A 131,415-nucleotide genomic window follows, 5' to 3' on the forward strand; every position below is an offset into this window, starting at 1 on the left:
ATACATGCACATACACACACACAAACACACACACACACTCACACTCACACACATAAACACACACGCAAGCGCAGAAACACAATCACACACACTCACACAAACAATCTCACACAGACACCAAAACACACACACACGCACACATACATACACACATAAACTCACAAACACACAAACACAATCTCCCACACACACAAACGCATACACACAAACACCATCGCACACACACACACGAAACTACACATAAACAAACACAAACAAACAAACACACACACACGCATACACACACTCACACAAGACATAAACACACACACACACACGCACACATACACACACTCACAAACACACACAAACACACATAAACACACGCAAACACACAAACACACACGCATGAGCACACACGCACACAAAGCACACACACACCCCCAAACACAGAGACATAAAATTAAGCGCACACACAAACACACACTTGTTTGCACAAACACACATTCACAGACACGCGTGCACAAGAACACAAACACTAACAAACACACACACACAAAAACTTACACATGCACACATGCTCACACGCTTACACAACCACACAAACGCACTCATACAAACTGTCGACACACTCTCTCACACACACAAACAATTACACACACGCGCACACGTACACACACATACAAACACACACAAACGCACAAACACAAACACACAAACACACACATGCACACACGCACAGACGCTTACACACCCACACAAACCCACATGCACCCACAATAACCCCAAAAAAGCAGAAACACACAAAAACACTCTCATACACACAAACACAAGACAAACACTCGCACAAACGCACACACTCAAGTAGTAATAGAGTGAGTGATAGTCCCCGGGGGGGTGGGGACCCCATGTAATAAGATTGGTTATAGCGGCTTTGACCGCTTAGGGTCCCCCTCCATGTATTAAGATAGGGAATAGAATCTAGGGGCGCCTACATGTATTAAGATAGCCTATAGGGTGCATGTATTAAGATTAGGAATAGAATCTCCATGTATTAAGATTAGGAATAGAATCTCCATGTATTAAGATTAGGAATAGAATCTCCATGTATTAAGATTAGGAATAGAATCTCCATGTATCAGGATTAGGAATAGAATATCCATGTATTAAGATTGTGTATAGCCGCCATGTATTATGATTAGTCATAGCGGCCAACATGTATTAGGATTAGTTATAGTGGTCGACATGTATTAAGATTAGTTATAGCGGTCGACATGTATTAAGATTAGTTATAGCGGTCGACATGTATTAAGATTAGTTATAGCGGTCGACATGTATTAAGATTAGTTATAGCGGTCGACATGTATTGAGATTAGTTATAGCGGTTGACATGTTTTAAGATTATTTATATCCGCTGACATATATTAAGATTAGGGGTATTTTTTGAAAAATTGTTGAGACTTTTGTACATTTTACGCCGTTTTTTCAATAATTTCTAAATACTCTCTTCTGATTGGTTAAAAATGACAGCTTTTTAAAAAATCAAATGAGTTGAAACAGGGAATAAACAGAAACAGATTACACATTTAGCGAAAAAACAATATAAAAACAAATAAATGTGGTCAACAATTTAAAAGTTGACTAGTACTATACAACTTTCGTCAGAGTGAGCAGTTTGCTATGTGGTGCAGTTTTTTGCATTAAAATACAATAAAAAGCTCAAAATTACGCACAAAAGATGTCAAAGAGCATAAAGTCTGCTAAATCGAATCAAATTTTACAAAAAATTTGCTGAATTTTTTCAGAATTCTTGCAAAATTTTGCCTCCTTTTTGCTTTTCAAGCTCGGTTCTGATCAAATACCTAATTCTGTTTGGTTTTAAATACCAGTTTAAAAAATCAAATGAGTTGAAACAGGGCATAAACAGAAACAGATTACACATTTAGCGAAAAAACAATATAAAAACAAATAAAAGTGGTCAACAATTTAAAAGTTGACTAGTACTATACAACTTTCGTCAGAGTGAGCAGTTTGCTATGTGGTGCAGTTTTTAGCATTAAAACACAATAAAAAGCTAAAAATTACGCACAAAAGATGTCAAACAGCATAAAGTCTGCTAAATTGAATCAAACTTTACAAAAAATTTGCTGAATTTTTGCAGAATTCTTGCAAAAAATTTGCTTCCTTTTTGCTTTTCAAGCTAGCTTTTGATCAAATACCTAATTATGATTGGTTGAAAATACCAGTTTTAAAAATCAAATGAGTTGAAACAGGGCATAACCAGACACAGATGACACATTTAGCGAAAAAACAATATAAAAACAAATAAAAGTGGTCAACAAATTAAAAGTTGACTAGTACTATACAACTTTCGTCACAGTGAGCAGTTTGCTATTTGGTGCAGTTTTTAGCATTAAAACACAATAAACAGCTCAAACTTACGCAAAAAAGATGTCAAACAGCATAAAATGTGCTAAATCGAATCAAACTTTACGAAAGTTTTACTGAAAACTGAAGTCAAAAATTCACAATTTAACCTAGATGTTTTAAGATGACGTATAGCCGACATTAAACAGCAAGATGGCGCAGTGGCAGCGTGCTGGGCTCATAAACCAGAGGTCAGTAGATCGAAACTACCTCTTGCTAATCTGACATTGTCACAGTACTAGTGAACTCGTTAACGCTGAAAATTTGGAAAAACGTCAAATAATAGAAAAGCAAATGAACTAGAATTTAAAAAATCACAGGCACAAAATAAACTAAACACATAAAAATACATCCTCAATCTAAGACTGACATTGAAAAAGTATCAGGAAACTGGAAACTGAGGCACAATTACCCGAGTGGGTTAATAAAGTCGGTAAAAAGAACAACTTGCGTAGCTAACTGAGTAATAGTCACAATTGTTAAAAAAATAATATCGACTTTATTAGTCAGCATGTTCTTTTTATTCTGTTTTTTGCACTCAATTTACGTCGAAACATGAGAACTACTACCCGCACTCAAAAAAATGCTAGTTTTAAAACGTGCTTAGTCGATTAACTGGTTAGAATCTAAGCTAAATATTTAGAAAAAGGATATTTTGAGCAATTTAATGTACTTTTGTCATAGAGTGCTCTTTACCATATGTTCTAGAATAAGTTAAGTACTTGATTCTGATTGGTTGAAAATACTGACTTCCATAAAACAAATGAATTAAACCAGTTCAGATATAGCGAGATTAAAGTATGAGCAAAATACTATAATAAAACCACAGAATACTGATCAACAACTTATAAGTCGACTAACGCAATATAAATTTCGTCAGAATGAACAATTTGTTATGTGATGCAGATTTTCCCAACCAATATACAATGACAAAGGTCAAAATCACGCAAAATTGATATCAAATAGCATAATCTCTACTAAATTGAAACAAACTTGAAAATTTTTAATTCTTTACAAAAAGGAAAGCAAAATGAAAATTTTTTTTCAGCCATCAATTTTAACCAATTCTGTTACAAATTAAAGGCGATCAGAAAAAATACAGCTGAAAGACTAGTGCACACAATTTCTTGTCAACTAGTACAAAATGCGTTGATTGGAAACAAACTTTGTGAAGAAATGTGACTCTCCAAGAGAATTTCTCAAGACAGGCAATGAAAGCAAAGGACTTCGCACGCCTAGTTCAACCATTCGTCTACGTGATACAGATGAGCTGTAAAATTTAATAGAAGAAGTACAAAACTCATACAATAAACGTTGCATATGACATAAAATTTGTCTGTTCGTCGCATAATATCTAAAAATTATAATCTGTTTTCCAAAATATCTCTGGAAAGTCAAAAAAGCAATAGGAGCTTGCCTACCAAATTCAACAAATTTTTCTTAAGATTAGACTGTCAACACAAAGTTAAAAGAACATTGCTAAGTTTTTTCATGCTAAATAACAAGGTCTGGTAGTATTTTGGATACAGAGCAATGATATTGATAATTTTTTGTTTGCTTGCTACCGTGTTTAATCTGTTATAGAGATGAAAAATTTTGGGGATAACCAAATTTTAATCGATTGATTACCAACGCAGGAACAAAAACCTAATGTCATTTTACAAAAGATTTTTTTAAGTAGAACGATTTTACCTATCAAGAAAAACAATCTTCCAATTGACACTGTTTTCCAGCTAAAAACGAGTAAAATTGATGAAAATTTCCTTTTTTTGTTCAAGCTAGCCTAACAACCAAATAATTGAAATGAAATGTACGTACTTATGTCATACTGTTAAGATAAATCAGGAAAAAAATATTCCTACAAAGGAGGATTTCGAATCATTTAAATTATCTTTAGCAGAATCCTAACATTTTTTCTGATGTAATTTTTCTCTCATTGATTGCTGCCAATAGTTTTACTGAAGCTATTGTTCAACATTAACTTACACTAAAAATTCTTAAAGTTACTTGTTTTCAATATTAGGTGGCAAAAAACTTAGAGCAGAAAATTTACAAAATCGGTTAACAAGATAATTTAGGAATAAAAAAACAATAATTTTACTTTACAAATGCAACCAATCGGCTATATGAAACTCATTTTCTTACTCACTAGCAGTGCTCAAAGCAGTTAACACCTAAAATTCGTAGTATAAGATAATTGTTATTGAAAAACATATAATAACTAGATATCAATAAAAATCAAGTGCAACTATTGAAAACAATATTTTGCTTAATTTAGAATGCATCACAAAGTCAACAGCAAATATTTTGTTTTAATGCATTGAGAAACTCAGTTTGTCTTTGAAATGTCAAAAAGGGTACCATAATCAGCGACGACTTATCGTCTAGAAAGATTGCAAGGATCGTCAACAGAGGAAAGCACTAATCACCTAATCTTTGTTTTTATCCAGTTTTCCTGATCCATATAGTTTAAAAGCCAACGTCTCCAATATCAAAAAATAGTTCTGCTCGAAATTCTCAGACTCATGAAATTTTGTAAGTTGTTACCTCTGTTCGTTATCACTTTCTTCCACTGATCCATTATCCTTCCTTGGAAGTTGCTGAACAGGAATGGAATTGGAAAAATTTTCCAAACCCATAGCTTAATGCGTATTGTTCTTTGTTGTCTAATGCTAAGAAAGATGAATCTTTACTTTTCTTCGTAAAGATTTGAAAATTTACGAGAAAAGATAAAGTCTCACTAATCAAGAGTTTTATTGTTAATCATGTTATATTCAGCAATCAAAATTTGAACTTTTAGCTTTTCAATGTGAGATTTAACAAAACCATTAAATCATTTCAAGTTAAATTGAGTAAAGAGTAAAAAACAACGCGGAACAAATTATTCTTCAAGATGAATTGAGTAAAATTCACGTAAATTGCGGAGCAACTCAATCTGAAAAAACAAAAAGTATAATGAATGAAAGCTGATATGTAACTTTGAGCTACTCGACGATGACTCATCACTTCCATATTTGGAAATGACGTCATTTCTTTTTTTAGAAAAAGGCGTCATGACAGAACATTCTAGAAGGAATATATGATCCCGATTGCGACAGTTCTACATATAATTTACTAAATTTCAGCTTAAATGTACAAACTCATTCCGTGGCGAAACATTCCAACTATACATTTTTTTCTCATTTTTCTCTTACTCATATTTGTTAATTTTACTTGAAATTTTCTTTTTCAACACAGATTTTTTCATTAAAGAAAATACAACAAGAAAATTCCTCTTTAAAAATTTCCGATTGTTTTAGTATTTTGAATAGATGTAGTCCAAAATTGTGTATCTCAAATATTGATAAAATTTACTGTCTGAGATCAAGTTTAGTTTTTTTTTTGAAAATAGAAACTAGCGCATAAATGTGTTTTCAACACAAACAGAGAGAGATCAAGAAAAATTTTCCATCTGTTATTGAAGAACAAGTTTACGTTGTACAACTTAATGTTGTTGTAATAGAACCTCCCTTCCAATCAGACGTCAGCTTTAGAAATCTAATTCTCAAGATAAATGATATCATTCTATGTATTACTTTTTTATTTTAATTTTCTTTTATAATAACAGGGTTTTACTTGATACCGTATTCATTTGTGAAAAATTTTGATCAAAAATCACTTACAATATTTGGAAAAAATTTACAAAAGAAAGGAAGGAATCGCTGATGCTTACAGAGTAGACAAAATTGATGTTGATTCTAATTTCTTTTACAATTTCTTGGATGTTTTTACTCAAAACAACAGAATCATCCGACTCAGTAAAGGATTTGAATATGCAACCTTTTCTATCAAAAAATTCGAGTATGATGACTACATAACAAAACAATCTTTTGATTTATCGTCAGAACTACACATCAACAAGTATGAAATGCTTTTCAAATTGAATTTTGTCCCAGAGATAATTGAACAGTACAGAAATTTGTTTCAATCTAATTATATCCCAATTCCTGAACAGGTAACAATTACTTCATCTCTGCAGAGTGCGCTGTTCTTTCATTATTACAAGGAATACAATGCAGAGGGGGTAAGAGTACGATTTGGAATACGACTCCCCAACATTTATATACAAAAATTTAGTTCCAAATTTAGAACATTTTCCGAGATCGATTTGAGATTCAACGAGATGGAGAGAATTTATCAAAGCTTGACTTTTTTGGTCAATTACGTCAACTCATTTCCTCTAACTTATCCATCTTTGGCTGTTAACTAGGGTAACACGTGTAAAAGTTACCTTTTTTGGTGTTTATTGAGTATTGAGCTTACTGGTTTCGGATAGTAATGTTAGATTTTCTATGAGTTGATTCCTTCTTTGATAACTTTACAATTGAGACATTTCCTTTTCTGGAAAACAACGTCACTTTTTCTGCTAAACATTACACTTTTTGGAAACTTTGTTCTCATTGGTTGGAGTTTAGTATAAATAGAGCTGAAAAATTCACCCAGCATTACTTGCTTTCTCTTCTCTAAAAACAACATCACCTCTGTCTCAACTAACTTTGACTCTAGTCTCAACACATTGGGAAATGGAATTTACAGTGCAGAACAACAGCCTTCTCTATTCAGTCTCTTTCACAGAAGAGACTGCTCGGATCAGCATCAGAGACCTGTCGAATGGTCTCTACGAGTCCGTTGTAACCCTATCTATCACAGTGTGGCACATTATTGAGCACCAGCGACAACAGTTTGACACATATCATCAGGGGCAGGTTCCAGTCACGGAGAATCAGCTTGGAACCCACGCAATGGGTCACGAAGTTGCTGTGATCAGTGGGCATCACTACCCTCACGTTAACGGAACAGATTGTCCCGAAAACTACGTTGCTGGAAGCATTCAGTACACACTTCCATGGGAGGAAGGACAGATTCCCAACAACTGGTTTAATACACCAGAGACAAGTCAAGTATCCAGTCCAGAACCACAAAACAGCCTTCTCCAGATAGTGAGCAATGCTGGCAGCAGTGAACAAAGCGAACTGAGTGTCGATACTAGCACCACGTGGTCATTTAATGATCTGGAAAACTTCGATCCAGCTCAATATTATGGTTCGACTAATATGTCGACTACACCGTCAATGACAACCCCTCCATAGAGGACGGAACAGCTCACAACCCCATTGTGCTGACTGATGAGGCTCCGATAACTCCCATCAGTATTCGACCTACAGAACCGCCAGCAATTGTTGAAAGAGTCCGTCCATTTGGCAATGAAATTCAAAACTTGCCAGATCACGTTGTGAGAACTCTCTTTGAATAAATTTGATATTGTATATTTTATACTTGAATTCTTTGTGATGTATTTATACTTTTGTTTTAATTCATTTCTTTTTAAGTTGAACTTTCTCTTTACTCCGAACACTATGCAGGCTATGTTCAAGCAAAAACACAGCAACTTTTGTCAAAATTTTTATAATTACTTTGATTAAAAATCTGCTTCTTAGCAAAAAAGTCGATTTAAAAATTGAAGTTTAAGAAAATAACTGAATTTTTTTGATTTTTAATAGAAATCTTTGTTTTGAAAATTGATATTTGATAAAACAAAACAAATTCGAAAGTTGTCATTTTAAAATGTGAAGAAAATTTTTTTTTGCGCAATATCATACCGTAGAATGAAGAAAAATGAATATTTTTTGCGTTTTTAAATGACACATTTTGAAATTTTTTTCGACATTTCAGAAATTTTTTCTAACTCAAAATTTGATATTTAAGTGAAAATATTGAAAAATTTTTTGATTTTTAAGATAACGTTGAAAAATTTTTCGATTTTTAACAAAAAGTTGTTTGAATTTTTTCATTTTTAAGAAAAGTTTTTTTGTAAAATTGATTTTTAACAGTTACTTCAAATTATAAAGACAAATACAAATCACAAAACACAAACAAGAGTTTAATAATGTTATTTTCTAGTTTCAAGATACAGAAGAGGATTACCAATTATGTCATGGCCTTCTAACAAACAATCAATAATCTTTATAAGTTCACTCTCATACTTTGAGTTTCTAAGGGAATGCACTCAATCTAGATAAGATGATCCAAGGGTTTGAGTACTCGCATTTCTCTGCTCAGCGCGTAGTAGGTGACGCTTGAACGTCTTTTTGCTCGATCGTTTTTTGGAGATACTGGGTACTTTTTCCACGTACTTATTCTCCAAGTTGTGCTCCACCGCTCTGGTTAACTGAGCAAAGACAACTCCTGACTCTTCTATAATGGAAGCAAAGAACTGATGTTAATAGAGTGTGTACAAGCCATCGACTGTTTGATAAATATAAGACAAGTTTTCTATTGTCTCCAATATCTCTTTCACTGAGGAAGAAATGACAATTTTTGTCCATTAAAGACTTGTCGCTACCACATTATTCTCATTTCTTCCTCAGTGAAAGAGATATTGGAGACAATAGAAAACTTGTCTTATATTTATCAAACAGTCGATGGCTTGTACACACTCTATAAACATCAGTTCTTTGCTTCCATTATAGAAGAGTCAGGAGTTGTCTTTGCTCAGTTAACCAGAGCGGTGGAGCACAACTTGGAGAAAAAGTACGCGGAAAAGTACCTAGTATCTCCAAAAAACGATCGAGCAAAAAGACGTTCAAGCGTCACCTACTACTCGCTGAGCAGAGAAATGCGAGTACTCAAACCCTTGGATCATCTTTTCTAGATAGAGTGCATTCCCCTAGAAACTCAAAGTATGAGAGTGAACTTATAAAGATTATTGATTGTTTGTTAGATGGCCATGACATAATTGGTAATCCTCTTCTGTATCTTGAAATTAGAAAAAAACGGTATTAAATTCTTGTTTGTGTTTCGTGATTTGTATTTGTCTTTATAATTTGAAGTAACTGTTAAAAATCAATTTTACAAAAAAACTTTTTTTAAAAATCAAAAATGCAAACAACTTTTAGTTAAAAATCGAAAAAATTTCCAACTTTCACTTAAAAATCAAAAAAAATTTCAACATTTTCACTTAAATATCAAATTTTGAGTTAGAAAAAATTTATTAAATGTCGAAAAAATTTTCAAAATGTGTCATTTAAAAACGCAAAAAATATTCATTTTTCTTCATTTTACGGTATGATATTGCGCAAAAAAAAAATTTTCTTCACATTTTAAAATGACAACTTTCGAATTTGTTTTGTTTTATTAAATATCAATTTTCAAAACAAAGATTTCTATTAAAAATCAAAAAAATTCAGTTATTTTCTTAAACTTCAATTTTTAAATCGACTTTTTTGTTAAGAAGCAGATTTTTAATCAAAGTAATTATAAAATTTTGACAAAAGCTGCTGTGTTTTTGCTTGAACAAAACCTGCATAGTCTTCGGAGTAAAGAGAAAGTTCAACTTAAAAAGAAATGAATTAAAACAAAAGTATAATTAGATCACAAACAATTCAAGTATAAAATATACAATATCAAACTTATTCAAAAAGAGTTCTCACAACGTGATCTGGCAAGTTTTGAATTTCATTGCCAAATGGACGGACTCTTCCAACAATTGCTGGCGGTTCTGTAGGTCGAATACTGATGGGAGTTATCGGAGCCTCATCAGTCAGCTCAATGGGTTTGTGAGCTGTTCCGTCCTCTATGGAGGGGGTTGTCATTGACGGTGTAGTCGACATATCAGTCGAACCATAATATTGAGCTGGATCGAAGTTTTCCAGATCATTAAATGTCCACGTGGTGCTAGTATCGACACTCAGTTCGCTTTGTTCACTGCTGCCAGCATTGCTCACTATCTGGAGAAGGCTGTTTTGTGGTTCTGGACTGGATACTTGACTTGTCTCTGGTGTATTAAACCAGTTGTTGGGAATCTGTCCTTCATCCCATGGAAGTGTGTACTGAATGATTCCAGCAACGTAGTTGTCGGGAAAATCTCTTCCGCTAACGTGAGGGTAGTGATGCCCACTGATCACAGCAACTTCGTGACCCATTGCGTGAGTTCCAAGCTGATTCTCCGTGACTGGAACCTGCCCCTGATGATATGTGTCAAACTGTTGTCGCTGGTGCTCAATAATGTGCCACACTGTGATAGGTAGGGTTACAACGGACTCGTAGAGACCATTCGACAGGTCTCTGATGCTGATCCGAGCAGTCTCTTCTGTGAAAGAAACTGAGTAGAGAAGGCTGTTGTTCTGCACTGTAAATTCCATTTCCCAATGTGGTGAGACTAGAGTCGAAGGTAGTTGAGACAGAGGTGATGTTGTTTTTAGAGAAGAGAAAGCAAGTGATGCTGGGTGAATTTTTCAGCTCTATTTATACTAAACTCCAACCAATGAGAACAAAGTTTCCAAAAAGGGTAATGTTTAGCAGAAAAAGTGACGTTTTTTTCCAGAAAAGGAAATGTCTCAATTGTAAAGTTATCAAAGAAGGAATCAACTCATAGAAAATCTAACATTACTATCCGAAACAAGTAAGCTCAATACTCAATAAACACCAAAAAAGGTAACTTTTACACGTGTTACCCTAGTTAACAGCCAAAGATGGATAAGTTAGAGGAAATGAGTTGACGTAATTGACCAAAAAAGTCAAGCTTTGATAAATTCTCTCCATCTCGTTGAATCTCAAATCGATCTCGGAAAATGTTCCAAATTTGGAACTAAATTTTTGTATATAAATGTTGGGGAGTCGTATTCCAAATCGTACTCTTACCCCCTCTGCATTGTAGTCCTTGTAATAATGAAAGAACAGCGCACTCTGCAGAGATGAAGTAATTGTTACCGGTTCAGGAATTGGGATATAATTAGATTGAGACAAATTTCTGTACTGTTCAATTATCTCTGGGACAGAATTCAATTTGAAAAGCATTTCATACTTGTTGATGTGTAGTTCTGACGATAAATCAAAAGATTGTTTTGTTATGTAGTCATCATACTCGAATTTTTTGATAGAGAAGGTTGCATATTCAAATCCTTTACTAAGTCGGATGATTCTGTTGTTTTGAGTAAAAACATCCAAGAAATTGTAAAAGAAATAAGAATCAACATCAATTTTGTATACTCTGTAAGCATCAGCGATTCCTTCCTTTCTTTTGTAAATTTTTTCCAAAAATTGTAAGTGATTTTTGATCAACATTTCTCACAAATGAATACGATATCAAATTAAAAACCTGTTAATATAAAAGAAAATTAAAATAGAAAAAGCAATACATAGAATGATATCATTTATCTTGAGAATTAGATTTCTAAAGCTGACGTCTGATTGGAAGGGAGGTTCTATTACAACAACATTAAGTTGTACAACGTAAACTTGTTCTTCAATAACAGATGGAAGATTTTTCTTGATCTCTCTCTGTTTGTGTTGAAAAAACATTTATGCGCTAGTTTCTATTTTCAGAAAAAACTTAACTTGATCTCAGACAGTAAATTTTATCAATATTTGAGATACACAATTTTGGACTACATCTATTCAAAATACTAAAACAATCGGAAATTTTTAAAGAGTAATTTTCTTGTTGTATTTTTTTAGTGAAAAAATCTGTGTTGAAAAAGAAAATTTCAAGTAAAAGTTAACAAATATGAAAAAGAGAAAAATGAGAAAAAAACGTACAGTTGGAATGTTTCGCCACGGAATGAGTTTGTACATTTAAGCTGAAAGTTAGTAAATTATATGTAGAACTGTCGCAATCGGGATCATATATTTCTTCTAGAATGTTTTGTCATGACGCCTGTTTCTAAAAAAAGAAATGACGTCATTTCCATATATGGAAGTGATGAGTCATCGTCGAGTAGCTCAAAGTTACATATCAGCTTTCAATCATTATACTTTTTGTTTTTTCAGATTGAGTTGCTCCGCAATTTACGTGAATTTTGCTCAATTCATCTTGAAAAATAATTTGTTCCGCGTTGTTTTTTACTCTTTACTCAATTTAACTTGAAATGATTTACTGGTTTTGTTAAATCTCACATTGAAAAGCTAAAAGTTCAAATTTTGATTGCTGAATATAACATGATTAACAATAAAACTCTTGATTAGGGAGACTTTATCTTTTCTCGTATATTCTCAAATCTTTACGAAGAAAAGTAAAGATTCATCTTTCTTAGCATTAGACAACAAAAAACAATACGCATTAAGCTATGGGTTTGGAAAATTTTTCCAATTCCATTCCTGTTCAGCAACTTCCAAGGAAGGATAATGGATAAGTGGAAGAAAGTGATAACGAACAGAGGGAACAACTTACAAAATTTCATGAGTCTGAGCATTTCGAGGTGAACTATCTTTTGATATTGGAGACGTTCGCTTTTAAACTATATGGATCACAAGAACTGGATAAAAACACAGATAAGGTGATTAGTGCTTTCCTCTGTTGACGATCCTTGCAATCTTTCTAGACGATGAGTCGTCGCTGATTATGGTACCCTTTTTGACATTTTAAAGACAAACTGAGTTTCTCAATGCATTAAAACTAAATATTTGCGGTTGACTTTGTGATGCATTCTAAATTTAGCAAAATATTGTTTTCAATAGTTGTACTTGATTGTTATTGATATCTAATTACTATATGTTTTTCAATAACAATTATCTTATACTACGACTTTTAGGTGTTAACTGCTTTGAGCACTGCTAGTGAGTAAGAAAATGAGTTTCATATAGCCGATTGTTTGCATTTGTAAAGTAAAATTATTGTTGTTTTTTATTCCTATATTATCTTGTTAACTGATTTTGTAAATTTTCTGCTATAAGTTTTTTGCCACCTAATATTGAAAACAAGTGAATTTAAGAAATTTTAGTGGAAATTAATGTTAAACAATAGCTTCAGTAACACTATTGGCAGCAATCAATGAGAGAAAAATTACATCAGAAAAAATGTTAGGATTCTGCTAAAGATAATTTAAGTGATTCGAAATCCTCCTTTGTAGGAATATTTTTTTCCTGATTTATTTTAACAGTATGACATAAGTACGTACATTTCATTTCAATGATTTGGTTGTTAGGCTAGCCTGAACAAAAAAAGCAAATTTTCAACAATTTTACTCGTTTTTAGCTGGAAGATTGTTCTTCTTGATGTCAATTGGAAGATTGTTTTTCTTGATAGGTAAAATCGTTCTACTTAAAAAAATCTTTTGTAAAATGACATTAGGTTTTTGTTTCTGCGTTGGTAATCAATCGATTAAAATTTGGTTATCCCCAAAATTTTTCTTTTCTATAACAGATTAAACACGGTAGCAAGCAAACAAAAAATTATCAATATCATTGCTCTGTATCCAAAATACCAACATACCTTGTTATTTAGCATGAAAAAACTTAGTAATGTTCTTTTAACTTTGTGTTGATGGTCTAATCTTAAGAAAAATTTGTTGAATTTGGTAGGCAAGCTCCTATTGCTTTTTTGACTTTCCAGAAATATTTTGGAAAACAGATTATAATTTTTAGATATTATGCGACGAACAGACAAATTTTATGTCATATGCAACGTTTATTGTATGAGTTTTGTACTTCTTCTATTAAATTTTACAGCTCATCTGTATCACGTAGACGAATGGTTGAACTAGGCGCGCAAAGTCCTTTGCTTTCATTGCCTGTCTTGAGAAATTCTCGTGGAGAGTCACATTTCTTCTCAAAATTTGTTTCCAATCAACGCATTTTGTACTAGTTGACAAGAAATTGTGTGCACTAGTCTTTCAGCTGACTTTTTTCTGATCGCCTTTAATTTGTAAAAGAATTGGTTAAAATTGATGGGTGAAAAAAAATTTTCATTTTGCATTCGTTTTTGTAAAGAATTAAAAGTTTTCAAGTTTGTTTCAATTTAGTAGAGATTATGCTATTTGATATCAATTTTGCGTGATTTTGACCCTTGTCATTGTAACTAATTCATTTGTTCTATGAAAGTCAGTATTTTCAACCAATCAGAATCAAGTACTTAATTTATTCTAGAACATATGGTAAAGAGCACTCTATGACAAAAATACATTAAATTGCTCAAAATATCCTTTTTCTAAATATTTAGCATAGATTCTAACCAGTTAATCGACTAAGCACGTTTTAAAACTAGCATTTTATTGAGTGCGGGTAGTAGTTCTCATGTTTCAACGTAAATTGAGTGCAAGAAACAGAATAAAAAGAACATGCTGACTAATAAAGTCGATATTATTTTTTTAACAATTGTGACTATTACTCAGTTAGCTACGCAAGTTGTTCTTTTTATCGACTTTATTAACCCACTCGGTTAATTGTGCCTCAGTTTTCAGTTTCCTGATACTTTTTCAATGTCAGTCTTAGATTGAGGATGTATTTTTATGTGTTTAGTTTATTTTGTGTCTGTGATTTTTTAAATTCTAGTTCATTTGCTTTTCTATTATTTGACGTTTTTCCAAGTTTTCAGCGATAACGAGTTCACTAGTACTGTGACAATGTCAGATTAGCAAGAGGTAGTTTCGATCTACCGACCTCTGGGTTATGAGACCAGCACGCTGCCACTGCGCCATCTTGCTGTTTAATGTCGGCTATACGTCATCTTAAAACATCTAGGTTAAATTGTGAATTTTTGACTTCAGTTTTCAGTAAAACTTTCGTAAAGTTTGATTCGATTTAGCAGATTTTATGCTGTTTGACATCATTTTTGCGTAATTTTGATTTTTTTGATTGTATTTTAATGCTAAAAACTGCACCAAATAGCAAACTGCTCACTCTGACGTAAGTTGTATAGTACTAGTCAACTTTTAATTTGTTGACCACTTTTATTTGTTTTTATATTGTTTTCTCGCTAAATGTGTCATCTGTGTCTGGTTTTGCCCTGTTTCAACTCATTTGATTTTTAAAACTGGTATTTTCAACCAATCAGAATTGGGTATTTGATCAAAACCTAGCTTGAAAAGCAAAAAGGAGGCAAAATTTTGCAAGAATTCTGCAAAAATTCAGCAATTTTTTTTTAAAATTTGATTCGATTTAGCAGATTTTATGCTGTTTGACATCTTTTGTGCGTAATTTTGAGCTTTTTTGGTATTTTAATTCTAAAAACTGCACCACATAGCAAACTGCTCACTCTGACGAAAGTTGTATAGTACTAGTCAACTTTTAAATTGTTGACCACTTTTATTTGTTTTTATATAGTTTTTTCGCTAAATGTGTAATCTGTTTCTGTTTATGCCCTGTTTCAACTCATCTGATTTTTTAAACTGGTATTTTCAACCAATCAGAATTAGGTATTTGATCAAAACCTAGCTTGAAAAGCCAAAAGGAGGCAAAATTTTGCAAGAATTCTGCAAAAATTCGGCAAATTTTTTGTAAAGTTTGATTCGATTTAGCAGACTTTATGCTGTTTGAAATCTTTTGTGCGTAATTTTAAGCTTTTTATTGTATTTTAATGCTAAAAACAGCACCACATAGCAAACTGCTCACTCTTACGAAAGTTGTATAGTACTAGTCAACTTTTAAATTGTTGACAACTTTTATTTGTTTTTATATTGTTTTTTCGCTAAATGTGTAATCTGTTTCTGTTTATGCCCTGTTTCAACTCATTTGATTTTTTAAAAAAGCTGTCATTTTTAACCAATCAGAAGAGAGTATTTAGAAATTATTGAAAAAACGGCGTAAAAATGTACAAAAATCTTAACAATTTTTCAAAAAATACCCCTAATCTTAATATATGTAAGCGGATATGAATAATCTTAAAACATGTCAACCGCTATAACTAATATTAATACATGTCGACCGCTATAACTAATCTTAATACATGTCGACCGCTATAACTAATCTTAATACATGTCGACCGCTATAACTAATCTTAATACATGTCGACCGCTATAACTAATCTTAATACATGTCGACTGCTATAAGTAATCTTAATACATGTTGGCCGCTATGACTAATCTTAATACATGGCGGCTATACACAATCTTAATACATGGATATTCTATTCCTAATCTTAATACATGGAGATTCTATTCCTAATCTTAATACATGGAGATTCTATTCCTAATCTTAATACATGGAGATTCTATTCCTAATCTTAATACATGGAGATTCTATTCCTAATCTTAATACATGCACCCTATACCCTATCTTAATACATGTAGGCGCCCCTAGATTCTATTCCCTATCTTAATACATGGAGGGGGACCCTAAGCGGTCAAAGCCGCTATAACCAATCTTAATACATGGTATCCCCACCCCCGGGGACTATCACTCACTCTATTACTACTCACTCACATACACGCACACAAACACACACACAAACACAAACACAGACAAACACTCACACACTCACACACACATACACACACGCGGGCACACACAACCGCACACACGCACGCACAAACACAAAAACCGACAAACACACACACACACACACAAAAACACTCACACTCAAAAACACTCACACTCCCGCGCGCAAAAACACATACACTCACAAACACACACGCACATATACACGTACAAACACCGCACACACACACAAAGCCACGGCACAAACACAAACACACACCAACACACACAAACTAACGCAAACACCCAAACACACACACGCACACATAAACACACGCAAAATCAGACACGCACACGCACACACACACCAGCAGACACAGACACACGCACACACAAACACACGCACACTCACAAAAACACACACTTATGCACACACGCAAACACGCAAAAACACAAGCACACTCAGAAACACTCTCTCACACACAAACAAACACACACATGCACAAACACAAACACACAAACACCCAAATGCACACACGCACACACGCATACACACCCACCCAAACCCACACGCACACACAAAAACACCGCAAACAAACACACACACAAACACGCAAACACTCTCACACACAAATACACAAACGACCCACACTCGCACAAACCCGCACACACACGCACACGCACACACACAAACACAAATACAGACACACACACACTCACAAACACCCACACATACACATTCACACAAACACAACCACACACAAGCACACACATCCGCAAACACGCACACACAAGCACTCACACCAACAGACGCACATACAAACACACGCATACTCACAAACAAATTCACACATGCACAAACGCAAACAAACACTCTCACTCACACAAACACAGGACAAACACTCGCACAAACACACACACTCACATACAAGCACACACACAAACAGAAACGCAGACACACACTCACACACTCACAAATACTCACATACACGCACACACACAAACACAAACACACTCAAACACACACACGCATAAACACTCACACACACTCAGAAAGACACTCAAACACAGCACACAAACACAAACACAAACAAACATACGGGAACAAACACAAACAATCACACACACTCACACACACATACACACAATCCAACAAAAAAATAAACGCACACACGCGGACACACAGACACACGCAAACACACAAACACGCACAAAAAAAACAAACAAGCCCGCACAAATACATACACTCACATACACACACACAAACACACACACACACAATCACACTCACACACATAAACACACACGTAAGCGCAGATACACAAACACTCTCACACAGACACCAAAACACACACACGCACACACACGCACACATACATACACACATAAACTCACAAACACACAAACACACTCACCCACTCACACAAACGCATACACACAAACACAAACGCACACACACACGCAACTACACATAAACACACACAAACAAACAAACTCACACACACGCATAAACACACTCACACAAACACATAAACACACACACACGCACACATACACACACTCACAAACACACACAAACACACATAAACACACGCATAAGCACACACGCACACACAGCACACACACACCCCCGAACACAGAGACATAAAATTAAGCGAACACACAAACACATGCACACTCACAAACGCACACTTTTTCGCACAAACGCACACACACATTCACAGACACGCGTGCACAACAACACAAACACTAACAAACACACACACAAAAACTTACACATGCACACATGCACACACACACAAACGCACACATTCAAACTGTCGCACACAAACACAAACACACCCAGAAACACTCTCTCACAGACACACAAACAATTACACACACGCGCACACGTACACACACACACACACACAAGCACTCACAAATGCACGAACACAAACACACAAACACACACATGCACACACGCACAGACGCTTACAAACCCACACAAACCCACACGCACCCACAATAACCCCAAACAAACACAAACACACAAAAACACTCTCATACACACAAACACAAGACAAACACTTGCACAAACACATACACTCACATACACGCACACACACACAAACACAAGCACAGACAAACACTCACACACTCACACACACATACACACACGCGCACACACACAACCGCACACACGCACGCACAAGCACAAAAACCAACAAAGACACACACACAAAAACACTCACACTCACGCGCGCAAAAACATATACACTCACAAACACACACGCACATATACACGTACAAACACCTACGCACACCAACACACAAGCTAACGCAAACGCACAAACACTCACACACGCACACATAAACACACGCAAAAACAGACACGCACACGCACACAAACACCCCCGCACACAGACGCACACACAAGCACACACACACCAACAGACGCACACACACACACGCACATACAAACACAAGCACACTCACAACAACACACACTTATGCACACACACAAACACACACAAACACAAGCACACTCAGAAACACTCTCACACACACAAACAAACACACACATGCACAAACAGAAACACACAAACACCCAAGTGCACACACGCACACACGCATACACACCCACCCAAACCCACACGGAGACACAAAAACACCGCAAACAGACAAACAGACAAACACTCTCACACACAAATACAAACACGACCCACACTCGCACAAACCTGCACACACACACGCACGCACACACACAAACACAAATACAGACACACACACACACTCAAAAACACCCACACATACACATTTGCACAAACACAACCACACACGCGCGCACACATCATACAAACACACGCATACTCACAAACACATTCACACATGCCCACAATCAAACAAACACAAACGCACACACACAAACAGGCACACCAAACACAAGCACACTCACAAAAACTCACACAAAAAGAAACACACACAAGCACACACACACACAAACACACTTACGCGCGCGCGCACACGTACACACACAAACGCACACACACACACACACAAGGAAACACACACACACACATGCATACACCACAAAACACACACACGCACGCACAAATACAAACACTCACATATACATGCGCGCATACGCGCACAAACACACAAACACAAACGGACCCACACAAGCACACGCACGCTCACTAACACTCTCTCACACACAGAAAAACAAACATACACATGCACAATCACGCTTACGCAAGCGCACACAATGACACACACACAAACGCAAGCACAAGGAAACACATAAAAACGCATAAACTCAAACACACACACACACACAAACAGACGCATGCTCACAAACTCTCCCACAAACACACACAAACTCACGCAAACACAAAAACACACACACACGCACACATACACACACTCAAAAGCACACATGCACACGCACACACACACACCCCCGCACACAGTTACACACACACAAGCACACACACACTGGCGCGCTCAAAAACACATACACTCACAAACACACACGCACATATACACGTACAAACACCTACACACACACACACACACACACACACACACACACACACACACAAACACACGGCACAAACACAAACACACACTAACACACAAAAACACACGCAAACACGCAAACACACACACGCACACATAAACACACGCAAAAGCACACACGCACACGCACACACACACGCCCGCACACAGACACACACACACAAGCACACTCACACATACACCAACAGACACACACACACGCGCACACAAACACACGCACACTCACAAAAACACACACTTACGCACACACGCAAACACACACAAACACAAGCACACTCAGAAACACTCTCACACACAAACAATCACACACATGCACAAACACAAACACAAAAACACCCAAATGCACACACGCATACACACCCACCCAAACCCACACGCACACACAAAAACACCGCAAACAAACACACACACACACAAACACGCAAACACTTTCACCCACAAACACACAAACGAGCCAAAATCGCACAAACCCGCACACACACACACACGCACACACACACAAACACTAACACACACACACACACTCACAAACACCCACACAAACACATTCGCACAAACACAACCACACATGCGCACAAACATCAGCAAACACGCACACACAAGCACTCACATCAACAGACACACATACAAACACACGCATACTCACAAACACATTCACAAATGCACACACGCAAACAAACACAAACGCGCACACACAAACAGGCACACACAAACACAAGCACACTCACAAATACTCACAAAAAAAACAAACACACACAAGCACAGACACACACAAGGAAACACACACACATGCATACACCACAAAACACACACACGCACACACAAATACAAACACTCACATATACATGCGCGCATACGCGCACAAACACACAAACACAAACGGACACACACAAGCACACGCACGCTCACTAACACTCTCTCACACACAGAAAAACAAACACACACATGCACAATCACGCTTTCGCAAGCGCACACAATGACACACACAAATGCAAACACAAGGAAAGACACACAAACGCTTACTTTCAAACACACACCACACACACACAAACAGACGCACGCTCTCAAACTCTCCCACAAACACACACAAACACACGCAAACACACAAACACACACACACGCACACATACACACACGCAAAAGCACACATGCACACGCACACACACACACACACCCGCACACAGCACACACACAAGCACACACACACACACTGGCGCGCTCAAAAACACATACACTCACAAACACGCACGCACATATACACGTACAAACAACTACGCACACACACACACACAAACACACGGCAGAAACACAAACACACACCAACACACACACAAACACACGCAAACACGCAAACACACACATACGCACACATAAACACACGCAAAAGCACACACGCACACGCACACACGCACACGCACACACACACACACCAACAGACACAGACGCACGCGCACACAAACACACGCACACTCACAGAAACACACACTTATGCACACACGCAAACACACACAAACACAAGCACACTCAGAAATACTCTCTCACACACAAACAAACACACACATGCACAAACACAAACACACAAACACCCAAATGCACACACACACGCATACACACCCACCCAAACCCACACGCACACACAAAAACACCGCAAACAAACACACACACAAACACGCAAACACTCTCACACACAAATACACAAACGACCCACACTCGCACAAACCCGCACACACACACACGCACACACACACAAACACAAATACAGACACACACACACTCACAAACACCCACACATACACATTCGCACAAGCACAACCACACACGCGCACACACATCCGCAAACACGCACACACAAGCACTCACACCAACAGACACACATACAAACACACGCATACTCACAAACACAATCACACATGCACACACGCAAACAAACACAAACGCGCTCACACAAACAGGCACACACAAACACAAGCACACTCACAAATACTCACACAAAAACAAACATACACAAGCACACACACACACACAAGAAAACACACACACACACATGCACACACCACAAAACACACACACGCACGCACAAATACAAACACTCACATATACATGCGCGCATAAGCGCACAAACACACAAACAAAAACGGACACACACAAGCACACGCACGCTCACTAACACTCTCTCAAACACAGAAAAACAAACACACACATGCACAATCACGCTTTCGCAAGCACACAATGACACACACAAGCGTAAACACAAAGAAAGACACACAAACGCATACTTTCAAACACACACACACACACACACACACACACAAACAGACGCACGCTCACAAACTCTCCCAAAAACACACACAAACACACGCAAACACACAAACACACACACACGCACACATACACACACGCAAAAGCACACATGCATACGCACACACACACACACACACACACACCCACACACAGACACACACACACACAAGCACACACACACACTGGTGCGCTCAAAAACACACACATTCACAAACACACACGCACACACACACAAACACACGGTACAAACACAAACACACACCAACACTCACACAAACACACCCAAACACGCAAAACACACACACACGCACACATAAACACACACAAAAGCACACACGCACAAGCACACACACCCCCGCACACAGACACACACACAAGCACACACACACCAACAGACACAGACCCACTCGCACACAAACACACGCACACTCACAAAAACACACACTTATGCACACACGCAAACACACACAAACACAAGCACACTCAGAAACACTCTCACACACACAAACAAACACTCACATGCACAAACACAAACAAACAAACACCCAAGTGCACACACGCACACACGCATACACACCCACCCAAACCCACACGCACACACAAAAACACCGCAAACAAACACACACACACACAAACACTCTCACACACAAATACACAAACGACCCACAGACACACACACTCACAAACACCCACACATACACACTCGCACAAACACAACCACAAACGCGCACACACATCCGCAAACACGCACACACAAGCACTCACACCAACAGACACACATACAAACACACGCATACTCACAAACACATTCACACATGCACACACGCAAACAAACACAAACGCGCTCACACAAACAGGCACACACAAACACAAGCACACTCACAAATACTCACACAAAAACAAACACACACAAGCACACACACACACTTAAGCGCGCGCACACACGTACACACACAAACGCACACACACACACAAGGAAACACACATACACATGCATACACCACAAAACACACACACGCACGCACAAATACAAACACTCACACACACATGCACAATCAAGCTTACGCAAGCGCCCACAATTACGCATACAAACGCAAACACAAGGAAATACACACAAACGCATACACTCAAACACACACACACACAATCAGACGCACGCTCACAAACTCTCCCACAAACACACACAAACACACGCAAACACACAAACACACACACGCACACATACACACACGCAAAAGCACACACAAACACCAACAGACACACACACCTTCACAAACACACTCACTTACGCACACAAGCAAACACACACAAACACAAGCACACTCAGAAACACTCACACACACACACACAAATACACAAACATGCACAAAAACAAACACACAAACACCCAAATACACACACGCACACACGCATTCACAACCACCCAAATCCACACGCACACACATAAACACTCTCACACACAAATTCACACACGACACACACTCGCACAAACATAAACACACAAACACAAATACAGACACACACACACTCACACACACCCACACATACACATTCGCACAAACTCAACCACACACGCGCACACACATCCGAAAACACGCACACACAAGCACTCGCACCAACAGACACACATACAAACACATGCATACTCACAATCACATTCACACATGCACACACGGAAGCAAACACAAACGCACGCACACAAACAGGCACACACAAACAGACGCACGCTCACAAACTCTGCCACAAACACAAACAAACACAAACAAGCTTACACACACACTTACGCGCATACATAAACACACAAACGCACACACACACAAAAGGAAACACATACACACACACACACACTCAAACATACACAATCACGCGCGCGCAAAAACATATACACTCACTATCACACACGCACTTATACACGTAAAAACACCTACGCACTCACACACAAACACACACACACACACATACATATACAAACGCATAAACACACACGCACACGCAAGCACAAACACACCCTCACATAGACACACACACACAAGCACAGACACAACAACAGACACATGCACACACACACATGCACAAAATGTCGCACACAAACACAAGCACACTCAGAAACACTCTCACACACACAAACAAACACACTTGCACACACGCACACACAACTACACACACGCACAGTTACAAACACAAAAGCACACACTTGCACACACGCACACACGCATACACGCCCACACAAACACACAAGCAAACACACAAACACCCCAAGCAAACATACGCAAACATATGCACACTCACAAACACACACTTATATGCACAAACGCACACACACCTTCATACACACGCGTGCACAAGAACACACACACATAAATTCACACATGCATACACGCACACACGCTAACACACCCACACAAACGCACACATACAAATCAACTGTCGAACACAAACACAGGCACACTCAGAACCACTCTCTCTCTCTCACGCACACACAAACAATTACACACATGCGCACACGCACACATATTTTCAAACACTACAAACACACAAAAACGCACATGCACACACTTACAGACACTTACTCACCCACACAATCCCACACGCACCCACAATAACCCCAAACAAACACACACGCACACAAAAACACTCTCATACACACAAAAACAAGACAAACACTCGCACAAACACACAGATTCACATACACGCACACACACAAACACAAACACAGACAAACACTCACACACTCATACACACATAACCACAAGCACAAGAAATACACACACACGCGCACACACACACACACGCACACACACGCACGAACAAGCACACACACCAACAGACACACACACACAAATACTCACACTGGCGCAAAAACACATACATTCAAAAACACGCACACACATATACACACACAAACACACGGCACAGACACAAAAACACAACAATACACACAAACACACGCAAACACACAAACACACACACACGCACACTTACACACACGCAAAAGCACACACGCACACGCACACACAGCCCCGCACACAGACACACACACAAGCACACACACACACCAACAGACACACACACACGCACACACAAACACACGCACACTCATAATCATAAACACTTATGCACACACGCAAACAAACACAAACACAATCACACTCAGAAACACTCTCACACACACAAACAAACACACACATGCACAAACACAAACAAATAAACACACACATGCAGACACGCACACACGCATACACACCCACCCAAACCCACACGCACACACACAAACACCGCAAAAAAAACACACACACACAAACACTCTCGCACACACAAACACACACGACACACGCTCTTACAATCACAAACACACACGCGCACACACACCCGCACACACGCACACACAAGCACACACCAACAGACACACACACAAACACAAGCATACTCACAAACACATGCACACACGCAAACAAACACAAACGCACACAAGCAAACTCATACACGCACGCCCGCACAAACACACACACATGCGCGCAAAAGCACACACAAACACATACACACACACACACACGCACACACACACACGTGGGCAAGATCACATGCACTCACAAACACACGCACAAATACACATAAGAACACCTACGGAAACACACACTAACGCACACTCACAAACAAACAAACTCACAAACACTATCGCATACATATAAACAAACAAACGCATGCACACTCACACTTACGCAAGCGCACACACATACTCACTCAAACGCACACACAAGGAGACACACACAAAAGTACACACCCAAAAACACACACACACGCACGCACAAACACACAAACACACACTCACACACACAAGCACACACACGCACATACACAAACATACAAGCAAGCACATACACGTACAAACACACACACACACAAAGAGACATCCATACAAACACACACATACACACACAACCGCACACACACACACAAGGGAACACTCAAACATGTATACAGCAAAACAACACACACACTCGCACGCACAAATAGACACAATCATACACACACGCCCATACAGGCACAAACACGCAAGCACACGCACGCTCACAAACACTCTCTCATACAAACGCCCAAACACACACATACAAACAGCCAAACACACGTACAAACACACACACACAAACAGACACACACAAAACACACACACTATTATGCGCGCGCGGACACATAAACACACAACCGCAAACACACAAGGAAACAAACACACACGCATAAACACTCATTGACGCATACAGACACATACTCACACATAAAAACACACACACACCCACACACACACACACACACGCGGACACACACACACGCGCGTGAGCAAGAACAAATACACTCACTAACACACACGCATATTTACACATGCGACCACCTACACAACTAAACATAAACACACACACGCACAAACACACACAAGCAAACACATACAAGCACGCACGCACAAACACACACACATGCGCGCAAAAGCACACACAAACACACACACACACAAACACAAACGCACACACATACACGCGTGCGCAAGATCACATGCACTCATAAACACGCTCACAAATACACATAAGAACACCTACGGAAACACACACTAATGCACACTCACAAACACACAAACTCACAAACAATATCACACACATATAAACAAACAGACACATGCACACTCACACTTACGCAAGCGCACACACATACTCACACAAACGCACACTCACAAGGAGACACACACAAAAGTACACACCCAAACACACATACACACACGCACGCACAAACAAACACACACTCACATACACACAAGCACACACACGCACAAACACATATACACACAAACAGAAACAGACACAAACACACGCACTATCACAAAAACTCTCACATACACAAACAATTACATAAATGGACACACGCACGCACACACGCACGCATAAACACACACATACAAGCAAGCACACACACGTACAAACACACACACACAAACAGACACACAAAGAAACACACACATACACACACACAACCGCACACACACACACACCCAAGGAAACACTCAAACATGCATACAGCAAAACAACACACACATTCGAACGCACAAATAGATACAATCATACACACACGCGCGCATACAGGCACAAACACACACACAAACAGACAAACACACACAGGCACAAACACACACATAACAAACAATTACATAAATGGACACACGCACGCACACACACACGCATAAACACACACATACAAACAACCACACACACGTACAAACACATACACACAAACAGACACACATACAACACACACACACTTACGCGCTAGCGGACACATAAACACACAACCGCACACACACAAGGAAACAAATACACGCGCTTAAACACTCACTGACGCAAACAGACACACACTCACACACAAAAAAAACACACACACACTCACACGGAAACACACACAAGAACACATACAATCACTAACACACGCATATTTACACATGTCACCACCTACACAATTACACACAAACTCACAAACGCACAAACACACAAAAGCAAACAAATACACGCACGCACGCATAATTACACACACATGCGCGCAAAAGCACACACAAACACAACCATACACACACGCACACAGACAAACGCACACACACAAACACAAAAACTCTCTCAGACACATACACACTCGACAGGCACACAAACAAACAAAGAGTCACAAGCACTCATGAACGCTCAAACATACAAAAACACACAAACTCACACACAAACGCGCACAAACACACAAACAAACACACTGACAAGGACACATTCTTTCTCACACATACACACATGCAGAAACACACACGCACACACGCACACAAGCACACACGAACAGAGGAACAAAGAACTCTCACACACACATACACACACGACACACACACGCAAGCAGAAACACAAACACAATCTCACACGTACGAACACGCACAAACACACACAAACGTACACTATTGGCGCCATTTCAAATCAGCAACCTTCAAAAAGCAAGAGTTAACCATTGAAACTGAAAAAACATAGAATTTGTCAAAATTCAAAATTGATTAAACCTGAAACATTTTACTAGTTGGGACCGAAATATTGTACATCACTCTGGAAGGGACAATCTGATCAACCCAAGGTTATGGCACAAGGTAGGGGTTAACTCTAAGCTACTCTTGGACCCAACAAACGTTTTTGCATTAAACCTACAAGCGTGGCTAATAGCGCTTATATGGTGGAAAACTGGCATTTTTCAATATTTTGTCATTTATTATTAAAGTTGCTTATTTTATGATATTTTAGATGATCAGTAAAGGTCAAGTGCCATACATTCGAGGTATTTAGAGCTGGGTAATAACCATCCGTGCTTATGTCAATTTAAGCAAAAATTGCAGTAATTTGACGTTTATTATGTAAACAATGACCTAAACCACTTTCCTGATTATTCAATCAAAAAAAAGTAGTAGTGATGTTATGAATAATAGATATTTGTTTTTACAATAACCCAATTGTTTGAATAGTAAACCTATATCGTATTTAAAACCATTAGAAACTGTAACCAAGAGCAGTTGGCTCTCAGATAAGACTAAAATTTGAATTTATAACAACTTTAGTCTTTTTGCTAGATATTAAGATCTTGCGAGTTCGATTTTTTTTTAAAGTTAGCAACAATAAAAACTACTGGTTAAAGCCTTACAACACTTAGCGCGAGATTGAACATATATTGTCACCAAAGATTTTCTTAACTTCAATTAACAAAAATGAAGTTATAGTCCTTTACTACGTTCGAGCGACTAAATTTTTCTGAGAGATCATCAGACGATTGAATATGGTGAAGAACCAGGACGGCGTAAATCTTGAGAACTTGGATGTGATATATCGGTTTTGCTGATGTTCTTGAGCAGCCGCAATATTTGGTCCGCTAACCCAGACAACAACACGGCTCTCAACGAACCTTCGATTCAACTCGCTGGACCAGAATGAAATCCTTACGATGACTGGAAGGAGGCCCGATTAAAAAACGACTGAGTAAAAGTTGTTAGCCAACTCAAGAAACTTGAAAGCGCCCAAGCTGAATTGCTCAAAACATTTTATGGACACCACGCTGATGTGAAAGGTCACTTGGCTCAGAACAAACTGCAACTGCAGACAGTGCATTTCAATGTTTCTTTGAAACTTACGATGATTTCGAGGAAAACAGACAAAAGCAGAAGTTACCATTAAAACCAAAATATTTTTGAAAAACTTGACAGTGAAACCAAGCGTATCTGAGAAGAAAAGAGTAAATTTTTTGGATGGGTAGTTGAAAAAGTGCCCTTTCTCCGAAACATTGAACGTTGCAGTACAATATTCGTCGACTGTCGGAAAAACACAATACAACGAGCATAAAAACTTGTGGAGGTTCATAAACCAATTTTTAGTGAACAGCCAAAGTTGGAAAAAAAATGAAGACAGATAACTTAAGCAACTCCGAAAAACAGATATTGTGTAATCAAACGGAAGAGCTAGTAGAAAAGCAAGATACGATTTACAGTGAACGGACTTTACAGAGAAGGCCAGAAGTTTGCACCACCCAGGAGTTTGTGGATTTCAGCGATACATACATAAAACCCCCAACACAAACACACACACACACAAACTCTCACACGCAAACACAGACAAACACACACACACGCACATACACACACGCACAAACACACAAAGACACACTCACACACATGCGCATACACAAACAAACGCGCAAAATCACAAATATGCACACAAACTCACACACACACAAACACACACAGAGACACAAGCACGCACACACAAAGAAACACACAGAGAAACACACACACACACACCCGCACAGTTACACACACAAACATGTACACAAACAAGCACGCACTGCCACGCTCAAATACGCACAAGAGCCAGTACACAAACACACACGATCACACGCATACGTGCGCGCGCATACACATACACACCCAAGCGGCAAAACACATGGAAACCCATACGCACGCACACATGCATACACACTCTCTCACAGAAAAAAAACAAACACTCACACGTACACACACCACACACAAACGCACAACCACACAATCTACAATACGCAAACACACACGCAGAAACACACATACGCACACACGCTCACACAAACAGAAACATACACAGAGACACAAGCACGCACACACACAGAAACACACACAGAAACACACACACACCCGCAAAACTTACACACACAAACATTTACACAAACAAGCACGCACTGCCACGCACAAACAGTCTCAAACATACACCAATACACTTACAAAACGCAAAAACACGCACACTAACACGCACACTTACAAACACACACATACGCAAGAGCCAATACACAAACACATACACACACACGCATACGTACGCGCGCACACACACACATACACACACAAGCGACAACACACAAAGAAACCCACACGCACAAACGCACACATGCATACACACTCTCTCACAGAAACAAACACTCACACCTACTCACACGACACACACAAGCACAAACACACAAACACACAACCACACAATCTCCCATACGCAAGCACACACGCAGAAACGCACATACCCACACACACGCTCACACAAACAGAAACACAAACAGAGACACAAGCACGCATATACACGCAAACACACACAGAAACACACACAAACCCGCACACTTACACATACAAACATGTACACAAACAAGCGCGCTCTGCCACGCACAAACAATCTCAAACATACACCAATACACTTACAAAAACGCACAAACACGCACACTAACACGCAAACTTACAAACACACATACGCAAGAGCCAATACACAAAAACACACACTCACACGCATACGTACGCGCGCACACACATACACACACAAGCGGCAAACTTACAAACACACACACACAAGAGCAAGCATACGCACAAGAACACTCAAACATACATCAACACACCTACACACCTATAAACGCACAAACACAACCACAAAAGACTCACTCACACGCACAAATACACACACACTCACACACATAAACAAGCACAAACAGACACAAAGGACGCCCACACACATACGCATACACACTCTCTCACAGAACTAAACTCACAAACGTACACACACGACACACACACACGCACACATACACGCATGCACACTCTCTCACAGGAACAAACACACGCGCACATACACACACGACAAGCACATACGCACAAACATTCTCTCACGGAAACAGACACACACGTACACACACGACACACACACGCACATACACACAAACACGCAATCACACAATCTCCCATAAGCAAACAAACACGAAGAAGCACACATACGCACACACGCTCACACAAACAGAAACACACACAGAGACACAAGCACACACACACACACACAGAAACACAGACAGAAACACACAAACGCCCACACACTTACACAGAAAAACATACACACAAATCATCACGCACACACACGCACTAACACTCTCAAATAGAAACCAGCACACCTACAGAAACGCACAAACACGCACACAAACACGCACACTTACAAACACACACACACGCACGAGCAGATACACAAACACACACACAAGAACAAACATATGCACAAACACACTCAAACACACATTAACACACACACACGTATAAACGCACAATGACAACCACAAAAAACTCACACACACGCACAAACGCTCACACACACGCACACACATACACACGCACGCACAAACACACAAACACACAATAAAACAATCTCCCATTAGCAAACCCACACGCAGAAACCCACATACGCGCACACGCTCACACAAACAGAAACACACACAGAGACACAAGCACGCACACACATAGAAACACACACAGAAACTCACACACGCCCGCACACTCACACACACAAACATACACACAAATCATCACAATCACACACGCACTAACACTCTCAAATACACACCAACACACTTACAGAAACGCACAAACACGCACGCAAACAAGCAGATACACAAACACACACACAAGAACAAACATACGCACAAACACACTCAAAGACACATCAACACAAACTCATGTATAAACGCACAAACACAACCACAAAGCACTCACACACACTCACACACACGCACACAAATACACACGCACAAACACGCAGAAAGGAAACCCACACACACACACACACACACAAACACACATACACACACACACACACACACACACCCATACACACTCTCTCACAGAACCAGACACACACGTACACACCCGACACACACGCACAAACGGCACACACACGCACAAACACACAAACACACACTCAAACACACTAACATACACAAACACACACGCAGAAACACAGATACTCACACACATTAAAACACACAGAGAGAAAAAAACACACACACAGAAACACACACAGAAACAGACATACGCCCGCACACAAGCACACAAACAAACAAACACGCACAGGTACGCATACACACACATGCACAAACGTACAAACACACAAACACATGAACACAAACACGCAATCATGCACACCTAAACGCACACAAACACACACACACAAACAAACACACTCACACACACACACCCACGCACACATACAAACACGGATAACCACACACGCACACGCACACACACCCGCACACAGACACACACACACGCACACACACAAGGAAACCCACACAAACATACACACACACATATACAAACACTCACTTACACACAAACACACAATTACACGCACAAACGCACACACAAATAAAGCCCCCCACACACTCACACACGCATACAAACTCTCTCTCTCTCTCTCTCACAAACACACACTCACACGCACTCACAAAAACGCTTACCTAGGCACAGAGACAGACACACATACACTTAAACACACACACTCACACGCATCACCCACACTTACTCGCGCACACACATACATACACAAAAAACACACACACAAAAGGAAAGCGTATAAACGCACAAACACAACCACAAAACACTCACTCACACGCACAAACAGTCACACACACATACACACGCACAAACACACACAAAGGAAACCAACACACACACACACACACACACACACACACACACACAAACTCACACACACACGCGCATACACACTCTCACAGAACCAAACACACACAAGTAAACACGCGACACACACACAAACATGCAAAAACGGCACACACACGCACAAACATACAAACACACAATCACACACACTCACATTCACAAACACACACGCAGAAACACAGATACTCACACACGCTCACACACATTAAAACACACACAAACGCACACACACAAGGAAACCCGCACAAACATACACACACACAAACGCGTACAAACACTCACTTACACACAAACACACTTACACGCACAAACGCACACACAGCGAAACCCACACACACACACACACATACACACACACACACACACACACACGTGTACAAACTCTCTCTCTCTCTCTCTCTCTCTCTCTCTCTCTCTCTCACAAACACACACTCACACGCACGCACAAACACGCTTACACAGGCACGCACGCAGAAACACATACACTTAAACAAACACGCAAACACACACACTGACACGGGCCTTTACGCGCGCGCTGACATACACAAACAACCACAGACACAACGAAACCAAACACACACACACGCACACACACACGCGCATACACAATCTCTCTCGCACCAAAAACTCACATATACACAAAAAAAACGCACACACACACAAGGAAACCCACACACACACACACACACATACACACTCAAACGCATACACAGTCTCTCTCACACACATACACACACACGCAAACACTCACACCCACATGCATCACCCACACTTACTCGCGCTCACATACACAAGGAAAGCCACACAAAAACAAACATACTTTCGCATACACACATACACATACAAAAATTACACTCACACACATGCGCGCACACATACACACAAACAAGCACACACACAAACAAACACACAAACACAAACAAACACACACGCATACACACACTCACAAAGACGCACAAACACGCACTCGCACACACATACACACACGCACAAACACACACACACACACGCGCGCGCACACCCATACACACAAACGCACACACACGCACAACGAAACACACGGAAACTCACATACGGACACACGCTCACACAAAAACAAACACACACAGACACACAAACACACGCGTGCACTCCGAAACACACACACACACACACACTCACACACACACACAAACACACAGAGACACACAAACAAAGGCACACACAGAGAAACACATACAGAAACACAAGCCCGCAAACTTAAAAACACAAACAAGCAAAAACACACACGCACAAACTCTCCCAAACACACACCAACATACACACACATAAATACACAAACACTCAAACAAACAACACACGCACACCCAAGCATACACACTCACACTGACAAACACAGACACACACTTACGCATACGCACACACAAACACACACACACACACGCACACACAAACACACACTTACACAAACATATGTTTGTACATACGCGCACACACACACAAACACACACATACAACCGCTATCTCTCTCTCACAAACACACTTACAAGGGCACACACACAGACACACATACACTCAAACAAACACGCAAACACACACACTGACACGGACAATTACGCGCACACTGAAATACACGATCAACCGCACAGACACAACAAAACCAAACACACACACGAACACACACACGCGCATACACATTCTCTCTCACACAAAAACGCACACACACACAAGGAAACCCACACACACACACACACACATACACACTCAAACGCATACACAGTCTCTCTCACACACATACACATACACGCAAACACTCACACCCACATGCATCACCCACACTTACTCGCGCTCACATACACAAGGAAAGCCACACAAAAACAAACATACTTTCGCATACACACATACACATACAAAAATTACACTCACACACATGCGCGCACACATACACACAAACAAGCACACACACAAACAAACACACAAACACAAACAAACACACACGCATACACACACTCACAAAGACGCACAAACACGCACTCGCACACACATACACACACGCACAAACACACACACACACACGCGCGCGCACACCCATACACACAAACGCACACACACGCACAACGAAACACACGGAAACTCACATACGGACACACGCTCACACAAAAACAAACACACACAGACACACAAACACACGCGTGCACTCCGAAACACACACACACACACACACTCACACACACACACAAACACACAGAGACACACAAACAAAGGCACACACAGAGAAACACATACAGAAACACAAGCCCGCAAACTTAAAAACACAAACAAGCAAAAACACACACGCACAAACTCTCCCAAACACACACCAACATACACACACATAAATACACAAACACTCAAACAAACAACACACGCACACCCAAGCATACACACTCACACTGACAAACACAGACACACACTTACGCATACGCACACACAAACACACACACACACACGCACACACAAACACACACTTACACAAACATATGTTTGTACATACGCGCACACACACACAAACACACACATACAACCGCTATCTCTCTCTCACAAACACACTTACAAGGGCACACACACAGACACACATACACTCAAACAAACACGCAAACACACACACTGACACGGACAATTACGCGCACACTGAAATACACGATCAACCGCACAGACACAACAAAACCAAACACACACACGAACACACACACGCGCATACACATTCTCTCTCACACAAAAACTCACACATACACACACAAACGCACACACACAAGGAAACCCCCACACACACACTCACATGAATACACCGTTTCTCTCACACACATACACACACATGCAAACACACACACTCACACGCATCACCCACACTTACTCGCGCACACATATACACAAGGTATGTCACACAAAAACAAACACACTTACGCATACACACTCACACACATACAAAAAATACACTCACACACATGCGCGCACACATACACACACAAACACACATACACACAAACAAACACACAAACACAAACAATCACACACGCATACACACACTCACAAAGACGAACAAACACGCACTCACACACATATACACACACGCACAAACACACACACACGCACGCGCACACCCATACACACAAACGCACACACACAAGGAAACACACAGAACTTCACATACGCACACACGCTCACACACAAACAAACACACACAGACACACGAACACACGCACACACAGAGAAACACATACAGAAACACAAGCCCGCAAACTTAAAAACACAAACAAGCAAAAACACACACGCACAAACTCTCCCAAACACACACCAACATACACACACATAAAAACACAACCACTCAAACAAACAACACACGCACACCCACGCATACACACTCACACACACAAACACAGACACACACTTACGCATACGCACACACACACAAACACACACAAACACACACTTACACACATATGTGTGCACATACGCGCACACACACACACACAAACACGAACACACGCACACAAACACACACAAAAACACACGCGCATTTACACCCACATCCACAAACGCAAACACACAAGGAAACACACAAACGCAAACACGTTCTCTCACACACAAACACACGCTCACAGAAACACACATACGCACACAGGCTCTCAAACAAACAAACACATACAGACACACACGCACACGCACATCAAACAAACTCACACACAACAAGCATACGCACACTCATACACTCCCGTACACATACGCGCACACACACAAACACAAGCACACACAAAAAAACACACACACGCATACGCACTCACAGAAACACGTACAAACACGCACACGCGCCCGCGGACACACACACACACACACACACTAAAACACAAGCAAACACACACACTCACAAACACACTCACGCGCGCACACCCATACATACACAAAAGCACACACACACAAAGAAACACACACACACAAACACCCAACACATAAACACATACACATACATGCACGCACATATACAGAAAACACACACACGCGCACTCACACAAACACACACAGAAACACACACAAAAACACATTCCCGCAAAATTTCACACACACAAACATACACACAAACAGGCACAAACACACACGCAAAAATTTTTTAAAACACACACCAACAAACACACACATAATAGCACAAATACTAAAACAAACGAACACTCACACGCACGCATACACACTCTCGCAAACACATTCACACGCACACAAACACAGACACACTCACACACTCACACACACATACGCGCACAAATACAAACACAAACACACACACACACACAAACAAACACACACACACACATACACACAAACATACACAAACTTGCACACACATACGCGCGCAAGTACGCACATACGCAAATGCACACACAAACACGAAAGTGCATTTACACACATAAACAAAAACGCCCAAAGACAAGGAAACACACACACACACATGCATACACATTCTCTAACACACACACAAATAAACGTTCACACACACACAAACACACACACAAACACTCCCACGCACACACAATCACACACAGACACACAAACACACGCATACACACAAAAACACAGACTGAAACGAAAGCCCGCAAACTTACACACACAAACATACACACAAACAAGCATAAACACACACGCACAAACTCTCCCAAACACACACATCAACACACAAACAAATAAAAACACAAACACTCAAAAAAAACACGAACACCCACGCATACTCACTCACACACACAAACACAGACACACTAACACACTAAAAAAACACACACGCGCACACATACAAACACAAAAACACACACGCATACGCACAAACACACACAAACACACACGCGCATAGAAACACACAAACACACAATCATACAAACACACATACTCACACACATATACACACACACAAACACACACATTATTTCACACACGCATGAACTCATTTACAAACGCACAAACCTAAACTCACACAAAATTCTCAGACACAAACACACAAACAAACAAACAACTCCGCACGCATAGATACTCACACACACAAAACAACACACGCACACAGACACGGACACGCACACACACTAAAACACACACACGCAAACAACACACTCACACACACTTACGCGCACTCACACACTTACCACACAAACGCACACACACAAGGGAACACACACACACATACGCTCTCTCTCTCTCTCTCTCTTACACACATACGCACACACAGACACACACAAAAACAAGCACGCACATACAGCAAAACACACAGAAACACAATCCCGCAAACTTACACACACAAACATACACACAAACTATCACGCATACACAGACGTACAAACTCTCCCAAACACACAAATGCACAATCACTAAAACAAACAAACAATTACGCACACGCTCGCATACACACTCACGCAATCCCATACTAACACACGCAAGCACACCAACACACAAACGCACACACACGCACACCCAAGCAAACACACTCACACACGCAGTCACACATACGCGCACACAAACACAAACAAACACAAACACAAATACACACACACACGCACACACACACAAACACACACGCGCACATATACACACAAAAAACACGCACTCACACAAAAACACACTTACAGAATCACACAAACACACCTACTCACACACACACACACACACACAAACACACAAACACATACATAATGCACAAACGAATACACTCATTTACACGCACACAAACTTAAACTCACACAACACGCACACAAACACACAAATACGACAACAAACAGATACGCACACGCACGCATAAATACTCACACGCTTAAAAACACAAACGCAAACACATACGCGCACACATACACACACAAACACACCCACACACACACAAACTCACACATACACATACACTCAAACACATACACTCATTTACATACACACAAACATAAACTCACGCAAAATGGACACACACACAAACACACAAAAAAACCAACACACAAACGCACGCATAGACACACACTCTCTCTCTCTCGCACACACACAAAAACACACACTCACACAGATATGCGCACACATATACACACAAACACACACACAAACACACACACACACACAAACAAACACATATGCACACACGCACACACACTTACACAAACACAAACGCAAAAACACACACACGCACGCATAGACAGACACACACAAAAACACACACTCACACACCCATTAGTGCACATATACACACACACACAAACACAAACGCAGAAAAACACACAAACGCACACAGACACGGACACGCACACACAATAAAACACACACACGCAAACAACAAAATCACGCACAGTTATGCGCGCTCACACAAATACAACACAAACGCACACACGCAAGAAAACACACACACACAAACGCGCGCATACGCACACACACAAACAGACACGCGCATATATACACACAAACACACATGCACTCACACAAAAAAAACACACACAAACTGACACATAACTGCACAAACACATACACTCATTTATACACACAAAGCTAAACTCACACAATATGCACACACACAAACACACAAAAAACCAACACGCAAAAGCACGCATAGACACACACTCTCTCTCTCTCTCACACACACACTCAAAGCAAACACTCACACAGAGACACGCGCACCCATATACACACAAACACACACACACACATAAACAAACACACATACACACACGCACACACTCACACAAACACACAAACAAACAAACACACACACACACGCACGCATAGACACACACACACACAAAACCACACACTCACACACACACATACGCGCACACAAAAACACAAACACACATACGCACAAGCAGAAACACACACACAAGCACACAGAAACGGACACGCACACACACTAAAACACACACGCGCAAACAACACACTCACACACAGTTACGCGCACTCACACACACCACACAAACGCACACACACAAGGAAACACACACACACACACAACACACACACACATGCATACGCACACACACACAAACACACAAGCGCATCTATACACACACAAACACACACGTACTCACGCACAAACAACTACACACAATCACACAAACACACCTACTCACACACATCCACACATACACACACAAACACACACACCCAAAGACACACATACAAACACATAAACTCATTTACACCAACACACAAAATTAAACTCACACAAATACAACAACAAACAAATACACACACGCACGCATAAACACTCACACACACACGCAAAACACACACTCACACACACAATCACACAGACAAAAACACACACTCGTTCACACACACGCGTGCACATGCACACACACAAACACACGCACAAACAAACACACATAAACACACGCACAAACAGACACACAAACGCACACAGACACGTACACACGCCTATTAAAACACACTCACGCCAACAACTCCTCACACACACTTACGCGTGCGCAGACACACACATGCACATACAAACGCACGCACCCAAAGACACACATACAAACACATAAACTCATTTACACCAACACACAAAATTAAACTCACACAAATACAAAAAAACCAACACGCACACGCACGCATAGACACTCACACACACAAACACACACACACACACAATCACACAGACAAAAACACACACTCGTTCACACACACGCGTGCACATGCACACACACAAACACACGCACAAACAAACACACATAAACACACGCACAAACAGACACACAAACGCACACAGACACGTACACACGCCTATTAAAACACACTCACGCCAACAACTCCTCACACACACTTACGCGTGCGCAGACACACACATGCACATACAAACGCACGCACACAAAAACACAAACGCACACACGCACACCCAAGCATACACACTCACACACGCACACTTACACAGACACACTCACACACTCAAACACACATACGCGCACACAAACACATACAAACACAAACACACACACACACACGCACACACACACACAAACAAACACGCGCATATATACACACACAAACACACACGCACTCACGCACAAAAACACATCAACACAATCACACAAACACACCAACTCACACACAAACACATTAACACACAAGCACACACATAATGCACAAACACATACACTCATTTACACACACACCAACTTAAACTCACACAACACGCACACAAACACACAAATACGACAACAAACAGATACGTACACGCACTCATAAATACTCACACACACACACGCAAAACACACACTCACACACATATACGCGCACATACAAACACAAACACACCCAAACAAACACAAACACACACATAAAACTGCACAAACACATACACTCATTTACATACACACAAACCTAAACTCAAGCAATATGCACACAGACAAATACACAAAAAAACCAACACGCACACGCACGCATAGACACTCACACAAACACACCCACACATACACAAACACATGCATAACTGCACAAACACATACAATCATTTACATACACACAAAACTAAACTCACACATAATGCACACACACAGACACACAAAAAAACAAACACGCACCCGCACAAATAGACACTCACACACACACACACACAATCACACACAGACAAAAACACACACTCGTTAACACACACGCGTGCACATGCACACACAAACACACGCACGAACAAGCACACATACACACACGCACAAACAGACACACAAACGCACACAGACACGTACACACGCCTATTAAAACACACTCACGCCAACAACTCCTCACACACACTTACGCGTGCGCACACACACACACACATGCACATACAAACGCACGCACACAAAAACACAAACGCACACACACGCACACCCAAGCATACACACTCACACACGCACACAAACACAGACACACTCACACACTCAAACACACAAACGCGCACACAAACACATACAAACACAAACACACAAACACACACGCACACACACACAAACACACACGTGCATATATACACACACAAACACGCCCGCACTCACGCACAAACACACATCAACACAATCACGAACCACACCAACTCACACACAAACACATACACACACATACACACACACTCACACAAGCACACACATAATGCACAAATACATAAACTCATTTACACACACACACAAACTTAAACTCACAAAACACGCACACAAACACACAAATACAACAAAAAACAAAAACGCACACGCACGCATAAACAATCACACACAAACACACACACAAAAACACACAAATACACACATACCTGCACAAAGACATACACCCATTTACATACACACAAACGCAAACTCAAACAATATGCACACACACAAACTCAAAAAAAACAAACACGCACACGCACAGATAGACAACCACACACACACACAATCAATCACACACACACACGCGCGCACATGCACACACAAAAAAACCAAACACGCATACGCACTCATAGACCATCATACAAACACACACACACACACACACACACACACACACAAAACACACACTCACACACATATACGCGCACACACACACCAAGACACACAAAAAAACAAACACACATACACACACGCACACACACACACACAAACACACAAACAAACACGCACACGCACGCATAGACACTCACGCACACCGTACTCACACACAACACGCACACAAACACACAAATACGACAACAAACAGATACGTACACGCACGCATAAATACTCACACACACACACGCAAAACACACACTCACACACATATACGCGCACATACAAACACAAACACACCCAAACAAACACAAACACACACATAAAACTGCACAAACACATACACTCATTTACATACACACAAACCTAAACTCAAGCAATATGCACACAGACAAATACACAAAAAAACCAACACGCACACGCACGCATAGACACTCACACAAACACACCCACACATACACAAACACATGCATAACTGCACAAACACATACAATCATTTACATACACACAAAACTAAACTCACACATAATGCACACACACAGACACACAAAAAAACAAACACGCACCCGCACAAATAGACACTCACACACACACACACACAATCACACACAGACAAAAACACACACTCGTTAACACACACGCGTGCACATGCACACACAAACACACGCACGAACAAGCACACATACACACACGCACAAACAGACATACAAACGCACACAGACACGTACACACGCCTATTAAAACACACTCACGCCAACAACTCCTCACACACACTTACGCGTGCGCACACACACACACATGCACATACAAACGCACGCACACAAAAACACAAACGCACACACACGCACACCCAAGCATACACACTCACACACGCACACAAACACAGACACACTCACACACTCAAACACACAAACGCGCACACAAACACATACAAACACAAACACACAAACACACACGCACACACACACAAACACACACGTGCATATATACACACACAAACACGCCCGCACTCACGCACAAACACACATCAACACAATCACGAACCACACCAACTCACACACAAACACATACACACACATACACACACACTCACACAAGCACACACATAATGCACAAATACATAAACTCATTTACACACACACACAAACTTAAACTCACAAAACACGCACACAAACACACAAATACAACAAAAAACAAAAACGCACACGCACGCATAAACAATCACACACAAACACACACACAAAAACACACAAATACACACATACCTGCACAAAGACATACACCCATTTACATACACACAAACGCAAACTCAAACAATATGCACACACACAAGCTCAAAAAAAACAAACACGCACACGCACAGATAGACAACCACACACACACACAATCAATCACACACACACACGCGCGCACATGCACACACAAAAAAAACCAAACACGCACACGCACGCATAGACACTCACGCACACCGTACTCACACACGCACGCACACAAACACACAAAAGCACACACACGCACACCCAAGCATACACATTCACACACGCACACAATCACAGACACATTCACACATTCAAACACACATACGAGCACACAAACAAACACACGTGCGCATATACACACACACAAACACACACGTACTCACGCACAAAAACACACACTCAATCACACAAACACTCCTACTCACACACACCCACACCTACACACACAAACACACACACACACACATAATGCATAAACACATACACTCATTTACACACACACAAACTTAAACTCACAAAACACGCACATAAACACACAAATACAACAAAAAACAAAAACACACATGCACGCATAAACACTCACACAGACACACGCAAAAACACACAAACACACACATAACTGCACAAAGATATACACTCATTTACATACACACAAACGCAAACTCAAACAATATGCACACACACAAACTCAAAAAATACAAACACGCACACGCACAGATAGACACCCACACACACACACACAATCACTCACACACACACGCGCACATGCACACACAAAAAAATCAAAACACGCATACGCACACATAGACACTCATACAAACACACAAACAAACACGCACACGAACGCATAGACACTCACGCACACCCGTACTCACAAACGCACGCACACAAACACACAAAAGCACACACACGCACACCCAAGCATACACATTCACACACGCACACAAACACAGACAGATTCACACATTCAAACACACATACGCGCACACAAACAAACACAAACACAAACACAAACACAAACACACACACACACACTCACACACACAAACACACGGGCGCATATACACACACACAAACACACACGTACTCACGCACAAACACACACACATACCCAATCACACAAACACTCCTACTCACACACACCCACACCTACACACACAAACACACACACACACAAATACACACATAATGCATAAACACATACACTCATTTACACACACACAAACTTAAACTCACACAACACGCACACAAACACACAAACACACAAATACAACAACAAACAAATAAACACACGCACGCATAAACACTCACACTCCCACGCAAACACACACACTCACACACATATACGCGAACAAATACACACACAAACACACACATAACTGCACAAACACATACACTCATTTACATACACACAAACCTAAACTCAAACAATATGCACACACACAAATACACAAAAAACCAACACGCACACGCACGCATAGACACTCACACAAACACACATACACACACACAAAACTCGCACATAACTGCACAAACACATACAATCATTTACACACGCAAACCTAAACTCACACATAATGCACACACACAAACACACACAAAAAACAAACACGCACACGCACAGATAGACACTCACACACACACACACAATCGCACACACACACAAAAACACACATTGGTACACACACACGCGCACATGCACACAAAAACACACACACAAACAAACACAGATACGCACACGCACAAACACACACACACGCACACAGACAAGGACACACGGCTATTAAAACACACTCACGCCAGCAACTCACTCACCACCCACTTAAGAGCGCGCACACAAATGCACACACAAACGCACGCACACAAACACACAAACTCACACACACACACACACACACACAAACACACGCACGCACACACAGAAACACACCAAAAAACAAGCCGGCGAACTTACACACACAAACATGCACACAAACGAGCACGCACACACACACGTACAAACTCTCCCAAACACACACGAAAACACACAATCACACAAGTGCACAAACACTCAAACAAACAAACACGCACACGCACGCATACACAATCACGCAAACACATACACACACACGCACGCACACACACATACACAAAAAGAAACACAAACACACGCACACACAGACACAAACACACACGCGCATATATACACACAAACACACATACATACACACAAACTCGCACACACATACGCTCGCACATACGCACACACACACTTACAAACACGCACAAACACACACGCGCATATACGCACACAAACACAAGCGCACAAACCCAAGGAAACACACATACACAGGCATGCACACTCTCTCACACACTCACAAACACAGACAAACGCACGCACACAATAACAGGTACACACACAGAAACACAAGCCCGCAAACTCATACACACAAACATACACACAAACATACGTACAAACTCTCTCAAACACACACCAGCACACTCACACATAAACGCACTATTTTTCAAACAAAGAACACACACATGCACGCATACACACGCACGCAAACACATAATCACACACGCACGCACACCAACACACAAACGAACACACACGCACTCCCACGCATACACACTCACACACACACACAAACACAGACACATTCACACGCTCAAACACACATACGCGCACAAACACAAACACACAAACACACACGCGCATATATAAACACACAAACACACACGCACTCACGCACAAACTCGAACAAACAGAATCACAAAAACACGCATAGACACTCACACAAACACAGACACACACTCGCTCATACACATAAGCGCACATATATACACACATAAACAAACACACATACACACACGCACAAACAAACAAACAAAACGCACACACACACAAGGACACACACCCACTAAAACACACACACGCAAACATTACACTCACACACACTTATGAGCGCGCACACATATACACACACAAACGCACACACACAAGGAAACACACGCTCACACACGCATACACACTCTCTCACACACACACAAACGCACCGAAACACATACAGACCCACACGCTCGCACACATACAGAAAGCCATCACACACACGCACATACACACACACACGCACATAGACACACATAGACACACGCACGCACACACAGAAACACAAACAGAAACACAAGCTCGCAAACTTGCACAAAAAAACATACACACAAACAAGCGCGCACACACATGTACAAAATCTCCTAAACACACACGAACACACACACATAATCGCACAAACACCCAAGCAAAAAAACACGCACACGCACACAAACACACTCACACACACAAACAAGCACACACACACACACGCACAAACACACACACAAACACACACAAACACACGTATAATTACACAAACACATACAGTCACTTACACACACAAACTTAAACTCACACAACACGCACACACACAAACACACACACTCAAACAAACATGAACACACTCATGCACACTCACGCACACATGCACACACACACACACACACACACCCGAGCACACACATAAGCAAACGCGCACACACGCACACAAATATATATATATATATATATATATATATATATATATATATATATATATATATCATACCCACACGCTTACACACAAATGTAAACACAAGCAGGCACGCTTACACACACAAATACACACACGTACACACGCACACGCACACAAAAACACACACACACACACACACAGAAACACACACACACACACACACACACACACACACACACGCACACACACTGAGACTGGATCAAATCAGTCCAAGCTCTTGTCTCAGACTTTTGATCAGAGCGACCCAGAACAAACAAAACATTCTTGCTTTTTGACCGGACCATACCGGGACCAAAAGTAAGTTTGATTAGACTATTTGAGGATGTTGATCTGAGCTTTTACAAATTTTTGCTATCCTTCTAACCTTGTTTTTTGGTCCGAGAAATTTTTGGTATGCCCTGGTTGTGAGTCTGGTACCCCACCCTAGGTTGAAATTTTGTGAGCCAATTTTTAAAACCAATAACTGTTTAGAATAAGTCATTCACTCGCCTATAGTTTGCTATTGATGGTTTTACACTCATTTTATAGTGACTATTATGCTGTATATAATATATAAAACAATATTAAATTGAATCATTCGTCGTTGATTCATTTGGTCAAACTGCACTCTCAATAATTCAAAAACTCATACAGTAACACCTTTCTTTCAAAGTTCATGTGATTGATAAAAGCGGTGAACACCTCCTGTGGACAAACTGACAATAATCAATGTATTTATCAAAAGATAATGCAGGTTATAACAAATTTGGTTATCAAACTAATAAACTAAACTCATAATTTCCTTTGGAGTTGGTTGAACTGGCTGAAGTTCGTTCTGGCTAGAGTTGTTAGTTATGGCTGGTCTAGAAGGTCATATTGTCAAAGTGAAGTCATGGGACGTCAGATTTCCAACGTCGCAGGAAGGTTAGAAGTAAAGCATCACTTTTCAATGCCATATTAATTAAAAATTTGAAATTATTTTTAAATAAAAGAAAACATATATTCAGTAATTAAATATTTGAACGCATCTCTCAACAAGTTTAGGATCTTTTCCGTTCGCTCCCCTCGTGCGCTTGGGTGCAAATAATATGTACCCACTAAGGTGGGGGGGGGGGGGGGGGGAGAGGAGCACAACCAGAAAAGATCTCAAGTTTGCAACCAATTACTCAATTACCAACGTATATCTCAGTAGGTACGAATTTGCTCTCCCAGTTCTATTTATCTAAAAAGGCTCTCTTCTGAATTCCAGAGACAATATTTTGGAAGTATTATTCTTAAAATTGGTTATTTACAAATATGAGAATTTTCGCATCAGTTAATACAGCAGTACTACGTAAAACTGTTCATTTATACTGAAAAATACGTCACAAATCGAATAGTAGCGCTGCATTTTGCATGAACTGCGCAATGAAACTGATTATTGAGTAAATTATCCAATGGATAGTATTATAGGACATTCGACGTCATTTTCAGCATCACTGACCAATTTTGTTCGCCGGACATCTATATTTTTGCATGGAGAATAAAAAGACTTTGAAGCCCATCAGTCAACTCGTTTCGACACTCGTTAATCATCGCTCCAATCGGCTTTCTGTCTCGTTTCCATACATTTTTAACTCGATACGTCAAAAAATTTCAGTAGAAAAAACTTAATTCACCTATGTACATGACTTTTATGTTAGTTAATATCATGCTGATTTTAAAGCTCCTTTAGGTAGCTGATCTTAAATCAGCTCGATGACATTAAAAATAGCATACATGTTTAAACTCATGCCGGTTGGTATTTAAAAGTTTTTAAAGTACCATTAACAATTTCAAATATAAAACTTGTTCGACTTCATCGTAGGTAGCAGTCACATACACTGCACGAGTTGATTTTTAACATTTCAGACACTTTTTTTCCATTAGGTTATAACAACTGTTTCAATTTGTGGCAGTTTCAATAATTTTGTTGTAATACTTAGTCTCATTAAAGATAGACTATATTGGCTCTTCAAAACGCACGATTGAACTGTTTATTACTGCATTTCTTTTCTAGTAAATTTAACAATATGAACCCTATCTTGGTCATAATCATGAATATTTGTTTAGATGTTGATAGTTTCTCTAAACCCTCTTTTGTTGTCGTCCTTATACTTACTGTCAAAATTGATGTCCAACAGAGATAGAATCTTAGAAAAAAGATAACTATCTTTGTTTTAAAAAAACGTACAATTTGCCAGGATAAAAAGTTTGCCCTTTCTTCATTCTTTTATGTTCTGAGATCACTGTTCATACCTGATTTTCTTACCTCTTTCAACGATTGCCATCGTTAGACAGGATAATACAACAGCCCAGCATGATCGGACAAGATCAGCTCGTTCTTTCTGTCATCTGTTTTGGATCCACTTTTCCTTAATTTTTACTTGATTTTTCTTCTGATTAATAGTCCATTCAAATTTTGACACCGCCAGACAACATTCTATACGACGAGTAATCAATGTTTGCGTATTCATAGCACTCATCACTCATTAAGATTAATTATAACATTGGAATATTATTTTTTTCTCATTTTTTTAGGTAAAACGAGTATTGATTTAATAGTTAACTTGGTTACCAAGACTAAGTTTGTTAAAACAACAGATCAACAGCTCAATGAAACACATATTTCAGCTCATCTTATTCTTTCACATTTGAATAGTATGTTTCAATTGTTCCGCCCTCTGGTCGGGTAAGAATAATGATTCGTGACTGAAGATCATAACTATATCACCTAATTAGAAGCGTTTGAACATTTCAATTTAACTCTGGTGATTTTAAAGTTCTCTATAGATATCCGAGATCCTCATGATGCGAGGCCAACATTACTGCAGATCCACGAAATAAAAATACTAAGAGTGACTGAGTGAGCGTGTCAAAAGCATTTAAAAATCCCTTCAATTAAAAGCTCCTGATGTCTTAAAGCGAGTCTATTTGTTTTAATGTGGCTACTTTATTATGTGACATTTTGCTATTATAATAGTTAAACTTAAAAATTTTTGCTTCTCAATCAATTTGGAGGCGGTATTATAATGCGATATTACTAGCAGTCACTTCTCCGGTTTTTTACCGGAACAAATTTTTAAAAGGAGCAGACAAAATTTGATTTTAAACCAGTACACGTAATTGAGAGTTCGAACTCATATAGAGTTAATAATAAAATAAAAACAGTTTTAGCTAACTTTCTAATCAAACATCATTATTGAACCTCTAATTTTGCTAAATGCATCATCTGGTAGTGAATAACGAGAACCACCGAACAGTGTCCCATATAAAACTATGTCCATTCAATTTGTTTTTTAACGAAAAGCTTAAAATTAAAATTTGGCGATCTATACTATACAGCATTTTTTAAAAAAAATTAGCAAATCACGAATTTTTTCCTGCTATTTTGTTTTGCTTTTTGGCTAGACGAAGCTTCGAATGTCCCTGATCAAAATCTATGAATGGTGGTCACAAAATTCTTACTTGCTTTTTTTAAGTAAAACAGAAGTATTCAAAGCTGAAAAAGTTTCTAGGAGTGACCTGCAAAAACAAGAGAGTTTACCAACTTCAAATTTATTTGTTTTTAAGTTTAACCATCATCAAAAAATTTTGGCTCCAGGTCACTGGTTTAACTCGAGCTCACCTTTTTTACACTATGTTTTGTCTTTTGCCTACATTAACATTGTTTTTCATCAAGTTTTTTAAAAAATTGTTCACTAAGTTCAACTCTTAACCAGCCTTGTTTTTTGCAGGATTAAATGAACCTTACTTTTAAACTTTGAAAATGTGAAAACTTGTTTTTTTTTGAGCTGACACATTTTTTCAGTGAAATATAGAGGGTGCAAAAAACAGTGGATCTTAAATCCGAAGTCACCTTAAATCCGAAGTCAGTGCCGCGCACAGAACACATTACCTTAGGGCTTTGATAAACTCAACCACAAAACTATTGTGCTCAAAAATAGTAAAAACCAACATAATAGGCGATTAGCAGTGGCTATTTTATGATGTGACATTCTGTTGATACGATGGTTAAACTGAAAATACTCTGTTTCTTAACACTTTTCAAGGCTTTGTGCCATGTTACTAGCAGTCATTTGTCCGCTATTTTGCCCGAATATAATTCCACTAGAAACGCACAAACCTTGACTTTGAAACCAGGCAAACCAAATTTCTTGGAGAAGACAATCTTGCTTAGAAGACTGTACCCGGATTACGAAGTTTGATTAAGCTAATTGAGAATATTGATCAGAGTTTTTACAAAATTTTGCGTCTCTTCTAAACTTGTTTTTTTTTGCTCTCAAAAACATTTGGTATGCCCGGGCTGTGGGTCTACGCCACCTTGTGTTGAATTTATGTGATGTGACTTTTAAAACCTATAAGTGTTTAGAACTTGTATTTCACTAGCCGATAACTTGCTATTAAAGGTTTTGCATTAAACAATGACCATTGAATCGTATATATTATATTAAACATTGTCAAAGCGAAACAATCGGCTTTGCTTCATTTGGTCCAACTGCAACAGGAAAAAAATCAAAAAGTTTCTTGAGTATCTAACACCTTTTTTTAAAAAAATCGAATACGACTGTTGATTGATAAAACTGGTCATACCTGCTACGGAAAAGTTGACAATAAGCAACGTTTTTATCAAAAGATAAAACAAGTTCTTACATATTTAGTTACCAAACTACTGAACTAACTCCGATTTCCTTTAGTGGGTATAGTTAAACTGGCTGAACTTTTTTCTGGAGAAAGTTGTAATTCACGGCTGGTCTAGGAGGTCATATTGTCTAGCTGAATTCATGTGATGTTCAATTTTTAACATCGCAGGAAGGTTAGAAACCAAGCATCACTTTTCAATGCCATATTAATCAAATTTTTTTTCAAGCCTTCTCCTTTTTTTCCAATTCATTAACTTAAGACTTTGATAAACCCAGCCATAAAACTATTATGCTTGCCAAAAAAAAACCAAAAAGAGTAGACTACTAGCAGTGGCTATTTTTTTATTTGACATTCTGTTAATACGATGGTTAAACTGAAAAAAACTTTGTTTCCTAACACTCTTCAAGGTTTTTTTATGGTGCCACTTTACTAGCAGTCATTTGTCCGCTATTTTGCCCGAATATAATTCCATTAGAAACGCACAAACCTTGACTTTGAAACCAAGCAAACCAAATTTCTTGGAGAAGACAATCCTGCTTAGAAGACTGTACCCGGATTACGAAGTTTGATTAAGCTAATTGAGAATATTGATCAGAGGTTTTACAAAATTTTGCGTCTCTTCTAAACTTGTTTTTTTTGCTCTCAAAAACATTTGGTATGCCCGGGCTGTGGGTCTACCGCACTTTGTGTTGATTTTATGTGATGTGATTTTTAAAACCTATAAGTGTTTAGAACTTGTATTTCACTAGCCGATAACTTGCTATTAAAGGTTTTGCATTAAACGGTGACCATTGAATCGTATATATTATATTAAACATTGTCAAAGCGAAACAATCGGCTTTGCTTCATTTGGTCCAACTGCAACAGGAAAAAAATCAAAAGTTTCTTGAGTATCTAACACTTTTTTTTAAAAAAAATCGAATACGACTGTTGATTGATAAAACTGGTCATACCTGCTACGGAAAAGTTGACAATAAGCAACGTTTTTATCAAAAGATAAAACAAGTTCTTACATATTTGGTTATCAAACTACTGAACTAACTCCGATTTCCTTTAGTGGGTTTAGTTAAACTGGCTGAATTTTTTTCTGGAGAAAATGGTAATTCACGGCTGGTCTAGGAGGTCATATTGTCTAGCTGAATTCATGTGATGTTCAATTTTCAACATCGCAGGAAGGTTACAAACCAAGCATCACTTTTCAATGCCATACTAATCAATTTTTTTTTTCAAGCCTTCTCCTTTTTTTCCAATTCATTACCTTAAGACTTTGATAGTTACAACCCCAAAACTAGTTTGCTTGAAAAAAGTAAAATTAAAAAGAATAGACTACTATTAGTGGCTATTTCATGTTGTGGCATTCTGTTGATACTATGTTTTAACTGTTAACTGAAAAAATTATGTTTCTTAGCACTTTTCAAGGTTTTATTAAGTGCCATGCTACTAGCAGTCATTTGTCCACTATTTTGCCGGAATAAAATTCCATTAGAAGCATACAAACCTTGACTTTGAAACATGGCAAATCACATTCTTCGGAGAAAACATTCCTGCTTTTGTAACCGGACCATACCCGGATTACAAAGTTTGATTAAGCTAATTTAGAATTTTGATCAGAACAATTACAAAATTTTGCGACTCTTCTAACCTTGTTTTGTTGTGGCCTCAAAAAATTGGGTATGCCCGGGCTGTGGGTCCACCCCACCCTGTGTTGATTTTTTGTGAGCTAATTTTTAAAACCAATAAGTGCAGTATGTATTTCAATCGCCTATGATTTGCTATTAAAGGTTTTGCCTTATAAGGCGACCATTGTACCGTATATATTATTTAAAACATTGTCAAATTGAAACATTCGGCTTTGCTTCATTTGGTCTAACTGCATCAGTCAAAAAATCACAAGTTTCTTCAGTATCTAAAACCTTTGTTTGAAAAATCAAATACGACTGTTGCTTGATAAAACTGATCATAGCTGCTACGGACAAATATACAATAAGCAACATATTTATCAAAAGATAAAACAAGTTCTTGTATATTTGGTGATCAAACTAGTAAAGTAAACTCATAGTTTCCTTTGATGGAGTAACTGGTTGAATTTTTTTTCTGGAGAGATTTTAATTCATGGCTGGTGTATAAGGTCATATTGTCCAGGTGAATTCATATGATGATCATTTTCCAACGTCGCAGGAAGGTTGGAAACATAGCATCACTTTTCAATGCCATATTAATCAAATTTTTTCTTCCAGCCTTCTCTTTTTTTACCAAATCTTTACATTAAGACTTTGATAAACCCAGCCATAAAACCATTATGCTTGCCAAAAAAACCCAAAAAGAATAGACTACTAGCAGTGGCTATTTTATTATTTGACATTCTGTTATTACGATGGTTAAACTGAAAAAAACTTTGTTTCCTAACACTCTTCAAGGTTTTTTTATGGTGCCACTTTACTAGCAGTCATTTGTCCGCTATTTTGCCGGTACATAATTCTATTGGAAACACACAAACCTTGACTTTAAAACAAGGCAGTTACAATCTTCGGATAAAACATTCTTGCTTCTGTGACCGGACCATACCCGCATTACGAAATTTGATTAAGCTAATTGAGAAAATTAATCACAGGATTTACAAAATTCTGCGACTCTGGTAACTTTGGTTTTTTTTGGTCTCAGAAACATTTGGTATGCCAGGGCTGTGGGTCTACCCCAACATGTGTTGATTTTTTGTGGGCCAATTTTTTAGCTAAAATGATAGTTAGACTCAAAATTTAGTTGTGAGTTACGAGAGCCACAGAACAAGGCCATATCAAAATTTATCTACATTCAATTTGATTTTTCCAAAGAGTTTAAAGTTTGCCAATCTATAATTTAAAGCATTTTAAAGTATAACCCTAGCAACTTTTTTCTTGGTCATTTGTTATATTTTTTCCTGGTAATTTGTCATGCTTATTGATAAGACCAAGCATATAAAATGTCTTATCAACATCTGAAACTGATGGTCACACAATTCTTACTTCTTTATTTTTAAGTAAATCAGGAGTTCTCAAAAAATTAAAAGCGCATAAGAAACCATATTATTTTAATCTTGGTTGGCTGTCAAGGCAAAAAAATATGGTGTTGAGTGTTTAAAGAAAGGGTTTAAGGATTGACTTGCAAAAGCAAGATGATTTATTATCTTTAAGTTCAACTGTTTTTACAAACTTAACAATCGCCAATTATTTTCAGCTACAGGTGACTACAAGCGACCTGTCCTTTATACTAGGTTTTGTCTTTTTTCATACACTAAGATATATTGTTTTTTATATTAAGAGTGGCCTTAAGAGTTGCTTAGAAAGTTGTTTAACAAGTTCAATTCTTATCCAATTTTGTTTTTTGCTTGATTTAAAGAACCTTACCTGCAAACTTTAAAAACATGAAAAGTAATTTTTTGCAAATATTTTTGGAAAAAAAAAGTGAATTAACCCAAAAGGACTGTGGAAAAACAACATCGATTCACTGCGGCATCACAGAGTGATCTAAAACGAGATATCAACTGGAAAATAAGTGACTAGGTTGATTAAAACGTGTAACTTTATAACTGTTTCATGACTGTTTACAAATCTAATGCGGCTGCTTTAACTCCGTAGTTTTGTTGTTATTGTTCGTTGTGATCTAATTCTCGAAACAGACTGTTTATCTCTTTCAATAAACTGTTAACTGCCAGAATTTTTTTAATGAGTCAAGACAAATGTCAACAACACACTCTCTCTCACACACACACACGAACACACAAAAAACACACTTACACGCACGCACACAAACACACATGATTACATACACACGCACACAAAAAAGACACACATATATACACACGCACACACTCATACATATACAAAAACACACACGCACGCACACATACATACACAAAACCACACACGCACACACAAAAATACACACAAGCGCACAAACATACACACACGCAAACACACACTTACTTGCACAAAAAAACAAACACAAACACGAACACACACAAACACACAAACACGCACGCACAGTTACAACAAACACAAACACAAGAAAATACAGACAAACACACACACACACACATACACAACACGCACATACACACGCACACACACGCGCGCATACACGCACAAACACACACACAAACAGACACGCACATACAAGTACATGCTTGCTCACAAACACACTCTCACAAACACAAACAAAAACACACATGCACAAACGCGCACACACATACACACCAACACACACACGTAAAAAAACACACACACACACACGTACACAAACACACAAACACGCACACACAATCTCTCTAACGCAAAAAAATATATACACAAACACACACGCACACACAATTGCACACATATTCACACAAACGCACACATACACACGCGCACAAACATGCACAAACACACGCGCGCAAAATTACTTACACTCACAAACACACACGCACATGTACACGTACAAACACCTACGCACACACACACACACACAAACATACAGAAACAAGCAAACAAACAAACACACACACACACACAAAAGCACACATACACACACGCATAAACACACACGCACACACATGCCCGTGCATACAAACACATACACAAGCACACACACACACACTAACAGACAACACACAAACACATGCACACTCACAAACACAAACACACACAAACACACACACACACATGCACACACGCAAACAATTACAAATGCACACAACAACAAACGCGCACACACACAACAAACAAACACACACCAACAGACGCGCACACAAACACACGCGCACACAAAAACACACACACACATGCACAAACGCAAACAAATACAAACGCACACATACAAACAGGCACACACAAACACAAGCACACTCGCATACATGCACACAGACACATAAACACACGCACAAACACAAACGCGCACACACGCCCACACACACACACAAGCACACACACACTAACAGACAACACACAAACACATGAACACTCACAAACTCACACACACACATGCACACATGCAAACAGTTACAACACAAACAGGCACACACAAACACAAGCGCACTCAAAAACACACACACATGCACAAACGCAAACAAACACAAACGCACACATACAAACAGGCACACACAAACACAAGCACACTCGCATACACGCACAAATACACAAACAGAAACACAGACAAACACACACACACGCACACACACATAAACACACGCACAAACACAAACGCAAACACACGCCCGCACACACAAACTCAAGCACACACACACTAACAGACAACACACAAACACATGCACACTCACAAACGCACACACACACAAACACACACACACACACACATGCACACACGCAAACAATTACAAACGCACACAACAACAAACGCACACACACAACAAACACACACACCAACAGACGCACACACAAACACACGCGCACTCAAAAACACACACACACATATGCACAAACGCAAACAAACACAAACGCACACATACAAACAGGCACACACAAACACAAGCACACTCGCATACACGCACACATACACAAACAGAAACACAGACAAACACACGCACACACACATAAACACACGCACAAACACAAACGCGCACACACGCCCGCACACACACACAAGCACACACACACTAACAGACAACACACAAACACATGAACACTCACAAACTCACACAAAAACATGCACACATGCAAACAGTTACAACACAAACAGGCACACACAAACACAAGCACACTCACAAACACTCTCTTTTACACACAAACAAACACACACATGTACACACGAACACGAACATATACAAACACACGCGCACAAACAGACACACACATAAACAAACACAGGCACAATCACATACACCCACACACACACAAACCAACACACACAAGCGCACACACACTTACACGCGTGCACACACATGCACACACAAACGCATACACAAACAAGGAAAAACACACACATGCATACACCAAAAAACACACACACGCACGCACTAATACCAACACTCACACACGCGCGCGCATACAATCACAAACAAACACACACACACACACAAACAGACATACACATAAGCACACGCACGCCTACAATCACTCTCTCACACACTTAATTAAACACACACATGCACACTCAAACACATACACACACAAACGCACACACAAGGAAACACACACACACACGCATACAGCCAAAAACACACACATACGCAAAAGCACGCACCATCACTCACACATAAACACATACACAAACACATGCAAACAAACGCACACAAACAGACACACACATACACAAACAAACAAATGCACGCACACAAACACTCACAGAGATACACAGAAACACAAACACACACACAAGTGCACACAAACATACAGGCACACACACACGCACACACTCCAACAAACACAAACACACGAACATACACACAAACACACAAACACGTACATACACTCTCTCACACACAAAAAATACAAACAAACACACACGCACACACATTTGCACACATATTCACACACAAGCACACATAAACACACGCACAAACACACACACACACTCCCACACTCTCACACATACACAAATATACACACGGACTCACACATACACACACCCGAACAAGTACACACACTCTCCCTCACACACACGCAAACACACACACGCACAAACACACACACAAACACACACACACACACTCGTGCACACATACACAAACACACAAACACACACACACTTATACACAGACACGCATAAAAACTCACACACATTCACAAACACACACAAACACACGCACACAAACACATACAAAAACAAGCATACGCAAACACAAACAAACAAACAAACAAACAAACAAACAAACACACACACACACACACACGCAAGCCCATATACACAAACACACGCACAATAATAAAAACACTCTCTCACACACACCAATACAGACACACACACACATTCTTACACACCTAAACTCGAAAACACACAAACACACTCATCCACACATACACACGCAACTACACACAAACAAACACAAAAAAACACACACAAACGCATGCAAAAACACACACACGCGCACAAATACACAAACATAAACACACACAAGGAAACACACACACTCGCATACACACTCTCTCACAAACACAAACACACATCCACAAACACACACAAACACACAATTACACAAACGTAAACAAACACGCGCGCGCAAAAACACATACACTCACAAACACACACGCACATGTACAGGTACAAACACCTACGCAGACACACACAAAAACACAGGCGCAACCACAAACACATCCAGACACACACAAACACACACACACAAACACACACACACACACACACACACGCACACATACACACACGGATAACCACACACGCACACACGACCGCACACAGACACACACACACGCACAACAAGCATACACACCAAAAGACACACACATAAAAATATGCACACTCACAATTACACACATATGCACAAACGCAAACAAACACAAACGCACACACCAACAAACGCACACACACAACAAAAACACACACCAACAGACACACACATAAACACACGCACACTCACAATCGCACACACCTGCACAAACGCAAACAGACACAAACTTAGAAATACAAACAGGCACACACAAACACATGCACACTCACAAACACACACAGACACATGCACAAACGCAAACAATTACAAACGCACACACAAACAAGCGCACACCTAAACAAGCACACTCCTAAACACTCACCGTGACACACAAACAAGCACAAACATATACAAACACACACGCAAAAATAGACACACACACACACAAGCGCACACACGCTTACACGCGTGCAGACACATGCACACACAAATGCATTCACTCACAAGGAAAAAGACACAACTGCATACACCGAAAAAAACCCTTACGCACGCATTAATACCAACATTTACTCACACACGCGCGCATACAAGCACAAATAAACACACACACGCACACACACAAACAGACCCATACACAAGCACACGCACGCCTACAAACACTCTCTCACACACTTAAACAAACACACACATGCACACTCACACACACATACACACACACACACAAACGCACTCGCAAGGAAACACACAACGCACACACGCATACACCCAAAAAACACACACATACACGCACGCACCAACACTCACATACTCACATACACACACACGCACGAACACAAACATACAGGGAAACAAACACACATGCATACACAAACACAACACGCACTCACGCACAAATAAACACACTCACACACACGAGCATATATGCACAAACACACACACACACAAACAGAAACACACAAGGACACGCACGCTCACAAAATTTCTCACACTTACAAACAAACACACATACATGCACAAACGCACCCACACATACACACACACGCACAAACACATACAAATGCAAACAAGCACACACACGTACAAACACACACACACAAACACCAGCATTTTCACGAACACTCTCACACAACAAAACAAACACACACATAAACACATACACATACGCGCGCACACATACATACACACAAAAACGAACACACACAAGGAAACGCACACACACACACGCATACACACTCTCTCACGCACACAAACACGCACTCACACGCACTAACACACACACACACACACACACACACACACACACAAACACGCACACTCACAAACACACACAGACACATGCACACACGCAAACAATTACAAACGCACACACAAACAAGCGCACACCTAAACAAGCACACTCCTAAACACTCTCCATGACACACAAACAAACACAAACATATACAAACACACACGCACAAATAGACACACACACACAAGCGCACACACGCTTACACGCGTGCAGACACATGCACACACAAATGCATTCACACACAAGGAAAAAGACACAACTGCATACACCGAAAAAAACCCTTACGCACGCATTAATACCAACATTTACTCACACACGCGCGCATAAAAGCACAAATAAACACACACACGCACACACACAAACAGACCCACACACAAGCACACGCACGCATACAAACACTCTCTCACACACTTAAACAAACACACACATGCACACTCACACACACATACACACACAAACGCACTCGCGAGGAAACACACAACGCACACACGCATACACCCAAAAACCACACACATACACGCACGCACCAACACTCACATACTCACATACACACACGCACGAACACAAACATACAGGGAAACAAACACACATGCATACACAAACACAACACGCACTCACGCACAAATAATCACACTCACACACACACGAGCATATATGCACAAACACACACACACACAAACAGAAACACACAAGGACACGCACGCTCACAAAATTTCTCACACTTACAAACAAACACACATACATGCACAAACGCACCCACACATACACACACAAGCACAAACACATACAAACACACACACACACACAAACACCAGCATTTTCACGAACACTCTCACACAACAAAACAAACACACACATAAACACATACACATACGCGCGCACACATACATACACACAAAAACGAACACACACAAGGAAACACACACACACACACACACACACACGCATACACACTCTCTCACGCACACAAACACACACTTACACAAACTAACACACACACACACACACAAACACGCACACACACAAACACACACACACATACGCGTGCGCAAGAACACATACACGCACAAACAAACACACACATACACATGCGAACACCTACGTAAAATCACACAAGCACACACACAAATGCACACACAAGCAAACACACACACACACACGCAACTACACACAAACAAACGCAAAAAACACACACAAACGCATGCAAAAACACACACACGCGCACAAATACACACACATAAACACACACAATGAAACACACACACTCGCATACACACTCTCTCACACACACAAACACACATCCACAAACACACACAAACACACAATTACGCAAACGTAAACAAACAAGCGCGCGCAAAAACACATACACTCACAAACACACACGCACAGGTACAGGTACAAACACCTACGCACACACACACAAAAACACAGGCGCAACCACAAACACTTCCAGACACACACAAACACACACACACAAACACACACACACACACACACCCACGCACACATACAAACACGGATAACCACACACGCACACGCACACACACCCGCACACAGACACACACACACGCACAACAAGCATACACACCAAAAGACACACACACATAAAATATGCACACTCACAATTACACACATATGCACAAGCGCAAACAAACACAAACGCACACACCAACAAACGCACACACACAACAAAAACACACACCAACAGACACACACATAAACACACGCACACTCACAATCGCACACACCAACACAAACGCAAACAGACACAAACTTAGAAATACAAACAGGCACACACAAACACAAGCACACTCGCATACACACAAACATAAACACAGAAAAACACACACACGCACACACACACACACAAGCACACACACCAACAGACAACACACAAACACATGCACACTCACAAACACACACAGACACATGCACACACGCAAACAATTACAAACGCACACACAAACAAGCGCACACCTAAACAAGCACACTCCTAAACACTCTCCATGACACACAAACAAGCACAAACATATACAAACACACACGCACAAATAGACACACACAAGCGCACACACGCTTACACGCGTGCAGACACATGCACACACAAATGCATTCACTTACAAGGAAAAAGACACAACTGCATACACCGAAAAAAAACCCTTACGCACGCATTAATACCAACATTCACTCACAAACGGGCGCGCATACAAGCACAAATAAACACACACACGCACACACACAAACAGACCCACACACAAGCACACGCACGCCTACAAACACTCTCTCACATACTTAAACAAACACACACATGCACACTCACACACACATACACACAAACGCACCCGCAAGGAAACACACAACGCACACACGCATACACCCAAAAAACACACACATACACGCACGCACCAACACTCACATACTCACATACACACACACGCACTAAAACAAACATACAAGGAAACAAACACACATGCATACACAAACACAACACGCTCTCACGCACAAATAAACACACTCACACACACACACGAGCGTATATGCACAAACACACACACACACAAACAGAAACACACAAGGACACGCACGCTCACAAAATTTCTCACACTTACAAACAATCACACAGACATGCACAAACGCACCCACACATACACACACAAGCACAAACACATACAAATGCAAACAAGCACACACACGTACAAACACACACACACACAAACACCAGCATTTTCACGAACACTCTCACACAACAAAACAAACAAACACATAAACACATACACATACATACACACAAAAACAAACACACAAAAGAAAACACAAACACACACACACACGCTCACACACACACACATACACACTCTCTCACGCACACAAACACACACTCACACGCCCGCACCTACACACACAAGCACACACACCAACAGACAACACACAAATACATGCACACTCACAAACACACACAGACACATGCACACACGCAAACAATTACAAACGCACACACAAACAAGCGCACACCTAAACAAGCACACTCCTAAACACTCTCCATGACACACAAACAAACACAAACATATACAAACACACACGCACAAATAGACACACACACAAGCGCACACACGCTTACACGCGTGCAGACACATGGACACACAAATGCATTCACACACAAGGAAAAAGACACAACTGCATACACCGAAAAAAAACCCTTACGCACGCATTAATACCAACATTTACTCACACACGCGCGCATACAAGCACAAATGAACATACACACGCACACACACAAACAGACCCACACACAAGCACACGCACGCCTACAAACACTCTCTCACACACTTAAACAAACACACACATGCACACTCACACACAAATACACACACAAACGCACTCGCAAGGAAACACACAACGCACACACGCATACACCCAAAAAACACACACATACACGCACGCACCAACACTCACATACTCACATACACACACACGCACGAACACAAACATACAAGGAAACAAACACACATGCATACACAAACACAACACGCACTCACGCACAAATAAACACACTCACACACACACGAGCATATATGCACAAACACACACACACACAAACAGAAACACACAAGGACACGCACGCTCACAAAATTTCTCACACTTACAAACAAACACACATACATGCACAAACGCACCCACACATACACACACAAGCACAAACACATACAAATGCAAACAAGCACACACACGTACAAACACACACACACACACACACAAACACCAGCATTTTCATGAACACTCTCACACAACAAAACAAACACACACATAAACACATACACATACGCGCGCACACATACATACACACAAAAACGAACACACACAAGGAAACACACACACACACACACACACACACACACGCATACACACTCTCTCACGCACACAAACACACACTCACACGCACTAACACACACACACACAAACACACACACACACATACGCGTGCGCAAGAACACATACACGCACAAACAAACACACACATACACATGCGAACACCTACGCAAAATCACACAAGCACACACACAAATGCACACACAAGGAAACACACACACACACATACACACACACATACACACACACGCACCAACACTCACATACTCGAATACGCACACGCACACGCACAGACACGCACAAACAAACACACTCACACACACACACACACACGTGCATACACACACAAACACACACACAAAAACAGACACACACAGAAGCACATGCACGCTCACAAAAACTCTCTCTCTCTCACACATAAACAAACACACACATGCACAGACGCACACACACATACACACACAAACACAAACACACACACACATACAAACAAGCACACACACACACGTACAAACAAAAACACACACACAAACACAAACACACGCACTCCCACAAAAACTCTCACAACCAAACAAACACACACATGCACACACATAAACATTTACGCGCGCACACACACATACACACAAAAAGGAACACACACAAGGAAACACACACCCACACACACACACACACACACACACACACACACACACACAGGCATATACACTCTCTCACGAACACAAACACGCACTCAAACACACATACAAACACACACACATGCGTGCAAATGAACACATACACTCACATGCACAAACACACACATATACACATGGGAACACCTACGCACACACACACAAGCAAATACACACACAAACACACACAGGCTCCCAAAAACTCACACACACACAAGCAAATACACACACAAACACACACAGGCTCCCAAAAACTCTCACAAACACACGAACAAACACACACCTGCACACTCACACCTACGCAAGCGCACCAATACACCCACAAGCACATATACATGCACACAAGCGCACTCACCCACACACGCAAAAACGCAAACACACAAACAGAACTACACACAAACACATACAAACAAACACACACACACGAGCATACACATACTCAGAGGAACTTATAAACACACACACGCGCACGCATACACACACATAAACACACACAAGGAAACACACACACGCATTCACGCTCTGTCACACACACAAACAATCACCCACAAACACACACAAACACACACTTACGCAAACATACACAAACACACTCGCACATGCATACGTACAAACACCTTCGCACACCCACAGAGACACACACAAACACACAAACACAAACACAAAAACAAACGCAAAAACAAACACGCACACGCACACACACACCCGTACACAGACACACACATAACAAGCACACACACCAACAGACACGCAAACAAACATACACACACTCTTAAACACACACACACACACATGTAAAAACGCAAAAAAAACACAAACGCACACACACACAAACAGGCACAAACAAACACAAGCACACTCACACACGCAAACACATTCACACACGCACAAACACACACACACGCACACACACGCCCGCGCACACACAAGAACACACGCCAACAGACAACACACAAACAAATGCACGCTCACAAGCACTAACACACATATGCACACACGCAAACAATTACATACGCACACACACACAAACAGGCACACAAAAACAGAAGCACGCTCAAAAGCACTCTCTCTTACACACAAACAAACACACACATGCATACACTAACAAACACACATAAAAACACACAGGCACAAACGGATACACACACACACAAACACACACACGCTCACAAACACTCACGCACACAAACAAGCGCACACACACTTACGCCCTCGCACAGACATGCACAAACAATTGCATACACACACAAGGAACAACACACAAACATGCATACACCAAAAAAACGCACCCACAGGCACTAAGACAGACACTCACACACACGCGCGCGCATACAAGCACAAACACACAATCACACAGTCACACACACACAGACACACAGACAAGCACACGCAAGCCTACAAACACTCTCTCACATTTTTAAACAAACACTTACATGCACACACGAACAAACACACGCACAAACACACACTTACAAACAGACACACACACAAACACACGCACGCTCATAAACAGTCTCTCACACTCACGAAAACAAACACACACGCATACACCCTAAAACACAAACCCACACACACGAACGCAACAACATTCACATACTCACATACACGCACGCACACACACTCACAAACACAAACACACATACAAGGAACACACGCACATGCAAACAACAAAACAACACACACGCACGCACAAATAAACACACTCCAACACACGCGTGCATACACGCACAAACACACACAAACAGACACACACACACACACAAGCACAGGCACGCTCACAAAGACTCACACACATACAAATAACCACACACATGCCAAAACGAACACACCAACACACAAAAGCACAAACACACGCACATTCACAGACACTCTCACACAACCAAACAAACACACACAAGCACACAAACAAATTTACCCGCGCAAAAACACACACAAAAACTTACACACAAAAACAAAAACACACAAGGGAACAGACACACACACACACGCATACACACTCTCTCACGCACACAAACACACACTCACACACACAAACACACACACAAACACACACACGCGCGTGCGCTGGAACAAAATGACTCACAAACACACACACACACACACACACACACACAAACACACACACACGCGCACACGCACACACATACATATATATTTCTATATATATATATATATATATATATATATATATATATATATATATATATATATATATATATATATGCGAACACCTACCCAATCGCACACAAACACACACGCAAAAACACACACACATAAACAAACACAAAAACAAACACACACACGCTCCCAAACACTCTCTCTCTCTCACACACACACACAAACAAACACACACATGCACACTCACACTTTCGCAAGCGCATGCACAAACACACACAAACGCACATCCACAGGAAAACACACACACACGCATACAACCAAACAAACACACACACACACACGCTCGCACAAACGCACAAACACATATACACACAGGTACACACACGCACAAACACACACACACACAAACACAAGCACGCCCACAAACATTCTCATACACACAAACAATCACACACAAGCACACACACAAACGCGCATACACGCAAGAAAACACACACAGATGCAATCAGCAAAACAACAAACACACACACACACACAAACACACACATAATCGCACACAAAAGCGCGCATACACGCACAAACACACACACAAACAGACACGCACACACAAATACACGCTTGCTCACAAACACACTCTCACAAACATAAACAAAAACACACATGCACAAACGCGCGCACAAATACACACCAACACACACACGTAAAAAAACACACACACACACGTACACAAACAGACACATACACAAACAAACACACACTCATATATACACATGCAAACACCCAAGCAAACACCCGCAAACACACGCGCACAAACACACACAAGCAAACACATACACAGAGGCACGCACAAATACACACACACACGCGCATACAAACACACACAAACACACACACAAACAAACAGTCTTTCACACATACACACACGCACAAACACACATACACACAAACACACACACACACATACACAAACACAAACAAACAAAAGCACACACAAAAACACAGGGACACACGAACACACACACACAAGAACTCTCACACACATACACACACGACACTCACACACACACGCACAAACGCATAAACAAACAAACACGCAAAGGCACTCGTAAACACTCACACATTCAAAAATACACAAACTCACACACACACGCACAAAAATACACATACACAAACACACTGTTGGCGCCTCTTCAAATCAGCAACAAAAACCAGCAGAAAGCAAGAATTAATTTTTGAAACTAAAAAACATCGAATTTGTCAAAATTCAAAATTGATTAAAACTGAAGCTTTTTACAAGTTGGGACCGATATTTTTTACACCACCCCACAGATTTTTGGAAGGGAAAATTTGAGCAATCCAAGGTTATGATACAAGGTTAGGGTTTTCTATAAAAAACGCATGGACTAAACAAACGTTATTGCATAAAACCCATAAGTGTGGTTATTAGCACTTATATGGTGCAAAATTGGCATTTCTCGATATTTTGTCATATTATAGATTTTCATAACTTGTTTATTTTATGATATTTTAGGTGATCTTTAAAGTTAAAACACCACTCATTCGAGGTTTATAAAGCTACGTAATGGCCATCAGTGCTTATGTCAATTAAAGCAAAGATTGCATTATTTTGACATTTACTATGTAAACCGTGACCTAAAACACTTTCTTTATTAACCAATCAGAGACAAGTAATAATGATGTTATAAATGCTAAAAATTTGATTATTTACTTTAACCCCCATTGATTTGAATATTGAAACTATATCGTATTTAGAACCATTAGAAACTGTAACCAAGAACAATTAGCTCTCAGATTAGACTAAAATTTGAATTTGTAACGACTTTAGTCTTTTTGCTAGATGTTGCGAGTTCAAAGTTAGTTCAGCTTTCTTTTAAGAAATTAGCAACAATAGTAGCTACTGGCTGAAGCCTTACAAACTTTAGCGCCAGATTGAACATATATTATCACTAAAGATTTTCTTAACTTCAATCAACAAAAATAAAGTTACAGTCTTTCATCACGTCTGAGCGACTAATTATTTCTGCGAGATCATTAGACAATTGAATTCAGTGACGAACGACGCCGGCGTAAAACAGGAGCACTTGGCTGTGATCTATCGGTTCCGTTGAGGTTCTTGAGCAGCCGCAACACTTCGTCCACCGAACAGGACAACAATACCACCATCAACAAATTTTCATTTCAGTTTGGTGGACAAAAAGGGAGTTTTTACAATGAGTGGAAAAAACTCCGATAAACATTGGAAATTGACTGACTACAGGATGTCAGGACAACTCAAGAACTTGAAAGCGTGCAAGCTGATTTGCTCAAAACGATTGTTTGCCAACTCAATGATGTGAACGGTCACTTGGCTCAGAAATACCTGTATAAGCGGACAGAGCATATCAATGTTTCTTCTAAACTTACGATGAACTCGAGGAAAACAGACAACAGTAGAAGTTATCATTAAAACCAGATTATTCTGAAAGTTTCAACAGTGACACCGAGCGTATCTGAGAAGAAAAGAGTAAAATTTTGCGACGAGTAGTTGAAAAAGTGCCTTTTCTCCTAGTCATTGAATGTTGCCGCACAATAAATGTCAACTGACGGAAAAATACAGTACAACGAGCATATAAAATAGTGGAAGCTGCTAAACCAATTTTAAAACAATTGAAGGCAGAAAACTTAGCGATTCCTAAAAACAGTTATTGTGTAACCAATTGGAAGAGCTGGTAAAAAAAGTAGAGGTGATGTACACTGAATGTAATCGTATAACAAGGCCAGAAGTTCGCACCCAGTTTTTTCGTTTTCAGCGATATGAGGAGTCACCCTAAAACACACACACACACACACACAAACGCACGCACCAACCCTCACGTACCCACATACACACACGCACACACAAACGCTAGCAAATACACACACGCACAAACACACACGCGCATATATAAACACAAACACACACGCACAAACACACACACACATACAAGGAACACACGGACATGCATACATCCAAAAAACACACACACACACGCACACAAATACACCAACGCTCCCAAAGACTCTCACACGCCTACAAACAAACACACACATGAAAAAACGCACACACACACATACACAAAAAAGCACGAACACTCACACAAACAATCAAGCACACACACGTACAAACACACACACATACACAAACAGACAAACACAAGCACTTTCACTTACACTCTCACACAACAAAACAAAAACACACAAGAACACACACACACACACATTTACGCGAGCGCACTTTCATACAAACAAAAACGAACACACACACAGAAACACACACACACACGTATTTACACTCTATCACGCACGCAAACACACTCACACACGAAACCACACACGCGTGCGCAAGAACACATAGACTCACAAACACACACACACAAACACCTATATATATATATATATATATATATATATATATATATATATATACACAAATATATATATATATATATATATATATATAAATATGCGAACACCTACGCAATCACACACAAACACACACACACACCTGCACACTCACAAACGCTCTCAAACATCAAAACAGATACACATACACACACAACCGCATACACACAAAAGAAAACACACACATGAATACACACTCACTCACGCACACAGACAATCACTCACACAAACAATCACAAACATACACAAAAAAAAACACACACACACACGCAAGAGCACACACTCATGCAAACACCTACGCAAACACAAAAAACACACACACACAAGAAAACACATACACGCACGCACAAACACACACACACACACACACACACACGGGCTCAAGAACACACACACAAATTCTCTCACACACATACCCTTACGACACTCACACACACGGACAAACGCACATCAACACACACGCACAAACGCAAAAACACTCAAACAAACAAACACGCACAAGCACGCATATACACTCACGCAATTACATACTCACACAATTACGCACACAAACACACAAACGCGATTACGCACACCCACGCATACACACTCACACACACACACACATACAGAAACACAGACACACTCACACACACATACGCGCATACGCGCGCACATAAAAACACAGACGCAAATACAAACACACACACACACACATACGCAGACAGACACACACTCACACGCAATTGCGAGCACGTACACACGTGCAAAAACACACACAAACACGCACGCGCATATATACACACAAACACACACGCACAAACACAAACACACAATCACACAAACACACATACTCAGACACACACAAACACACACACACACAAAAACTTACATAGATACACACACAAACACAAAAATACACAAACGCTCACAGACAAACACACGCGCACACAAACACTCACACAAAATTTCTCTCGCACACATACTTACACGACACTCAAACACACGCTCAAACTCTCCCAAACACACACCAACACGCACACACGTAAACGCACAAACACTCAAACAAACAAACACGCACACGCAGGCATATGCACTCACGCAAACTCATACTCACACAAATACACAAACGCGCTCACGCACAACCACGTATTTACATTCACACACACACACACACACACACACACACACACACAGACAGACACAAACACAGAGACACTCACACACTCACTCACACATACGCGCGCACATACAAATACAGACGCAAATACAAACACACACACACACAAACGCACACACACATACACTCACACACAAACGCGAGCACATACACACACGCACAAACACACACAAGCACACACGCGCATATATACACACAAACACACACGCGCAAACACACATACTCAATCACACAAACACACATACTCATACACACAACACACACACAAGCACACACACAAAGACACAAAGACACTCATATTTGCACAAACACATACACTCAAAAACACACACACACACACAAACCTAAACTCACACAAAACCCACACACACAAACAGACAAACAGACAAACAGACAAACACGCACACACACGCATAGACGACCACACGCACAATCAAAAACACACACTCACACACACACATACGCGCACACATACACGCACAAACACATACATATACACACAGAAAAACACAGACGCACATACCCGCACACTCACACGGACACACTAAAACTCACTCACGCAAACAACACACTCACACAAACTTACGCGCGCACTTATATACATACACAAACCCACACACTCAAGGAAACACACACACACACACACGCATACGCACTATCTCACACACACAAACTATCACACACACACAAACACAGAAATACATATACGCACACACGCTCAAACACAAACACAAACAGTCTCACACGCAAGCAAACATAAAGATAACCAACACACACACACGCACATACACATACAAACACAGACAGACACACACAAACATACGCACACGCACAAAGAAACACACACAGAAACAAAAGCCCGCACACACAATCATAAACACAAACTTAAACACACAATCATAAACACAAACAAGCACTCACACAAACGTAAAAACTCTCCCAAACACACACGAACACACACACACACACACACATAAACGCACAAACACACAAACAAACAAACACGCACTAGCACGCTTACACACTCACACACACAAACAAACGATCACACACACACGCACGCACATACACACATGCGCGCACATACACACACAAACACACATACCCGCACAGACACAAACACACACTCACAATCGCACGAACACACACACACACGTGCAAATATACACACACGCACAAACACACACACAAACACACACACAAATTCACACACACAAACACACACATAATTGCACAAACGTACACACCACTCACTTACGCACACACAAACACAAACACACAAATAAACAAACACACACTCATACGCACTCACACACTCACACACGCACACACACACACGTCCGCGCACACACATACGCAAACGCGCACACAAGCAATATATATATATATATATATATATATATATATGTATATATATATATATATATATATATATATATATATATCATACACACACATACATACACACACAAGCAGACACGCACACACACACACAAATACACACAGGTACACACAAACACGAACACACAAAAACACACACACGCAGGAACGCACGCACACACACACAAACACACACGCACACATACACACACACACACACACTCATACACACACAGGCACGTACGCACACACACACACACACATACACACACGCACACACATACACACGCACACACACACACGCACACGTACACACACACACACACGCACTTACACACACACACACACACTCATACACACACAGGCACATACGCACACACACACACACATACACACACGCACACACATACACACGCACACACACACACACACACACGCAAACACACACACACACAAACACACACACACACACACACACTAACTCACTCCCACATACACACCCAAACCGAGACTTGGTCAAAACTGTCCAAGCTCTTGTCCCAGAATCTTCTAACCTTGTTTTTTTTATCTGAGAAGCCGATGGTATGACCTGGCTGTGGGTCTGGTACCCCACCCTAGGTTGACATTTTGTGAGCCAATTTTTAAAACAAATAATTGTTTAGAATAAGTCATTCAATCGCCTATAGTTTGCTGTTGATGGTTATACACTCATTTTACAGCGACTATTGTGCTGTATATAATATATAAAACATTAATAATTTGAATCATTCAGCGTTGATCATTTGGTCAAACTGCACTCTCAATCAATCAAAAATTCATACAGTAACACCTTTCATTCAAAGTTCATGTGCCTTAGTTGATTGATAAAAGCTAAAAGCGGTGAACACCTCCTGTGGACAAACTGACAATAATCAATGTATTTATCAAAAGATAATGCAGGTTATAACAAATTTAGTTATCAAACTAATAAACTAAACTCATAATTTCCTTTGCTGGAGTTGGTTAAACTGGCTGAAGTTCGTTCTGGCTAGAGTTGTTAGTCATCATGGCTGGTCTTGAAGGTCATATTGTTAAAGTGAAATCATGGGACGTCAGGTTTCCAACGTCGCAGGAAGGTTAGAAACAAAGCATCACTTTTCAATGCCATATTAATTAAAATTTTCAAATTATTTTTAAATAAAAGAAAACATATATTCAGTAATTAAATATTTGAACGCATCTCTCAACAAGTTTAGGATCTTTTCAACCGGAAAATATTTCAAGTTTGCAACCAATTACACAACCACCAACTTATATCTTTGCAGTAGGTACGAATTTTGCACTCACAGTTCTTTCTATTTTAAAAAGGCTCTCTTCTGAATTCCAGAGACAATATTTTGATCGAATAATTCTTAAAATTGGTTATTTACAAGTGACGTACAGAAATCGATTTCTGTCGTAGAGTGTTTTGCTAGGCGATTTATCAAAAAAGATTGGTCTGAATTTCGAGTGCTTTCGCGGTGCGATTCCACTACAAAATTTGAATTTAGCGAGTTATTTTTTTGGGTGTCACTATTCGACGGTATTCGCCTTGTGAATGCAGCTTGCGCTTCCTGACTATTGTTTCGCTTAGCGAAATGATACCTAGATTAGCTATTTTGAATTGAGCGTTCCGCGGAGCGATAATCGAACTAAAGAGACTCAACTGAAAACTGAATTAGGATTAGCAAGAATGACAATTGAAAATACTAAAATCTTTTTGATATACTAAAATTTGATCAGCAATTTGACCACACGACATTACAACTGCAAAAGGAGATTTGGGGCAAAATAAAATTAACAGACGACATGAACAGACATTCAATCACAACTCTAGATTAAACAAAATTAAAAGTATGAAAAAGAAGATTTGATCTTCAAAATTAAGAATGAACAAAATTAAGAATGAAGTAACTGAAAATGAACTAAATTAATATTAAAATAAGTTTAAGGGATTTAGCGCCACAAATGATTTCATCAATTTTACACCTATACCACATTTCCCCCTCACCAAAATAAACAACGAAGTATGTTTGTAACGAAAGATTAATAAATATGTACTGGTTACTATAATAATAGAATAATGTTTTGTAAGCAGTTTTATGTTTAATCTGAATCAGTTTAGGAAACGCATTCCGCCTTGCGGACTGTCATTGTATTTTCTGGTCCTTCATAGTTCGGGGAGACGTAATACTGTGTTGGGTTCGCTTGTATTAGTGAACAAAGGCCTACCAAAAAATTTGATTCCTCGGCGTCTTGATTGCGAGGGGCCGTAATTTTGATGGTCGAAACAATAGATTTATATTGAATCTGTTGTTGTTTTATCATCTGACTTATTTTTTGTCTTGAAGCTGCTGAACTTGACGATAAAATGGGTGTACAAATCTAAGTTGACGCCATCGATTGGTCCGATTCGGTTATTGACGCTGACGAACGTTTTCGTTTGTGTAAAGGCTGGAGAGCTGTTTTGGCTTTTGTAGCTGCCTTCCGTTTTTGTCGAGTCGGCGGCTCTGCAATTACAATGGACGTTTGTGGTAGAATCATTGGCGGCGCAAAATCAGTGAATGTTTCTAGGCGGCTGTGGGAACGATGGACTTTTTAGGTTTAGTTGGCATTAGCACTCGTAGTGCTCTCGACACATTAGAGTGGATGGACGAAACACAACTCATGACGACCTGTTTTCTTTTATGTTTGATATTTTTGTTTCCTTCAGTTTTTTTTTCTCATTCTTCGCGTGCTGATTAATAAAATCTTCAGTAGGCACTTTTGGTCTACTGCATAGCTTTTTATGTCCGTTTGTCTTTCAGCTTTTGTACCGAATTTGGCTAAATTTGAATTTCTAATCTTTACTTCCCTTCTGCTTGGCTCTTTTATAAGTATGTACGACATGGCGCAGTCAGCTCGCGAATCTCACAAGACCGCACTTTCAATCGAAGCCCTTTGGGAACGTGCTACGTCAGACCCACCAGTACGACGGGAAAAGTGGCGAATCCAGGTGAAGCTAGCAATTCTGGCAAGAAAAAACATAACATTGGATACCCTACTACAACCGAAGAAGACCCACGTACGACTACACCGGAACCACAATATGAAATAGCTATTGAGGACGCAACTGAAGATTTTTGGTTTACTCAATTTTTTCCGACATACTTATGCAAAATCATTGAGCAGATCACAATGATTATTTCTTACTCAGAGCAGGCAAACCTGGCGATGTGTTGATCTCCAATTTTAGCCGCACCCTCTACATATACCAATTGCTGCTCAATTGAATGTGTTTCTGCTTGACTGGTTCGTTTGAACATGTGCGCCGCAAAATCTACTGAATTGTTGCATTGCGTTGATTGCGCTGCTGTTGATGTTGTTCTTGTTGGAAGATATTAATTGCTGGTGTAGATGAGCCATCTCCATATTAACTGCAATACTTAGAGTTCTTTCAGGGTGTATTGTATCGAGAAGGAGTTCCCGTTGTATATCATCGTCAAGCATATTAATGATGAAAATATCTCTGCTGATCACTTCCTCGCGATTTTCGAAATCACAGTTTTCAGCTAATTTTTTAAGAACGCTGTTGTATTGCTCTACCGTCTCGCCCTTCATTTGTTTTCTCAAAAAGAAGACACGGCAGTCGAAAATGATGTTCTTTGTTCGAATAAAGGCTATTTCCATCATTTACCAAAGCTTGAAAGTCGAGAGATTGTAGATATTAACTTGGGGAAATTTCTGTGCTAAATGACGTCGTCCCTCCGTTGCAAAGCTGAGGTAGAGAAGGGAGACGCACTTCTGGTCACATAGTGTTCATGGTCTTTCACTAAACAAGATGCCTGCTTTTGTGATTTTTTGACATTTCAATTCCCATTGAAGTTTTAACTGATTGTTACGGATTTGACGATTTCGTTCTGTATGTTCAGTTGCGTACTCAATAGATACTTCATATTTTGTTTCCGGCGGTAGTCGGCTTCAGTTGTAGTAGGGTATCCAACGTTATTTTTTCTCTTGCAAGAATTGCTAGCTTCACCTGGATTCGCGTCTTTTCCCATCGTATTGGTGGGTCTGACCTAGCACATTCCCAAAAGGGTTCGATTGAAAGTGGGCTCTCGCGAGTTTGCCAATGACTGCGCCATGTCGTACAAAAATCGATTTCTGTAGTAGAGAGTGTTTTGCTAGGCGAGTTATCAAAATAGATTGGTGGTAATTTCGAGTGCTTTCGCGGTGCGATTCCACTACAAAATTTGAATTTAGCGAGTTTTTTTGGGTATCATTTTTCTACAGTATTCGCCTTGCGAATGCAACTTGTTTTTTTTACTATTTTTTCGCTTAGCAAATTAATACTTAGATTAGATATTTCGAATTGAGCGTTCTGCGGAGCAGAATTCGAATTAAAGAGACTCAACTGAAAACTGAATTAGGATTAGCAAGAATGACAATTGAAGATATACTTAAGTTTGATCAGCAGTTTGATCACACGACATTACAACTGCAAAAGGAAATTTGCGGCAAAATAAAATTAATAGACGACATGAACAGACATTCAATCACAACTCTAGAGTAAACTAATTTAAATGTATGAATAAGAAGATTTGATCTTCAAAATTAAGAATGAACAAAATTAAGAATGAAATGACTGAAATTGAACTAAATTAAGATTAAAATAAGTTTAAGGGATTTAGCGCCGCAATTGATTTCATCAATTATACACCTATACCACAACAAATATGAGAAATTTTCGCATTAGTTAATACAGCAGTTCTAAAACTGTTCATTTATACTGAAAATTACGTCAAAAATCCAAAATCCAATAGTAGCGCTGCATTTTACATGAGCTGTCGAATAAAACTGTTTATTAAGTAAATTATCCAATGGATAGTATTATTTGACGTGATTTTCAGCATCATTGACCAATTTTGTTCGCAGGACATCTATATTTTTGCGTGCAAAAGACCCAGACTTTGAAGATCATTAGTCAACTGTTTTCTACGCTCGTTAATCATCGATTCACTTGGCCTTTTGTTTCATTTCCATTCATTTATAACTCGTTACGTCAAAGTACACCAGCAGATTGCCAACCTAATTTATTTAATTATGCAAATGATATTCATGTTCGTTAATATCACTAAAGCTGAGTTTAAAGCCCTTGTAGGTAGCTGATCTTAAATCAGCTCGATGACATTAATAATAGCATACAAGTTTAAACTCATGCTGGTTGGCGTTAAAGAAAAGTTTAAAAGTACAACTCACTATTTTCAAGATAATAATTTTTCACGGTCATCGTATGGTGGCGGTCATATCAGGTAGCGGTCACAGACACTGCATGAGTTGACTTTTAACATTTCAGACACTATTTTTGTGCCTGAGGTTCTAACAAATTTTTCAATTTGTGGCAGTTTAAATATTTTTGTTGTGGTAATAATATTGGCTCTTCATAGCGCACGATTGTACTCTATTAATGGTATTTCATTTCGATAACTTTTAAAAACTATGAGGACTACTTTTTTCATAACCAAGAATATTTGTTTCAGTTTTGATAGTTTCTCTAGACCTTTATCTGTTGTAGTCCAAATACTTAGTGTCATCATTGACGGGCATGAATGAATTAATTCATTGGTTTCTATTCATATATAACTGTTTGATAAATTTGTACAATTTTAAGTTTTGTAAAAATATGAGTCGGCTTTTTAAATGTTATCTCTTCTGTCTTTTTTACTGTTTTCTTTGTGAGTCTGATTAATGACAACTCTAACTCAGTTTGTATCTGATAGTTTCAGTGACTCTGGCACTATGTGTTTCAAAATTAATATTGGTTTGTCTAGTTCAGCTCGTGTTTGTTCCCTTTTTAGTCTTATTAATTATTTGCAGCTGCGACAGCTCTCAGCTCAGCGAATATCCAGCTTAAAACAAAACGATGGAGTTTCTTGTTTAATCCTTATTAAATGAAAAGTTGGCTAAAAATTATCAATATCCAATTTAAAAAATGCTCAAGCTCTGGGTAATGATTGGATGCCTGTCATCAATACATTATTGGTGTTCAAAAGCAGTCAACGTTTTGTTCTGAAACTTTGGAATCGAGCTACGCTGTACAATTATCAATTTTTGTAACACTTTCAGTTAATACTTATATTTTCATGTAAACATTTTTCCACACGAACAATTGATGTAGTGCAATTTTCTTTGCCACGCAGAGATTTACATGATTTGTTTTTGTTACATAGATTCAACAGTCAAAAAAGATAAAATCTTAGACAAAAATTAACAATATTTATTTTAAAAAAAGCATATTGAAGGGTCGAAAGTTAGCTCTTTCTTCTATCCTTTTCGTTTTGAGATTGCTTAGCATTTACCCTTTTCAGCATTTACCATGGTTAGACACGATCATACAACAGCCCAACATGATCATACCTCAACTCCATTGTTGTGTGTTCTGTTTTGGATACCACTTTCCCTCATTTTATACTCAATTTTTCATCTCGTTAATATTCCAGTCAGTTTTTGATGCTATCAGACAACATCCCTAACACGATGAATATTCAATATTCACGTATATATCACTCATTAGGATTCATCAAGTCATTATAACAGTAATTTCCCATTTTTTTCAGGTAGAACGAGTATTGAATTAAAAATTAAGTTGGTTAAAAAGACTATGTTTATTGAAACAGCAGATAAGTTTTTTAAACAATCAATTTTTATTAGTCCATTTTATTTTTCCACATATGAGAAGTTTGTTTCAGTTTATTCCCATTTTGTTCAGGTAAGATCAGAAATTTGTATAAAAAGATGATAATTATTTTCCCCAATTAGAGAGGTTTGAAAAAGTCACTTCAGATTGGTGAGTTTGAAGTTCTCTGTAGATATTCGAGACTATAATGGTACGAGAGCAAGCAAACATACCACAAGGACACGAATTTCAAAAAATAAGATTGACTGAGCGAACCCATCAGAAGCAAATAAATCCCTCCAAATGATAGCTCCTGCCGTCTGGAAGCAGGCTACTCGTTTCAATGATTCCAAGAAATATGAAGACTTTAAACCTAAAACTTCCACTACCAATGAAACGAACGCAATATCCGGATGAGAACAGTTTCTTCATATACTCTACACTTCCGATCCTCAGTACCTTTAATTGCGTAACCTGACTTCTCAGCCACATATGACTGATCTTTGGTTGCAGAAAAGAGATCACTGTACAACAAGAGCAGCAGAACAACCTGACGACAAAGATAAACAGAAACAGTGCTCCAGGTCGGGAATTGCTCTAATTAATGAGGTCTCGATTTTCTACCTCTTAAGATAAGTTAGCTTTTGATCAACCCGGTCGCAACCCAGTCCCGAAGGCTTGCAAAGTGGCGTCCTCTACCGTGACATACGACAACATGGACATCAAATACATCTACAATGCCCCAGTGTGCCCGTAGCGCAACAGGGGCCTTTGCTCTCAAGTCATTAAGTATAATTACTTTACTTTACTTTACTTTAAACTCAACCAAAATTCATAAGGATGCAAAGGCAGCCGAGAATTTTTTGTGTGTAAAAATTGACAGCCCAGAGGAATCAAAGCTCTCGTAAAGAGCTGCAAAAGTAGGTTCTTCTTTGGAGGCTGAACTGAGATTTTCTTTAACCAAATCATTTATCGGTAGTAGAGATCCCACGTAAGCCGTTTCATATTGATCTTGAGGTTGTTTGGCTCTAAAACTGATACAATACATGGGAGGCAAACCTACTTTCAAGCTTGGTCGGAAAAAACAGTTCCACGAATTTGATCTAAAGTCTCTCTTTGGCAGTTGTCAAAAAGTTTCACGGCCTCAATTGACTCAATTCGTGGCATATTAGTGCAAAGCGAATATATGAGAAGATAAATGCCAGCCCATATCCAAGTTGACATGTGCAAGCTGAACTTGTGATCATCTTATTCAAAAATAACTTAATTTATTTACAATGTTTAGAATGTCAATTTATGTTAACAATTCAGTTGTGATTAACATTAACTAGTCTATAATACCCATTTCCATCTTTTCATGAACCCCATTTATATTAACAGGTTTTAATCTATATGTTGAGGAAAAAATCGATTTTCATCTCAGAAATTCTGCGCAGAGGTTTCTTTAATTATTGTCTCTCTATTTTGGAAAAAAATGTTTTTTATACTGTTTCTGCTTCCAAAAAAAAATTTAAAAATCTTTTTTGAGAACTTCTGAGATAAGAAAGATTTTTCCTTAAAAATCCACCCGAGTGCCAGTGCCAACTTTTACATAGCCTTAAAATGACAGCACTACTTCATTTCACTACTAATTTTTCAAGCAATAAAGTTGTATTCAGTTTTCAAACTCAGTTATATCCTGGAACGTATATATAAAACTTTTTGAAAATTGTGTAGTTTAAATGAGTTTTTTTAATGAAAATTTGAATTAAAAGGGGTAAATTAGAAAATTTTTTGATAATCAAAGTAATAGTTTGTGTTCTTCTCATTTTGGTCTGTTGAAAACAGCAAAAATAGATTGAAAAACTACGAGCATATATTGAAAGTTTTTCAGAACGCAGCACGAAAATATTCTTTTGAACAGAGAATTGGGACCATTAATGTCTTACATCTACGTTTAAAAACGGACAGCCAAACATTAAACATGAATTTTCCTTTTGTATTTCACAATTGATACTAAAGTTACTTGAATGATAGGAATTAACATGTAAATATCTAACTTTCAGATTTTTCGTAAAACTTATTTGTTTGAATTGAAAGCAAAATAACTAAATTCACAGACTAAACAGCATATTTTGTTGTTCCCACTTTAATCAGGTAACTTCTTCCTTTTACTTTTAAATTGAATTGATGAGAGTTAGGGAGTAAAATTTAAGGGAAATACATAAGCGTTCTCTTCCACTTTAAGTTGATATTTAAGAGTTACTAATTTTCAGCCCATGGCTCAGATGCGATGCATGGACTGGTTGACTACTCGTGTGTCTATGTCCAGATATTCTTGGAATCCTGTCATCTAATTGGATGCGGACTCACATTCACCTGTGGTAAGTTGACTAATGCTGCAGATAAATTTCAAAATGACAACAACTCAAAAAAGCTCACCTGTGCCGACCAAAATAAAATACTTCCTGAAACGCTAAGGTAGTTTTGCCTTGCCTTAACTTTTCTGAAATTTGCCCTAAAGAGTACTTCAAAAATTACTTTTTCCTAAAACTTAACTTTTCTGAAATTTGCCCTAAAGAGTACTTCAAAAATTACTTTGTCCTAAAACTTAACTTTTCTGAAATTTGCCCTAAAGAGTACTTCAAAAATTACTTTGTCCTAAAACTTAACTTTTCTGAAATTTGCCCTAAAGAGTACTTCAAAAATTACTTTGTCCTAAAACTTAACTTTTCTGAAATTTGCCCTAAAGAGTACTTCAAAAATTACTTTGTCCTAAAACTTAACTTTTCTGAAATTTGCCCTAAAGAGTACTTCAAAAATTACTTTGTCCTAAAACTTAACTTTTCTGAAATTTGCCCTAAAGAGAACTTGAAAAATTACTTTGTCCTAAAACTTAACTTTTCTGAAATTTGCCCCAAAGAGTACTTGAAAAATTACATTGTCCTAAAAATTGGGACATGAACTGAACTTTTACCTCAAACAAGCATTGTAACTCTTAACTCTTCTGTCGATCTTAAGCAAGTTGAAATATCGAAATAGCATAATATGCTATTAATTTTTCTCAATCCAATAATTTAGAAAATAGCGGTTCGTATTACAAGTGTGTTTTAACAAACTTGCCCGGTTATTTCACCTCATGTTAAGTTGTGATAGTGGAATTGAATTAAAAGCCAGTCACACGGGTCGTGAAGATTACGCTAATTTCTTATCCAAGTGAAGAAGTGTATATTTTTTCACTCAGACACCCTTGGAACGTGCTATTGATTGCATTGATAACCCGTGAGATGTTTTTTTAAATATTATAGGAATTGCACCAATAAACTTTATATTATGTTTCTTCAATTTATTACTTAATTGGATACAAGAGCAAAACCTAACCCACAGCGTGCTGAACTTAAGTAAAAAACGTCAACCTTGATAATTAAATTAACCTAGGGTAACATGATAAACCCCGCTATCATTTAAATTTAACATGCTCAATTTGAGGAAAAACTGTATGGAAAAAGATACTTTATGAGACAAGAAAGAAGTTTAAATCCAATAGAAAAACAGTATACCAGATCCTTTTTTAAATCAAGATTAAGTTCAGTATTTGAGGTCAGCACAGACCAATTATATATGATACTATTTTAGTCTTCTAATCTTAAAGACGCAAAGTCTTTTTTAGACTCACATATTAAAAGGACTTGATGTGTACTTGCTATACATTAGAGCAAAAAAGCAGCCTCGAAAAGCTATCCTAAAAATCTGATGGAAGCACCTTGTAAAGATTGAATGGCTTCCCAATTAATGTAATGACTCATATTAAGGAAAATAGTGGTTTGAGAAAATATCAACAAAACGCTTCGATCTGCGTGCAACAAAAAAATTCTCTTTTTTTTTCAAAAAAAAAATAGTCATAAAATTTGATCGAAAGATTATATATTATCCTAATCATTGTCTTAAATTTCACTCACTCAGCAACAAAAGAGTTCAAGGGTTATTTGACAAGAGTCATTTATTGTATTGAAGTGTACAGTAAACGTGACTTTGCCTAAAAATTGAGTTTCAGATATGCATCCTCACTGAAACGTTTCGAAAGGGGCTGAGAAATCCGAGTTATTTTTTTTATTTACTACCCCTCAAATACAACAAGAAAACCACCAAAATACGCCCTATCATCTTTCAGAATATCTTCTTATGTCGGCGTCATAATATCATAAAAATTAGGGCGTCCTACCTTCCCATTGTGGCCTTTATGGGCAGTTAAAACAAATTGTAAAACCACAAAATTATTTTTTTGGTTGAAGTTGCTCACTTTATCTTTTTTTTGAATTGCAATAGAAAAAGTTTCCAAGACTCTTAAAAAAGAGCAGTTTGCTATTTATGTTTCACGACTCAAAAAGTAGTTGACCCAAGTTCAAATAGAAGTCAAGAATTTATTCTTCAAGTTCAATCGATTATGCGTGGGTAATAGGAAGCCTTGATGGTCGAGAGGGAACTTGCAAGTTATCGACTAAGAGAAAATAATGTTAAAACAAAACTAAAACAAAAGAGAATAGGTTTTTCCACAATTGTCTTTGTCTTTGATGAAAAAAAAAACAAAAAACGGAAAACAATTTGAAACTGCTTGTATCTCGATTGAAAGTTGTCTTGACAATATGATAAAAAAGTTTAGCTTACATACTCAATAATGTTTCTAGAACAGCTCAAAAAATATTGGTACACAATGACCGTTGTGAGTTCTCACTAGCCGGTTTTATCTAAGAACATATTTCTGACATTTGGTTTTTGCAATTCGTTTGTTTGCTGTAAAATTTGCATGACATCAAGGTTGTATATCAAGCAATAATTCTTTTTAAAAGAGAGTTTGAATTCGACAAAAATACATCTGGAGTTCTATAAACTAAAGTATTCTAACTTACGTTCTTCAGGTCTATATATTGAAAAAAAATTCAAAAAACTTACCATGCCATCACATTTTCGTCGGGTATCATTTTCAGGAAGACAAATGTTTGCCGCTAAAGTGGTTATTCAAGTTACGTTTCCAAAAAAATTCATCGGAAAGATTATTATATTTGATTATTTCTTGAAGACGAACTAGTAAAAGTTATCCACACTTAAAACTATAATTTAAACTATAATTTTTGCTTACATTTTATAACTTATAACTAATAACCCTTTAATTTATATGCGAATAAAAACTAAAAAGTAATTTTCAGCTTTTCGGATGAAAAAGTATTTTTCTGCCATCAAGTTCACGTCGTGGGTTTTTTTTGCACAAAAATTACAACCACTTATGTTTACCAAAACGTTTTCGATTTTCTTGCCAGTTCTTTAGGATAGCAATTGCAAACCAAATTATTTCAATAACCCTCTTTTAGATGAAAGTTACTTTGCAATTTGTCTTCTCAACGCATTTAGTAATGCAGCGGTTTTTTTAAAAGATTTGCCACAAATTAGTTATATGTTTTCATTGATGTCAGATTATCAATTTATTAACTGCTGCAGTTGAAACAACCACAAATTTCAGGATATTTGTTCCATCAAAATTTAAATTTTCCGGTGTAATGAGCTTGCTGCCGCGATAACTCGCCTTAATATATAACGAGCATAAGGACTAGAGTCATTCTGCAACCAATCACGTTGCGGTAAATTTTCATAAAGGTGCACAAAAATAGAAAAGTTTTCTAATTGTACCCAAAAACGCGTTTATTGATAAATTCAACAAAATCCAATTCTAAAAAATGAAGATTTTAAAAATCGACAAAGACTCTGAAATTGTCATTATTTTGCAAATTATCATAATATCGTTACTTGATATCTAAAGGAGTATTCAATTTTTGACTTTTTTTAAAAATTAAACGCAATTGTTGCTTTAGATAAGCATACCATAGCTTGAACAATAAGCTCTACTTTTCCAGCGTTATTTGTTTTATTATACAATACAAAATGCAATTTCATTAAGTGAATGGAGGCGCAGTCGCAGAAGCTATGCTGACATCCGGGAGGTCAGAGAACCAAGTTGACCTAGACGGTAATTTCTGATAGAATTCCGGGGAATGTGGTGAAATTAAACATTTCACTGCTAAAAATCGAGTTCTTACCACAATTTAACCGCTTAAAAACACCAAAACTTATTTATTTTTTTTCTGCAGAACCTTGACTTGGGTACCTTGAGAAACAAAAGAAAAGAACAAAAGAAGGGTCATCTGATATGCTTAATTTTGAGAGCTTCAGACCATGATTCGTTTGGTGTATAAGGGTTCTGATGCTTTCAAATAATAGCTGAAAACGTCCGAAAACTGCGGGGGTCCATTTTTTCAATACTTGCTTCTGCTTAGACCCCTCTAAACAAATCAAAAGATCTCTTTGCTTTGACAGGTAGAGGAAATGAGATTGTGAAACACTGCGTTGACAGCTTGAAACCCAAATTACTTGGACAAAAATTGTCGGATATTTTGGGCGCATTTGGTGAGTTTGCCCACAGCTTGGCCAATGACAACCAGATGAGGTGGCTGGGTCCAGAATGTGGGGTGTTGTATCTAGCGTCCTGTGCTATCTTGAACGCTATTTGGGATCTGTGGGCTAAAGTTGAAAAGAAACCCGTGTGGCTGCTTTTGTGTGAAATGTCGGCGCAAGTACGTCATAGGCTTTCCTTGCTTCATTATTTGATAAAAATGCTTTCAATATAACGAGTACGAATTTGAATAAATTAGGTTCAGATAGTTGGTTTCAATTTTTTTCAACCGTTGATTGAAATAAGGTGATATCAACTATTGTCAATAGATAGTCAACAGTCCCCCCCCCCGTTTCGTTTTGCCCCCCCCCCCCTCCTATTTATACATGTTTAAACATACTGTTAAAGTTGGTGGCAGTCAAGCAAGCCGATAGGCAAGCAAGCCAAATTTTGAAATTGAGGTCAAGTAAGCCAAAAAATTTTGGGATACGGATATTTTAAGTTACCCCTAGCGGGCCGGTTCGGCTACAATAAGGGCTCGACTTGTTGCAATTTTTAGGAAACTTCTAAAAGTGCCTTCAATCTACCTAGACACTAATTTGGGAATGAAATGCAAATATTGCTCTTAAAATTCGAGAAAATTTAGATTTTCTTTTTGGGGGGGGGGGGGGGGGGGTGAGGGGAGGTGTTAAAATAACGGTTACATAGGTCTGGGGGATCACTAGCAGAAAAGAGCCCAATTGAGAGCTCGTCTGCAATGATAAAGCTAAAGGGGTGTTCTGGCAAAAAAAAATTGCAACAATTTTTTTTCAACAAATCTCTGTTTTTTTTTATAACTGCGCAGGATACTAACATTTTTTAGTCTTCAGGTTTTCCTAAAGTGTTCCCCATATTTGTCAGTCATCAATCACCCTCCCCCCACGCAGCTATATTATGTCCCTTCAAAATTGTTTTTTATACACCTCTATAATATTTAATATCTAATAATGGTTATTCTCATTTAGCCACAACAATCATTATCAGGCAGGACAATCAATATTTTGTTCACACATATTAATGAAAGCAAATATTTTCACAATGAGGGTGGAGGAAACAGTTCCTTGTTATCAGAAATTGGTCAACTGTGGAATCTGGAAGCACTTGACAGACGTGATGACACCCCAACAGGCACTCGAATTGCTGCAAAATGTTGCATCTGACCCAGAAGAAGTGAACAAAAGGATCAGCCACGTGAAGGAGAATGGGCTGCAGTCATACACTACAGCCTGTGGGTGGCTGGGGTACACTGACGACTATATGAGTTCCAAAATAAAGGTATTATCAAACCACCCTCCCCCATAAAAATGTTTAAAAAGTTTAAATGTTTTTTTTTTTTGGGGGGGGGGGGGGGGGGCATATGTTTTCGGTCAGCAAGAAGGCGGTGCAGATGTTGATACCTTTAATGTTAAAGGTATCATCAACCCAACCTCCCTAAAAATAAATTAAAAATTTAGAAAATTGCTATTAGAAAATTTCTAAATATCCAGCCAGATATGTTCTCCCAAATCAAAATTTAGTCCCATGAGTTTTTATATATTCGTGCATTCTAATGGTAAACATTGGGACATTGGGTTCTAAAAACCCTCTATCTGAGAAGTCATTCATTTTGCAGATGAAGAGTTTTTGTTGATGTTGTTGCAGAGCTTCATGGAAGACGGGTGGGATTCATTCAAGATTAAAGTTGGAGTCAACATCGAAGATGACATCCGAAGATGCAAGGCAAGTTAAATTCACTTTTTAAGAGTTACGCATTTTGGATGCTCATACGAAACGTCCCCTAGGTCACGTCTCTTCTAACGACTTAAGTTCAAATGACCTTCAAAGCTCAACCAATCATAAAGAACAATTGAAACTTAAATTTCCTACGGCAGCTGACAGCGACCTGATACTTTGGAAGCTCGGAGAGTTAATGTCAGTAAAAATGAAATGTAAAAGTTTTGATTTTATGAAGATTGATGATACCTTAATTTTCAATAGGGGAACCGGTCGGTATTTGCCTCTATGACGTCATTTGGGCTTATTTTATAAGTTTTATGATACAGAAAACTTTCCAAACATGTTTTTAAATCGAACAAAGTTAAATTTATAAACTTTTTGTTTTTTTTTTCAATCATACTTGAATCTGCCTGCGTAAAATTCATTCTTGGTTAAAAGTCTTGATTCGAATTGTTAGCTTCGATTCTCTTCCTTTACCTCATCTCTTGTTGGTGTTTTTTTTAATTTTCCTTGAAACTTGGTATGAACGTAAATTTGACATTGGAATCCCAGCTCAATAGGGGAGACATGTTGAAATGGAGCCCCCTGCTTTCATTGGGTGACAAATTTAATAGAGAATAGCTTCTCTGTGATCAACTAAGCAGGTTTTGCTCTTCAGATTTTGCTCACAATGTTAAGATAATCTCAAAAATAATCTTTTTTTGAAAAACTGAAACCAGAGGGACAATGAAAAAGTTTGAAAATCTTAAAAAATCTTGATCAATTTGTTGATCTATAGAAGGATCAAATTATTCTGCTTCTGTTTTTCAAAAATTTCTCCCGTCATAAATACGATTTTTGTTTTCTTAGACGTTAAGGTGGTCCGAGATTATATATTATCTGACACCACATTCGGCCACAACTGTCTATATCAAACGCACAACTAATCGGATAAACTGGACTTGATCAAGTTTTAGATGGTGCGTGATCTGATAGGGGAAAAAGGGAGACTGATGATAGACTGCAACCAAAAGTGGGAGGTGAATGAGGCCATCGAATGGGTATCGCAACTTGCACCCTACGGCTTATACTGGACAGAAGAGCCCACTCACCCCAGTGACGTCATAGGTTAATAAGCTTCTTTGATGTATAGGAATTAAACCCCCAGGGCAAAAAAGCAGTCTGACTCTACAGGCAAACACTGATTTTAGCAATCTATCTTTCAACACTTGTTGTAGACACTGCTATAGTACATAACCATCATACCTGTGCCCCGGGTCAACAATAAATCGAAAAAATAAGTGTGATAAGCGATATGAAAAGTTTTTTTTCACCGCAAATTTTTACATAATTTTGCGGTGAAATGCGGTGAATGCGGTAAAATTATGTAAGTTCACCACTAAGTTAAGCGGTGAATTTTTGTAATTTCATTGCATTCACCACTTATCTTACATAGTTTGGACACTTTTTCAAAGCGGCGAATTTATGTAACTTCACCGCAAAATGTAGGAGGTTTTTTCTCCGCATTCACGGCTTGATTTATGTAATTCCACCGCATTAACCGCTTATCCTACTGTAACGGCTGCTCTCCTTGTGTTTCACAAAGAAAGTTTTACACCGCCCAGTTCGTTCTGAGTGGTTACAAAATCTGTCCGGATACTTCGTTTATGCAGTTCGCTTTTGTAACTGTATATCCGCTCTGCTGTACTTACCGTTGCATTAACTATTTTAGTTCGTAACTATTTGCTGATCTTAGTTTTTTCAACTATCAATTTAAACTGGATTGCTACAGATCACACAATACGGGATCTCTTTATGTATACCAGTTCAATCCGATAGAAAAAAACAAATCGAAGACAAAGATATATGTCTAAGACCTGTTTGTGCAAAAATATTTAAGCTTAAACTTAAGTTGGCTTTTGCTGTTTGTACTCACAAGTTGAGAATACCAGAAGTTGGGGTTGTAACAGTTGAATTTCAGCTCCAATAATTCGTTGATGCAAGACACAGTAACAGAATTTACTGCTCAAGAATAATATTTTGAATACAAGACACAGTAACAATTTACTGCTCAGGAATATTTCTAGTTCAAGACACAGTAACACGTTATTTACTGCTCAAGACAATTTGTTTTGCAATATTTTGCTGAGTTATACTTTCAGCCGTTTTCTGCGGCTACTACGTTGAGTTCTGTGTGTTGCTTTTGTTATTTCCCCCTTTTCTCTTTTTTTCTCACGTGACAAACTGTAACTAGAACTAGAACTATAACTATAACTATTAAATGACTAAGACAACAGAAAGTGTTTTGTTTCTATTTTTCCCCGCCTATGCAAGCTTGTTATTCCTTAAGCTCAGCTCCAACATCGCCGGCCCTGTTTTCCTTCGTGAAAACATCATCGTCAGTTGGTAGTACTGGAGCGAGCTTCACTACGGGCCTCTTGAAGTATCCATCTTTTGTTCGGATTTTCGCTGATCGAATCACTCCGTCGGAACCTTCAAATGTTTCGGTTATTCGACCCAGATTGTAACATCCACGTTTGTCACTTTCTTCCACTAACCACACAAGATCACCCTGCTGAAGACTTCTTTCCGTTGTGGTCTGCCATTTCTTTCGACTATTCAACGTTGGCAAGTACTCTTTACGAAATCTGTCCCAGATGAGGTCTGCGTAAGCTTGTGTTTGTCGGAAGAGCTTTCTATGATCAACAAATTGCTCTGCACCTGATAGATACGGTAAACAAAGGTATCTAAAAATAGACAGCACCAACGCTTTTCGTTTCTTCGACCAATCTTTACTGTGAATGGTCCGAAATAGTCTACGCCCACATTCGAGAACACTGTTGATGCGACTAATCGTTCTTCAGGTAGTTCTGCCATTACTGGTGCCTTTGTTTGGGCTCTTCCCTTTCGACATCTAATGCATTTGTTTTTGATCGATCTCAAAGCATTTCGTATGCCTAGGATCCAGAATTTCTGCTGAACTATGTTTCTGACATGTTCAGTACCTTCGTGATGACTATTCTTATGTTCATTTCGCAAGAATAATTCAACTACATGGTGCTTCCAATGTAACAGTATTGGATGCTTCGTTTCGAAGCTCAATTGACTTTTACCTATTCTGCCTTGGGCACGAATAATTCCTTGCTGGTCCATGAATGGTGAAAACTGGAGGATTTTGCTGTTTTTTGGAATTTCCCTTTCAGCCTTGAGAGATTTCATCTCTTCAGTAAACTGTTCTTGCTGCAGTAGTCTGAAGATGCTTGCTTGTGCATCCTCTCTTTCTTCAACACTTAGTGTTTTTGTTGCCGGTTTGTGTTTTCTGAATACACGCTGTATGTATGCCATTGTATTTACTAGTCGATTGTAATTGCTGAATCGTTCCCACTGAATCATCGGCTTCTTCTCTTCAACCTTTGCTGAGAAGACCATTTCGTCGTTTTGTTCGTCTGAAGCAAATGTTAAATTCAACTGTTCAGGCCATTCGTTCTCTCGTTGCTTCAACCAGGCCGGCCCAGTGAGCCATTCACTTCTCTTGAGTTCGTCAACATCGATTGCTCGTGTCCCGATGTCAGCTGGATTGTTAATACCACTCACATGATTCCATTGTGAAACATTAGTTGTATCCAAAATCTCAGCTACTCTGTTTGCAACAAACACCTGTTGCTTACGGTGGGAGCTATGAATCCATTGCAGTACAGTAGTGGAGTCTGTCCAGAAGTTAGAACTGTGAATTTTCGATTCGTGTTCCTTCACTATCTGCTCTTTAAGTCTCACTGCCATCACTGCTGCTTGTAGTTCCAAGCGTGGTATGGAAAGGTGTCGCATCGGTGCAACCCTGCACTTTCCGATTACAAATGCTAAGTCTGCTGAGTATTCTTTGGGCTTTGAACGTAGGTATGCCACTGCGCACATTGTGTCTTCAGATGCGTCGGCAAACACATGAAGTTCCCATTTGTCCTTGGCTGTGCTGAAGTATCTTCTATCAATGCTGGTTTCTGCTACTTCTGGAAGCTGCGTTTTCCACTTCAGAAACTCTTCTTCTTCGTTAGGTTCTACTGAGTTGTCCCAATGTTGTCCGTTTTTGGTCCAGATGCTCTTCAGGAGTCGTCTCATATGAACACTGAATGGTGCAAACAGTCCGAGAGGATCAAACACTGAAGAAACTAGAGATAAGATCTTCCTTTGGGTGATTGGGGTCTCAACTTCTTTGCTCGTACCTCTACAAACCTGTAGACTATCATCGGTAATCGTCCACTGAAGCCCAAGCACTGATGACCCTTCCTGGCTGGGTTCTACTTCAACCTGCTTTGTTTTGCTGATTGATCTTAAGTCCTCTGGGATTGCGTTGGTTACCAAGTCGCTGTTGGTGATCCACTTCTTCAGTTCAAATCCATGTTTTGAAAGAAGAGGTTGCAGTTGTTTGAAAACCTCAATTGCTTCTTCAGGTGTTTCGACTGACTTGATGAAATCGTCCATGTAGAAGTTGTTTTGGATTGCTTTTGCTGCAATTGGGAACTCGTCCTCGTTATCAATCGCTACTCGCTTCAGAGCGTAGTTGGCACATGTTGGTGAACTCTTTGCTCCGAAAACATGACGTTGATACTCGTAAATTTGCACAGGTTCGTTCATTGTTGGTCTCCACAAGAATCTCAAGCAGCTTTTATCCTGTTCAGGAACTTGCACTTGCAGAAACATTGATTCAATATCTGCTGTTAGAGCCATTGGTCCTTCTCGAAATCTGAATATTGTTCCGATCAACCCGTGTAGCAGATCGGGTCCGGCTAACAGCTTGTCATTTAGGCATACGTCCTTGTATTTTGCTGCAGCGTTGCAAACACGGCGAACTTTACCCGGTTTGTTGGGGTTTAGTACTGGATGGTGTGGCAAATACCATTCCTTTCCGAAAGTGCCTTTGACTTCCGATTTACCAAGGATCTTCACAAATCCCTTTTCAACATCTGTATCAATTGACTGTTGATACAATTCTTTTAAATTTGGGTCTCGTTGGAACCTTCGTTCCAGTGAGTAGAGCTGACCAAGGGCCGAGCCGTAGTTGTTTGGGAGATTGGGTTCTGGTTCATTCCAGAGCATGCCCACTTCGTACCGCTCGCCTGTAAACTTTGTCGTGCTCTCTAGAAATTTCTGAGCTTGCTGCTCTTTCTTTGATTGACTTACAACATTTATTTTGGAAGCATAGGTTTCTATGTCCCACCATGATTGGATATTTTCTGCCACTTTCACATCTTCTGTGAAGGCAAAATGACAAACATTTTGACCTTTCTTGCCTGTCATGGGACCACTGACTACCCATCCTAATTCTGTTAAGACGGCGAAAGGCTCACTTCGTGTTCCAATCTTATAGTCCAATGGACGTTGAATTTCGTAGGCATCTTGTCCAAGAATGATGCCTACTTCCATCAGGTTGAATGTTCTGTTAGTGAGAACGTTCAGGTGTCTGAATTTATTCTTCAGTTCCTTGTAATCATATGTTGTGTTTCCCAACGAGATTGATGGGTGTGCAAACGCTTCAATCGAATGCACCTTTGAATGTAGTCCCTTTATTGTGATAGGAACCTTCTCTGTCCTCAAATCGTGCGTCCCATGTATGCCAGCTATGTTCAAGGTAACGTCCGTGCCTTTGGCTTGTAGTTGATTCTTGACACTTTGGTCGATGAATGAAACTGTTGACCCACTATCGAGGAAAGCATAGGTAGTCAGCCTGTTACCACCACTCTGAACCGATACCGGAACTATTTGAAGAAAACTAGTAACTTGGTTACTCTGGTTGATTGTTGCTGCGCTTACATTAACTGCGTGACTTCCCTCGTCCACTTGGTTTTCTGAGTGTAGCAGTCTGTTGTGCTTTTTGGTACATCCGTTTATACCGCACACTTTGACTTTGCAATCTTTGATTGCATGTCCTCTTCCCAGACATCCATAACATAAGCGTTCTCTCCTCACTGCCACGTATCGATCATTCACACTCATGATTTTGAATGATGGACAGTTCCAAATTTTATGAGTGCCATCGGCTAATGGGCAGTGATCGTTTTGCGCCTGCTTGGTTTCTTGCAGGTTTGAACTTGCACTGAAGTTCGATGTCTTCGAGAATTGTTTTTCTCTATTTGCGTTGCGTCGGTCTTCTTCTTTGCGTTCCCCTTTAAACGCTGAAAACCCTTCATGCACGAATGCCATTCGTGATAGCCATTTTTCAAACATGATTAGATCAGGCCAGTCCTCGTCTTTGTCATCGACGTAGAACCACCATTTTTCTTTAAGAACTTGAGGTAGCTTATCAACTGCCATGTACAATGTCGAACTTGATTGCAAATCACCAATATGTTTGTACTCTTTGAGCACGTTCACGAAGTTAGATACAATAACAGAAAAATTAATCAGGCTGGTTGAATCATGAGGTTTCACTTGATTAGCTTTTCGTAGGCTCTCGAGCTGCGCATCTATAATTACATGCGGTCTTCCAAATTTTCTTTCTAAAATGTTCCAGGCAGCACTATAAAACTGTCCAGAATAGCCCATTCCCGAGATTGCAGATTTTGCTTTGCCTGTTAGCAGAGTCTTCAAATGGCTCATTTTCTCTGAGTCGGGAATCGTGCGTTTATCTACTGTTGCTATGAACATGCTAGACCACTCAGGCCACTCCAGTGGGTTTCCGTCAAAATTGTTCAACCTCAATTTTGGTAAACTACTGCTTGAATGTCCAGAGTTGTAGTGCTTTCCAGCTATCGGCGATATATCCCGCCCTTCAACACTTACTGAGCGTTCGCGAGAGTTTGGGTACCATGGGTAATGCCTCTGCTTATTCCGTTCAGGGCTGACGTCAAAGCGAGCTCTTGGTCGAATTGGCGTTCGCGTGTCGTTCATCGAATTCGCCCACTCCGAGACATCTCTCCCTTTTGGGGTCCAATTGAAAGGTGACTTGTCACGCGCCTTAGTCGATTGAGAACGGAAGTCATCTTTCTCCAATGCTGTTCTTTGCAATTGGCGCTCTAGGTCTCGCTCTTTTTCCCGAAGCTGATGTTGCATCTCTAGTTCTTTCATTTGCATTTCTAGATCCAACTTCTTTCGATCAAATTGTGCTCGTTCGATTTGCAACTTTCTTTCGAATTCAATTTCGAATTCCTTCATTTGTTCTTCAACCCGACGTTTCACTGAAGATGCTTCCGAAGCGTTTTCTGTATCCTGGTTGATTGTCCGTGTAACCGTATTCGTCGTTGCATTGCTTGTGTTACCATGATTTTGGTTAAACTCTGGAATTCCAACGTTTTGTTCTAATTGATGCACATTATTCGCAGGCGGTTGCTCTTCATTGGCATGAAGAGTTGACTGGCTTTGCTGGCTTGACATGTTTGTCTCTCCGTGGATATACGGTAACCACTCTGCGTTCAAATATTGAAAGTATTTTTCTGTCTCAAGTTTGCGTTTTAAAGAAATATCTGGGTCTCGGAGAGTCTCAGCTTTTTTATTCACGAGTTTTTGAATGCTGTCATCCAATTGCAGTATCTGCTGATAAAGAGTCTTGAGCTTGCTTGGTCGATCTCGCTTCTCAATGAGCTCAAAACCTTCTTCCTCTTTCTCAATCAAGTTGTTTCGCAAGTTGTTGATCTGTCGATCCAAAACGCTTTGACTCTGTGACGGAGTCACTTCTTGTGTACTTCGGGACTGCAGCTTGAATCTCTACAGCTCCTTTGTTTGTTTGCTTTAATTGAGCTTGCTTTTCAACGTTCCTATTCGCTTTGCCTAATTGGCTTTGCGTTGTTGAATTACTCGTTGAGTTTTGTTCTCGTTCGTCGATGACTTCGTCACTTCGACTGTTGGGTTGGACAGCAGTTTATTCCACTGTCCGGGTCGGCGGACCAAATGTAACGGCTGCTCTCCTTGTGTTTCACAAAGAAAGTTTTACACCGCCCAGTTCGTTCTGAGTGGTTACAAAATCTGTCCGGATACTTCGTTTATGCAGTTCGCTTTTGTAACTGTATATCCGCTCTGCTGTACTTACCGTTGCATTAACTATTTTAGTTCGTAACTATTTGCTGATCTTAGTTTTTTCAACTATCAATTTAAACTGGATTGCTACAGATCACACAATACGGGATCTCTTTATGTATACCAGTTCAATCCGATAGAAAAAACAAATCGAAGACAAAGATATATGTCTAAGACCTGTTTGTGCAAAAATATTTAAGCTTAAACTTAAGTTGGCTTTTGCTGTTTGTACTCACAAGTTGAGAATACCAGAAGTTGGGGTTGTAACAGTTGAATTTCAGCTCCAATAATTCGTTGATGCAAGACACAGTAACAGAATTTACTGCTCAAGAATAATATTTTGAATACAAGACACAGTAACAATTTACTGCTCAGGAATATTTCTAGTTCAAGACACAGTAACACGTTATTTACTGCTCAAGAAAATTTGTTTTGCAATATTTTGCTGAGTTATACTTTCAGCCGTTTTCTGCGGCTACTACGTTGAGTTCTGTGTGTTGCTTTTGTTATTTCCCCCTTTTCTCTTTTTTTCTCACGTGACAAACTGTAACTAGAACTAGAACTATAACTATAACTATTAAATGACTAAGACAACAGAAAGTGTTTTGTTTCTATTTTTCCCCGCCTATGCAAGCTTGTTATTCCTTAAGCTCAGCTCCAACACCTACAAAGTTTTCCGCATTCAACGCTCATCTTAAATAATTTTGCGTTGAATGGCGGCGACACCTCGAACCGGGCTGCATTTCAGATCAAATATATGCTTTTCGTGGTTTGAAAGTCACTAATTATGAAAGTCTAGATTATTGTTGAATAAATTGAAGAAAAATATCTTGGCCACCTGAACAGGAATGTTAGCAGATTGAAACCAGACTACTGGAATGTTCAATGCTTAACACCCAACAGTTGAGCCCTGCCGAGAATTAGAGAATTAACAAAGCCATAGATGGTTTTCAAAGAGCTTTTGAATCGTTGCCTGGAATTATTAAGCTTGATGTCTGGACGTATTTGAATGGCATGCAAAAACAAATGTTTTATTTAAATTATCGTGTCATAAAAAAATTGGCAAAGCTTATGATCAACGAATATGTGAACCATGGTACAATAAAACGACTTTTTTACCGCACCCAAATCTGCATTCACATTTTTTCCCTCGAAAAGATGTAATTGATAATTAACTTGCTTTTTCAGAATATTGCTGGTCAGAATATTGAATAATTTCAGGGCACAAAAAGATCCGCGATGGTCTGAGACACTTGGGAGTGAAGGTGGCGACAGGTGAAGTGTGCAGTAATAGAGTGATGTTCAAACAGCTGTGCAGTGAGGGTGCCATTGACATCTGTCAGATCGACTGTGCCAGAGTCCTATCCATCAACGAACTCATTCCTATTCTGCTTATATGCAAAAAATACAACATCACAGGTACAAAAAACGAAAATTGCGTCTTAACTGGTGTGAAATGATTACACTTTGAAATTATGTGCATTTCCAGTTGAAGTTTCACAATTAAAAGACAAAACAATTCCACAGGAAATCGATCCCCCCCCCCCCCCCCCTAAATCGCTAATTAAGAAGATAAAGAGAAACGCAGCTTTCATCCACAAAAGTGTGTAGTGTCCTTGAGGACGTCAAGAAGGTAAAAACATAGGATATATGAATTCCAGAAAAATTGCGAAAGAAGAAACAGAGTCTTCTTATGGAGAACAAAAAACTATAACAAAGAAACGGCAAAGAGAAGAGATAATGTCTAATCTTTATTCTGCTTAGAACGCTCATGCATATTAATTTTTTTATTATCGAAATTGCACTTAAAATGCAGTACTCTAACAACAAAGCAAAATATCATATCAACGAAATGAAACAAATTAAACATCAACGCAAAAAATAAATCAAGCGTCAACGCAATAAAAAAGGTACAAGCAACAAAAAAAATTTTAATAAAACAACTTGATGAAGCAATTGGATTTTCACACTGATTCTTTTACGTGAGTTCTGACAAACTTACATCAACCGTTTCCTTTATTCGGTTTACTTACATCAACCGTTTCCTTTAGTCTCAAGTTTTGCTGATCAGCTGTTAATTTTTTGACCCTTACCTGTGAACTTTTTCCTCGCCTATGAAGTCCTCAAAAAGTGTTGGAAGCAATACAACTGCTGCAGTTTTCTATGCTAACAATCTGCTTAGCCGCAAACAGAAAGTCGCGTTCGGAGTGGTTTGTTTCTCCATTGTAGCTCTTTTGTGCTGCTATTTTCGTTTGATAACACTTGTTGGGTGACTTTTTCATGCTTAACTTTCCAATTTTTTTGAGTAATATGAGTTGAGTGAATTCAGAAAATAAGCCTGTTTGCAAAAATTAAATCGAATGTGAGAGATGACCGTATATAGCCCGTTTAGAATAGGGTTCCAAAAAGCGGTTTGATTTCCGGTAGTTTGAATCCGTTCCATAAAATTGCGCTTTTATAATGACGTCAGGTCTCCTAGATACTCGTGAACTATATTAACAAAAATGTCATCTTGTTAACTAAAGCGTTGTGAGGAATTTTTTGTATTTGTTTGGGACTGTTTGGTCACAACTGTTTGTGGTCTAATTTTCTCGGACCGTTTTGACTAAGCGCTTTTGTCGGACACGACTTACAGTATCATCAATCAGTCAAACAAAAAATTAAAATGAAATCAAATTATAGTTAATAAAAAATTTCGCTGGCTTGGAACCGCAGTCATATTTGCCATTAAATATGAAAAAAACAGTGCCTTATAATTTATTGAATTGTTTTTTTTGTAATATATTTACCATAAATATTAGAAGTGTTCCTAAGTACATTTTCTATTTTGATATTCGCATATGATATCGTCCATAAAATCAGTGTTGGCGAGAAATTTTGCAGAGGTAGCATTTGAGTGGCCAAATTGAAGCCATTTTACAACTTTTTGAAGCCATTTTAAAAAAAATTGACTCCAAGGATTTAAATTTTGAAGTAGTTGAAATGTTAATAATGACTTTTTAAACTCCTTGAGGGAGTTGTTTCTAAATGCGGTTCTTGCCAAATTGCACTTGCTCTCAACCATGTAATTAAGTTTGCTTTTATCGTCTAATGGATTTATGACTTGGGTGTAAATGTTTCTTGTATCGTTTTCTTATTTTAAATAAATATTTGGCTATGCTGAAATTGCTTTTTGTACATAACGTTGAGAACGAAAAACGAAAACCTTGTTTTTGACAATCCTAATTGTTTCCACCGTGTTTTGGTAAACTCTAGCACGAACTTTAAAAAATGAAACTTTTCAAAAACATAATGTTTTTCAGCTTCCAAGTTGGTTGATTGTTCTGACCCACTTTAGTGGGGGAAGAACTATATACTCAAATGGTTTTTTTTTGTTCAGACAATTTTGGCCGATCGAGGTAATCATCGTACGGAGTGGTGAATTATATCATTAAAAAGCCCGTCCAGCGTAGAATATGGAATTCAAAAGATTTTTTAAATTTCGTTGTTTATAGGGAGTTATCAACGTTTAAAGTTTTGTGAAAATTTGACGTAATTCAGCTGTTTTTATTCACTTTTTCGGTATTTTTGACCTATTTTTCGTCAATTATGCTAAAATTTGCTCAAAATTTATTTTGTATTCGTAATTATTTTATCTCTAAAGATGAAGGCGGGTAGCTGAGTTCTTTGATCGGAGATTTTTGGCTAGAATTTTTGCCAAATTTTTCGAAACTCGACTTTTTTTTGGGACCAAATTTGCTTTTTTAGCTCAATTATTTTAAATTTGTGGAAAGTAGATACCTTAAAAATGCGACCATGTTCTTTGTATGCTGACAAACCAGCTAGTTTTACACCCCATTAGCTTAGGGAGTATTCTGGTATTGTTATTTTGCCAGTTTTGTGCAAACTAAAACTCGATAATTACAGAAAATGCTAATTTATATTTGACATGCTGAAGTTTTGTAAAAAAAATTGATGTATTTCGCAACCATTTGAACAAATGAGTATTTTTTTAAAGGCGCAGTAAAATCTGCGTTGATCTTGATCTTGTCATGGATTCTTACGAGAGAAATTTTTTAGATATAAATGGGGCCCGAATTTTTATTCAAAATATTTCCGCTTTGTTAAAGTTTTTTATGTAAACTTTTTTTACTTACAAGAAATCCAAATCAGGCTCAATGAATGAGAGATACTATTTAGGCATTTAGGCCCAACGATGTTACATTACGGTTTCAGAATAAGCTCATGATTTTTTTGGCTCTGACCAATTGTTTTCGTAAAAAAATTTTTTTGTACCTCTTGAATTTTGCTCTCATTTGTTATCTTTTTTCTTAATCCGAAGACTTATTGTCCCCAGTCAAAAAACCAGTTTTTCTTTTGCAGGTTAAAATGATTCTAGACAATTTTTTTTTGGTTGCTTTATAATGTCTGTTATGACTCTGAAAATGATTGTTTTGAGAAAGCATCGATTATTTTTTGAACTTCCCCGCTATTTAATCTTATTTCTCTCAACTTCAGGAGCAGTCTCAGTGAAAACAAGCAGAAACCGATTTCCAATGGGTTATAAACTTATGTTCGTAATGATTTTTTTTCAACTAATGATCTCTTTGTTTTGATACTACGCGTTTTCAAGTCTTTTTTTTTACATTTTTGAGCATAATTGCCTTATTTATGAGTTCATTCTGTTTCCTTGCCAAAATTATCACATTATTGACTAATCCAATTGACCAAAATCATAGAGGTGGAAATGCAGAGCGTTAGAAAAAAGCGTATCTAGATATGTTATTTGTTATATTTATATAGTATATGCTTTTTGGGCTTAGACACAGTTATCCCGCAAAATATAACTGGATCTTTTTTGTTGTTTTGGCCAATGTTTGTCTTTTTTGTTATTGTACGCCAAATGATTGATAACGACAGGACGTGTAACGCAACAGAGTTCGGTTTTTTGCTGTTTGTTTTAATGACTTAAAAATTGGAATAAGAGTTTTTGTTTGATTGTATTTTCTTTGCTTTCAACTTCGTAAACATGCAACTCAATCTCACTAAATAGAAGTTTCAATTACTTTTGTTGGTTCAAACATTTATTTTGCGCTAGTATATACGTTGTAGCCTACAACTTCGACCATTAATTTCACAAAAAGTTTTCGAGATTTCTATCATGTTATTTTTTTTGGATTTCTTTTTGTTGCCATCTCCTGGTAGTCCTTTTATAAGGGCGGCTCTCTGATGTTAATATCAAGTGAAAATGACAATTTACAGTTCATGGAGGTATCATCTGATAATTATAGTGCCTTGAACAGTGTGATCTGGTAAAATTTAAGTTTTGTCTTCTCTACATATTTGATGTTATTTTGTGGTTATGTGGTTATGTTGGCGTCGTGATTTAAACTCATTTTTAACAGGCCCATTCGTCTTCCTGAGGTATTGCAACTTAATCCATTGGTGTTGGTTTGAGTTTTAAGTCTGTTATGCCTTTTGAACATAATTGGTTTCAAAAATAAACGTGGGTTTTTGAGATTCGACATTTTTTTGAATAGCTTCTCGGTCGATTTGTTGCTCATTCTCTGTAAACACAGGTCACAAACAGTTTCCAGTGTAACAATATTTTGATATGTATAACGGTTTTAGCTTCAAACAGTTGTTTCGCGGCTTCGTTACTGCTGTTACTACGAGATTTCATAAAGTATTTAGATTTTTTTTATATGTGTACATTTTATAGGATTTTCGTTTTCGTATTAATTTATAACAAAAATCGTAGGTTCCATTGGCTTTGAAATATGGGGCAATTGAACATTGAATAATGACATGTCTCAATTGCTTCCTATGGAGATATAAATCAACGTTATAGGGATTTCAGTTGACATCTAATGACATTAAAAACGGTAAAAATAATTCTTTTCAAAAATGGAAACTTCGCACCTCTTTGCTCTTTTTGTGGACCTGTTAATCAGTCGCATTGAAGATGTGTGTCATATCGTGCCAATGAAATATATGTTAGTTTTTTTCGTTCAGGTTTTATCTGATGCGAGTTTGATTTCATTATGATTTCATTTATTGTAGACATCGAGTTTGGTCGCAAATAAAATTTGTTGTTTGATATTTATTATTTTCTTTTTAGTAGTCCTATTATCAACAACGTTCATCGGCCCTCTAGGGTGGAATTGTTGAATTCCATTGGTTGTTTATGGCTCGATATGTTTTTTTTTAAAGATTTCTATCTCTTCATCATTTGGTAGCCAATTAACTTAAGAATGTGGATGAGCAGGGTCGGAACCTTATGTGCATACGCACAATACCGAGCCTCCTTGTTGTATTATATATACCATGATATTTGCAACCACTTTACAGGAAGTATAGGTCCTTATTCCGTTGAAACTCGACAGCTAATTTTAAACACCTAAGCTGCAAAAGTTTCCAATAGTTTGCGTATTTGTTCACTTTTTGATGACCAACTGAAATAAAACCAATACAAAATCAAATCGACAATGCTTGGGTGAAAACATTTTCAAATCCAGAAGGCCGTCTTAAAATTGGAAATATTTGTTCCGACCCCTCTTGAGGGGGGAGGAACTATATACTCAAATGGGTTTTTTTGTTCAGACAGTTTTTGCCGATCGATATATTCATCGTAGAGAGTTGAGACTGGTATCATTAGAAAGCCCGTCCAGCGTAGAATCTGGAATTAAAAGTATTTTTTTGATTTTTTTTGACAGGCAGATATCGAGGTTTAAACTTTCGAGAAAATAGAGTGAATTCCGTTGATTTCATTCACCTTTTTTTGGAATTTCTGACTAAAATTTCGGCAATTTTGATAAAGTTTAATACAATTTTACAAAAAATTGTTGCTGATTTTACATTTAAAGTCAAAATACATTGCCGGCTAATTTCATTGAATTTTTTTGTCACAAATTTCGGCTAAATATTTTAAAAAATTCAGACTTTTTCATCAAAAACAGCACGAAATAAGTTTTTTTAGTCCACTCTGATTAAATTTGCAGAAAGTGCACAACCAAACACCACTAACACAATCTTTGTAGACTGAAAAGGGGGGGCTATTTCCACTTCAACTTCCGTTGAGAGTGCTCTGTAAATAAAACTTTGCCGTTTTTGCTAACTTTATCGTTGATTATCAAAAACGCAGCATTTCTTTTTGATTTTTTTTACCAACAAAATATCTATATCAATGACATTCCAAAAATTAAATATTCATAATGAACAATCAGCATTAGCAAGACTAGTTCTGTACCAATGTTGTACCAAAAATAATTCGGATTGACATCAGTCGGTTTTTTATTTTAAAAAACTCGATCTTTTTTATATTAATTAAATAACAGAACATTTCAAATCAAAGCTTAATAGTGATAGGTCCTATTTGGCTTCTTAATTAGCTAAAAATTTATAAACCTAGTTGGTTTCTTGAAACTTATGGTCGTTTTGACTTTTAAAATATTTGATTTTTAATTAAAAAATGGCTTTTTGAATTTTGCCTTCATTTTTCTCTTAATTTTGTCAACCTGTAGCTTAGTGTCAGCCATCAAAGAGTGCCCCTTCCTTCTGCTGAATTCAAATTTAGTCTTTATTTTGGTTTTACGCCTTAAGTTATGCTGTTCTGGCTTTGATACTAATAGATTTCACAATATTTTTTTATTTTTTAGGTAATAGCCAATTTTTCATCTTTTCTAGTTTTGTCAAATTATCACGTTATTGTCAGTTCATATAACACATTTTTCTTGTTTAAAATAACACCCAATTGATAGTATTTAAATCTTTAAAGATATAGATTGTGGCTCATTACCGCTTCGACAATACTTTGATTGGATTGAATTTTTAAATTTTGTCTTCAACTGTCGTTTTTACTTTGTCTTTTTAGTCGTATTTAATTTCCTGTACAATGACCCAGTTTGATTGGCTTTTTCTGGAAGAGAACATGAGCCGATGTTTTGATATTAGAAGATAGATAATGGCTTTCATGACTTTGAAAACAATTGTTTTCCGAAAAGAAAAAAAAAACATATCAACTTCGCAATTTTGTTCCTTTTATTGTCTGGTTGTTACCTGGTCTTGTTAATTAAAGGTAAAAGATGACTCTTTTGTCAAGGGAAGTTGTCAAAAGGTATTGGTGTCTCAAAATCTTTTGTTTTTAACGAATTCGTTTCGACTTTACTGGCTTCCACACGGGTTTCCACAAAAAAAAAAGAAAATGAATTTTTATTTTTGGCATATTTTACGTTCTTTTTCGTTCTTTTTGTAGACGTAAGACTTATTCTGTATAAATGCAGGTCTCAAGAGCTTCCTTTGGAAGAATGGACGAACCTATTCAAATTTTTCTTTTTGTAATTAATGGCTTTCATTTCTTTGGAATAAATTTGTTTCGAAAAAAAAACAATTATTACATAATTTTGCATTTTTTTCATTTTTGTCTTATTGTTGCTTTTTTTAAAAAATGACCGGACCCATAATACATTGTTCAATGAAGGTGCCATCGAACATATTTTTGGGGCCAAAGTATGGCTTTACGGCTTCCAAAACATTTTCTGGCAAGTTTTAAATGATATATAGTTTGTTGTCTATTTGTTGTTCTTTTCGTAGCTGCATAAAAAATTGAATACCAAGAATTCTTAATTCCCTTCTATAGAAGCATTGGTAATTGTAAATCTATGGGATATTTTAGTTGATCCCTCATGGTTTTCATTACTTTGAAATAAATTTTTTTATAAAAAAAATCAGCGATTTTTCTGTTTCTGTTCTATAAAGTCTTTTGTTTATTTTCAGTTTTATCTGACGCTATTTTGACTTTGTTATTAAATTTTGTTTTTTAAATTGGACATAAATTTTTTGATGTAATTAATGTTTGTTGTTGTTGTTTGATTTTGCCTGTCGTCTTCGCTCGCTTTCTTAATATCGGAATATCTCATCAATCTAATGCATTTTTTTCTCCACTAAGTTATATGCTTTGCAGGCTATCTTTTCGTTAATACACCAGTTTTTTTGAAAAATACTTGAATTTTTTGTGTTTTTCTATCTGTTCCTCATTTGCTAGACAATTATGCCAAAATTGTGGATGAGCGGGGTCGGAACCTTATGTGCGATCGCACATTACCGAGCCGCCTTGTTTTCATTACGTTGCAAATATTGGATTTTTCGAGTTGATATACTCAATTTTATCACTCTTTTCCCATCTATAAGTAACTTTTGTCCACATGAATAATATTGTGTCAAATAGACAGAATCGAAAGAAAGCTTAATTAGTGATTAGTTCCAGAAGTGTCCCTCTCAATGCCAATCAAAAATTAAGAAGACTATTAGCAGTTTTGCCATTACTCATATCACAGTGTTCACAAGAACTATTGTGAATCTTGGAATCGGACCCAAATATTTACAAATAAAATTCGATCAAAAAAATTTTAGGCTAATTACATGCTCAAAAATGGACTACATTCATCCATGAATACTAGTGGCGAATTGTATAGTAGCCTTTTCGGACATTGGCCACTTAATGTTGTCTATTTTGATTCCTATTTCAGTGTGTCCACATGCTGGTGGTGTCGGGTTGTGTGAAATGGTACAACATGTGGCCGCTTTCAACTACGTCCGAGTTGCACCCGAGACCAACCCTGACAACCCTGTGCTTGTGGAGCACGCTGAACATCTTGCCCAACACTTTGAGATAGAACTTGATTGCACAGGTGCTGCTTATCGACTTCCAACTGGGGAGGGTGTTGGTTACTCAACGACAATGAAAGATGAATCCCTTGTCAAGTACTCAGTGTCTATGAGCGAATGAATGTGTTTAACTACACATGACAAAACTTCATTTTAATTTTAAAATTTTTTGCTCCGATTTTAAAAATTTCAACAAATTTATTGGTTTATGCAGACACTGCATTTTACATAATTATTTTTTTACTTTGCAATATTGTGAAAATTTGAGCTTTAGGATTTTTTTGCCGAGAATTGAAAAGATCTTCAAATTATGCATTTTAGCTTTGCGGGTCCTATTGTGTTGTTTTCATTATAAAAATCTGAAAAAAGTATTGATTTTTTTTAAACTGGCGGATAATTATATGAATATGGCTTTCGCCGTTGCTGAGACTAAAGACAGCTTAGAATAAAAAAGATACTATGAACAGCCAGATTTTGAAATTACCTCTAACTTTGCATGGACGATAACATTCTGTAGAATTTTTCACCGATGAAACAAGCGAAAATAATGTCTAGTGAATTAATTCCATTATTGGGGTCTAGGAAATAAACCCCCACGGAAACAAATCCACTTAACTTTAGTTAGGAAAAAACCCACAAGCAAAAAGCAAAAAACCACAAAAATAAAACCCCACGGAAATAAACCCCCATTTTAAAATTGAATTTCGGTCGTGATAATTTGTTCGGTGTGATAGTTTCATAACAAGTCCCACGGGTCACTGAGGCATGGCCATGGCCCGACGCGCTAAATGCGCAGCTCTTTAATAGTAAAGTGTGGGTTATTTCCGTGGGCGTTTCTTTCCTATCTAAAATGAAGTGGGTTTTTTCCGTGGTTTTTTTCCGCAACCGCAATTATTGGTGCTGAAGAATTATGTGAACAAGTCAGATAATATCCACATTAAAAGCAAAGCAAAAAGAATTATTAATTTGACAAAGCAGTTATCCCAAAACAGTAATACAAAAGAAACACGGTTCTTCTAAAAATTTAACACTATTGAATTTACCTCGAAAGTATGGCGCTCTAATTTTCAAGGTAAAGAAATAAAGACAACAAATGGAGGTTAAAATTAAAACACAGATTTTTGCCCAAACTTTTGCTTCGTTTTTTTGTCAAAGCAATTTGCATGGAAAAGCTGTCATAGCCTTAAGCAGCGCTAAGATTACATTGGTAATCACTCAATGGCTGAATTATTTACAAATTTTCCCCATTTAAATAAGATCTCATCTCAACTGAAAGCTGAGTTAAATAAACTTAGATAGTGCAATTACTTTTTATAAAGACATATTATATTAATAATAATAAATTCGTTTGCGATATACAAAGGATACAGTCATTATTCATGTATACCGGGCGAGCACCAAAAGGCTAAAAGCCTGTGTGAGGGGCCGCTTTAGAGCTTCTTTTTCCTTAAATTTTCCCCTGATTTTGCATTTTTTTTTAAAAAAAAGTAGTCAATCACAAACACTTTTTCGAATGCTTGTGAAAAACGTCAATGAACATAGTAAAAAAGACCTATTACCAAAAAAATTCCGAGTCTAAAATGTAGTTGTCCCCAACTTTATGAAGAAAATCATCCAAATTTTGCTGCTCACAATCAATTGCTTTTCTTAATATTGTTTCGTCAAATTGTGCCAGCACGTTATATAGTAAGCGAACTCTGACTGATAACCGTTTTCTGTTTTGCTTAGTAAGTTTATGAATGGTAGGTAAACTTTTTAGTCTCTTTGTATCATTTAGCGACTTTTCAACTTCAAGTATTTCTAAGAACCTGTTGACTGATTCATGTGGATGGGTTCTTCGTAGGATTTTGAAACCAGTAACTTAAATACTTCATATACCTGTAGTTCAAAAACTGAGGCTATTAAGTGCGTTTTTCTTGTCGTGCGAACCTCGTCCGATTTCTTTAATTGAAAGACTATTCTGAGAAAAAAACTTTGTTGTCTTTGTAACTTCGTTAAGATCGACTTGGTAGTGGTTCCTTAAATTAGTTTTCCATATTGGTAACGAGGTTGAACTTATTGTTTAAAAAATTTTACGAGAAGATTCTTATCGAGAAATTGGCGAAATTGATATAAAATTTTTATGAATTTTGCGCATTGTTTTTCAATATAGTTTCCATGTTCTCTGAAATCAAGTCGATAGTCCAGGAGGACGCCAAGATATTTCACAACTGCTATGGCTTGAATTTCAGCGTTACTTCAGGTGAAATAGTCTTATTGTTCAGATCTTTTTCCAACCAACATGAACTGCGTCTTAGCTTCATTCAGTGTAAGTTTGTTGTTTTTCATCCATTCCGAAAATTTATTTAGCTCCATTGGATGACTGTTTCCATTATAATCTCCAAAAATTTTTGTGTCGTCTGCAAATAAGGTAATTTCACAATTTTTGACGATCGTCGGAAGATCATTGATGTACAAAAGAAAGAGAAGAGGTCCTAGACCGAACCCCTGGGATACACCATGTGTAATGTCTCTCATATTTGATGAATTGTCGAGAACTGCAAATTGCTTGCGGTTGGAGAGAAAAGAGCGTAGTAACTGTCCTATTGTTCCTTTGAGACCATATTTTTCACAATTAGCTGGGAGCAAATGATGATCAACCGTGTCGAAGGCTTTTGATAAATCAAGTAACGTGCACTGGATTGCTTTATGCTGTTGTTTTCGTTCAATTAATGCTTCAAAAGTTTCAATTATTGCGTCGACTGTTGAACGCTTACTTAGAAAGCCCAACTGCCTCCCTGACAATACCTTATGCTTTATAAGGAAATCTAAAATTCTTTTCTGCAAAAGTTTCTCAAAAAGTTTTCCCACTACTGGTAGTAAGGAGATAGGTCGGTAATTTCCGGCTTCATTCTTTGTCCCTCCTTATGAATGGGTATCGTTATTCCAATTTTAAGCAAATTTAGGAAACATTCCTCCTCGATGCATTTATTGAAAATTTGACTAAGCTGTTCGGAAATTGTTGGTGACTTAATCTTAAGAAAAAAGTTTGATAGTCCAAAAGTATCTAGACTTTTTTGCTGTTCAAATTGTTGAGTTCTTTAATTACATCTAGTTTGTCTGTTTTGCTGGGGAACAATGATTTTTCATTCCGTGGTTTGCTAGATATTTCAAAATGTTATTGAATTTTTTTGCCAAATTTGGTCCAACTTCAACAAAAAATCCTTGAGCACTATTGCAGATATATTTTTCGATGGACCATGGTTAAGGCCTAAGCTCTTTTCGTTTGTTAAATTTTTTATAAACGGGAAGAATTTTTTGCTGTTTTTGTCATTTTTTTGCAGAAAATTTTTGGGTAAAACCCTTTCTTTGATCTGCGAACTATTTGTTTACATTTGTTGCGTTGCCTTTTGAACTTTTCTTTGGTCTCTTCAGATTTATCCTCTAAAAACTTTTTCCGAAACTTGATTTTCTCAGAGCACTGGTTTTTCACTTCATTAGTTATCCATCTCTTCCCTTCAGTTTGAAGTTTTTTGTTTTTATGAGGTTTTTTTGTCGAGTACTTTTTCCAATATTCTTAGTAAATTTTCTAACATATCCGAGCTAGGTGGTATATTTTTTGGGAAGGGGTTATTTTTAAAATTTTCTCGAATTTTGTTATTTAGTAGGAGCTTTGTTTCTATCTTTTCTTGCTTTTTTCCAATTTCGCGAAATGAAAATCTTTTTTTCACTGTCTTTCTTTGTGTTGATTGATCTTGATTCTATGATGACACCAAAATGATCACTCGCTGACGAATTATGAACATGTGTTTGAACGGTAAAAATTTAGAAAAATTAGGTCAATTGTCTATTCGCTTGATTGTGACACTCTCTTAAAATCTTTAGGGTTGTTTGCAAGCTCAAATCCTATGGCATGTAGATTCTGTATAAGATTTTGTTTTCGGTCAGACTCACCCGCAATGTCTATGTTAAAATCACCACAGACAATATGATTTGTATTGCTTTCTTCTCCGATTTCAAATAAATGGTTCATAAGAGTGTCAACAAACTCAAAAGCGTTCAATTTTGGTGCTTTATATTTTACAATAATCAAAAGTTTTTCGATTTTGGGACATTTGTTTTAATAGTTAAAATCTGTAAATTTTGGTGACTAGTTTTTTTTGATGGTAGTAATATAGTTTCGTTCCGTACTAAGGACCGCCACACCGCCGCTCTTTTCAGATTTCCGATTGCATGTTTCAATAGACTTCCGCCGGTCTTGGCAGAAGATGTTGAGGTTTGAATACTCACTTAGCCATGTTTCTGTTACAATTATAAATTGAGGCTTAATTTTTTATTTTTCAAGCTCAATATCGACTTCATCAGAAATGGCTCCTCGTGAGCGAATGTTTTGCAAGTATAACAGTTTCTCCATTTCACATTGATTTGACCTAACTTCTGTTTTTTTAAAGGATATGTTTTTAGCAAACCAATTTTTCATTAACAAAACTGAATTTAAAAAAATATTGTAAAAAATTATATTTTAAAAGGAAATTCCTAAAATGGCGTCGAAAAGTGAATTGCAAAGTCATCGTCTACTAAAGAAGGTGTCGAGTAAGATCTTTTTCTTGGCAGATAAAAAAATTTAATAGCGGAAGCAAATTGACATTTCAGCCTTCTGAGTAGAATCACATCCAGCCTGCATGCCAATTTCAGAACTTTAAACTCGGATCGGTATAAATTCTTCGGGTTCCGTAAAAAAAAGTTTGGAAATAATTATTTCAAGCATAGAGTATAAAAACGTTAGACAGAGAGATCTTTTGATGTATTTGAGCTCAAAATTGGTGGACAATCTCATTGAAAATTTTAGACGGTAGATGTTTAAGAACAGCGAGTCGCTGATGCCTCAAGAGATGTTTTATTACAATAAACTTTGTAGTGAAAAAATAGTATACGTCATAAAAATAAAAACGTTTTTCATCTCACAATTAAATAATTAAGATATGAAGGAAAATGCTGTGGTCATATGCGGATGCTAGTCTAAATGAAGATATGTCGTTTTAGTGTGTTTGACAAACAACTACTATCAGTTTTTCCGGGTGGGGGGGGGTCAATTTTTTTGATTTTTTAAATGCAGACAAAGTCTTGATAAATTGTTCCTACTTCGAAAGAACGAAATTCAGCAGGAAATTTTTTCAGCAAAAAACAAATCATTTATACATAATATTTCTAGCATATCTCAATTTGCTATCAATTCACAATTTTCAATTTTGGGATCCTTAGAAAGATATCAGTTTATAATAACATGAACTGTTTATAAAAAAACTAGAAAATATACACCTGCTCTTCCTGCCAACCAAATGGATGCATAAATCTTTGAGGGTTCTTTTCTACTTGGTGTCAACATGATCTAATTTTCCTGAGCGAAAAAAAACGCTCATTTTTGGTAACTTGAAGAAATGGAAAAATATATCTCATTCACAATTTATCAGTCCAGATATAGTGGTTTAAAGTGTAGCTATTTCAATACTCTAGGACAAAGGTGCCTCCATACAACGTTCATTGTTTAAGAAAACTTGCAGCGGAATTTGAATATCAGTTTTGATGTGAAAACGTTTCAGAACAACTGCTGAACTATTCTCAATTTCTCCGATTCAGCGCACGATTCAGAATCAAAACTCTGTGAAATCTTCTTAAACCACAGGAAATGCTTAAGTAGCCTCTATACTGTAAGGTTAACATTGATTGTTGTTCTGCTGTCTGTATGTACTGACAACTACTTTGTTTTTCATTTTCTTATGTTTCCCGAACGAAACTCAGTTACAATCAAGTTTTGTATTTTTTGTTTTTCCCCCTGCTAGTAAATTCTGCTGGTAGAGGTACCTGATCATTGCGTTATATGAGCTACGAATAATTCATAAAGAACTCTGAATCACATGAAAATTTACAAAAAAAATCATACCAACAGATGTTTAAAACAAATTGTAAAAAACAGTAAACATTTAGTTAATCAGTTTTTGTGCTAATAATTGTGTTTCCTGCGTTGAGGCGCAGGGTAGGAATTTTATGCGAATAGTTAATCTTTGAAGGTGTAATATCTTTTAAGAATCTTATAAGATTTAACAACGTCTTGAAAGAATCTTGCTAGATTATACAGGAACAAATTTTTGTACCACTTTGATTTTCAACAAAGTTTCGCTTTCAACAGAAACATTTAGCTATTCAAAAATTAAAAAATTGCTAAAGTCAGTTTTACTGCCTTTTTTGCTAAAACAGCACTTTTATAACATAAAGCTCAGAACTATAAAAAAAGAGGGCATTCAAAGGGTCGCAACTCAATCCAGTCCTCATATGTATAGTATGATACTATATTAATTCTAAATTATAAAGTGCAAGTACATAAAAAGAAACTATTAATGTATTAATTCATTTGTACAGTATGTTATCCTTCACCTGTCAAGAATGCATTCGATAACAAGGGTCGCCAGGCCTTGGGTCTGTTCGGTCTGGCCCAAGGTGGTCAAAGTCTGTTCGGTCTGGACCCCCCTATTCGCGACCCTAGTGGGTCTTCTGGCTAATACCTGTCTTGGGTCCTGGACCTCATCCTGGGCACCCATTGAGACCCGATAGTGCTATGTGTAATTTGGTACCCAGCGGCACTTTTCGACAGTCTATACAGAACGAACAAATCGAACTCAGACTTTTGTTTGTTCATATGGTCCTCTACGAAAGCAACGTGTTGATCACAGGGATTAAAAACAGATCTATCCCCACCCCCTAGGGCGCACGTGCTATATTTTACAGAGTAACGTGCTATATAACAGCATATGAATTGTAATTGGGGCATTAAAAAACAGTGGGAGGGGGGGGGGGGGTGCAGAATAGATTCCTCTTGTTTTTATATTTTTAATTGATAAGACGGGTCTGTCCCATTATAGCCCCCCAAATATGCTATAATTACCATGATTGGGGGGAGGGGGGTCTATAGGTTATCTGGCCAGTAAGGTTAAGGTGGGGACGGGGTTAATGGGAAAGACCCGATAAAACAGTTAATATCAGCTGCTGATTGAGTCATTGTCACTATCGGCCACTTCTTTGTGCTGTTTGTATCTCGTCCAAATGACTTTGATGTCTCCAATAGTTTGACCAGCTATCACAACTACCGAACTCAGAAGCTAAACAGATCCAACTTAGGGATATAAAATAAAATTCTTTTAATTTGCATATGGAAAAAAAATCGAACTGCTAACTCAAAATTAACCCAGATTTGTTCGTAATCAGCCTACAGTCAGAGCCCATGTGATTACATGGTAAACCAGTGTGTAAAATATGACACTTGCGTCTGAGGTGTGCAAATGATATGCAAACACTGAGCTGGGGGAGGGGGGCAGCAACGGAAAAGATTCCAAAGAAGAATCTCGACTCACCACAACTAGAAGGAATATTGTGATTCCAAACCAGCTGTCTCCGTCTTTGAGCAAAGGGACTGCCATCTGAAACCCAAATTACCCATTTGTTAGCTTAATACCCGGACTGCAGTTTTCCACCAATCAGAATCTAGAAGACTGAAAAATATCTGATCAGGCTAAATATTTTTAGGTTCTTTAGATGCTTGTTGATCAATTATGAACAAGTTTTGACGTCAATGACAGAAAAAAACGGTAAAAGAGCATGAAAAAACCTTGCCGTCTAAATTCTCACTTGTTGCTATGAACGTTAACATTGTTAATACGTTGATTTGTACCGATTCAGTATAGTTGAAGTTAAGAAAGAGTGTTGTCTTACACCTTTATAATTGATATTATCATGATCTCTCCACGTCATGTATTTTGGGTAACAATATACCCCGGTGTCTGATTCGAATTGTTTGTCCGAACTCAGAAACTATATAGACTCAATTTAGGGAGATAAAACAATTCTTTTCGTGTCCCTAAATTTGAAAAAAAAAATGCATTGCTAACGCATTTATGGGGCGAGTAAATTTACTCGAAATATGTAAGCGGATTCCGTTTTTAATCTTGATACCTAGGCGAGAACGTCCCAAAACGGATTTCACTGACGTTCTAACTCTGCCGCTTTGAGATTTTGTTACAAAATAAGGGATATATATACTGAAAAATGTAAAGTATTGAGACGATGGGTTCCTAGCCTACCCGTTCATGAAGAACAATTGGTTGAAATTTTTGTTACATGACACAAAAAACGTGGTTTCTAATCAACTTTATAAGTGAACAGCATTAACGAGCAAACAAAAAGATATCACGTTGCTCATTTAGAGGTGCTTGGTGCTGGTCGCCGCCATTGTGACCTCAAAATTTGATATATTGGTTTGCTCGAAAACAAATAGTGCTTCTGGTTGTTCTACGGCATTGTATAATGTATTAAACAAATATGGGCATCACCCCAGCACTCCCACGGGAGAAGAATACATATGCCGATAGGGTGATACTCGGCACCCAATCAGCACATGCATTCTTCCTCGGTTTTCGGAGCCTACCCGACAATGAAATTGTTCTAATTTTAGAAACACCTCATTTTAGAAAAAACAAATTAAAATATTACTAACCTCACTTTGCCTTCCTAATAAGAATACCAACATTGAAGCACACTGTTTGACGGCTGTGGTGAACATTCAGGTTTGACTCTTTCCGCCCCGTCTCCTCGTCAACAATTCGTGTGAATTTAGCGCTGGTTCGAATTTTAACGTCAATAATACAACTTGTTCTATGGATAATGTTATTAAAGTAACCAATTTCTTCATTTTGAGCCAACTTGAGACTTTTTCTCCACTTCGCGTGCATCACCACGAATTTGATGTCAGTATAATTTTTCGCTAGCGCCTCTATTACCTTTGCGCAACTTTTTCCATCCAGCGCTTCATGACCGTTATGGTACTCCAGCGAATTTCCAACAATATCACAATATATTAAAACAGCTTTTGGTGCGTGCGTAATTGCCTCCGTTACAAGATTACTAAACAAATACAAAACAAAAACAGACATGTCAAAAATTAAACATTTTGCATATTAAAACAAAGAAAAAATTACTGGAGGCTTTTTGTTTCATGATTTACACGAGCACCAGGCACGCTCACAAATTTGACATCTTCCACCCACTCAGGCAAATGAATGTCCTTTATACATTTATGGTCCACATTTTGACACCAGCACAACTCATAATCTTTTTCAATATTTGACGCACCAACGACAACAAGTTTAGACATCTTAGTGCAAATATCGAATTGGCTGCGTGTTTAATTAAAACTTACTTGCTCGCCAAGGGTCCATGGTTCAAAACTGGCAGTTTGTTCGATATTTTATTTACTCTAAACAATTTTTAAGAGTATAAATCAATTAAACTACAAAACTAAAGATACTTAACATAAAAAGAGATGTGTTTTGCAAAGTCTACAAGCCAGAATGTCTGCTCTCGCTAGACAGGGCTTGTACGACTAAGACTCGAGTTTATTTTTGGTCAGCTCAACTAATGATAGTCAGCAAACCAGTTCGCCCGCACTCGCTGGACAGGGTTTGCATGACTATCAACTAGTAGCCGCCTTTAACTCCCCCACTCTTCATGGCAGGCTTTCTGCAATTTCTTATATCCCGTCAAAAGACTTGAGGAGTTTTGAAAGCCTGTCACGCTCAGCAATCTTGGGTACATCTCACATGTAGCCCGAATTGACAGATACTGCCGCACACGAAGTTCTTTAAAATTTAGATTCCCCTCCCGCAGCATCCGATAAAAAGTAGCTGGGTCACTGACACGGAGCTGCAACCTCCTCATAATTCCACCTATATGGTGTACGTGTTTTATGAGGCTGTTGTTGTTTAGGGTTTCAGCCCGTTCAAGGCGACGCAGCAATTGTGACGGGGCTTCGTCGTCACCAATTTCTTCAGCCTGCTCAACTTCAAGGCCGGTGAGATCATCTGCCTGCCTCAAGATGCTGCGGAACTGATCAACCGTTTGCTGTAAAAAACAAAAAACAAAGTAAACAAAGAATTCTTTACTAGAACTGCCCGCATCAGCTTTTCCCAAGACATCAACAACATTAGTCAGGATCAAAATGCATTGAAAACTATTTAAGCTCACCCTGTCTCTCTCTTCTCTGTTTCTTCTCCTCGTGTTGGGTGAAGCATTTCTGTTGGGAGCATGTGGAGAAAGGAACCGTATTTCAGCGGCCTCACTTTCTTCATATGTGGGAGGTGGATCATCGGATACCCCGGTATTTTCGAGTGCCTGATTTGACACCTCACCAGGTGACTCAGGCGACGAGAGAAATACTGTTTCTTCCAACACTCTGGCGGCTTCATTCAGCAAGCCGTCATTGCTGTCATCATATCCTCCTGCATGACGCCCAAGGAAAACCAAGGCTGGAGTTAAAGCCTGTCTTTCTCCGTCTCTTGGACATCCATACATTCGGAGCAGATGGCAAAACTGCAACAGATGTGAACTTAAAGGCCTTGTATTTGCCGTCTCTTCTTCTTCCAAGGCCATCCGAGTACCATTATCATCGTCCGAGGAGGAGGAGGACGAGGAGTCTAGAATAGACTGCGCTCCTCGGCGTCGAGGTCTCAATCTGAGCCTCCGGTTGATTGAAGTGACCTCCTCATCGTTATCTTCCACATCTTCCAGGGAAGTTTGCGCACTTCCGTCTTCAAACATTAGTGCTAACTCATCTCCAATCTCCATTTCCAACTGAGGCGACGGAGGGATAGACACATCACTCGCGTTATTGTCCGAGTTAGGATAGTCGACTAACATGGCAGAAGCAGAATTAAAACATGAGTTGGTGCTCGACATACTAAATAACTTTTTTGGAAATTTTTAGGTTTGCGTGTTTGTTTATTTTACTGATTCATTTGTTTTTTTTTAAGTTTTTTTTTCAGTCTGTCGGATCAACTCTATCCTATTATTGCAAAAATGAATCTTATTTTGATAGCTTGCACACGTTTTGCAAAAAAACAACTTTTCAAAGAATTTATTTTCATTGTAGAAATACTAAATTTTTCAGCAGCAAATTGAAGCAACTCTTCTTCAGTTAGATAAAAAGGAAAAGTTCGGGTCGGTAAATAGATACAGTGAGCAACGTATAAACAGTACAATGCACAAAGTTTACTTGTCGCTAGCTGTTTGAACAATGGACGAATTTCGACAAATTTAATAGATGTATTTTTTTTGTAGAGTTTCTGCAGTCTTTTAAAAATACTCGGGAAAATTTCGTGAAGATCTCTTTTGAAGGAGTCGTAGAAAAGTAGTTGTCCATTACTGTCTGCGATCAAAAGCCAGTGTTCCCCAAAAAAGCAAGATGGTTGATTGTTAACAATAACAAATTTGTTTCGCTGAATGAAAGGGAAGTTGTCAGCAGAATAACAGCCAAGGTAACGCAGGCTAAGCTCAGAGTGTATACTGACAAAACGATCAATGTCACTGTTGTCAACCATTGTAAATTGCTGAGTTTTTGATAACTTCTCTATTGCAATTAACCAAAGCAACAGATCGACGTTCAGCCATAAGTATGACTCTAATGGGTTGCTTGGTTGGTGTTTTGAATTTAAATTCGATCCCCAACCGTGCACCAGTAAGTTCCGGACGGATTGTGCTGTCCCGTAAATTGGAATCGGCTGTAAGATTGAAGACCAACGCAAAATGATTGGCAAAGTTTTCTAGAGTAATTCCGTTACCGCCAACAGAGTGACCCAAGGCCGTCATTGTTGTGTGGTAGAGACGGACGTGGCTTTTAGAGATATCAATGGGTGTGCCACCTACTTGCGATCCTTCTCGTGTGACCCTCACTGAACTCAAATCAAAGTCCTCGAAATTGAAAGGATTAGATTTGTACGTTCCCGTGAAAGAGTTCTCTGGTACCAAGACCACAACCAATTTGCAAGCTGGAGCTCTATTGAACAAGTCATCCTGGTAATAAACGCTGGTGCCTGTAGTGATTAGAAAAGAAGTAATGGGAGACTCTTGCCACTCATATTGAGCTGCTTTTTTCTTTAAAGCTCTCTCCAGTGAAATAAAGGTCTCCGTTCGAAGTTCCAACAAGTGTACAAATAGAGAAGCATTTAGGACCTTGATTGTGAAACTACTCGCATCCTGACATCCTCCGGGCTGAAGCATAATGAACTTGTCCAAGGAACGTGTCAGTCTGATCCGAACTTCAACTCCAGGTATCAAATACTTGTCAACACCGTTCAAAAAATTGTCAGAAATGGTGGAATAAGTGTGAAAGCTACGCCCCGAGTTTACAATTTCATGCCGTCTGGAAAAAGCATCGTTTTTCAAATTGTTGAAATCCGAAGGATCTGGTTCAAAACTATAGCCTTGAGTTGCCATTATGCTCTGCTTGGTTGTCAGGTCGTAACTGAGGTCAGCCTCTAAGATGGACTTGTAGGGGTGCAAATTGCTAGACGAGGAGACCATGGTGCCATTCAAAAAAACTTCCACATTTTGCCATAAACTATTAGCGATGTTATTCACAAAAATTGGTAGGGGCTCGCCGTCTGTGCCATCACTTTTTTTCTTCCTAACAGCTGCTTCGCCTGATGATTTTTTAATCAACAATAATTCCATTTTGAGTAAAATGTTGTTTAGGTCGGCTACAGTTCCACATATTTCCGTACGTGGCGCCTGAAATTCAAACTCCAACACTGGGCCATCAGAGTTTGTTGGCGGGAAAATTTGTTCGTCGTAAGCGCGGACAAAATCAACCAAAACTTGACTTGTACCAAAGAGGTCCAACATTGAGCTGGTTGCTGAAACTGGGGGATCGGCATAGGTGAAAGAATGAGACATTGCAATCAATCAGTTAAGTCGCAGCGTCGACGATGGAGGAAAAGAAATCTTGCTTGTTATAGTTCTTCTTTTTTTTTGCTGTACGCCTACGGTTTGTTCTCAAGACACGCTTTTTCCTTGTGGAACGCTTTCTGATCGTTTTTCTTGTGGAGCCTTTTGATTTTCTTCTCTGGTAGCGGGAGCGTTTTTTCTTTGATTTTGTCCTTCTTTTTGTTTTGGTTCTCCGTCTAGGTTTCGATGACAGACGTCGTCGCCCCTTTTTTGTTGAAATTCTCTTTCTTTTTCTTCTCGAGCGACCACTTCCAATTTGTTTTTTTACCGTTTCGCGTAAAGTTTTTTTCAGGGCAGCTTTTGGTTTTGTACGTCCCTCTATTATCCCTAGCACTTCAGGAGCGGCACTTTGTACCAAGTTTTTGGCTAAGGGTAGACCGTATCGCTTTGCAAGTGGTATCACAAAACTTTTCAAACCGAGACGCAGCGCAGAACCCAGCCCACTGCCGTATTGACGATTTGTTGAACCAGAATAAAAACTAGGATTTGCTCGTGAAGAAAGTATGCGATTAGAATGGTAATTGACGTCCATTCAAGAACTGTCTACAAACGAAAAAGTTTTTGCCTTTCCCCCGCTGACAGTGAAGCAAGACGTTGACAACTGAATCGCTTGACAATCAATATGAGTACTGAACTGCAGGTTGCCCATCAACCCGATCACAAACGATTTCTTAGGATGACCAATTAACCAGGCCTTCAGCTGCAAAGCCTACTTGCTGGCGGCCACGATGTCTATCTTCGTCATACTTAAAAGCAACTAGTTCAGAAGCATAGAAACGTCCCAGAATTTCTTCGCCTTTGTTATCATGCAGTACATAGGTTATAGTTCACTACGATTACGCGGAATGGACACTCTTGCAACAGTAAAGACTTCATCTGTAAATCGCTGTTTATAGCCTTTCTGGAAGGGCTTTCGCTGAAAAGACAAGCGAACAGTTGGTTTTTTCTGAACATTTTTTTTCGCCCAAACAGTTTTGGTGGCGTACGATAACTCTTCATACCTGAATTTGGTCTTTTATCGTAAGCATTGGGACTGTTTTGCAGAACAAGACTCCTAACATGTTCCTTAGAGACGTCTGCGGGAGCTAAACCGATGCTTGAGTTGACTCGAGCGTTTATCAGCCTCACAAATTGTTGAAGATGACCCAAATATCTACATGAACCACTTTCTTCAAAAAATTTGTATAAAATATTTTTCAACGTCCGCACAAACCGCTCTGCAATAGCACTTTTCGAATCACCATAAGTGCTATAAACTTCAACTCCTAGCTCTTCACAGTGTTTTCTAAAGTATCCCTTGAATTCTTTCCCTTGATCTGTCCAAAGTTTTATGGGCACTGATGTCGGTTTTTTGATATTAATCATCTTTGAAAAAGCATCAAAAGCTGCCTGAGCAGACTTTGATTTCATTGTCTGAACTCGTAGAAAACGTGTTAACACATCAACTGCAATCAGGAGATACTGTACGCCGTCATTTTCCTTTGAAAATTTATTCATAAAAGCGACATCAACGGACCAAATATGGTTCACTCCAAGACTTCTGACTTTAAGTCTTTTGAACTTTTGTCTTGCAGCTTTAAACTTTGTATACACTTTATTACTCTCCAAAAACCCTCGCACTTTGGACAGGGGTAACCCGCTGGCTTTTCTCAGACTAGAAATTCCACCATAAGGCGCAGGGTTGTTCAGCGATGTATAGATTCCTTTCAAGTGACGATACTCAGCTTCTGAGAGTCTTTCAGCTTTTTTACCGGCCTTTTTTGTAGTTTTAACAGAAACCATGCTCTAAAGATTTCAATTCAGTATATAGAAATTATGAGTCGAACATAATAATAACTATCACTCAAGACTTAGCTTGGATGAGCTAACTTTATCGTCAATGACTTGCATCGCCAACCTGTTTAGGAGCAAGGACTTTAGATGATCAACTTTTTCTTTTGTTATCGGCACCATCAATAATGTTTCAACAATTTGACGTTCCATCCCATTCAACTTTTTATTATGAATCTGCAAATTCTTAAGAAAATGTATCAGGTTAACAGAATTTGTAATGTCAACTTGATCGCCCGACTGAAATGAATTAGATCCGAGGAGTAAGCGATTACCAGATTGGCTGAAAGAAAGACTGGGATTGGAGTCAATCAGAGACAAAAGAGCTCGCATGCGATAACGTTTCAGCGTAGCACCATCTTTTTTTCTGACTGTTGATTTTTGGGAGCGTGGACCTCCTTTCTTTTTTCTATCCAACTGTTTCAAAGAAGAACTGACAACTGATTCTTCCCTAACAGGGTCAAAAGAAGAGTTTCCTTCAATATTTGTTGACAGGTTGTCTTGTCTGTTGTTGTGAGCAGCTGACTCGTTGTCGTGATCTTCTTTATTGATATCCGTTGTATTGAAGCTATCTGTTTTTGGGACAGAGGAAAATGACCTTTTGGACAGTGGCTGCATTGCCAGCAAATTTGTATGAATGGCATTTTTTGGCTCTTCTTGTTCTTTCAGCAATGGAACTAGTGCAAACTCAATAAACTTTGACGCTGTATTCGACGAGGCCTGCTTTGCTCGATATGACATAACAATAAGCACAAAAAAATGTTAAAATAGGGGGAAAATTTTATCGGATTTTGTTCAGCTCCAGTGCATGCAATGTTTAACTCACATTTTGCAGATCACTTTTGCCAACACTCGCTAGTGTGATTGCACAATTTTGGTAAAGTTCACGGATCGAACCATGTAATTCGTCCACTAGAATAGAGCCGTTTTGATGTAGGGTAAAATTGTTCGAACAGACTTGTTGAAAGGAGAGAAAGAAATGGGTGCAATCCCCGCGCCGAGGTACCGGCTGTTTTTGACTAGAGTCGAACGACAACTGGCACTGATCATCTGTTTCATTTGCAAAGGAACCACCACTGACTGCTCTCCTTTGCTTTGATTGCGTGTCAGATGATATTAAAATATCTTTTTTGCTACCTACGGTAGTATTGCAGATGTATGTGCAAAATCTCAGACTATCGGGACATGTGGGTGTCAAGTCAATTAGGAAATGACCGAATGGAACTCTCATGCAATGCTTATAGCAGCTGTTGAGAAACGCAGGCGTTGCAGTATCCAGCTCAGAGCCTAAGATTTTCAATTGCTTACCAATGCGTGGTGATTTTGTGAGAACGATATGTGTTGTGCCCTTATCAATGGTAACCGAATAACGGCCCTGTTGATAGAGATTGTGTTTAATGAAAATTGTAGAGATGTTTTTATGCCTACCGGCTGTCGCCAATGTAGCGAAAGCCTTGCTCTCCATAACTTCCTCACCGCAGTCATCAAAAATTAGCAGCTTTTTCTTTTGTGGGTAGCCGATGTTGCTGTGCTTCTCGGAAATAGCATGAAGCTCACTCAAAATAAGATCGTCAACACAATTTTCTTCGTTGCTAGCACCGCTGCTGTTGTTAAGGGTATTTGTGATTAAATTTTTTGACTGAATGCAGCACTTGAATTCTACTTTGACACTTTTTCCCAAATTCTTCAAAAAATCGTAATAAACAGGTTGCCAGTAGCGATAAATGTAAACAATGTGTTCAAAGGGTGGTTGGAAAACTCCCTGTAGGACAGTAGGAGTTGATAGCATTGAAAGGATCAGCTGAGTTTTTCCAGTTCCGGAGCTTCCGCAAACACACATAAAAACACGCTCTTTCGTTGATATTAATTTATTCATTACTGCTCATACATGTGGTTGACTTGTGCTGCGGAGTGAACGGGGGGTAACAAAAAAGTCAGACAATATGTAATGACCATAAAATATGCAGTTTTTAGCTCACAACTGAGATTGTCAGAAGCAAACGCAAGCTGGCTACACGCAATTGAAACCATCACAATTACAAAAAAAATTTGAGTATAGAAGGTAGCACGGGTTTTTTCTATTGCACAGCACACAAACTTCCAAACATTATGCTGTTGTGACGTTTTTGCTGCTTTGGCATTTTGAATCCTGTCGGCTCCGTCTATTTGGTCAACAGCATCATCAATGTCAGAGTCGCCAGCTTTACTACCTCTCTGCAACTTTCTAACAACGTGAACTTCAGTGGTTGGCTTCGGAGCCGGCACGAGATAGCCGATACAAGTGCTCAACAGAGTTAGATACGTCGTATTCTCTTCGCAGAGGAAAGGCGAGGAATGGTGCGTTTCATCACTTGTAGAACCCGCGGTTGCTTTCTTTCGAGCAGAGAACCCGCTCTTAGATAACTTGTAGAGACACAAAAAGGTAACAAACACAATCACAATGCATTGTGTGAAAAATAGAATCTGTTGATTGGGCCAAAAATAACGACGAGTGCCGAGTCTTGGTTTGGTAAAGACTGAATTTTCTTGAACCTTGCAATCTTCAGCTACATTATCTCCGCCAATGTTGTAAGACGTTCTTCCAAAGCTCAAATCTGTTGTTTGTTCTTGTACATTAGACGACCGCTGCTGATGATTAGTCTCTTTCATAATTAAAATGAGAGAGCACGTGCTTCATTTCGTCTCTTACTTCTATTGGAGCGACAAACTGTTGTATTATTTATTACATCTCATTAAAACTAAAGAAAAACAGAGAAAAAAATTCAATTGACATTGATTGACAGATAGATAGATAGACAGATAGATAGATAGATAGATAGATAGATAGATAGATAGATAGATAGATAGATAGATAGATAGATAGATAGATAGATAGATAGATAGATAGATATATAGATAGATAGATAGATAGATAGATAGATAGATAGATAGATAGATAGATAGATAGATAGATAGATATAGATTAGTATCAAAATGAAAAAAAAGTAGCCTCAAAAATCCAAAATTTTGACAGTCAGAAATTTTGTCTAATTGCATTATCCAATTGATTGCAGTATCATCAATCAGCAGCGTAGTATAATAATTCTATTGAGTTTTTTTTTGTTTAGTTAGTTGAGTTGAGTTCAGTTCAGTTGGGTTGAGTTAACTTAAGTTAAGTTAAGTTGAGTTGAGTTGAGTTGAGTTGAGTTGAGTTGATTAGTTGAGTTAGTTAGTTCGATTCATGCGTGTGTGTTTGTGTGTTGAGTTCAACAAAATGGATGAGGGAAAACTAGACCAAATGTCAGAGGTAGGCCTCCAAAAGACAAACGCTTTGATGTTGCTGCGCCTTAGGTCTTTTTTGCAGCGGATGATTTGTTGTTGTTTGATCAAAAAGTTGAAGACTATTTGGACGCAGTGCAGTGGACTGACTGGAGGGATGCACTCTCGTTGACTTTGACAGTAGAGCTGACACGCCACAAAAGGGGAGCGAACTTGCAATTGGACGCATTGAGTTCATTCCTTGTTCGTCTACATTTTGCTCGGATATAGTCATCCTCCTGCTCCTCTTCCCATTTAAATCAAAGTGGCTGCTTTCCATTGATGTCGTTGTTGTTGCGTTAGTTCCTAACAATTTCATGCAATTTCCGCACGGCGTCGCACCGCCCGAAGATTGCGCGCCATCCGAAGTCCGGGCAGCGCGTCCGCCGCCCCGCCCGGCGTCGTCCGCGGGCGGCCCGCCGTTCGTTCGGGCAGCGCGTCCGCCATCGGCGCCGTCCGGAGAGCGCGCGCTCATGTCGTCCGCGTCGTTCTTCAACTCAGAATTAAAACAACTGCTTTTTTCTTCCGCCACATGTTGTTGTTGTTGTTGTTGTTGTTCTCTAATCATCTCGTTGTGAATAATGTGTTTTTTCGCTGCAGTTGCAAATGATGGGGAGCCACCACTTTAGAAATTAGGTCGGGCAAGATACTTGTTTGACACTCAGCCAGTCAGTCAATTGAAACCAGGCAGAAAATTTGTTTGTAACGATTTTTTGTTTTGTCTTCAAAGCATCTGAAAAACAAAACACTTTTTTTTCTATTGAGAAATACAGGTACTTTATTGTGAAAATATACCAAAAAAAAATTAGTTTATGAAAAAATGATGTATATCACATCTATCCATCCATTCATCCATCTCATTGTTGACAAACTCCTCATTGCTGTTTTCTTTGCTTTTCCTTTGCCATACAAACAAATATCTATCGAAAAAATTATTGTTATCAATCGATCAATCAATCAATCAACCAACTAAACAACCATTACAAAACAGAACTTGATAATGAAAAACTGCATAGCTAGGTGTATGATCTAGGTCTTTGACAAATATTTTTCATTTTATTAATTAATCTAACATCATCAACAACAACAGCAGTAAATTTTGATTACTTCTCTTCGCACAACAAAAATTAAGAAAATTAGATAGAAACAGGAAAAGAAGCGCCATTTGTAGTAACAAAAGAAGACACAGTACAAAAACAAAAAGAAGCGAGCAGCTTTTTTTTTCTGGCAGCAAAGAAGCGAGCAGCTTTAAAAAATGTAAAGTAAAACGTAAAGGAGTAGCAAGAAATAAAAAAAGTGTTTTCCGAAACAGCAGCTTAATAGATAGCATCAGCTTCTAATTAACGTCAGTAGTATTGATATTGTCTTCATCATCTTCCTCTTCAGCGTCATCATAGTAACCATCAGGAACACCAGCTATTACAACAGCTTCTGCCGACGACGAAGTAAGATTTCTGTCTTCCCTCCCGGCAACTTGTTGTTTGGTATCATTGCTTGATCCATCTCCCACGTGTTGAGACACACAGGCTACTCCCGCTAAGGAATTGTTGTTTTCTTCACTTTCTTCTCCAATTGTGTAATTGGAAAGATTTGAAAGATCAGCCGAGGAATAATGTCGAACGTTTAGATTGTTAATGGCAGCTCTACCAAATTGATTTTGTTGAAAACGGTTTCGCTGCTGCAACAACGTAGCAGATGGTGCAGCAATATATGTCACTGGTGATGGTTGCTGATTTTGCACTGGAAGCGAATGAGAGTCCATTCGAGCGGCAGCCGCAAACGGTATCTGATGTGTGGAAAGACTTGACCTAGCTGCAATGTGTGACTGATTATCTTCAAGTAAATGTGCGTTGTTGTTGTTTTGGTTGAAATAATGCAGATTGAAATCCAAAGTTGCGTCCGATGCACTATCATACTGTGGACAAAAGAAGTGAGATGAATTCATTTGGCTGTTGCTTTGCTGTTGTTGTTGTTGAGCGAACCGATTATAAGCATTCTGGAGCTGGTTTTGAGGCAAATATGATGTTGCCGCTTGTCGGTAATTGTAGACTGAATTGTAGTAAAAAAGCAGGCTGTCAATGGCTGGCTTCAAACCCCAAATACGATTCATTTCTGTTACGGAGAAAGTAGCAATGCTCTTGAAGATTCCTACACGAGAAGCGTCCAACTGTATTGTCAGAAACAGGTGCCTGCTGCTCACTGGAATTTGTGTTTCGCAGCTCAAATTGCTGATACGCTCAAACACCTCAATATTGGGTTCGATATGCTGCTGCAAAAGCGGGTTCTGATGCGTAGATGCATTGAGGACCGAATCTTTTGACCAAATGCGAACAAAATACTGACTAGAAATTGGTAGGAGAGCCATTAAATCTCTCTCTGAAAAGACCAAACCTTGTGTTATGAGCAAGGCTACCAATCAGGATAAAGTTGCGTAGAGCGCGTGAAAGTTGAGTCAAGGATACATTCTACTTGCCTGCCTTCAATCTTACATTTATGCTGTATTTAAACTGTATTAAGAAAAACCAAAGATGTCATAATCTAAATTGCTGTCCATATGCACAACACTATTTTACCAAGAATTTTATTTGCAGTTCAAACAGGCACTTGGAACGGAGAATTGGTGCTCTCTTTGGAAAATATTTGTTCAAGTCAGCATTTGCGTCATATGTAGAACTGAACAAGTCGAATTGTTCCCCGCGCGCAAGAGCATAAGGTTGTTTATTTTTTATTTGTCCAGCGAAAGCAGCATACACAGAGAAGGGACACCACACTTGTATTTGAAAGAATTTGAAGCCTGATCTCATCTCTGACCTCGGTAGTTGAAAACTGAAATAGTGCCTGACGCGTGCTACGGCTTCTTCAAGTCTCCAGTTTGTTGTGGTCGCTGGTTGGGCATTACTTGTAGATGCTTGGGAGTCATCTCTACAGTATATCAACAAATGAAGATGGTTCTTGCAAAGTTCCGGTGCTTCCTTATTAGTGGACGACATAAGATTGCACCTTTGAGCTGAATTTGGAACACGATGTTGATTCTGTGAGGTTTTTCGTGTCACACACATTGCATTTGGAAAACCGCATTGTTTTAGGCAGTTAAAGACATGGGCACCAATCACAAACTCAATGTGCTCACGCTGTAGCATTGCACAGAGCTCCTCCAAAATGTGATCACATTGCTCTATTGCTCCTTTCTCACAATCATTGGTGGGGTAGAACACAAAATGCGCATAGTTCCTGGTGGCACCTTGACGAAACTCCATACCAAAACTCTGAAAAATCAGTGTCCCCTGCATCACAGTTAATAATAGGTACACAAATGAAACAACAAAAGAAAACGAAAAGAATAACATTCAAGTGCGGTAGTTAGTTAATGATTAAACAATTAGATCTACCTACAACTATCAAAAATCTAAAAGTTACAAAAAATTGCCTCAAATTGGCAGTTCTCTTTTCATTCACTTCAATCTTTTGTACAGTAAAAAGCAACAAGTACTGTCATCAATAAAGACTAACTCATCACAAATGTTTGCTGAAATACAATACAAACCTTCGAGATATGGTATACAAACATAGAGAGACAGACAGACAGACAGACAGCCATGAGTCTCTGCTTTAAAAATGATCATCAAGTGCTCCTCTTCTTTTGCATGATATGATCAATCCATCAATCAAACTAGCGTTTCAAGGTCTCCATAACTATACAATTGCTTACGAGAAAAAGTCGAAGTTGTTGTTGTTGTTGTAGAAGTGTTATCATCTACACTTGATTTAGATGGCAACCTCTTTTTTCGGGCGGGCACGTCTTCGACCAGGCTTCCAAAGTGAGAAGTAGAGGGGTTATTATCTTTGACGAAATGACTTACATTTGCTGTCTTTTGAAATTGTGGTGAAAGAATTGTTTCTCTGAACGGAAATTGGTGTATAATAAATGTTTCGAGAGCTTGTTGGTAAAGAGTGTTTTCTTCCATACAAAACCGGATACTGCATATACTTTTGTGGTCCAATCAGTGGTAGAACTGCAGTCATGTTTTCCTTACTTGCATTGGAAACCAGGAGATCGGGAGGAACGGAGTGAACTTGCGCAGTAGTCTGGAGAGCTTGGACAGAATTTGAATCGTGTTGCCACCATGAAGCCGCGGACATTTCGCCTTGCGTTGTAGCAGAGCAACCCCTGCAAATCAAGTCAGATGAATTTTTGTCTTCTTCTTGCAAGCGTGTTTGCCCGTCCACCGCAATCCCTTTCCCAAGAACCTCAGTCGCCGGCCGGTTTTTCGATTTCCTTTTAACGGCTGACTGAATTTCGTGTTTTCGGGACCATCGGACATGAGTAGCATCAATAATACAGCACACAACGACAGACAGCAAAATTATCGAAAGGATGAACAGGAACAATGAAACATAGTTTGCGCGCACAATAGAGCTGACAATAGTGTCATTAATTAGATCTAAGTCAGCTCTTAGTTGGCCACTTGGCCCGCAACAATAAAACCCATCAACGCTCATGCAACAGCCCATATTCTTCATTTGACAGGAGTCGACCGCAATGTAGTGACAAGTCAGTTTTTCTAGATATCTGTTACTTGACCAGTCTGTTATCGTCTCTGAGCTCCAATGTTGAGTGCTGTCTGACTTGGTTTGAGACATAACGTTCAATAATCTGAAAACAAGACAAAGTTTGTGCATGGTTTGCAATTCCTGTTCAAAAAATAAACAATTGGAGAAAAAAGTGTGAAAAGAAATTAATACTTCAAATTGAAAAAAGAAACAAAAATTAAATTACTGATACCAAATACAAACTGGCTACATTAATGTTTGAAGTTGGATAAGAAACCATAGGGGACAGATAAGCCAGTATCAGTATCGAAGCAGCGTTTAGTACAAGTTATCTTAGTCATTTTTTTTTTGCAAAACTGTGTTTGAATTTTACCAGTTTTAACGCAACGACGCATTGAGCTAAATGGGGAGCGCAGCTCGTGCACCTCCTGAAGAACCAGTTTTTTGAACGCTTCGATATCGAACGTTTTCTCCACTGCTCTGTTAATAGTGAGACCTTTGACTTTAAAAACATTGTACTCAGCAGCTGTTTCATTATTGCGTCCATTGATACAGTAAAATTTTGGCCCACCACTAAAAAAATTATCAACCGTGACCGTTTTTGGAAGCTCATCCGTCATATCACCGAGATAGGAACCGATAGGTATATCCCTATGAGCATCCAAACCACTAACTTGCTCATCGATGTACATTATACTGTCTGTATCACAGTATAAAACGTTTTGAGGATTTTTCACTTTCGAAATATGCTGATATAGTATGCTTCGGGCGTGGGCGGTTGTAAAGGCAGCCAAAACAACATTAGATTTTCTCGGAATATCAGCCGCATCGTCAATCATTTGGTACTGAAGAAGCATCAAATCTTCTCCCACTAGAGTTGCGTCAATAACGCGAGAAAAATTAGACGTGAAGTATTTTACGACATCAGGGTAATTGTTGACATACCTCGTTTTTGGCAGGTTCTCACGCATACCAAGATAACCCCAAAAAGAATTGAGAAGAATTTTTGAGATGAAACGTAAGCCTTCGTTCCGCTCCATATTCTCCTCATTCAGTTTAACCCCCTCTTTGAGTTCAAAGTCGCGCAGAAAGTCTCTTCTGTGGCTACAAGTTTCAGTCTGATCACAGTTACACTCTACTGGCCACCCACTCGCTTCTGTTTTTATCTTCAAAAAAGTGTTTATGTACTCCCGAAATAAGTTTGATGAGCGTCTTGCAGTGCTCCATGACCAAATTTCCGACACATCAATAACTCTGTAGCCCCAACGAATCCCTAATCGTAGTTCAACAGTCACAAATGTGCCCCAGAAAGCCATATCAAGGTAATCACTGTGCGAGCAATTTGACCCATCGATTGGGATATTTGCCTGCTGGGGTTTGTTAGAACTAGTGGTTTCCACGCACTTCCTGCAGAGCGGGAAAAAAAGTTTCGCATTATACTTGAAAGGGATAATTGGTATCCAGAGATTCCTCGGCGGCAGAACAAGACATTTGATTAATCCAAAATATTCTTCACATCCAAAATTTTTTGTTCAACTTCCGAAAAAGGCTGACAATAAATGCAATCATTAGAGCGTGATGCTAGCACTTTTTGTCGCTGAAGACTTAACAGATTTTCCGACACATTTTCATCAAAAACTGGAGCCACAAGCACAAAGTCCGGATGACCAACAGGATAAGGGCACGACGCGTTAACATACGGGTACAAGGAACAAATATCAACATACCGAAACTTTTGGTTACAATTCTTTTTGTGCCAACGTGTGCAGAAATTTTCTGTCCGACCGCCAAAAAAAGCGTCTCTGGCTTTGAGTGGTGAAAAAAACTCGCTACTGCTCACCAGTTGTTTCAACTTTGAGGTATGATAGTGGCCGTTAGAAAAAGGAGCAATTTTTGCCGCTTCCTCAAAAGAATGGCTTTTAACTAAATCGTTAAATTGACATTCCCAGATATTTTCACATGACTCAATAACATAGTTTAAACCATCCGTCGTTTTGTGGCGAACTTTGTTTTCAATTTGAGAATGGAGAAACTGAAATCTTTCTTGAAAAGTGCTGAAATGAAGCTCTTCCATAGTCATTCCCATTTTCTTATTAAACTCTTTGCGATTTGGATAACATTTGTAGCAGCCGTGATAATAACAACCAAAAAACTCATAAATAATTCCTCTGTACACAACTTTAGAATCGCTGATCCAATCTTGTTCATCGGAGCGCTCTTTTTTTAACATGAGGCCATCTACACGGCACGGGCCAATTTTTTGCTCTCGAACTTCTTTATCGTTTTTCGAAGCAGAACCACCCAACGAGTTTGATTTGTAGAACTTGATTTCAAAATTCCTGTTTTTTTCCCTCTCGGTACGTTCGATCCAGCAGAGCCATTGATTAGCCGGGAACGAAGTTTTCTCCATCGAGCGATATCCGTTTGATGGTAAAATTGCTATAGAGGCTGGAGGCATCAACAGTTGTCGGTATATATAGTTACAGGCTGATGCAGCAGTACATGCTATTTGAAAGGGGTCAATGTTGTTGCATGTTTTCTTAATCAGTCGTCGAAAAGTGGTAACACCTTGTTTCAATAATTCAACGTCTGACTGGCAGTATTTTGTTAACTCTAGCTGAAAGTCGTAAACTAGCAAGTTTTCCTTGTAAATTACCTCTTGTTGTTGATGCCACTGAATGAAGTGATTAAAATCCTCAGTATCTTTTAGGGAATTAATGCCAAACAGACACCGCGGCGGGAACTG

The 131,415-nt window shown here is 38.8% G+C and overlaps 2 protein-coding genes across 3 annotated transcripts; one reads left to right on the top strand and one right to left on the bottom strand.

The window, feature by feature from the left end:
- The first annotated feature begins 48,472 nt into the window (after positions 1-48,472).
- Positions 48,473-106,435, top strand: LOC142339728 (mitochondrial enolase superfamily member 1-like). 2 transcript variants are annotated; one of them, XM_075389959.1, is made up of 8 exons: positions 48,473-48,685; positions 82,636-82,743; positions 86,726-86,982; positions 87,912-88,115; positions 88,482-88,559; positions 89,513-89,663; positions 97,761-97,958; positions 106,046-106,435. In XM_075389959.1, the coding sequence occupies exons 1-8, from the start codon at positions 48,616-48,618 to the stop codon at positions 106,303-106,305; spliced, it is 1,326 nt and encodes a 441-aa protein (XP_075246074.1). In that variant the 5' UTR covers positions 48,473-48,615; the 3' UTR covers positions 106,306-106,435. The 2 variants fall into 2 exon arrangements, with proteins under 2 accessions (XP_075246074.1, XP_075246075.1); XM_075389960.1 differs by lacking the exon at positions 48,473-48,685 and adding an exon at positions 74,558-74,822.
- Positions 106,436-117,578: 11,143 nt separating this feature from the next.
- LOC142339690 (uncharacterized protein F54H12.2-like) lies at positions 117,579-118,940 on the bottom strand. The gene has a single exon (XM_075389910.1). It carries the CDS (start codon positions 118,938-118,940, stop codon positions 117,579-117,581), a length of 1,362 nt encoding a protein of 453 aa, XP_075246025.1.
- Positions 118,941-131,415: the final 12,475 nt, after the last annotated feature.

The sequence above is a fragment of the Convolutriloba macropyga genome, chromosome 5 (assembly GCF_964194025.1).
Source record: "Convolutriloba macropyga chromosome 5, txConMacr16.3, whole genome shotgun sequence".
In the NCBI taxonomy this organism is placed as follows: domain Eukaryota; kingdom Metazoa; phylum Xenacoelomorpha; order Acoela; family Convolutidae; genus Convolutriloba; species Convolutriloba macropyga.

Coding starts and splice junctions, on each gene's coding strand:
- LOC142339728 (XM_075389959.1), top strand. CDS start 48,616: ATGGCTGGTCTAGAAGGTCATATTGTCAAAGTGAAGTCATGGGACGTC. Junction 86,983..87,911: donor TGTGTGAAATGTCGGCGCAA/GTACGTCATAGG, acceptor CCTTGTTATCAG/AAATTGGTCAACTGTGGAAT. Junction 88,560..89,512: donor ATGACATCCGAAGATGCAAG/GCAAGTTAAATT, acceptor ATCAAGTTTTAG/ATGGTGCGTGATCTGATAGG.
- LOC142339690 (XM_075389910.1), bottom strand. CDS start 118,940: ATGTCTCATTCTTTCACCTATGCCGATCCCCCAGTTTCAGCAACCAGC.